General features: G+C 32.5%; 16 protein-coding genes, 1 long non-coding RNA gene and 1 other non-coding gene across 27 annotated transcripts; 9 read left to right on the plus strand and 9 right to left on the minus strand.

Moving 5' to 3' along the window:
• Window positions 1–561: 561 nt before the first annotated feature.
• On the plus strand, window positions 562–3,158 carry LOC130979433 (UDP-glycosyltransferase 74F2-like). Its single transcript, XM_057902880.1, has 2 exons — window positions 562–1,313; window positions 2,199–3,158. The coding sequence occupies exons 1-2, from the start codon at window positions 642–644 to the stop codon at window positions 2,931–2,933; spliced, it is 1,407 nt and encodes a 468-aa protein (XP_057758863.1). The 5' UTR covers window positions 562–641; the 3' UTR covers window positions 2,934–3,158.
• A 1,001-nt stretch (window positions 3,159–4,159) lies between these two features.
• On the plus strand, window positions 4,160–6,375 carry LOC130982298 (riboflavin biosynthesis protein PYRD, chloroplastic-like). Its single transcript, XM_057906254.1, has 3 exons — window positions 4,160–4,582; window positions 4,919–5,217; window positions 5,548–6,375. The coding sequence occupies exons 1-3, from the start codon at window positions 4,166–4,168 to the stop codon at window positions 6,161–6,163; spliced, it is 1,332 nt and encodes a 443-aa protein (XP_057762237.1). The 5' UTR covers window positions 4,160–4,165; the 3' UTR covers window positions 6,164–6,375.
• Window positions 6,376–7,353: 978 nt separating this feature from the next.
• On the plus strand, window positions 7,354–11,168 carry LOC130979713 (uncharacterized). The gene is made up of 8 exons (XM_057903238.1): window positions 7,354–7,728; window positions 8,039–8,151; window positions 8,244–8,293; window positions 8,961–9,194; window positions 9,353–9,505; window positions 10,068–10,163; window positions 10,268–10,288; window positions 10,769–11,168. The coding sequence occupies exons 1-8, from the start codon at window positions 7,421–7,423 to the stop codon at window positions 10,934–10,936; spliced, it is 1,143 nt and encodes a 380-aa protein (XP_057759221.1). The 5' UTR covers window positions 7,354–7,420; the 3' UTR covers window positions 10,937–11,168.
• Window positions 11,169–15,380: 4,212 nt separating this feature from the next.
• LOC130981744 (exocyst complex component SEC6) lies at window positions 15,381–25,398 on the plus strand. Its single transcript, XM_057905409.1, has 26 exons — window positions 15,381–15,548; window positions 15,803–15,939; window positions 16,948–16,986; window positions 17,193–17,281; window positions 17,408–17,498; window positions 17,869–17,958; window positions 18,082–18,161; window positions 19,226–19,318; window positions 19,702–19,728; window positions 19,855–19,962; window positions 20,495–20,621; window positions 20,733–20,777; window positions 21,048–21,103; window positions 21,435–21,543; window positions 21,906–22,046; window positions 22,157–22,336; window positions 22,530–22,613; window positions 22,723–22,809; window positions 22,936–22,980; window positions 23,107–23,185; window positions 23,605–23,674; window positions 23,848–23,935; window positions 24,067–24,156; window positions 24,294–24,410; window positions 24,600–24,662; window positions 25,034–25,398. The coding sequence occupies exons 2-26, from the start codon at window positions 15,811–15,813 to the stop codon at window positions 25,163–25,165; spliced, it is 2,259 nt and encodes a 752-aa protein (XP_057761392.1). The 5' UTR covers window positions 15,381–15,548; window positions 15,803–15,810; the 3' UTR covers window positions 25,166–25,398.
• Window positions 25,399–26,361: 963 nt separating this feature from the next.
• LOC130981584 (uncharacterized) lies at window positions 26,362–27,592 on the plus strand. Its single transcript, XM_057905165.1, has 2 exons — window positions 26,362–26,806; window positions 26,892–27,592. Exons 1-2 carry the CDS (start codon window positions 26,362–26,364, stop codon window positions 27,590–27,592), a joined length of 1,146 nt encoding a protein of 381 aa, XP_057761148.1.
• Window positions 27,593–28,868: 1,276 nt separating this feature from the next.
• Window positions 28,869–37,087, plus strand: LOC130983226 (exocyst complex component SEC6-like). Its single transcript, XM_057907424.1, has 24 exons — window positions 28,869–29,201; window positions 29,806–29,933; window positions 30,036–30,126; window positions 30,237–30,326; window positions 30,422–30,501; window positions 30,741–30,833; window positions 30,957–30,983; window positions 31,120–31,224; window positions 32,107–32,242; window positions 32,374–32,418; window positions 32,711–32,766; window positions 33,186–33,294; window positions 33,572–33,712; window positions 33,824–34,003; window positions 34,076–34,159; window positions 34,264–34,350; window positions 35,399–35,443; window positions 35,525–35,603; window positions 35,767–35,836; window positions 35,976–36,063; window positions 36,152–36,241; window positions 36,336–36,452; window positions 36,576–36,638; window positions 36,796–37,087. The coding sequence occupies exons 1-24, from the start codon at window positions 29,073–29,075 to the stop codon at window positions 36,925–36,927; spliced, it is 2,265 nt and encodes a 754-aa protein (XP_057763407.1). The 5' UTR covers window positions 28,869–29,072; the 3' UTR covers window positions 36,928–37,087.
• Window positions 37,088–37,814: 727 nt separating this feature from the next.
• LOC130981887 (uncharacterized) lies at window positions 37,815–40,984 on the minus strand. Of its 2 annotated transcripts, XM_057905632.1 has the most exons (7): window positions 40,866–40,976; window positions 40,625–40,708; window positions 40,192–40,324; window positions 39,980–40,083; window positions 39,466–39,637; window positions 39,216–39,356; window positions 37,815–39,119 (listed from the first exon to the last, which is right to left on the minus strand). In XM_057905632.1, exons 2-7 carry the CDS (start codon window positions 40,672–40,674, stop codon window positions 38,115–38,117), a joined length of 1,605 nt encoding a protein of 534 aa, XP_057761615.1. In that variant the 5' UTR covers window positions 40,675–40,708; window positions 40,866–40,976; the 3' UTR covers window positions 37,815–38,114. The 2 variants fall into 2 exon arrangements, with proteins under 2 accessions (XP_057761615.1, XP_057761614.1); XM_057905631.1 differs by having other exon boundaries at window positions 40,625–40,984.
• Window positions 40,985–41,992: 1,008 nt separating this feature from the next.
• Window positions 41,993–45,360, minus strand: LOC130983026 (protection of telomeres protein 1b-like). Of its 3 annotated transcripts, none has more exons than XM_057907194.1 (10): window positions 45,142–45,160; window positions 44,661–44,797; window positions 44,244–44,428; window positions 44,041–44,105; window positions 43,837–43,925; window positions 43,322–43,609; window positions 43,145–43,221; window positions 42,940–43,004; window positions 42,691–42,843; window positions 41,993–42,503 (listed from the first exon to the last, which is right to left on the minus strand). In XM_057907194.1, the coding sequence occupies exons 2-10, from the start codon at window positions 44,666–44,668 to the stop codon at window positions 42,294–42,296; spliced, it is 1,140 nt and encodes a 379-aa protein (XP_057763177.1). In that variant the 5' UTR covers window positions 44,669–44,797; window positions 45,142–45,160; the 3' UTR covers window positions 41,993–42,293. The 3 variants fall into 3 exon arrangements, with proteins under 3 accessions (XP_057763177.1, XP_057763176.1, XP_057763175.1); XM_057907193.1 differs by having other exon boundaries at window positions 41,995–42,503; window positions 44,244–44,433; window positions 44,661–44,863; window positions 45,142–45,360; XM_057907192.1 differs by having other exon boundaries at window positions 41,998–42,503; window positions 44,244–44,433; window positions 45,142–45,360.
• Window positions 44,934–45,029, minus strand: LOC130984537 (small nucleolar RNA snoR113). The gene has a single exon (XR_009088469.1). It is a non-coding gene; the product is annotated as a small nucleolar RNA snoR113 (small nucleolar RNA).
• Window positions 45,361–50,078: 4,718 nt separating the features above from the next.
• On the minus strand, window positions 50,079–55,210 carry LOC130983280 (FBD-associated F-box protein At4g10400-like). The gene is made up of 9 exons (XM_057907499.1): window positions 54,367–55,210; window positions 54,036–54,278; window positions 53,807–53,956; window positions 53,416–53,723; window positions 52,478–52,632; window positions 52,290–52,357; window positions 52,034–52,196; window positions 51,136–51,312; window positions 50,079–50,444 (listed from the first exon to the last, which is right to left on the minus strand). The coding sequence occupies exons 1-4, from the start codon at window positions 55,054–55,056 to the stop codon at window positions 53,436–53,438; spliced, it is 1,371 nt and encodes a 456-aa protein (XP_057763482.1). The 5' UTR covers window positions 55,057–55,210; the 3' UTR covers window positions 50,079–50,444; window positions 51,136–51,312; window positions 52,034–52,196; window positions 52,290–52,357; window positions 52,478–52,632; window positions 53,416–53,435.
• LOC130981585 (L-idonate 5-dehydrogenase-like) lies at window positions 50,389–52,571 on the minus strand. The gene is made up of 4 exons (XM_057905166.1): window positions 52,478–52,571; window positions 52,290–52,357; window positions 52,034–52,196; window positions 50,389–50,444 (listed from the first exon to the last, which is right to left on the minus strand). Exons 1-4 carry the CDS (start codon window positions 52,569–52,571, stop codon window positions 50,389–50,391), a joined length of 381 nt encoding a protein of 126 aa, XP_057761149.1.
• Window positions 55,211–56,398: 1,188 nt separating the features above from the next.
• Window positions 56,399–60,083, minus strand: LOC130979768 (uncharacterized). Of its 2 annotated transcripts, none has more exons than XR_009086725.1 (6): window positions 59,908–60,083; window positions 59,642–59,806; window positions 59,214–59,308; window positions 58,919–59,061; window positions 58,077–58,173; window positions 56,399–57,904 (listed from the first exon to the last, which is right to left on the minus strand). It is a non-coding gene; the product is annotated as an uncharacterized LOC130979768 (long non-coding RNA). The 2 variants fall into 2 exon arrangements; XR_009086726.1 differs by having other exon boundaries at window positions 59,638–59,806.
• An 11,902-nt stretch (window positions 60,084–71,985) lies between these two features.
• LOC130981586 (increased rDNA silencing protein 4-like) lies at window positions 71,986–72,987 on the minus strand. The gene is made up of 2 exons (XM_057905167.1): window positions 72,822–72,987; window positions 71,986–72,188 (listed from the first exon to the last, which is right to left on the minus strand). The coding sequence occupies exons 1-2, from the start codon at window positions 72,985–72,987 to the stop codon at window positions 71,986–71,988; spliced, it is 369 nt and encodes a 122-aa protein (XP_057761150.1).
• Window positions 72,988–76,780: 3,793 nt separating this feature from the next.
• On the plus strand, window positions 76,781–79,896 carry LOC130982497 (uncharacterized). 5 transcript variants are annotated; one of them, XR_009087173.1, is made up of 5 exons: window positions 76,781–77,250; window positions 78,508–78,627; window positions 78,748–78,823; window positions 79,240–79,403; window positions 79,570–79,896. XR_009087173.1 is itself a non-coding variant. In XM_057906525.1 (5 exons), exons 1-5 carry the CDS (start codon window positions 77,335–77,337, stop codon window positions 79,640–79,642), a joined length of 474 nt encoding a protein of 157 aa, XP_057762508.1. In that variant the 5' UTR covers window positions 76,781–77,334; the 3' UTR covers window positions 79,643–79,896. The 5 variants fall into 5 exon arrangements, 4 of the variants coding, with proteins under 4 accessions (XP_057762508.1, XP_057762509.1, XP_057762510.1 ...); XM_057906525.1 differs by having other exon boundaries at window positions 76,781–77,397; window positions 78,748–78,801; XM_057906526.1 differs by having other exon boundaries at window positions 78,748–78,801.
• Window positions 79,897–81,468: 1,572 nt separating this feature from the next.
• Window positions 81,469–84,423, plus strand: LOC130980166 (G-type lectin S-receptor-like serine/threonine-protein kinase At1g34300). The gene has a single exon (XM_057903813.1). It carries the CDS (start codon window positions 81,593–81,595, stop codon window positions 84,119–84,121), a length of 2,529 nt encoding a protein of 842 aa, XP_057759796.1. The 5' UTR covers window positions 81,469–81,592; the 3' UTR covers window positions 84,122–84,423.
• Window positions 84,424–92,816: 8,393 nt separating this feature from the next.
• Window positions 92,817–95,108, minus strand: LOC130980169 (protein WHAT'S THIS FACTOR 9, mitochondrial-like). The gene is made up of 2 exons (XM_057903817.1): window positions 94,413–95,108; window positions 92,817–94,339 (listed from the first exon to the last, which is right to left on the minus strand). Exons 1-2 carry the CDS (start codon window positions 95,024–95,026, stop codon window positions 93,418–93,420), a joined length of 1,536 nt encoding a protein of 511 aa, XP_057759800.1. The 5' UTR covers window positions 95,027–95,108; the 3' UTR covers window positions 92,817–93,417.
• Window positions 95,109–98,781: 3,673 nt separating this feature from the next.
• Window positions 98,782–101,463, plus strand: LOC130980167 (protein DETOXIFICATION 54). Of its 2 annotated transcripts, none has more exons than XM_057903814.1 (4): window positions 98,782–98,870; window positions 99,119–99,208; window positions 99,283–100,164; window positions 100,541–101,463. In XM_057903814.1, exons 2-4 carry the CDS (start codon window positions 99,152–99,154, stop codon window positions 101,141–101,143), a joined length of 1,542 nt encoding a protein of 513 aa, XP_057759797.1. In that variant the 5' UTR covers window positions 98,782–98,870; window positions 99,119–99,151; the 3' UTR covers window positions 101,144–101,463. The 2 variants fall into 2 exon arrangements, with proteins under 2 accessions (XP_057759797.1, XP_057759798.1); XM_057903815.1 differs by having other exon boundaries at window positions 98,792–98,861.
• A 7,914-nt stretch (window positions 101,464–109,377) lies between these two features.
• On the minus strand, window positions 109,378–111,379 carry LOC130980168 (protein WHAT'S THIS FACTOR 9, mitochondrial). The gene is made up of 2 exons (XM_057903816.1): window positions 110,698–111,379; window positions 109,378–110,624 (listed from the first exon to the last, which is right to left on the minus strand). Exons 1-2 carry the CDS (start codon window positions 111,309–111,311, stop codon window positions 109,703–109,705), a joined length of 1,536 nt encoding a protein of 511 aa, XP_057759799.1. The 5' UTR covers window positions 111,312–111,379; the 3' UTR covers window positions 109,378–109,702.
• Between the last annotated feature and the right edge of the window lie 2,064 nt (window positions 111,380–113,443).

A 113,443-nucleotide genomic window follows, 5' to 3' on the forward strand; every position in this document is an offset into this window, starting at 1 on the left:
TATTTTTGATACTTTATTAATATTAAAATATAAATTAATTTTTTTATTTTTTAATTATATATACTATAGAGTATTTAAAATATTTTTTAATTTATTTTAAAAATACATATTAAAAATAGGATTAGACATACTGACACATAATAGTAGTTAGATATGTCTAAACGTATCTAGAAAAAAATGTTTTAATTTTTATTAAAATACAGTTTGACACATAACATACGTGTGTCGATAAATATTGTATTTAACACTCTAATATAATAATTTAAATTAGTGTCTGTACTTCGTAGATTAATAAAATGCAGAATCCCTAAAAGATCAAAACAAGATAATTACGAGATCTTGAGAGTTGAGACATAAAAAAGCGAAAAAAAACAAATAATATTGTATAAATTAAAGAATAAAGACAAAACATATTCATCATATATATAAATATTCAATAAAAAATTATTTATTTAAAAAATTGTTTTGAGTTAATTGAAAATTTAAGAATTATTTTAAGTCTCTATTTCATTATTTGTAGAATCTATAAGTAAGACCAGACCGTGCCATATATGGGTGTGTCATGGTTGACCTAACCAAATATATATACATTAGGAACACTAGCAACAAATCATTCAATCATCCAAAAAAGTTTGAAGAAGATGGGAGAAGAATCCAAACATGTAGCTCACTGTTTAGTGTTGGCTTACCCAGCACAAGGCCACATCAACCCCATGATTGAGTTCTCAAAGCGTTTGATTCAAAGAGGATTGAAGATAACAGTTGTAAGCACGGTTTCCTTTTGGAACACCACAACCCCCCACACTTTGAAGAGCCTCTCATCTGATCCTCAAAACATTCAAGTTGAGAGCATCTCTGATGGCTATGACAATGGAGGCCTAGCAGCAGCAGAGTCCCTAGAGATCTACAAAGAAACCTTCTGGAAGGTTGGTCCAAGAACTCTCTCAAATCTTATTCAAAAGCTTGCAAGTAACAACAACCCTGTGGATTGTGTTATTTGCGACGGTTTCTTGTATTGGGCACTTGATGTGGCAAAAGATGAGTTTGGGATACTTGGTGCTTTGTTTTTTACTCAACCTTGTGCTGTTAACAACATATACTTCCATGTTTATAAGAAGTGGTTGGAGTTGCCACTTTCAGAGTCAGAGTATTTGATTCCAGGTTTGCCTAAGCTTGCAGCTTCTGAGTTGCCATCTTTCTTGTATGACTATGGATCCTATCCAGGCTACTTTGATATCATTAGAAATCAATTTTGCAACATTCATAAGGCAGATTGGGTGCTTGCCAACACTTTCTATGAATTGGAGTCTCAGGTAATTAACCAATCTGAAAATGATACGTGCGAAATTAATCATTATATATTTATGTATTTTATACAAGTGACGGATTTGTTGGGCTAATATGATCCTAAGTTCATAACTAATTGCTAATGTTGTACTTAAATAATAATGTTTTATTTTGGCCATAAGTGAATGCGAAAATTACATGGTAAAAATTATACGGTAAATAATGATAGGAAATTAACTTTTAGTTAGTTAATATTAATTAATTTTTTATTATAAAATTATTTTTAATTTTTATGTTTTTTGAAGATTTAAGTTAGTGATGTCAACAGATAGGACGGGGATAGGGGCGGGGCGGGGGCGGGGGCGGGGGCGGCGCGGGAGATGCCTCTTTGCTTTCCATTTCCGCTCTCAGATTTGCTCTCCGTCCCGTCTCCGTTTCCCGGAGAAATATTGCTCTCCATTCCCATTCTCCACACAGTTCCATTTTTCGTGGAGATCCCATTTTCCATCTATCTGATAGTTTTAACTAATTATTAATTTTCATATATATATATATATATATGTGTGTGAAATGACTAAAAACATATATAAGAAATAAACTATTAATTCAATCAATTTATGAATTTCGGGAATTAGCGGGGACAGGGCGGGGATTTCCATTCGGGTCTAAGCACCTAGCTCGAGAGAATTTTGTCTCCCGGTCTCCATTTCCGCGAGAAAAATTCCCCACAATCGAATCCCCATTCGGAGCAGTCCTGGCATGGATCCTGTGTTTTGGGAGTTTTACTATCCCTAAGTTTAGTATTTGAATTACTATTTAAAATTTAGAATAAAAGTAATTTTTTAAAAGTTGATTGAAATTGATTTTTATTTTTCTATTTGATGGAAATCTGGTATATGATTTCTGTTTAGGTTGTTAATTGGTTGAAGGAGATTTGGCCACTAAAGACAATAGGGCCATGTGTGCCATCAATGTACTTGGACAAAAGACTTTTACATGACAATGATTATGGTGTTAGCATCTATGACCAAAACATAGATTCTTGCATCAAATGGCTCAATGACAAGCCCAAAGGTTCAGTTGTTTATGTCTCTTTTGGAAGCATGGCTGGTCTCACTGAGAAACAAACAGAGGAACTAGCATTTGGTTTGAAGGAAAGTGATTGTTATTTCTTGTGGGTTGTTAGAGATTGTGATCAAGTTAAGATTCCAAAGTGGTTTTTGGAAACTAATGATTCAGAGAAAGGTTTAGTAGTTACATGGTGTCCTCAACTACTAGTGTTAACACATGATGCTGTTGGATGTTTTCTTACACATTGTGGTTGGAACTCAACATTGGAGGCTATATGTTTTGGAGTTCCTACAATTGCAATGCCACTTTGGACTGACCAAATCACAAATGCAAAGCATATTAAGGATGTTTGGAAAATGGGAGTAAGAGTTGATGCTGATGAGAAAGGTTTGGTTAGGAGGGAAAGTATTGGAAATTGCATAAAGGAGATTTTGGAGAGTGAGAAAGGGAATGAGATAAAAAACAATGCCTTGAAGTGGAGGAATTTGGCTAAGGACTCTGTTGATGAGGGAGGAAGTTCTGATCAAAATATCACCGAGTTTGTGGCAAAATTGGCTCAATTATGCTCTACATGAATTAATCGATGCTTTGCTTGGTCAGATTTGTAGGTGTTACATGCATTCTAATAAGTTTGAAATTAATAAGGTTGTAATGGCTGGTGAGCATTTACATGTTATGGTGATATGCTCTAACTAGTGTTGCCATTATTATTTTTCTTTGGTTTAATTACTTTGTTGAATCTTATAGTTTCGTGAAATTTTCAATTAAGTTCCTATATATATATATTTTTTTTAATTGAATCCCTACACTAATTTTTTTTTTAATTAAATTTTTCTTAGTAGTACCAGAATATTTAAACCTTTTTTCTTTTTGTCATCTTGTATGTCGTATTGTTATAACGTACGTAGTTGTGCGTGCTTCAGTAAAGCGTTATTGTTAAAAAAATGTATTAAGTATCTAAGGCTATCAAAATAGGCTAAAATTATTGGGACAACCTATTTACTCTAAAATTAAATCTGTTTAAAATTTGGATTAAACGAATTCAGTCCAATTAACTGAAAAAATGATGGATTAAACAGACAAATTTGTGGGCTAAAATTATGCTAAAAAAATTTTAAAAATTTGACTAACTCATAGGCTAAATTGATTTCCAAATTTTAAAAATTTTTTGTCAACTAAAAATATTTTTGTTTGTTTAAAATTTTTAACTTAAAAATGATATTTTTTGTCAAAATATTTTTTAAAAAATAAATAAATCAATCTGTTTAATCTATCAATTATAAACGGTCTAAACTAAAAATTTATAGTTTATGAATAAAATAAATTTAAACGGATTCATCTATTTAATTCATAAATTTATACGGATTGGATTTAAATGGATCGGATTGCCATTTGACAACTCTATAAATATGTAATTATATGATTATAAACTCTTAAAATTTTATTATGGAAATAATTTTAACATGCAATAAATACAGATAATATATTTGTTGAGGCAATAGCATATAGGTATTGTGGAAATTTTATTGGTAAAGAGTAAAATTGGGTAAAGAATGAATATTTTACTAAATTTAGAAAAAAATATATACATTACTCATAATTGATTTTTTTTGGATTTTTTATTAAAAAAAGTAATTTTTATATACATTCCCCCTTTATTAGGGTTGTATTTAGTTCCGCCGATTTTTCTTTCTTTGATAAAAAACTCGCTTTGTTGTTTTATTTTATTATTAATATTATTTATTTATTTATTTATTTATTTTTACCTTTAATCCTACATTTTCTGCATCTTTCTCTTATCACAATAATGCAAGCACAACTCTTTTCACTCCCACACTGCACTATACGTGTGCCCAGATTCCTAAACAATGCATCTCCCCCAAATTTTGCAACTTTTCAACAACCCCATCACTCCTCCAAGCTCAGTTTCAAGGTGGGTCTCAATCATTTGTTTCAAAAATCAATTTTTTTGAGTCAAAGCGTACCTGGTTTGATGAGTAGCTATGATGGTTATGTGGGTGTAGTAGCACAGTGTGGTCTCTCTAATGGAGAAAGTGATGTTGGCGATTGTGATGATGGGTATTACATAAGAAGGTGTGTTGAGCTTGCAAGAAAAGCTGTTGGCTTCACAAGCCCCAATCCAATGGTGGGGTGTGTTATTGTGAAGGATGGGAAAATTGTTGGTCAAGGGTTCCACCCTAAAGCAGGTCAACCGCATGCTGAGGTATGGAACTTCTCAAAATTTTTCCTTTTATTTGTTTGAATGTAATATTACTATAGTATTATGTGGATTTCTTGGTGCATCTTTTTACAATGTATTTTATGTTGGATTCTCTATAGGTTTTATTGCATTGGTATTTCAGTCTAACGTGTATTAAGAAGCCTAATTTGAATTCAGATGATTTCCTTGTGAACATAAGAATATATTTGTATTTGTGACCATAGTTTTCATTAGTTATGATTAGAAAGAGAATTTGTAAATTTGTAACTCTTCATCCAGGTTTAGAAAGAGAATGCCTTTGATGATGATTATGCTGAGAAAGTAGATGGGAATTTTCAGGTGTTTGCCTTGAGAGATGCTGGTGATTTGGCGGAGAATGCCACGGCCTATGTGAGCTTAGAACCCTGTAATCATTTCGGAAGGACTCCACCTTGCACTGAAGCTTTAATCAAAGCCAAAGTGAAAAAAGTGGTGGTTGGGATGGTGGATCCAAATCCCCTTGTGGAATCCAAAGGGTTGGCTAGATTGAGAGATGCAGGTATTGAAGTTGTTGTTGGTGTAGAGGAAGAGTTATGCAAGAGCCTTAACGAGGCCTTTGTTCATCGCATGTTAACCGGAAAACCTCTCCTTACATTGAGGTAATTTAAATCCTCTTCTTGCTTATCATTAATGGTTTTGGTTCTACTTTTCTAGAGTTAAATCTAGGTAGAATTAATTCTGCAAAACAGATTATGATATAAAAGTGATTTATATTGGTAGTTTCTCTAAAAGCCATTCCAAACAAAAAATAATTATGACCTTTAAGCTGATAGGAAAAGGCAACATTAATGGTTATATCTCTAAGAATGTGCAAACATGTTTCCAAACACACTCATTCAGGCACGTTTGTTCTGTTGGTGCACATAGAAGTTTTGGTTTTTAGCATATAATGCTATACATTTCATAGCATTGCCTTTTCTGCTTTGCAGATATTCTCTTTCTGTCAATGGGAATTTTTTGGACTTACTTGGGGATGAAGTTACAGAATGTGGTGGATACTATTCACGTTTATTACAAGAATATGATGCAGTGATACTTTCCTCTTCCTTATTCAGTGGGAACATATCAATACCTTCATCTCAAGAACCTGGAGCAAATCAGCCGCTCCGGATTGTAATACATAAGGATTCTAGTTCTTCAAACGAAATTCCGCTTGCTGTCAATGAAGTTACTGATAAAGTGATAGTTTTTACAGATAACAGAACAGCAACCGCTCCAGAACTGGCAAGAAAAGGAATCGAAACCGTCATTTTGGATCAGATAAATCTAGATGTGATTCTGGACTATTGTAATCAACAAGGGATGTCCAGTGTTCTGTTAGATTTGAGGGGGAATTCTGGTGAGTTTGAAGAGCTTGTTAAGGAGGGAATTCAGAAGAAAAATATTAGTAAATTTGTGACAGAAATTTTGCCTATTTGGAATAGAGGTAGTGAGATAGATCCTCTAATACCGGTAAAAAGGTTAGATCAAGGAATCCAAGTGGAAAATCTAAAGTCCAAGTGTTCAGATCAAAATGTTATAATTGAAGGACATTTTAAATTTTAAGTAACTGGGAATTCTGAATCAACTATTTTGATCAAGGTTTGGATGCCTATGAATTTTTCCCTATTCATTTGCTATGTATGATTTGATGTGAATAATTCAGGTACGTTAGAGTGTAAAATAGCCAATTATGTAATTTCAATGTATTTTCATGAACAATGATGATAGTGGAGAATGGAGATACATGGGAATAATACCACAATCAATTATCCTTTCATCTTTGTTATTCAATTTTGTCAATGCATGTACACAATTCTGTGCAATGAAATAGGTTTCTTTGCTCAAATGGTACAGCTTTTTCATACTTACCTCGAGGTCGCGAATTCGAGTATCACTTTTAACTTAGAAAAAAAAGGTTTCTTTGGCATTTCATACAGTTGCTTTGAGATATTTTTCACAAAGTCGGATCTCTAATTTAGCACTGTCAATTGAAACCAAATCCCTAGGGCCAATTTTAAATTCTTCAACTTAATTTCAGTCCACATTTTAGTTTAATTTGTAGAACCTTAATTATATTTTATGCGATTTTGTTAGATAGACAATGACTTTTGTGAACAATGAGTTTTAGAATTGACCAAATAAAATAAAAAAATATTTTATCCCAAATTACCTTCTAAATCCTAATATGAGGATAACTATTCGCACATCTAGTAAATTAAACATCTAGATAGTGTTAACTGTGCATGAGCAAATCGAATTAAAAGGAATAATCACAATCCAACAAAGAATTATTGAACATCTAAAATATCCATTATTTATATTATTTAGTATTTTTACTGTGTATCTCTATTTTTTCTATTGTGAAAGAATCTTCATAATATGTAAGATGTTTTAATTTGTAGAAATCAATTGATATATCAATTATTTAAAAAGATGTTGCAAAATGAATATTTTATTTTTATAACTAAAAGAATAAAAAAGGTTGTAGATATATCGTTTAATGAAATAGATATGTTGATATGCGTATATCTATCAATCTTATGTTACGCTAATAATGCAAGACAAAAACACAAATTCTGCGATTATATCGATAAATATTATATTTATTTTATTTATTTAAAAAATCCAACCTGTTATCTATAGTCATGAAAATAATCAAAATATAGATATATTTATATTTATATTTATAAAGTAAAATTCCACGTGGTGCGATATGGTGCAGGAGTGGGATTGCGTTGCGATGTACTACGAGCCTACGACCATGGTGATTGTTACCAGTGTGGCATTTTGGGATTTTCCACACAAGAAAGAAAGGAAGGAATGGCGCTAACAACTTCTCTTCAGAACTACCTCTCTTCTTCACTCATTTCCGCCAGTGGCAATGCCGCAACAACGGCCATTAAGCCACCGAGAAGTAGCATGATTACCAGCGTGAGAATGCGGCACTGGGCGGTTCACGCGGCGGCGCCTGACACAACAACCGCAAGCGTGGAAGGGTTCGAAGAAGGAGTGCTGGTTCGACCGAACTGGAGTGGGGAGACTCCTCTGTCTCGTTTGGTTGCAGCTCTCATCTCTTTCAAGCCCTTATACTCTCTCCTCAAGCTTGGTGCCAGGCAGGTTTTCATAAGGTCAATTCCTCTTCCTTCGCGCTTCATTTTCATACAGTAATTTTAGCAGTAGTAGTAGCAGTAGTATCTATTATATATGCTCAAGATACATGCAAGTATTTCCCTAATTCGAAATGCTTGAGTTATCTGATCAAGGGGGAAATGAATGAATATGCTATATACATATGATTTTCGGATAGATTTTTATATAAGCAAAAGTTCAACACCTCAGATTACAGATTCCACCAATTTTTAAATGAGCATGTCCAAATATAAACATTCTATCTTTTAAAATTTTTTCATAATTTTGGTTATTGTGAATAATGAACAGTACAGCTGAGAAGAAAAACATACCTTGGAGGGAAATGACAAAAGAGATTTTAGAGTCTGAAGTGTATAAGGAGCTGGAAAGCATTCAAAACAATTCTTTAGTATACCCAGATTGTAATCTCCTCTGTCTTTTTACCCTTCTATGCATTTTTGTTTCCACTCTTGCTTGTGCAAGTTTAATGATAGAGTGGCAATCCACTTCACAGATTATTTGAACCCGTTCCATGCTTATGACGAGGGAAATCTTACATGGCTGGTAAGTGGTAATTCTTTCACAACTTTAGCAAATTGCAATGGATGGTTTGGTCAATGATCTGTAGTCCTTCTAGATACATATGATGTGTTCCTAACTGGTAGGTGCAAGCTGTGCACAGCTTATGGCTGTTATATACACCTGTATTTTGATGTCATGCAATTAGTTCTACTTTGTGATAGTCAAAGATGCTATACTGTTTTGTGCCATTGGAATGCAAACAAGACGCCAACACCAGAAAGTTTTGTTAATATGTACAGTTGTATCTTGAATCTTGTTTCAAAATCTCTACTGAGCCTTCAGTCCTGGCATACATCTAGTTAGTAGGGACAAATGTTTGCTGCATTTTTATTTTGTTTCTTATGTTTATTTCAACAGTGACTTTTGCAAAGGTAGTATGATTTAGCTGAAGTGTGTCATCACTGTGTATCTATCATATTTGCAGATAATTAACTTTACTTGCTTATGTACATAAGCTGATAAGCGATCTAGAATTGTTTGACAAAAGTATATTGTCCTATGTATTATGTAGCTTTTTCTTGTTTGTTTCTTTGATAGTTGTATACATTGGGTCTTGTGATGGAAATCTGTTGGTGATTTCTGCTGTCTGCAAAACTGCAATCTCAAAGAAATAAGTTTCAAATCTGTGTTATATTATTGTTTATGATAGGCAGCAGCAGAAGCGGAGCCTGCTACAATGTCAATGGCAATGAGGGCAATTCCAGATGCTTCTTCAGTAGATGAAGCAAATGAGATAATGCGTGGAAATTGGATTCGTGCAATTGAACAACACCATATAACTTATTCAGGAACATCCACAGTCCGTGACGTACTAGATATTGGATGCTCTGTTGGTGTGAGCACAGGATATCTTGCAGACAAGTTCCCCATGGCCAAAGTTACCGTAAGTGAGATTTTTCTGGATGAAAATAAATTTTTCTACACTATGAAGTTGCATTTATTGAAAGTTTACACAACAAAATCATTCTTGAGTCTTGACCATCTTGAATTTACCAAGAATGAAAGAAGCCTTTCACTTAAAGATTGGTATGGTTGTTCCAGGGGCTAGATCTGTCACCTTATTTTCTAGCCGTGGCTCAATACAAGGCTAAGAGAGGAGTGCCTAGAAAATATCCTATAAGATGGATACATGCAAATGGCGAAGATACTGGCTTGCCTGCTAAATCATTTGACATTGTGTCTATTTCATATGTGGTATGCCTTTTAAACTTCTATTAAGTCCTTTGCTAAAGTTTCTGAATTGCGATATTTTTATGTATGCATGTTTCAGTTATTCTATTCAACAAATGAGTATAAAAATCCCTCTGTACTTTTGCAATGAGAATTGTTTCATGATATGATAAGGTTACTGCAATGGACACTTAGAACATGTGCATTTTCAAGGTTATAATTGGATACTGATCTGGCGAACTTTTGGCATTCTTGCATCAAATCTATTCAACTTTCTGTTGTCATATCCCTATATACCAGTGTAATCTCAAAATATTAGTTACTTCTCAAGTAGTGGAATCTTTGAAACTTTTGTGGATTAATAGCAATGTTTCCAAACATGCATGACAATGGAAACTATTGACTAAAGGTGATATTTGTTGCATGATACAAGTTCTAGCCAACAAGGAGATGGTTCATGACATCTTTTGAATGACGTTCCCCTTGATAACTGATAAAGTGATACATGCATAGATGGATTGATGAAACATAGTTTTGGAGAAGTTATGTAGTAGATTTTAATTCAGGAATCCATGATATTATGCAGTTTCATGAATGTCCCACAAGAGCTATAGTGAACATGGTAAATGAAGCATTCCGTCTCCTTAGGCCTGGAGGCACTCTAGCCCTGACGGATAATTCGGTATATATTGTCTTCACTTCTTTTAATATTTAGTTTTTATTTTATTTTAACTTGTATTTTCCTGTAGAAAGAATTTCTCATATTATTACTGCTGTCTTCTGCAGCCAAAGTCAAAGATCCTTCAGGTATTGTCCCGCCTCTCCACTCGATCATATTTGATTATCAATGAGATAAGACATTTCATGTGGTTTTTATCTCTTATTTGTCAAACTCATAAGCATTAACAAGTGAAAGGAAATTTGACAATGATCCACTAATCTCTAACAATCCCAATGCTGAGAAATTCAAGTCCAAACTTTTGACTTTTGAAATCTTAGCGAGTTTCCAACATCCAATCATTGCTAATTAACATTTCATAAGGGAAGATCCATTACATCAAATTGTCATATTACCTTTATTTCTATATTCTAATGACCAAACATTAAAAATCTTTTCTGTGAGACATTAAATTATTACATACCAGAAGCATAATTGTCATATTGCTGAAGATTACGAAGACAGTTACAGAAACTCATAATGTTTCTCATTTCAGAGGAAACAGAATGAAGTGAGATCTAGAATCGCATAGAACGGCTTTCCGTGTTGAAATCTTTTATATCTTGCAGGAATTGTCTCCAGTCCTATTTACATTGATGAAGAGCACAGAGCCCTTTCTTGATGAGTATTACTTGACAGATGTAGAAGAAACAATGAGGAAAGCCGGTTTTGTGAACATAAAATCATTGCTTACAGACCCAAGGCACATGACAACAACCGCAACCGTTCCTCAATGAAACATATTCTTTGAATTTGGCTTCAAACAAGTTAGCCCTTGACTTATTATGCGTATATCATTCTGTTCTTCTGATGAACACAACATTTCTTGATGCCTAGATAGTTAATGGAGAACTCTTTGAAACGGTCGATGTATGTCACCTGTCAAGTTGAAGAGCATATAAAAATTATGTATCTATATTTCACTATAATTTTATGTTCATTCGGAACAATAAAATGCTAATTCAGCAAGGGGATGGATCTCTGTCATTTCAAGCACCACATAATATTGTAATTATCTTTGTAGCAAAGCAACTATCACTAAAATTTAAGCAATATATTGTGCTTGGTAATATGTGGTTATTATCTTGTAGAATGCGCGATGTGACTTGAAAATCAATAATGCCGAGCAGAAAATCAAAGTCAGAATAATATGATGGAATTGGATGTTGGCAACCATGGTGGCTTATTGCCTTTGTGGTGATAAATAGGAACAAGCAGTTCAAATTGCTTACTGAAATGTTACTGATGTTGTGCTATTATTGGAGATTGTTTGAGGTATATATATTGGAAGGTTCATGTTGGGTCTAAGAATAAATCTATTGTTGCTATGTAGTTGACAAAATTTGCAAATTATTTTTTATATTGGGACAAAAATGATGTTTTTCATGGATGCTAAGAGTGTTAATATCAAATGTGGCACTGTTTAATTTAAAGTATAGAAATCGGATCTTTCGATTTTTTAGGAGAAAAAATTAGACCCTCTAATTTTTGAAGACTAAATGTCAGATAATCTAATTTGTGAACTTCAAAATAAAAAAATCACAACAAACAAAATAGATATTTCTATTTAGTATTAAATATTTTTAAAAAATTCTCTTACAAAATAATCAGATATTTCTATTTAGTATTAAATATTTTAAAAAAATTCTCTTACAAAATAATCAGACCAACCAATTACACGTTTTCATACAAAAAAAAAAAAACATATAAGACCAATATAATTTAATTACACACTGTCTTGGTCCATAATAAAAAATTTTAGCCGAGAGAATTAGCTGAACAAGATATGACCCATGTATATGCACAGCATCATTACTACATTTAATGTTTGGGTAAAAATTGCAAAAATAAAAAACAAGGCTCACTATACACGTTAAGTAAGGATCATATCTATTACCAAAAAACAAAAAAGGAGTTAAGTATTGTATGAATTTCTAACTACCAAAAACAAAAAAGTAAGTATTATATATTCTATTTATCCATGTTCAACAAAAACAAAAATATATTTATCCAGTCCCAAAAATTCTCTATTAATTTGTTTCTTTTTCTTTTGGGGTAAATTTCCATTTATTGATTTAGAAGAACATATCATTAAAAAATTGATGATAGTTGTATACACCAAAAAAAAATTGATAATAGTTTTTTTAATTTTAAAATTATGATACGGACTATAACCGTTTTCTAACTTGTCATTTACTTTTGCATATCATTTTGAAATTAGAGGTGCATTTTTCAAATGTTATTTTTGAGAGAGAATTTTCTATTTTTAGAACTAAAATAAATTATTTCACTCATAGTCTCATATATGTAAATAGTTAATAAAAAAATTAAAGGAACAACTGTTTTCTATAAAGATTATTTTTTATTACAACCTTTTCTTTTTCCTTAGATTTACATAATATTTCAAATTGCATAATAGTTCAATTCAATGTCTATAAAATTTCCTTACACGTGATGAAAAAAAATCTAATAATACTTTTCTGTCTATTTTTTAAAGGTATAATACATAACAGAATTGATGTGATGAAAAAAATAGCTTATGTGATGAAAAAATTTGGAAAATAAAGGCAAGAATTATAAGAATACAAATTATCCTAATTTGACAAGAGCAAGATGGCTTACATAGAAATGATTCTAATGAATGTTAAAGTTAGTTGATTATTTTTTATGATTCTTTTAAGTGATGTTAGGTTCAATTTATAAATATTTTGTTCGTATTTTACATTTATTTGATAAGTAAATCCTTGCAATTAAAGACAGTGCCATTTAATAACTTTATAAATGCTAATAGTTTTTTATATTTAGTTTGTTTTACAATATGATAAAATTTATTGTTCAATCAAGAATTATTTGGCAAAGATGTTTAAAAATAAATTGATTGAGGGGAAGGTCAATGTCACCTCAGATTTTGTGATTGAGAAATCAACTAGAATTTATCTTCTGACTGTATACGTGTGTAGAATAACTTTTAAGAAGAGTCACGTATAATAAATACGGTTGATGATAGTAAAATTTCTGATAATTATTTCAATTTTCTTACTCATGTTGATGTATTGAAACAAACAAAATGAACAATTCAACTTATTTGGTACGTAGTTAATTTGTATTGATCTACACAAAACTATTTTTTATTTTAATTTTTGCCAAAAAATTATATAATAGCATCATTTTATCGATAATATAAATTTTAATAGTTTATTTATGCAAATGTTTAAAATTGTATTGCAACTTTTTTAAAGGTATATTCTTTTATTAATATATTATTAGTTTTATCGTTTAATATAAAATAAATTGGTAAAAGTTTTTTTATTTATAAGTAATTTATTATTTTATTTATTTATTTGTCCTTAATTTAATACTTTTAATTTTTTTAATTAGATATTATTGGATTCTTGACTGAAAAAAAAGAGCTTATATCATGATCAAAAATAGGAAGAAGTGATCATTACATTGTGGTTGATCTTCATGATCTAGAGTATGTGAAATTTTAATATTTCACAATGAGATTTTATTTTGTAACAATTATCTATTAATATGCAAAATATTTTATCTTTTTTATTATATATTACTACCTATTTCTCTTAATTCTTGCTTTTATTTAGAAATAAGAAAAAATAAAGTGGATACTTTGAGATCAATTTATAACTCAATTATTCAATTATCTACGTGATCATCAAACAACTAAATGCATATTTATTCTCCAATTTACAAAATTTAACAAAGGCATTGGTAAGCATATTGGTTTACCTTTTATTTAACATATTTTTTTTTATGTTATATTAGTAATCATATTATATATATTTTTACGAATATATCTTTTTAAAAAATACTCTTAGTATTAGCATATAGTGTATTAAATAAATATTAGTGATTTTAAATTATAAAAATGTTTAAAATTGTATTGTGACTTTTTTAAAGGTATATCATTTTATTAATATATTGTTAGTTTTATTATTTAATATAAAATAAATTAGTAAAATTTCTTTAATTTATAAGTAATTTATTATATTATTCATTTATTTGTCCTTAATTTGATACTTTTAATTCTTTTTTTTAATTAGATATTATTGGATTATTGACCTAAAAAAAAAGAGCTTATATCATGATCAAAAATTGAAAGAAATAACCATTATATTGTGGTTGATCTTCATGATTTGGAGTATGTGAAATTTTAATATTTCATAATAAGATTTTGTTTTGTAACAATTATCTATACATATGCATAATATTTTATCTTTTTCATTATATATTACTACTTATTTAACTTAATTCTTGCTTTTATTTAGAGATGAGAAAAAATAAGATGCATTTTATGAGATCAATTTACAATTTAATTATTCAATTATCTATGTGATCACCAAACAACTGAATATATATTTGTTCTCCAATTTGCAAAATTAATAAAGGCATTGGCAAGTATATTGGTTTAACTTTTTATTTAACATATTTATTTATGTTATATTTGTAATCATATTATATCTATTTTTACGAATATATTTTTTTAGAAAATACTCTTAGTATTAGCATATAGTGTATTAAATAAATGTTAGTGATTTTAAATTATTTATTATTTATTAGAAAACTTTGTGCATTAGAATTCTCTAATAATTTGTTGTTCTAAGCTGATTTTGATATGTTCTTATTTCACGGTAAAACAACATATAAAAATTTATTGGTGGAAACTAAAAATATTACTAGGTTATTTATGGTCACATTTCTGATTTATTAAAAAAAGTATTTTATTAAAATCGATTAATAACTACTTTAAAGTTGATACACTTAAACACTAAATTAAAAAAAACGAACCATGCATAACATATTATTTTTTTTTAGTAATCAAATTATTATAATTCAAATTAATTTTAACAAAACAACTTAAAATTATAATTTCAATTTTATTTATTACACTTGTTTTAAAATTATGATACGGACTATAACAGTTTTCTAACTTGTCATTTACTTTTGCATATCATTTTGAAATTAGAGGTGCATTTTTCAAATGTTATATTTGAGAGAGAATTTTCTATTTTTAGAACTAAAATAAATTATTTCACTCATAGTCTCATATATGTAAATAGTTAATAAAAAAATTAAAGGAAAAACTGTTTTCTATAAAGATTATTTTTTATTACAACCTTTTCTTTTTCTTTAGATTTACATAATATTTCAAATTTCATAATAGTTCAATTCAATGTCTATAAAATTTCCTTACACCTGATGAAAAAAAATCTAATAATACTTTTCTATCTATTTTACTTTTCTACAGCATAACTTCTGTATTGCCTCTCTCTCTCTCTCTCTCTCTCTCCGGCAATTGCGCGCAGGTTACCGATCTCCGTTAACGATCAGGTTTTGCATCTTCATACGCTGTTCGAGACTAGTTTGACTTCTTTTGACCACAAATTATCTTGCTGCACTTATTTCTCCAAGCAACACAAAATTCGATACTAACTTTCTTTAACTAACTGAAATCATGTAATTAATTGATTTTGTTCTTTCACAATTCAAGCTCACTTGCAAACTTGAACTCCGTTCGTTTTCTGACTAGTTGAATAGGATATCTTTTCCTTCCTTATTTTGTTTTTGTTTTTTGGATTTTGTAGAGGCAAAGATGCTGGCGGAGGATCTCGGTGTGGAAGCGAAGGAGGCGGCGGTTCGAGAGGTGGCAAAGCTGCTACCTCTTCCGGAGCTTCTGCAGTCAATCTCTTCCATCAAGGCCGATTACATTTCGCGCCAACAGGTGTCGCTGCTTTTTTATTCCGTTTATTTTATTAGCTTAATTTCATTTGAATAAAATTCGTGTGATCTTGTTGTTGTTGTTGAATGAGCTTTAGATTTAGTGTAATGAAATTTAAGCAACTTCGATTCAGTGAGTTTGGAGTTATGGAATCTACTTAGAACGGGAACTATGGATTTTCCTATAGTTGGAATAAGTGTTTTATTCTTTAATCTATTGGCAATTTGTTTGGTTGTTGTGCAATTGTCAGAGGTTGCAAATGGAGTTAGGGATCTACTTCAAGGTTTTAAGTAAAGGGCGCTGCTGATAGAAAATAGGATTTTAATAGAAGGGGCAGATTTTATGCTTGTCTTGTGTGGGTGTGTAGCTAATTAGTTGTACAGACTAATTTTGAGAAATCTTTCGGCATTGTGGAGGTGTGATGGTCCATACTAGCTGCAATGTAGTTTATGTTCTGTCCTTGAAGGGATGGAATGGGGTGGTGGAAAAATGGGATGGATTGTTTCTTGGAGTTTTCCCTTGTTGATTCAGATTTCTTACATGTCAAGAAGGAAAAATGTTTTGCTAGCATTGTCGACCTTCTATTTGTTGCTAACTTTTCTAATAGTGTCACAATGATTGTGATTTACAGCTCTTTAGAAGTTTAAAGTTTAAGAACATTTAATACTTTTCACTTTTTTTTTTGTATTATTTTGTTTCATCAAATATTAATTTAAGTTTGCAGTTTTTCCACTGAATCACTGATTTCTATCATTGACTTTGTTATGCAATGAATCAGTACATTCCCAAATAATCCAAGTTTTAGTTCAAATACCTTATATACAGCCTGTAGCCTATAATCTATACTTATCTTTTTGTTTTGTATATACTATCTACAATGATATATACATGTTCCATAACATGTGGTGTCAGGTATCTTTTTAGTAATTGGCCTTTCTTGCAACTATTTTGTACACAATTTGAGAGCAGGCATTCCTAGAACTGAGTGTTTCTATTTTCTGTTACTCTCAGGCAAATGATGCGCAACTTAGTACAATGGTTGGAGAGCAGGTAAATTGCCTTTTAATTTTTGGTATATATATTATTTCTAAACAGTATTACTTTAAACTATCCTAATCTGAATTGTGAGATCTTGTATCATTGTTATGTCTAGCCATCAAACATGTATCACCAGTTTTCTGCTCTTGATATTGGACAATTAAGGTTACCGCACACTCATATTTTCGTGTGCTTTGCATGATAACATTCTTCTGCAGGTTGAGGAGGCCCAGGATGGATTGAAATCACTCTCCCTTTCTGAGCAGAGCATAAATCAGCTTCGTGAAAACTTTGTCTCTATTGAGAAGTATGTTTAAACATGAGACAGACTGAAAATTGTTATGAGTTCTTGGATCATTATATCATTTACTTGCATGAACTTTCATCATTACATCTTTTAATTTGAGCTTATCTTGATTTCGCTGGGCATCAGGTTATGTCAGGAATGCCAAACATTAATTGATAATCATGACCAGATAAAGCTACTTAGCAATGCACGAAATAACTTAAACACAACCTTGAAGGTGATTTTTCTGTCTATAAATTTCTCTATAATTCGTTATTAAATTTAAGGACTCTTAACAATCTAGAGAGTTATTATCTATTACTTCCCATCCCCCTCTGTAATAGTATTTAGCTATTTGTGAGCAAGTATTGCAGTAAGGATTCTGACCCTCAGACTTGTGTTTAACTACATTGTTGCAATGTCCCTCTTGAATACTGCCTTGTATTGAACTTTGTAATTTTGTGGATAGTTCAATATTGGAATGGGATTGATACAGGCATACAGCTTGCGTATTTGCAGTCTTTTATCCTGTTTCTGAGTAAACATGACCTCTGCCCACCCTTCATTGTTTTATGGTTTGGCTAACTTCTTGTTTGGATTTCTGATAGGATGTTGAAGGTATGATGTCCATCTCTGATGAGGCAGCGGAAGCTCGAGATTCTTTGAGTGATGACAAAGAAATTGTCAACACTTATGAGGTAAGGCTGGTCTTACATAGAGTTCCAAATATCGTTTCCTCATTAAAAGGGGTAATTCTTGTCCAAATGAATTACATTTTAAGTTCTAATATATATATATATATATATATTCTTCCTTAACAGAGGTTAACAGCTTTGGATGGAAAGCGGAGGTTTGCATTAGCAGCTGCAGGATCTCACAAGGAAGAGGTTGGGAGACTAAGGTCTGTTACTTTAACTTAACTGTGATGTTCGTTATCTGTGTGCATAACTGAATATGAACCCTGGAGGGGCCTTCCACATATCGTGGGACTGAATTGCAACCTGCAAAAGCCCCCCATACATTTATGTAATGCCCAACTATTCTTTTCAATAAAAAGAAAAATAATGAAGCCGCTAGTTTACTTTTTCAGTAATATATCTGCCTAGGTTATCCTTTATGCTGTCAATCCTTGGAAATTGGTAGTTTCAGATATATGTTCCAGTGTGCTTCTATTTTATTGCAGACATTGTTAGTGGCTATTATAAAATATTTAAACGTTTAAGTATGTTTTAGTCACTGTAAATTTGACTTGTTTTAATTTTTGTGTTTGTAATTTTTTTGCTTTTGTTTTACAAGAACAATAATTACAACAACATAGCTTTATCTTACTAGACGGGATCAACTACATGGATCAAACAACACCATTGCTTTTGTTTTGTTCCCTCCTAATTTCCATGATTATGTTTTGTCCTTGTTATTTAGTTTCACTATTAAGTGATTATAGTTATATAAGAATCAAAAGAAAACTCTCAAAAATGTTTGACAGAATCAAAATTAAAATTTTGAACTAAGCGCATATGCTGAAATAGTTATAAAGACTAAAATTAGAATGATGGCGAAAAAAAAAAAAAAGAATCAATCAATACCATTTATGCGTCATTGGAGTTGATAAGGAAATAGTGATTCACTCATCATTGAAGTTGTTGTTTATTGATCAGGCCTGCTAATGGTCATTTGTTCTCTTGTATGCAATATAGTTTTGTTATGCATAAGCTTTCAGTGAAATGAAGGGTTGAGCACTGCCATTGTTTTGGTGCAGTTGAAATGTCTAAATTACTGGTTGTAACTGAGGCGACTATTGATAGATGACTAGTACAATTTTTATTTTATATTTTATATTTTACTTTTGAAAAAAGATGATTTCTATAAACTTTGACATTTGCGATTAACTGTTTTGTTTCCTCTTCATTTATTTTATGATGTAAGGATATAGTTTTCCACATCTTATTGTTGCATTTGTTTCAGAGAATATTTTGAAGATGTAGATAGAACCTGGGAAACCTTTGAGAAGACACTATGGGGTCACATATCCAATTTCTATAAACTTTCTAAAGAAAGGTTTGTGCCATGTTTTTGAGTAAGAATATCTCTGACTTTTCATTGTATTTCTTGTATTAACATGTTGCCTATTTTTCCAACAAAACTGCATCTCTAAACTTCCATCAACTGAGTGTTACTTGAGGTGTTTTATTTTCTATTGATTCTAAGGTATAACATATTTGATTGTGTTTTGTTTAATTATTTCTTTAGTAGCGTTCACATTTCTATGCACAAGCCTAGGCCAGAAAGGATTTCAAGGGTCTTGTTCACTTTGGCTGAAGTGTAAAATAATGAAATCTTTATTATACTCATTTCTGCATACATAGAATTAGGTCTAATACCTACCTAGTTGATTTATAATTTTCATTTCATTTAATTTATTTATTTTTCCCCTTATCCAGCCCACAGACGTTGGTTCGTGCTTTACGGTATGTAGTTGATCTGCAATTTCAGTTTCATTTTCATTTTGTATTTTTATTCCTCTTTATTCTTTTCATTAGACAGTAGGTTGTATGATACCTAATCTTGTTTTGACTATGTTTTTCATACACTAGGGTTGTTGAAATGCAAGAAATCTACGATCAACAGGTTGCAGAGGAAGCAGCTGAGGCTGAAGGGGATGGTGCAATGGCATCGGTTGCAAATCCTCGTAGGGGTGCTATGTATGTATAATTATTTATTTGGATTGTTCAGATGCACTGTGGTCATTATAATCTATAATTTGTAATAATTTGGATAACCGCCTCTTTATACACAAATACTATTTGCTCAGTTTAGTTGACACTATTTGCTGTGGCATGTTTTCAGAAGTTGTTAGTCTATCTGTCTTAACAATTGGGTGGTTGCCCTTTTACGCCTTTGTGTTATTGTAGGTTTTAGCTTGCACAATTCAGTGTCTTAAGTTTCCTTACAATTTCAAGTTCTTGACCAAAACTTCAGTTCTTTCCTTTTTTTTTTTATTTTTTTCTAAATCACACTTTATGAATATACTTATGAAAATTTTCTTTATCTAACATGGCTTCCTTTCTAACACATTGGCCATGTCACTCACCTAACTATGGTGGATGTTTGTCCTCTTGTCTATGTCTTCCACATGTTATTGACTTCACTGTCATGTTCACTTGAGAATAAATGAAGTTCTAGGTTCATTATGGAACAATCCATGGATTTCATGTTAATACCAGAAAATGACAGGACATCTACAACTTTGAAAAAATCAGCACGACAAAGATTGAAGGTTCAAGGTAAAGGTTATAAGGATAAGTGCTATGAGCAAATAAGGAAGACTGTGGAACAACGCTTTAACAAGCTTCTCACTATGGTAGGTCTTACTGATCTACGTTCCCACTGCTCTTGTGTTTGTACGCACACCTGCATACTCTCTCGACACTATTCTGTATGGCACTGACTGCCATTCTAACTTATGGATCAGCTTGTATTCGAGGACCTGAAAGCAGCTTTAGAGGAAGCCAGAGCGGTATGTTGCACTAAATTTTAGGCTCGAGTTTCTTTCTGATCCCCCTTTTCTCTTTCCCTTAGACAATTGCAGTTTTTTCTGTCGTTGATTATTTGTTGTGTACTAGAGAAATAAGATAACACTTTTTTATTCTGATGAATTTCTTTGAATATTGCATGATTTGTTCACTTTTCACCTTTTTTCTAATGCTGGTTGAAAATGAGTTTGGAGGGTGCTAACATATGTGGCTTCTGATTAGTGATGGAAACTAGTATTTTTTGTGGCATACAGATTGCTGATGAACTTGGAGATGTCTATGACTATGTAGCCCCTTGCTTTCCTCCAAGGTGCGATGTGTGCTGAATCCTTCCTTTTCTTTTGCTTTCTCTGCTTTTAGGCAGGTTTTCTGGTAGCGAATAATCTCATTATAAGATTTTGATGTGCTTCCCGCTATGTTTTCATCTGCATCTTGTTATGGCACGTGTTTGTGTATGTTGAATGGTTGTTTATGTATGATTAAAGGATCTTCAAATCGTTTAAGAATATACCTTTATCTTTGTGCATGTCGAATGGTTGTTTATGTATGATCAATGGCAAAGAAGGAAGTATTTGTTTGAAGAGGGTTCTTTTTGTGTTCATGTTTTTGTTTCTGCTGAATCTGTTTTTTCTTTCTGGCAGATATGAAATTTTCCAGCTAATGGTAAATCTGTACACCGAGAGATTTATTCAGATGCTAAGGTTGTTTAGTGACAGGGCAACTGAATTGACAAACATTGAGATATTAAAGGTATTTCACCGGAGTTTCTGTTTACATGTATAACATGTTATCATGTACTTAGTGTATCATATTCTTCTTGCTTAAAGGTGAGGAAGTCATTCATTTTCTACCTCAATCGAATTTGGGAAACGAGTTACTAGTTTTCCAGTTTCCAGTTTCTTTCACAAGTTGGTTAAAACCCATAATTAGATCCAATTGGCTTTATAAATTGTGAGGCCGTACTTCAATCTTTTCAGATTTTTGGTATCTTGCTATATTATTTAGTCCTTGATGATTTCTCTTCTTCTACTGCTCCCTCTATTTTCTTCTCTTCCCTTTTAATGTTTTATGGGGAAAAATACACCATTACCTCTATTTTTTTTATCTATCAGGTAACTGGTTGGGTTGTTGAATACCAAGATAATCTCATTGGGCTTGGTGTTGATGAGACTCTTGCCCAAGTGTGCTCTGAGAGTGGTGCCATGGATCCTCTTATGAATTCCTATGTTGAAAGAATGCAAGCTACAACAAGGGTAATCGTGGCTAGCACGTTTCTTCATTTAGCTTGAACATTTTCTCATGTTTTTTTCTTTCGTGAATGTCTTTTTAAACATTAAGCAAATTTCTTGTTAATGTTTTTCAGAAATGGTACTTGAATATTTTGGAGGCTGATAAAACACAACCCCCAAAGAAAACAGAAGATGGAAAACTATATACCCCTGCTGCTGTTGATTTATTCAGGATACTTGGGGAGCAAGTACAAATTGTTAGGGATAACAGCACTGATATCATGTTGTACAGAATTGCCTTGGCAACTATTCAGGTCATAGACGTAACCTATGTGCAGTATGTGTTTACATTTTTTCTGAAACTAAACTGTTAAAAATAATAGTTAAAGATGGACAGCACTTGGAAAAGTATTTTTAATCTAGTGCTACAATGTGGTCAAATATCGCTAGGTATAACTGGAAATCCATAAAAGGTTTGTCGCAGCTCAAATTTTCTTCTTTTTACAGGTGATGATTGATTTTCAAGCAGCTGAAAAGAAGAGACTCGAAGAACCTGCTTCTGAAATTGGTTTGGAACCTCTCTGTGCTATGGTCAGTGAAACATTTAATTTTTTTTACTTCTTGACTTATTATTTCATCACGGGGTTGATTTCATTTGGTAATTATGTTGACATGAGGTTTAATTTATCATTGTGTTTAGATTAACAACAATTTGCGCTGCTATGATCTAGCAATGGAGCTAAGTAATAGTACCATAGAAGCCCTTCCACAGAACTACGCTGAGCAGGTTAGGAGCTTTTTTAATTAGTAAGCAACGATGGGGACTGATATTGGAAATTAAGAACGGATACCTAGGTTTTTTGTTTTATTTTTTTTTCCTGGACTTTGTTTTGAGTTTTCTGTTACATTTCAGGTTAATTTTGAAGATACTTGTAAGGGTTTTCTCGAGGTTGCCAAGGTATGCGAGATTATGCAATTCTATTTTTAGAATTGCAAGTAATTACTCTGTTTACCAGTTTGATAAACGTTTGATATTTGGAGGAGATTGTGTTTTGATAGTTTAATTGTATCTTTTTCATGATAGGAAGCTGTGCATCAAACGGTTAATGTAATATTTGAAGATCCTGGTGTCCAGGAGTTACTGGTCAAGCTATACCATAGAGGTAAAGTACTGATATCTAGCTAACTTCGAACCATATCAAATTTTACTAGCTATTTCTTCGTCAGAACTTTGGAGATTGATGAGAGGAGTTCTTTTGTGTTAGTAGGATTCCTAATATAATCAGCTCCATTATCTTCTCCCACAATAAATTATTTTAACGTACTGGGCAGCAAGCTTTTTTAAGTATTTAAAGTTTGTGTGATAAATATAAATACACATATTTTGTGCCTGATACATGGCTATTTGGATTCATTGCACCCTTGTGTCCAACACTTTCTTGCACTATTCCTCGGGTCAAGGTTTTATCGGGAAGTAGATTTACTTCATTCCCTTTTATATCTCATGAAGTACATGCCTTATACCTTATTTTGATGTTCTTAACAATAAAATTGACTTATCTTTTTTCTGTGGATATATCAGAATGGAGTGAGGGGCAGGTTACAGAGTACCTGGTTGCAACATTTGGCGATTATTTTACTGACGTAAAATTGTCAGTAAATTTTCTAAGCATATTAATCTTGTATTGATAAAATTTTTTGCATGTCCCATATCACTTCTGTCAGATTTCTTTGGTATCTGTAAAGAAATTGGTAATTATAGAAGCCTAATGCATGAAGCATGGACCCAAATATGGCCTTTCTAAATCATCAGATTTCTTCTCAGGTACATTGAAGATAGATCTTTTCGGAGATTTGTTGAAGCCTGCCTGGAGGAAACAGTGGTTGTTTATGTTGATCATCTTTTAACACAGGTTCTATGTCAATTATTGTTGGTTCTTTTTTTCGTGGACTAAAAATTAAAATGTGCATAATTCTTCAGTAGTAGCTTTTTATTTGTATGACCACATTAAGGAAGAAAATTTACTCATCTTTTTAATTTCAGAAAAACTACATTAAGGAAGAAACTATTGAACGAATGAGGCTAGATGAGGAGGTTATCCTGGACTTTTTTAGGGAACATATCAGTGCTTCTGTAAGTTCTTTTATACTTCTTGTCAGTGATGTATTCTAATGTCAAATTATGAGCGGCAAACATTTTATTTGCTGTAAGTCTTGGTATTACATGTTAAAGCCTCTCACTATAATTTCCCTCACATTCTTCTTGATTAGAAAATTGAAAATAGATTGAGTATACTCAGTGATTTGAGGGAACTTGCTTCAGCCGAGAGCCTGGATACGTTCACACTCATCTATAATAATATACTCGAGCATCAACCTGACTGTCCGGTAACATTCTGCCCCAAAATTATTTGATTGATTTATTCAATTTGCTTTCTGGTAGTAGCTCATCTGTTACTAAAACAAGTAAACAAAGTTGCATTACTTAAGTTATTATATATAGTTTTTTCATTTGCTTAGAAAACTTTTGCATGGATATATGATGATTTAAATTGGGTTGCCCTGGTTCTATTGCAGCCTGAAGTTGTTGAGAAACTTGTAGCCCTTAGAGAAGGCATTCCTCGGAAAGATGCTAAGGAGGTAAATAAAATATAGCGTTTAATTATGCTAAAAAATTCTATCCATTTCCATCTTGATGTTCAGAGCATGCCAACGTGGACACTTAATTGTCACCCACAACATCGTTTTAATGGACTGCCATCTTAGCACTTAACTATCCACATGGGCACAATCCAACGGTGTCAAGATGGAAATGCTTATTAAAAGGACTAACATGATTCACATACATAAGTTTACGGACTAATTTGATTTTAAAATATAAAAGAAAAAAATTAAGAACCAACTTGAGTCATGAGTGATTGATAATATATTTATCAAATCTGGCCGAAGAAAATTTATGTTGATTTTGAAATGTTCAATGTTTATGAATGATGTTTTTCTTGTTAAATCAGGTGGTACAAGAATGCAAAGAGATATATGAAAATTCTCTTATTGATGGAAGACCTCCAAAGGCGGGTTTTGTTTTCCCACGGGTAAAGTGCTTAACACAATCTAGGGGAGGCATTTGGCGTAAACTCACTTGAAGTGCAGTTCCATCCACTTGTTTACGTAATTTTTTTCTTTTAAAATGTGTTTTTTTTACCATTTTCCATTTCACTTTGTATATGTGGTGTTGACATTTTCGCTTCGAATCCAAACAGTGTAGAAGTTAGGAAAGTAAAAAAGGTGAAGGTCTAATCACTTTTATATCAAAATAATGAGACTTATACATGATATAAAAGTTACCGATATGACATTTTCCGTGGTCGTATTCTAATTTTTGCGTTATTATATTTATTTAATTTTTTGTTACCGATATGACATCCTCTCTGATCCCCAATAAAGTTGAGTTTTTCTTTTAATTGCTTCCAGTGATTTTAGCAGATAATTGAATAATTTAGCTTAAATAGATGAAAGCTTGAATTATATTTGCTCATGTGCGACCATAATGTGGTAAATTAACAAAGTAAAGTTGTACACGACTTTGAATAGGGCCAAAAGATGAAACAATATAATAATTTTTTCTTTTTCAAGATATAGGATTATATTTTATTAATTATTAAAAAATAAAATACAAAAAAATTCAAAAATAGGATAGCATAATAAAAGGTGGAGATTTTTTAAAATAATACACTGAAAATATTTATCTAATAGTGCATCTTAAAAAACGAAAAAAAATCTTAAAGAAGAAACAATATAGTTAGTGTTGAGAAACCAGTGCTTGTTATAATTTGAAAGAACGAATAATTAATTTTACATACTGATTTGATTCGCAATAAAATTAAATAAATATTTTAATGAAATAAAAAAAAGTCAGAGATTTTATATATCTTTCAGTAACCAAGTTTTTAAATTAGATATTTTTTAATTATTAATGATAACATATTAAAAAATGTTTATTTTGTCATGAATTAACTAAAATTAAACACAAATAGCAGTAAAAGATTTCATATATATTTTAATAACAAACTTCAAATTTTGAATCTTTTTTGTATCACATCTATCTACAAGGATTATATTTCAATCTTATCTTTCAATCATACAGCAGAAATCTATCTTAATTTAGACAATCATATTATAGTTATCAAAGCAAGAACGGTTTTAAATTGACTAAATTTTTTATTTTCATCTATCTATATATTTCCAACTTTTTAGTGCAACACTTTCTTTCCCATAAATCAGTATATATATGCAGAGTCCTGGGTCAATTGACATAGCTCGAGTCTAACGTGTACACATCATGGGTGAGGTTGATCAATGGGCAAGAATACATCAAGATATGTTGAACCAAATTACAAAGCGACTCTATTCATATGATGACTACCTTCAACTTCGATTGGTTTGCAAGGAATGGAACTTCAAACTTCCAAAGATCCCCAATGGCATCAAAGCTCCGTGGCTGCTATTACCTATTGGTGGCACTCCTACTGCTAGAGAACCTTTCAAAGCTGGTGAGGATGTCTACCATATCACGCAATTATCTAACATTGATGAAGAATCTGTTGACACTTCTAGCCTCGACGAGAAGGGAATTTACCATCTCAAACTGGCAGACCTGCAATACAATCTTATCCGTGGTTCTTGTCATGGATGGCTAATAATAGTATCCATATATGAAGGCACTATCCGAATGCTAAATCCATTGACGAAGGCTTACTTGGATCTTCCTCCAATCTCAACTCTATGTAATTGATGACGGAGATGAATGTACTTTCTACATTGGACCCTGCAAGGTCACTGAGGACATCATTGCTGCAAATAAATTTCTAGTTTGGAAGGTCGTTATAAATTCAGCTCCTATTAATGACAATAACAATGATTTTATGGCTGTGGCTATATATGGAGCTTGTAATTTGGCTTTTTACAAGTCGAACAACAAGAGATGGCTCAAATTACCAACAAGTGCCGATGCAACTACATACTTTCAAGATGTTATATTTTTTCAAGAGAAGATATATGCAGTAGATGATGATGGTCAGCTATACGAGTTTGATACAAAAACAAAGACAGGGCCCGTGGGAATAATTCATGAAGCCGCGCCTCCATCTGATGTTGTCACTCAAGGAGAAATCTCCAATCTTAAATATCTGATTGGTTGTGCTGATGGAAGTTTACTGATGGTGGTAAGACATCTTCGGAATTTGATGGAGCATGATGAGAAGCGTTCCTATGAGACTATCAAATTCGATATTTATAAATTGGAGAAAAATGCAAACACATGGTCAAGAATAACCAGTTTGGGAAATTACGTATTGGTAATTGGATTCAATGCTTCTGTTCAAATGTTGGCTGGTGATTTTTCAAATTGCAAAGGAAATCAGATCTTCTTTACTGATAATTTTGTTGAAGACCAATCATTAAACGTCGTTTACTATCATAACATTGGCATCTTCAATTTGGAAGATGAGAGTTGTCAAACAGTATTGTCAGATGTCAACTTTTTTTCTCCTCCTGTTTGGATATTCCTTTAGCTTAGAATTCTTTCCTTTTTATCCTTAGATTTTTAATTTGTATTTTTAGAAAGTATTGTGTTTAGATCATTTTGCAAACTGTATTAAATCTTTATTTCTTCCTTTCATCAAGCCATGTTTATTTCCTTTTTATTATTAGCAATTTAGCATGCAAGTTTGATATACAAAGGTGAAATACTGACATTACTTTAATAAAATATTACTTATTTGTTTGCATATTTATGTTCTTCAGTCTTCCGTCTTTGGAGGTTTTTCTTATAAACTATAAAGGATTTTATTACTAGAAATGTTAAAGCGTGATTAGAATTTATTATTTTTGACCATCAATTAGCTATCAATATTTAAAAATGAGTTAAAGTATTTTGTTAGATTACTAAATTGAAAAAAATGAATTGATTGTTAAACAATTTGTTCAGTATATATTGGGCTATGAAGCACGGACACTTCGCTGAGTTGCCGTGTGCGCGTGTTTCGGACACATTTCAGATACGATACGTGTGTCTGTATCCTCCAACCGTGTCTTAATAAAAAGTAAAAATTTGTTCTCGTGACACGCTTGGACACACCTAAATACCATCACATGTAAGTGTGTCTAGTCTTATTCTTAACATATATTTTTAAAATAAATTTAGATATAATATGTATTATTATTTATTAAAACAAAAAATATTTTAAATACTTGATATAATTAAAATAAGACACTAAAAATAATTAAAAAATTAATTTATATTATAATATCAATAAAATATCAAAATATCATTACGATTTATCTAAAAATTACTTTGTATTTTATATGTATGTGGGTCCCCGTATCTTATAAGATTTTAAAATTCACGTGTCGGCGTGTCCGTGTCGTATCGTATCCCGTGTCCGTGTCAACGGTCTATGTATCATAGATATTGGGTGATAAACTCTTAGAACACTATATAACATATGATGTTCTTACAATATTTTTAATTTTTTTTATTTTTGATATAATTGTGTTTATCAATTATATATTATTTTTATCACTTATATATTATTTGGAAAACTGAATTACTAGATTTCCAGTTTGTGCATCTTCCATAATGTGATGAAATGTGGCAAATACTTTATTAATGTATTAATATAAGGATCAATATTTCTAAATTCTAATAGTAACACTACCAAAAAGTTACATTTACGGATTTACCAAAGCTAGCCGAAGGAAAAAAAAAAGAAGAAGAGATAATTAATCAAATTCTAAAACTATAAACGTTTTTGGACCAATGTAACTAACTATACACATGTTCAGTACTCTCCTAGCTAACTTCTCTCTCTCTCTCTCTCTCTTCGAAGCATTCATTGAATTCTTCTCCAAACAACAATTTGGTTTATCGCGTTTTCATCTTCATGCGCTTATCATATTCATGCTCGATTTCACCCGAACCATTCCGTAAGAGAGTATTATTTTCTTCTTCCTTTCTTTTTCTTCTGTTTTTGGAAACTTCTATCGGCAAAGATGATGGCGGAGGATCTCGGTGTGGAAGCGAAGGAGGCGGCTATTCGCGAGGTGGCGAAGCTGCTATCTCTTCCGGAGCAGCTGATCTCAATCTCTTCCATCAAGGCCGATTACATTTCGCGCCAACAGGTATCATCACTTTATGGTTCCATTCAATCTTACCAGCTTTATTGAATTTAACTTTTATTTTTTCGTTATTGTTAGTGTTTTAGTTTATATATGTATAGGAAAATAGATTTTATTGCGTTGATAACTTTTCTACCCGATGTTATAGTAATTGTGATTTAAGCAATTAATTAGTCTGAAGTTGGTATGTAAAATATTTTGTGTGAAAAGTAAACTTATGCCGTTTATGAATTGTGAATTGATACTCACGAATTGGTATGCGTTGCGTCACCTAATTTGTGAATTTATATAACTATGGTTCAACTAATATATTTCTTTTGTGTGGTGGTACTTTCACCTAGTTTTTGTATATTTTTGCTTGTATTAATTTAAGTTAATGCAGTTTTACACTCTGTCACTGATTTCTATCATCAACTTGGTTATGAAATGAACCAGTGCTTGTTCTAGTTGATCCGAGTTTTCTTACTGTGATATGTACTTACTTATTATGTATTATATTTACAGTGACATTCACAATTGTTTGCTGTGTTTGTGTATCTTTTTTAATTTTTCACTTATTATCTTGCAAATATTTGTACTGAGTGTTTCTATTTTCTCTTACTTTCAGGCCAATGATGCACAGCTTAGTACCATGGTTGTAGAGCAGGTTGAAAAGGCCCAGTCTGGACTGAAATCACTCTCTCGTTCAGAGCAGACCACAACTCAGCTTCGTGAAAACTTTGTTAACATTGAAAAGTATGTTAAAATAATGAGAACTGAAATTTATTTTCTCTTACATGAACTAGCATGATTATATCTTTCAGTTTGAACTTATTTTGATTTTTGCCGATGCATCAGGTTATGTCTGGAATGCCAAACATTAATCGAGAACCATGACCAGATAAAGCTACTTTCCCATGCAAGAAATAACTTAAACACAACCTTGAAGGTGATTTTTCTGTCTTTAATGTTAGAATGTGATTAATGCAGCATGCATCGTTTCTATCCCGTTTGGATTGGTTTGTGGTTTTGGCTAACTTCTCGTTTGGATTCCAATAGGATGTTGGAGGTATGATGTCCATCTCTGTTGAGGCTGCTGCAGCTCGGGATTCTCTGACTGATGACAAAGAAATTGTGCACACTTATGAGGTAAGGGTGATCTTACTTGAAATACTGTTTCCTAATTAAAAATGGTAATCCTTGTATTCTCATTTGAATCCTTATCCTGTGTTTCATCTGAACAGAGGTTAACAGCTTTGGATGGAAAGCGGAGATTTGCTCTTGCAGCTGCAGGATCTCACAAGGAAGAGGCTGGGAGACTAAGGTCCATCACTTTAAGTAATATGTGTTACCTATTTAAATTCCGTAGGGGCCGACCACAGCTTTTGAGATAAATTCCATCCTTTAGGCCATTTCAATCCTTGGAAATCTTTTAGTTTCTTGCGCCTATTTTATGGTAGACATTGTGATTCTTGTTTTGTTTCCTTGACCAATCGTTTTGTACTGTAGGGATAAGAATCTACTTTCCCACATCTTATTTCTGTATTTGTTTGATTGTTTCAGAGAATATTTTGAAGATGTAGATAGGACCTGGGAAACCTTTGAGAAGACACTATGGGGTCACATATCCAATTTCGTTGCACTTTCTAAACAAAGGTTTGTGCCGTGATTTGGTTATGAATATATCTAACTTTTCATCATAATTAACAATTTAACATTGCCCATTTTTGCTTTGGTAGTGATATGATTCACTGTTTTCCATTTTTTTTTCTTATGCAGCCCACAGACTTTGGTCCGTGCTTTAAGGTGTGTCTTTGATCTACAATTTCATTTTCATTCCCATTTTATAGTTTTCTTTTTCTCTTTATTCCTTTCATCTTTTCACTAGACAGTAGGTTACATGATGCATACTCTTATTTCAACTTTGATTTTCCCATACTAGAGTTGTTGAAATGCAAGAAATCCACGATCAACAGGTTGCAGAGGAAGTAGCTGAGGCTGAAGGGGAGGATATGGCTTCGGCTCCAAATCTTCGTAGGAGTGCTACGTATGTTGTAATATTTAAAATTTATTTACATTATTGAGATACATTGTTATCATGATAATCCATAATCCATATTTATAACAACCGGAATAACAACCCTATTTGCCATCTTGATGTATGATTAGTTTAGTTAGTGTTACTTGCCATGACATGTTTTCAGAAGCTGCCAGTTACACTGTCTTCAACAGTTGGATGGTTGCCCCATTTCCCCTTTGTGTTGTTATTAAATTAGCATGTACAAAACATTCTCTTATTTTCCTTACAATTTTTCTTAAATTTAAGTTCGTTTACATAATCTTGTTCTTGATATCAACTATAATTCTTTTTATTTTTCATTATATATACATACAAAAATTTAAGTAAATTTTACACTGTTGAATAACTTTTTATTGAAATAATGTTTTACAAAACTCACCATTGGTTTAGAAGCTTATATATTGTAAAACAAGTCTACAAAATTTCATATCAATGTAAAATCATTTGACTTAATTTTTATAGATTAAAATTGATGGTAATATAAAAGATTGAAACGTACAGGAATATGAGTTGCTAGATTAGAATATTAACGATGTTCAAGTTTTACAGAATTTGGTATAAATGATCTTCATTATAGGTGAACGTAATTCAACGTTTGATCGATAAAACTCTATTTTTAGACTCTATAAGCAATGTAACTTTCTTTGTGTTATTTGATCTTAACTCATATAACTCATATATATATGTCTGTGTGTGTTATATATGGCTTCTCTATGATTTTCACTCACAAACTCAAATCATATTATTCATGCAATGCCCAACATGGAACATCAATTTTGATAAGAAACGAAGTTCCAGGCACAGTATTGAACAATCCATGATTATTATGTTAATGCAAACATATGACAGGAGAGCTGGAAATGCCACAGCTTCAGAAAATTCAACACAGCAAAAATTGAAGGTTCAAGGAAAAGGGTTTAAGGATAAGTGCTATGAGCAATTAAGGAAGACTGCGGAACAGCGCTTTAACAAGCTTCTCACTAAGGTAGGTCTTACTGATCTACATGCCCTCTGCACTATCAAGAATCTACCCACTTCTATTCTCATGCACACACCTGCAAAGTTTCGCTGTACAATTAAGTATGGCACTGACCGTTGATTTAATATACGAATCAGCTTGTATTTGAGGACCTGAAAGCAGCTATAGAGGAAGCGAAAGTGGTACGTTGCAATAAATTTTAAGCTTGAGTGTCTTGCTTTTTATTTTCATTTCATCCTTTTCTCAAGCCCTCAGCCAATTGTTGTTTTTCATTGTTAGATTGTTTATAATGCATGCTAATATTTGTGTACTTGAGAAATCAGATGACACTTTCTTTAAAATTTTTAGTCTAATGAATTCTGTGAATATTTTATGATGCGTTTACCTTTTATATAATGATGGTTGATAATGAATTTGGAGCGGGTTAGCCTGAATGGCTCCTGATTAGTGATGGAAACTCGTTTTTGGCTACAGATTTCAGATGAACTTGGAGATATATATGACTATGTAGCTCCCTGTTTTCCCCCAAGGTTTGATACTTATTTAGTATTTCTTTTTTTTCGTCAATAACCTTCTGCCAGTGAATATTCTCATTACAATTTTCAGATGTGCTTGCCACTGATTTTTTCTCCTGTGTATATTGAATGGTTGTTTAGTATCATCAAAGGTTCTTTCAATCTTCTAAATTTTCTGTTTAGTGTTGAGCTAACCTGGTGTGGCAAGGCTTAGTAATTGTTGTTGCTGGTAAATAGAAAGTGAGGCTATAAAAGTCATGAGATATTAGAGAGAACACTCTTTTTCACATTACAAGTTGTGTGTGTAACGTGTGTTAGAATTTATCTCTGGAAAACAGGCACATTTCACTTCATTTAAGGTAGCATTTGTTGTAGTGGGGTTCTTTTTGTGTTCAAGTTTTAGTTTCCTCTTAATCCGATTTTCATTATGGCAGATACGAAATTTTCCAACTAATGGTAAATCTATACACCGAGAGATTTGTTCAGATGCTAAGGTTGCTTAGTGACAGGGCGAATGAGTTGACAAATATAGAGATATTAAAGGTATTTCACTGTTAGTGTATCAGATTCGTCTTCATAAGTGGGAGACAGCAATGCATTCTCTATCTATGTAGAATTTAGGAAACTGAGTTACTAGTTTCCAAGTTTGTCCATATTACATAATATGTTAGAATGTGACAAATGTTACATGTTATGCGCTATATTTTAAGGTATAGGTACTAATATCCAATACTACAGGCTTTCCAGATCTTTGCTATCATTTATGTTCCTCTACCAGTCTCTCTATGTTCTTCTCTTCTCATTTAATTTTGTTGATCAGGTAACTGGTTGGGTGATGGAATACCAAGAGCATCTCATTGCACTTGGTGTTGATGAGACTCTAGCCCAAGTGTGCTCTGAGAGTGGTGCCTTGGATCCTCTTATGGACTCCTATGTTGAAAGAATGCACGCTACAACAAAGGTAATCATGGATACCATGTTTCTTCATTTAGCTTGGGCATTCTCCTTTTGTTCCATGGATGTTGTTCTTCATCATGCATAACATTAAGATTTTTGCTTAATGTGTTTTCAGAAATGGTACTTGAATATTTTGGAGGCTGATAAAACACAACCCCCAAAGAGAACCGAAGATGGAAAGCTATATACCCCAGCTGCTGTTGATTTATTCAGGATACTTGCGGAGCAAGTACAAATTGTTAGGGATAACAGTACTGATGTCATGTTATACAGAATTGCCTTGGCAACCATTCAGGTAATAGATGTAACTTATGTGCATCATGCATTTATCTTTTCCCTTGTAGCTCAAATTTTATTCATTTTGCAGGTGATGAGTGATTTTCAAGCTGCTGAAATGAAGAGACTTGAAGAACCTGCTCCTGATATTGGTCTGGCACCTCTCTGTGCTATGGTTAGTGTAATTTTTAATTTACTTCTTGACTCATTATTTCATCATGGTGTTGATTTCAATTGATAATTATGTTTACACAAGCTTCAATTTAACCTTTTGTTTAGATTAACAACAATTTGCGGTGTCATGATCTTGCAATGGAGCTAGGTAATAGTACTATAGAAGCCCTTCCAGAGATCTATGCTGACCAGGTTAGGAGCTTTGTTACGCAGTATATCAACTTCCGGCCTTATATCTATCTATTTTTATTATATAAAAATTGATACCAAGTTATTGTGAGATAAGTTTATGAGATATAGTTTCCTTGCCATTGTGCCATGTCAATTATCTATCTTATATATATATAAGTTGATACTCATATAAGTTGAATAGGTGACATTTATTAAAAAAACTCTTATATTATAATTTTTTTTTTACAAAAAAAAATTATTCTATTAATCAATACCCTTAATTAATTAAATTTACTACAAATCATTAAGCATTTTAATTATAAAGTAATGGTTAAATGCAACTAACATCTCTATTAAAATTGTAATAATAATAATAATGATAATAATAATAATGTTTATTTATAAATATTTAAATTGCGTATTGTTATGGTCTACTTATATATATATAATCAACAACACTTACTACTATTACAATATTACTTCATCGATCTCATAATCTCTCACACAGATTGTCAAAAACCTCTTCAACCACTTCTAACATTGGCACAAGATCAAAATCACAACACAGAGCATCATTCAGCAAACATACCAATATTTGTATTTGTTTTATAAGTTTGTTTAGTGCTATATGTACAAATTAAACAAATACAACAACACTAAAAAATAAGCTAAAAAATTACATATGATGAACTTTGTTATTTATTTTTAATTATGATTATGTAACAATGCAGGGATTCTCTCTTCATGTGATTGTGCAAAAAAAATACAATTTATAAATTAAACATTTGCTAAAGTAAATACTTTAATATATATATATATATAAATATAGATTGCTAAATCAGTTTTATTATGATACAATTCTTTGTTTTAAGAGTTACATAAATTATTTTATAACTAATTATAAAATAAAAATGTATCTATTATTTTTAATCATCTAAAAAATTATGAACAAAAAATTTATAATATTAGTTTTCGCACATTGTGCGAGTCTAAATATAGTTGGAAATTAAGAGAAAAGATACCAGCCTTTTTGTTGGACCATATTCTCTTATTTTTTGTTACATTTCAGGTTAATTTTGAAGATACTTGTAAGGGTTTTCTTCAAGTTGCCAAGGTATGTGAGAGCATGCATATTTTTTAATTCTATTATTTTTTTTGGTTAAATCTTCTTATCTTGCTTCTAATTTCATGTCAGGAAGCTTTGCATCAAACTGTCACGGTAATAATTTTAGATCCTGGTAACCAGGAGTTATTGTCCAAGCTATACCATCCAGGTAAAGTATCATCATCTAGCTTACTTGTAAACGGTAACAGTTTTTAAGTAATTGGCTATTTGGACTCGTTGCACCCTTGTTGCTCATTTAGCATATTCCTTCGCACCTTATTTAATGTTCTTAATAAGATATTGATTTAGTCATTTTTCCGTCCATAAATCAGAATGGAGTGAGGGACTTGTTACAGAGTACTTGCTTGCAACATATGAAGATTATTTTAAAGAAGTAAAAGAGTAAGCAAATTTTCTGATCATAGTAGTTTCGTATTGTTAATTTTCTGTAAATTTTCAATATCACCTCTCTCTCAAGCTTTCTTCGGCACGGGTCAAGAAACTGGTAACTTGAAAACTTATAACTTGCTGTATATCCAAGGTACATTGAAGACAGATCTTATAAGAGATTGGTTGAACACTGCCTGGAGGAAACAGTGGTTATTTATGTTGATCAGCTCTTATCACAGGTTCTGATGTAAATAATTGTTGATTCTTTTCTGTGGACTTAATTGTGCATACATTATTCAGTAAGACAATCTGTCACGATAATTTCAGAAAAACTACATTAAGGAAGAAACCATTGAACGAATGAAACTAGATGAGGAGGTTATCATGGACTACTTTAAGACCGAAATCAATGTTTCTGTAAGTTCTCTTGATATTTCTTATAAGTTCTGTGTTCTAATATGAAAATTATGCCAAAGCTTCTTACTATAATTCCTTTGAAATTGTTTATTAGAAAATTGAAAATAGATTAAGAATACTCAAAGATTTGCGAGATCTTGCTTCAGCTACAAGTCTGGATTACTTCACACTCAACTATTCTAATATACTTGAGCATCAACCCGACTGCCCGGTAATCTGCTCAAAATTATTTCATCAATAGCTTATTCTATAATAGCTGATTTCATTATGCAATTGAAAGTAGAATTAACTGATACAAGGATTATGATGAATGTGTTCTTATCTGCTACTGCAGCCTGAAGTTGTTGAGAAAATTGTAGCCTTACGTGAAGGCATTCCACGGAAAGATGCCAAGGAGGTAAATAACATTCAGCATGTTATTTTTCTCAAGTCTAACATTGAAGTCGGGAAATATCTTAAGATATTTTGAATACAGATAGTACATATTAGACGTTAATCTTTTGGGATAAATAATTTCATGATACAAATTTACGATGTTTCTTTGTTAATCTCAGGTGATACAAGAGTGCAAAGAGATGTACGAAAATTCGCTTGTTGATGGGAAACCTCGAAAGAGAGGTTTTGTTTTCTCAAGATTGAAGTGCTTACAAGTTAAGTCGGGAGGCATTTGGCGAAAACTCACTTGAACTATCATTGCATTCACTTGTTCATGTCGCTATTTGTTTTGTATATGGCCTCTTTATGGCGTTTCATTCATTCTTTCTTTATTTGGTAGAAATTCCTGTTATTTAAAAATATTATAAATACTGATTATTGTATATTATGTTAAAATACTTATTCTTATTATTTTTTGTTTTAATTTTCGTTTGAATTTGGTGAAAAGAACTAAAAAGGTGGTGGAAGAGACTAAGAGAGGGCACAATTGATGAAGTGTGCTAATGAAGAAGAATTTTTTTGTTAAATATCGAAGATAACACATTTTTAAAAAGTTTCATTGTATCAAATCACCAAAATAAAAAATTACGTCTGGTCCATTTTGTTTTACCAAGTACATTACATAGACCTAGTGATACTTTATTCACGTATATGTTCTTTAGTGGTTATAGTCTATAATCTATATAGCTCCAATTGAAAAGAATGAAAAGTATGCTATTCGGAATATATTACATATTGTTAATGCTATGGTACCTAAAAAGTGGTGTCTACTTATTAAAAAAAATTAAAAATCAATATTTGATTTAAAAGATATAAAAATAAATAATTTTAAAAAAATCAAAACTTACTATAAAATGTAAATTAAACAAAATTTAGGCACCAACTCATAGTAACTATAAAATTGGTATATAAATAGACACCATTTTTGTGGTAAGATAATATTATTGACATTTATATTTGTTATGGAATCTTAAAACTAAAACGCCTTTGGAGGTAGAGTGAAATGTTTCACACTATAAAACTGAACCAATATTACAGTAATTACAATTTACAAACCAAGTTTTGAAAGCAAGACATGTCTAGCAGTATCCGGTAAGGCGTAACCTAACATTGGGCAATCTCATATCTACATGATGCATTGATGCTGAAAGCTTTTATTTTTAACACTACAGCAAATTTATATATCCATTGGGAGTACACAGCAACAGAGAATTCAAGGCTTTTGAACTAAGGCAATTATATACTTGCAGTTTTCCCATCATCGTGCAAATCTAGCCATGGTTTGTTCAGTGTAGACAACAAAGTAGGGATTTCCGTACTCTTCAAAATTAAACAAAAATAATGTAGACTTTACATCTGGCATAAAATGTAAACAACACTCGGGAGCAAGACTTCCAGAGTCAAATGAGTGGTTGAATGACAATTCCCTCATTCCCTGTCACATATCATGAGTAGAACGGCTATTATCTGAATGATGATTCTGTGATCCTGCATTTGAGCTTTGCCGGGAAAATAAGTTGGGGTATGAAAAATATGGATCATCATCTAATGAAGGCAATCTATTAGGCTGGTGAGCAGAGAATTTCTCTCCCACTATATGATTTTTGGGTAAAGAAGTATCAAAATCTGCTTTGAGTGTATCGAATGAAGGAAAAGTTGGTGAACGAGAATGAGAGTCTGGTGAAGCAAAGTGATCCTGATTAAGTTCAGGAGTATTTCCGCCACTGCCATCGGAGGTACCTCCAGAATTATGCTTAGCTAGATGTCCCCTTTCTGTAACAGATTGATTGTCACCACCTGCATAAAATGGGTTCACAGAGCTGCTATCAGGTGACTGTTCACTGTTTTTCCTGGTAAGCTCGCTAATCCGGACTTGAGCAAGACTAGCTGCTGAGCGAGCTGCAGCTGCAGCACGTTCAGCAGTTTCTGCGGCAGCATGAGCAGCAGCCAACACATCCTGCAGGTCCACATTGGCTTCAGATTTTGAGCTTGACAAGGAGTCCACATTGGCTTCAGTTTTTGTGTTCGACATGGGGGGAGAAGAATCACTATGTCTAGTAGAATATGATCCAGGCGGTAGTGAAGGAGGGGAGATGAATGGCACAAACTGCTTGCTTTCCATTTTACCAGATGTATTCTGGGGTTCATCTCTCTGAATAGTTGATATCTCATGAACTTGCTCATGCCTTATATCTGGGATATCTCCAGAGTAGCTAGATGAACGAAGATCAACTTCAGGAGGTGGAACAACTCCTGGAGCTGTGGCAACATTTGCATTTGGCTGGACCGATACCTTAGGCACATCAGGGAAGTCTAATATGTCCGAATCAGAATCAGAATCAGGTTGTTCTTTATTGAATGTATCACGAGCAGTGTCTGACTCTTCATCCTGTTTTTCTTCAGGTGGTGGCACGTTTGACCCAACAAATTGTGTGGGGCCATTCTGACAAAGAAAAAACATTTAAGATTATGGTGCAAAGAAAGGAAAGCCAACATGAGATTGTTACTGTTGCACTAGTCACTACTGCCTAGTACTTACCAGCAAGTCCTCGTGTTTCTTAAAGAACTCGGTTTCTGAAGCAGCCGGATCCCATTCTATCTCATGCTCAACAGCAATTTCTTTTAGAAGGTTCAGTTTCTTTTCAGGTGACGGAGCACGAACCGACAGCAGCTCTATTAACTGCAAGTGAAATTCACAAGGAAAAATGTCATAAAAGAGAATAACTTTCATCCTTGATGGTAAGTCTATATAAATGCTTTCCTCCACGTAGGATGAAAAGTTAAGGAACCTGGCGATTAACACCACAGTCCGGCCTGAGCTCAGTAGCAGAAGATAAAAATTCCTTCCCATATTTGGCAGCAAATGCCTGCTGAACCTGCAATAACTCTGGCAGATCTGCGCATCTGGGTGCAGCAAAACATACGCTAGATATGGCTTCCTTCAAATCTAGGGGACATTCCCTGAGAAACATTAAAAATTTGATGAGACAAAATAACGCATCAAATGGCATATAGAAGCTACACAAAAACCTATTCTGATCCCCATGGATATAGATTTATATTACTAAAAATTCTAAGAGATTTCCAAATTAACCTCGAAACAAAAAGCTGAACAATTGACTAATAATAAGTGAAAGATGAATGATTGAGAAAAAAGGAGGGGGGGTAGTGCTACTTTTAGTGACAAGAAAAATGCTTCATGTTAACAAATGCAGGTTCTACACATTGCTAGCTTAATTGTAAATCATACTTGGATGTCAATAATGTAAAATAAATTCAAACCAGCAAAAAAAGCTAGAATACCTTTGTGCCTCGATTATTGGAAGTCGCACAGCAATCAGTTCACAGAACAGTTCAATGATTTCCTGGGCAGCCATCATGTTCTCCTCTCTGATAATATGCTCCACCTGCATCAAGCAAAAACATTCAAGAACACTTTAATACCATAAAAGACTTCCCTTTTGTCCGGGGTCATCGGTTCAAAATTATCACACTGAAAAGAGATTAAGCTATACCCTGATGCGAGCGGTGGCTTCTTGACCAGTCTCAAGTAGCTTGGCAATCTCCCGCCGCATATTCTTTAACTGGATATCTCTTCTGTTCCTTAGAAGCTTTATGCGTGGAATTGTCAGCTTCAGCAGGGTTTTACTGAAAGTATAAACAATGGTGATCATCAATCACTTGAACAGTTGAACATGTAAACACAGGGAACCAAAACATAAATAATAAAAATAAAATAATCTCTCCCGAAATTGCACAACAAATCAATATTCAAGATACTCAAATCATAATAATCCAGTTCCTGAGCAAATTAAGAAAAACAATAATTCATGGTAATCAACATCAAATAGTTCAATGAAGGCATAACACTAAACGATGCAGTAATCAAAATTAAATTCAGCTCATCCAAACTTGAATATCTAAAAAAAAAAACGGAAGAAGGAGTACCATTTAGCAGCCTTAAAACCCTGTTTGAAGAACGAATCGAGCATCGACATGGTGCGGGTCTTTGTTTCGATCAGAAATGGATCCCTAAAATCAGAGCGAGATCAAAACTCAAAACCAAAAATTGAGAATTTCTGTGAGTTTAGGATATTAAAGAGAGTTTGGTGATTATTTTGGATTTTTAGAATGAGAAAGAGAAAGGTAAATTGGGTGTGATATCAACGATGATGGATGTGTTACATACGAAGAAAAAACGAGAGGAAATTTGCGAAATCCCTTTCCTTAAGAAGTAAGGATTCTGAAATCTGAACTCAATAAGGATTTGTGAAAGTGAAACCCAACTCTTATGTTTTTCTGATTTTTTTTTTTTTAATTCGTTTCTTGTTTATACTTTATATCTCGTTTGTTAAATAAAACTAATTTTCCCTTTTTTTTAATTAAGAGTTTGATGCTACAAAGACTTCGGAACATTTGTTTTAGATTTTATAAAAATATAAACAATGAAAGGAAAATAATGATATGTTTAATTGTTTTTTAAGTCAAAGAATTTGTTAATATTATTATTTTTTATCACAAGTATTATCTTACCAACAGAAGTCGTTAGCGAAGATATAATTATCTAGTATTAACCACTAAAATAAATTCCAAGAGATTTTAGCACTAGCCAAAAAACCTCGAGAAAAGAAAACAAAAATAAAAGTATGCCTATTATCTGTTATTCATTTTCATTATATATTGCCGACATTTCCATCATTCATCAAGTAAATCAACGCGGTAATCCGAAACATTGATTTTGGGTTTAGCAATTAATACCATAAGGGTTCTATTCTTCTAAGTTCTAAGTTCTAAGTTCTAACATCTACTAAGCAAGGTCACAGGTTGCATTTTTTCAAGTCCAAAATAAAAATAATAATAAATACAATTCCGCTACAATACCATAGTATTTCTATCAATTTCTGCCAACTCTTACTTATAACTATGTTTAACAAAACTAATGAGTAATAGCTCAAATGGCATAATCTCCCCATACTTAATTAAAAAATTGCGAGTTCGAATATCCTATCTTTGGTAAAAAAAAAAAAAACTGTGTTTAATAAAAATATTTTTGTAGATATGTCTAATAAAAATGTCTTTTTTATAACTGTGTCTAATAAAAGTATCTTTATAAATGTATTTTTTAGATTTGTTTTTTTATATATATTTAAAATATAATAATTAATTATTATTGACAATAAATTAACAGATAATATATTGATACCCTATACTTTTCTTAATAAATAAAAGTTGTATTTTTTATCGAATACAAAAGCCTTGGTTACCTTGCTATTTGAATATACACATTAACAATGAATATTTGGGCTTTTGCATCTTCAACCACAGTTTGTATGATTGCAATATAGATATCAATATTCACATATCATATAAATTTGTTCCATTGAGCATTTCCTTACATACCCTGATATACTATTGTTCATTCCAGAAGGGTTGCATTTCATCTACACATTTACATTCAAAGTTTACCAAAAAAAACAAAGGTTTTCCATTTTTCCTTGCATACAAAGCAAGTCCTATATCTCTAGCAAAATATAACTGCATTTTCTAGTTCACCAAAATGTACAGCCTGCAACATATAGTCTCAAAAAAAGTGGAGAAAAGCATTCTTAACAACACTTCATGCTTCTTCCGCTACTTTGGTGCTGGATACTCTGAAATGTCTAGTTCCCCAGGTGTCATCTTTATTGAGGTAGTATGATTCAAGACAAACAGAAACCCATGGCGGATTTCTCTTATCACTGGTAGCACCACCTTCAGTTACTCCAAGCAATTTGTTTAGCTTCTTGCTCAAACTATCCGTGTCCGGATAGCCACCAAAAAGAGTCTCCTGCCATGTATCAAGATAACAAAAAAGGGAAAAGGAAAAGGACCAGACACATAAATATGGAAAACAAAATAAGATATTAAAAGTGATAAAGCAAAACTCAAGTTAGAAACAATAACTTTAGCTCATTATCATAAAACAATTAACAAGAAGCCTAAATCTATGAACATTAGATAAAATTTGTGCAAACCCCATCCTTGGCAAAAACATAGGCATGAATTCTAGCTGTTGCATCCTCTAGGGTCAACCGCATTCTGTATATCCCAGCAGGAGAGCAGAGCATTTCAGGTTGGCAAGGCAACGCTGCAACCACTCGAACTACACACTTGAACTTGGCAGTCACCTACAATACGTTAATTCAATAAGCAGAAGAGCATCAGAAGAGTAACTGAGTTGAAACTAAGAGCATGGTCACAACAACGAAAAGGCCATATAACACCTGATTATTCGTGAGGGCTTCCATCAGAGTAACATGCGGCGCACAATGACAATCAACCGTTACAACTGTATTGATCAAGAACGATTGTTATTCCACTTTAAAAAAATATATATAAGATAAAAATTCTCATAATTTCTGCCAATCATAACTTTAATATGAAAATTACAAGTTAAGGAAATAGACCTTAGTGAGACAAATGAAATACCTGTCACAGTTGAAGGTCCAGGGACACACCCCAAATAATTTATTTCAAATCTCCGAGATATCCGCTCGTCAGATAACCTGCTTCAAGGCAAACAAAAAGAATACATAGATAAGCTCAAGTTTCCCAACCTTATATATCCAAAAACCATGTAAATGTTTGAACTAATTTTTCTACCACCTTTTGCGTGTTAAAATGAGATTATCTTCAGCTGGAGTGTATCGAAACTTTGTAAAAGGGGTAAAAAAGCCACGCCATAGTCCTGCATGCACTTCAAGGCGCATATTGACCAACTTAATCCATTTAAGTTTAACATTGTCTAGAAGGTGAAAATGACTCTTGTCAATGCTCCCATCAAAGGTTATCCTCAATATGGACCCAACAGTAGGGAAAGTACAATATAGATCTCTTGGCAAGGGCAATGATTCCAATTGTAAAGGAAGTGGACAATTCATTTCATCTTCTAGCCTGCAATTCATAAATAGAGTCAACAAAATTTCTTTAACACACCAACATAGTAACATAAAACATTTTTTACAATCATATAAACTAGTCAAAAAATCACCTCTAGTGCAATGGATATATACAATTGAAAACTAAGCCCTTACTAGCAAAGGATCAATATATGTTCTCTATCATTATAAGTACAAATGGCAGAGATGTTCAAATAAAAGCAAGCTTGTATTTCAACTCACTTTGAACGTATGGCGTTTGGTGGGGCATCAGTACCATCCCAGACATAGATAAACCATTCATCTTTGGCAACCTCACCGAAATGAAGTATCTTAAGATACAACGAAAAGCATGAAGTAGAATTAGTGCTTTTGAGTAGAAACAATAAAAAGTACAGGTATAGAAATCTCTCGTGCAACATAGTGACTAAAATCCAACTCAACTACCTTGCATGCCAAATTCACGTGATCCCCTTCCTTGATTTCTTTAAACAAACGAAATTCCTGTCTGCCTACACAGCATATCAAAAACCTTGAATTCACACATCAAAATTTAGCAAGGTATAAAGCTAGATTATGAAGTCATGAATAAAACTTAATGGATGTATGCAAGTCTATACTGAGTAATACAGAATGCAACACCAAAGTACCATCATTTGGCTGAAAGTTGACCCGCCATTTTCTAAGTTCGTGTATGCATATTCTGTCCTCATTTGTACGCTGATACTTAGAAGAAACTTGATAAGGAACAAGATCATCACTATCTTTCCCTTGATATAAGGCAAAAGAGGAAAATGCTTTACTGTAAACGAGATTATATTCCCCATCAAACGATCTTACCTACAAAAGGTAAAACAGTGAATATTTAAAGAATACAAGATGTAATTTTGTCTATACAAAAGAAATTTCACTTCTATTCAATAAGAGTAGCAATTAGCAAATGAACATACAGTTTATGCCAATGTATTTCAACTTTACAACACAAGGTCACTAATCAATATCTATGTAAACTCGTGAAATACATTAACTTCAACATGTGAATGCAAGAGGTTAATATGAAAGCATACCGAAACATTACAAAGGTGAATCACATCTCCGGCTTCAGCAACATGGGGAAGCTTATCAGCAGTGAGAGCAAAAAGATTAACAGCCATACCGGTTTCATGATGTGATTGATCAACTATTCTTAAGACACAGCAGTAATCTGCAGAAATTTGTTATGAACACCATGAGCAGCAGCATTAGCAGATTATATATTTCATGCTATACTCTGAAAAAAGAAGGTCATCAAAGTTGGTCAAATTCAAACACTCCACACATCACACACAAAAAGAGTGAAACCGGCTCAAAAAACACCTTCAGAGAAACACTCATCAAGCTACTACCAGTGGAAGCACATGGCAGCTGTAAGCCCGGCCTTTTTATCATCATCGCCGGTTCTCAAGTTAAATGTTTCTTTTTTATAAAATAAAAGTAAAGAATAGAAGAAACCCATAAATTTGAAAGAGGAAAGATGCAAACTTTGCAACGAGAAATGAAGATACATACCAGTGCCTCTCGTAGTCTTAGGGAAGGAGTATTCGAGGATAACCGCCACAACAGACACTCTCTGGCTGAGTAATGAAAGAACATCTTTTATCGGAAAACACTTCATTCCGCTTCTGGAAGCCATTTCTCTCTCACATACTCAGTTAGGGTTTTGCGTCAAAGGATTGGAACTTACAAAGTGGAGGGAGACGACACTCAAAAGTTACCAGCTTTTTTGGATGAATCGGAAGATACTGAGTAGTCACATTAATATAGTAATTTTTTTTTTAAAAATGACAACTAAAATATAAATATTTGTATTATGTTGAATATTTTAATTAAATATATCCACAAAATTCAATTATCATCTTTCCCTAAGGAGATTTGAATATATAAATAGTAACAAAAATAAACAAATAAATAAGGCAATATTCATACTGCTTAGCATATATTATTTGTGTGGTACAATACAAAACATATATCAATAAAATTTGATAAGATTTTGAAAAAAAAAAGGTTAATAACAATTGGCGAATAATTGACAAAAGAAGATACTATTTTATTTGAAGTATATATCCATTTTAGTTTTCAAAAAATTTTGAATAAGACACTTTAGTATTCAACTAAAATTAATTACTCGATTGATCCCTAACAATTAATTCTGTCAGTTACTTAGGTTCTTGGTTCTGTCAACTCTAACGGAAGACAAAATGATCCCTGACAACTTTAATATGGGACAAAATAATCTCTGACAACTCTAACAAGGGACAAAATGATTCCTGATCCCTTTATTCGAAAACGACACTGTTCTTTCCCAATTTTTATCATATCTCGCATAACCCTAACATTCATACTCTTCTTCTTCACCTTTACAGTCTTCTTTTCTATCTTTTCCTTCCTCCTCTTTAATTCCAAGATTAAGTCATGGTGTAATTGCTACATGTGCCGCACCTATCTCAACATGTCATGGACCACACACTTCCTAAATCTGATACATCCACCTCACTTCACCCACCAGAAGCATCCACTTTCACGTCCTCGATAACATCACCTCCAACTCCGACAATGTCCACAATATCCTCAATACCAAGTTCTACAACTACCCAAAGGGCACGCCTTTCTCCACTCTTCGACAAGTAATATAGATTATTAGACATTAGGACATCATGAGAATATTCTCCTTCGACATTATATGCAAATTCTCATTTGAAATAGACACTGAGTGCTTCATTCCTTCTTTCCTAGAGTCTAAGTTGGCAGACAGCTTTAACCTCGCATATAAGCTATCAGTACAACAAGCAATGTCATCATTGCCGCTCATATGGAAACTGAAGCAATTACTGAATATTAGTTCGGAGAAGAAGCTGAAGGAAGTAATCGGAGTGGTGGACAATGTGGTCATAGAGATGAAAGGGCAGAGGAGAAGAGATATGGCAACGACGACGACGAGTCTTACCAAATCAGTCTTGCTGTCTAGATTCATGGGATCTATCGAAGACGGCAAGTAGTTGAGAGACATAATCATTAGTTTTCTGAGTATGAATTGATTGAGAACAAGTTGAGAATTTTTTCTTGTGAACATTGAAGTTGTAGAGTGTGCATTGTGTAGCTTGAAGTTATAGTGTTAGACTGTTAGTGTTATGCGAGATATGATGGAAATTGGGAGAGAACAGTGTCGTTTCCGAATAGAGGAGATCAGGGACCATTTTGTCCCCTGTTAGAGTTGTCAGGGATTATTTTGTCCTCCGTTAGAGTTGACGGAGTAAAGGACCTAAGTGATTAATAAAGTTATTTTGTTAGGGACCAATCGAATAATTAATTTTAGTTGGAGACTAAAGTGTCGGGTCTGAAATTCTTTGAATACCAAAATGGGTATATACTCTTTTATTTTTGAGTAAATAGCTATTTCTGATCATGTAAAATTCAGACGCCGACATTTCTAACCATAAAAATATGGAAATTAAAGTTATACCCATGAAAGATAGACAAAATTATCCAAACTCTAAAAAATTAAATAAAATTTCAAATTACACACGGTCCATGTGACTATTTTTCTGTCAATTCTGAACGAAAAATGCTGACGCGTCAGGTTCAAAAATGGATAGGGACCTAATTATCTCTAAATTTAAATTGGTTAGGAGTTTATTTGTCCTTATAACGATATCTTTTTCAAATTATTTTTTTATTCATTATATTAATATTCCTTTTCAATAAATTATTGAATACATGGTATAATGAATACAAACTAATTAATAAATTATTCAAATTTAAAAATATCATTTAGTATGAAATTAAATAAATAATTCTCAAATATAATTTTTAAATACATAAATCATAAATATTAAAATATGATTAATACATTAATAATAATAATCTTATGATACACTATTAGTATTATGATCTAGATAATTTTCACAATAAAATGGAATCTAATGAGCACATTATTTAATATATAATAAAAAAAATTTGAGTAATAACAATTTTAATTTTTTATCTCTCTAAACTAAATTAATAATTCTATTTGATATTTTTGCTTGCACTAAAATATACAATGAGACGGTTACTAATACTAAATAAAATAAAAATATTATATATATATAGACCATTTATAAACTCAACAAACTCAAAACATCAGTAATATTATTAATCTACTAATAATACATATTATCATAAAGCTACAAATCGATGGAGATTTATCAATATAAGAATAACGTGGATTGATTAAAGTTTTATGTATATTAAAATTCAATTAAATTTACATATATTTTACTCAAAATAAAGTACTATGACCTAGATAATTTTCATAATAAAGTGAAAATTAATGAACACATTATTTGATATATAGTAAATTTTTTTTGAATAATAACAAATTTAATTTTTTATCTCTTTAAACTAAATTAATAATTCTATTTGATATCTTTGCATTAAATTAATAACTCTAATATTATAGGGTTATTATTATTAATGTATTAACCGAATTTTAATGTTTATTATTTTATATTTAAAAATTACATTTGAGAGTTATTTATTTAGTTTCATATTAAATAATATTTTTAAATTTGAATAATTTATTAATTAGTTTGTACTTATTATACCATATATTCAATAATTTATTGAAAAAAGAATATTAATATAATGAATAAAAAATCATTTGAAAAAAATAAGGACAAATAAACTCCTAACCAATTTAAATTTAAAAATAATTAGTTCTTTGTTTATTTTTTAACCTGACACGTCAGCATTTTCCATTCAGAGTTGACAGAAAAACAATGACAGAGATCGTATTGTGTCAAGAAGTAGAGGACAAGGACGAATTGATCGTTTTTTATTGAGGGGTTACGTTGTTATTCTGAAAAATGGACAGAAACCAAATTAATAATTCATTCCAAAAAATTATATATTTACAATACCGTAACGATAACAAATAAAGAAAGTGATTGGAAAAGAAAGATGTCAGAAGAGAGAAGCAAGAATTTAGAAATCCGTGAATGAAAAACAGAAAAAGGGACCAAATCAGAGAAGAATGGAAAGAGAGATCAAAATAAATTGAATCTATAAAAGATGAAGATGGAGGATATGTGCTCTTGAATAAAAAGGAAATACTACGTAAAAACTCACCGTAAAACCCCCTCCATCAAGACACGTAGAAATTCCGGTAACTAAAAATCCTCTTTTAAAGAAAAGGTATATGATGATTCTACTTACTTTAATAATCTTATTGATACTATATACTTGCAGACCAGCATTAGAAGATCCTCAAATCACATCACATTTGTCTCCAACAACTAAAAAAATCAATGCTATATCAAATTCAGTCTGCTATATTATGCTGAAAAATTCTACCCTCAAATAACTACCGAGATTCAACCCATCAATGATTTTTCTTTTTCAGATCATGGCATTAATGCATTATTGTCTTGGTCAACAATTTATATAATTATTTTTACAGCACAAAGTTATCCAACTGTAAAAGCTAAGTACAACATCATATGCACAGTACAGTAATTAATATGTATATGGATATTATACTATAATTTATAAGTGAAACTTGAATAAATGAAGTTAGCTTTTAAAGTCTTATATATACATTATTAAGCAGATATATGTTTATAAAAAATAAATATTATTATATACCTTAATATATTGTGTCATTTTAAAAGAGGTTATTATTTTAATAGAAAAATATAAAAATAATTATATTAATTAAAATGTAAAATACATGAAAAAATACTATTCTTATACTAAATATTTTTGACACGCATATAAAAATACAATCGTTACTAATTAATCACATATTTAAATTATTTTTCAATTAACCAAAAAAAGCAAATACGTGTATAATTGTTAAAAAAATACTCGTGGCAAAAAATATTTATTATAAAATATGTATACATAGCCAGAATAAAGAAAAATAATCACTTAATATATTGCATTGTAGTATGTCTTCTTTTACCAAAATTTTGAATAAAATAAAAATATTTAATTTATTATTTGTAATGATAGCAACTACTTTCAAACTTACTTTCACTTATAAAATACACAATTGTTTTTTCTTAAAAAGAGTCAGTTGCATAATTCAAATTCAAGTTTGGATAATAAATGGATAACTCTATTTTTGAAAGATAGTTTTATATTATTTATTTACAACATTTAAAATTAGCATAATAAGAGATATCGATAACAATTTATTTGATTTATTTTCTCTAGTTGTAAATGAAGTACTTTATAAAATACATTGAGAATATTAACAGCAAACTACTTATAATGATTAAAACCAAATTTCTCAAAAGAATAAAGAACTATACTATTTGACGTTGACACTCCAAAACATAAAAAAACCAATTTAAAATAGTAAAAGAGACTACCATCAAATAACAATTATAAAAGAATAAGACAACTTTGGATAGTAAAAAAAGCATAATATCATGCAGCTTCTGTAAATATTGTAACAATTAGCAAAGAGAATAGAAGAAAAATTTAAAATGGCATCAACACAGAAAATTTATTCATTCAATAAAACCATGACCTTCACATTCAACATAACTTATCAGCATCTCAATAGAAGCTACATGACTTGCTGCTTAATTGAAATTGATTGAAAATAAAATTATGAAAGTAATCCATTGCTTTTGGTATGTACATACATGGGTTATCTGTAGCCACCCGTTCATGGAAATAAAAAAATGAAAGAGATGTCCTTAACTTTTTATTACTTTTATAGGTCCAATAACATATGCTATAGGATTATTAACAAAACTACCTAGAAAACTATAAAAAAAACCATTTCTCACCAGCAAGGCCATAATCGTTGTCTTTGGTGTGACCTGCAAACGCATATTATCAAACGAACATAAGCAATACATACATATTAGTATATTACTATCTAAATAGCTAAACTTCAAAGTGACCATTTCGTAGTTCACGCCTTTAGGTCAGTAATACTACTACTTAGTACAATGAAGCAATCAAACTCAAAACACTTAAAGTAATAACATCAAAGAGCACAAAACTTTTCCAAAAAACCAAAAGTAAATAAACACTTCCATAATGAAGCAAGATAAGCAAAAAATATGTATCTAAGACCCATCACTACCAGAATGAGGAACGTAAAAAACTATCTTATGTGCTAAGAGACTGCCTGCCTTTCTATCAATGTAGAAGCTAGTTCTTGAATTTGGTCATCTTTCTCATTTGCTAGAATTTTTGTCTTTACTGTTGCTACAGCACGTTTTACTTTCTCCATTTTGTTATCATCTATCTTCTGTATACCATAATCTACTCTTGTGACATTCTATAGTTGATCTTTTCCCATCATCATATGAAGGTTATATTCTTTCACATTAATTGATATATATAACACACCCAAAATAAAACTAATAATTACATTAAAAAAATCATTCTGAATTAGACATTTGTTCACATGTATACACCTTATTAATCTACAAATAACTACTATATTTATTTCTACTAAATGTGTCTGGATATTGGAAAAAAAAGATAGACTTATTTTCCTACCATTTTTCGCACCAGAAATTGATCCCACTGGATGTGAAGGAGACATCATATCCACATTATTTTCTTTTCCACTATGTTTGGTTGAAACTGAAGCACATGGTAGCTGAGATTTACTTTTCTCTGATAACTCAACATCCATTACCGAGTCTTTTATTTGCAGATGGTCACCAGCTAAACCTGTAGATAGTGTTTGTGACTTGAGAAAGAACTACACTCTGTCTAACGAATGCAAAAGGAAATCACTCAACATTTTAGAAAATAATTTCTAGACAAAATAAGAAGAAAAGGAAACGTAATTGGCAAATTTTTCTCAATAAAAGATACAAAAGCATGGAATTAAGTTGAAGAATTCCATATCCTAAATCAAAATGTGGCCATTGCAAATATCTTACCAATCAGTGTCAGGTAGCTTGAAACACAGATTGGCAGGATGCACCACCCGAAAACATAATGGAACATTCAATATTTTATTGGAATCAATTGCAATGTTACTAGATTAGAAAAACATTAACAAGATTATTTGACTCCTTTGCCTATAAAATCAGTATCTCTTGAAGAAGGTTTATTATATATATAATTATATATATAGTCTTATAAGTATGTTAGTTTTGAATGTTCATCATTAGTATTTTTGTAACTTATTGAATATAACACATGAAATGAAGTGCATCTAAATTGAAACATAGGATATATCAGAGCAACACATAGAAAAGTTTATCATATTGGCAAGAGAACCGTGAGTTGATGCTGATCCAAAAAATTTCATGCCACGACAGAGATTGTAGCGGCCACCTTATTAGAGATACAGTTAGATATTTCAAGAATTAGTTACTAATTGGTTACATTTATCATACCATATAAGGCTACAAGTCTCTGATCAATATGATTCTTAACTCACCTTTGCAGAAATTGCATGTTTGGCAACTGATTCCAGGCTCTAAGGCTACCCTGTCCCCTACTGCAAGAGATTGGACTTGAGTGCCAAGTTCTTGAACGATTCCAGCACATTCATGCCCCAGTACCATAGGCTTGTTGGCAATAAAATTTGCACATCCCATAGTCTAGCAACAAAGTTTAGTCGTGTTCAAAGAACAGAATTAAGCAAATGCTAGAGTACTAATAATTAGTGATAATAAGAACTTTCAGGCTCTTACCTTATAGTAGTGAACATCACTTCCACAAATATCAACAGCTTTAATTCTAATTGTAACATCATGGGGACCTGAAATTGAAGATTGTTGATCATCACAGTACTCATGAGCTTCAATCACTTCATTAGATATCATGAGTGTACAAGTTAAATGACTTGAAATTTTAAGTATGGATAAGAAGATCAATTTACCTAAAGAAGGAAGTGGATATGGTTGAATTGATAGATTTTTAACACCAAGAATCCAAGCTGCCATGTTGATCTCTTCATCTTCACTTTGTGACATTTCTGTGTTAATCATCATCATCTGTTGCTAATGCCTTTCCTTGTGTCATATCTAATTTCATCTGCATAAAGCGTCACTACCACTGTCACAGTCCTTTGCACTCTTCATTATTCAGTTCATGATCCACAATTATACATATCATCTTTTGGACTATGCTAATGCCACTTTGTGTCTTTGTAAGAAAATGATGTCAAGGTATGACTTTGTACTGGTTTGTATTTCATTGCTTCAATTTTTTTTCCTACAACTTATTCTGATTTAGCACCACTAAAACATATTTCACCATTGTTTATTGAGAAATTAATAACTCTTATGGGGAAAAAAATTTAAAATATTCTGATAAATCACTATTCAATGACTATGCCAGAATTGCATACTTTACAGGATCCTAATTATTTTTAGGGTTAGAGCCATACTTATTAGTGGATCAGTCCCTAATCCATAATGAAATTGATTGATATGTTATGGTGCTGAGCTGAGTTCATGCTTTGATGACAAAACAAATAGGGAGTTCTATGGTTGGTATGAGACACAGTCATGACATGAATAAATACAACAGGATAGATTATAGAAGCATGCATGCTCTTCAGAAAAATCCATTAGGCATTAGCAAAGGCTGAAAGCGATTTATAGCATATAAACAACCACATGTGACATGACCATATCACAATATGGATGAGGACAAACCACCCATATGGTCTCTATGACGCTTATATGAAAAACCACTCAGATTAATTGCAAAGATTCATCGTTATCGCATTACTGATAATTCATGTAACCATTGATGCAAAAGAAGCATATAGTTCAGCAGAGAGCCGAGAGCATACAGCAACAAAGTCCTTACCACAGGTGAATGCTGATCAGTTAGTTTACTTCAAGTCGGCACATGCTAGAGCCCCTTTGTATTTCAGATAACGCCTCGTAAATTTCACATTTTGAGTCAAGATTATATTTAGTATGAATTGTCATTGTCTTTAAAACAAGTCCTCTTTGTAAAATATAAGCGGTAAATTCATGCTCCTCTGGACTGTTTAGATATCCTCGATGTTCAACGGTGTTCAAATGCGATACAATACAGTGAGGAATGCTAAGTGGCTGTGTCCAACCATTGCGGGATTTTAGGTAAGATCCGCTCAAAATAGAATCCACGAACTGAAAACAAGGAACAAGTCAAGTCAAAGGATGCAAACAAATTGCAAATAGACAAAAAGTTGAAGTGATGAGATCAACCATACCTGAGATATATAAATTTTTAGAGCTTGAAGCTTAGGACAACTGTGAAGCAAGTCTATTAGAAGACTACTCTGGAAAATATGAAAATCGAGTTGCAGCTGAATCAAATTGCAAAAGTTGGGAAGGTCTAGTACTGGCGCACAAATCAAACACTGCGTGCAAAAGATCATTGGATATTAATTTCAACACATGACTAAAACCATAAATTCATCGTTTTGTTAAGCAAATCACCTCGATTGTTGAAACTTGCAGCCACAAGAATTTTGTTTTGCAAAGTGCCCGGAGGAGCTTAGGAACCCAAGCAATATTCCCAGATTTACGAGAAATATCTAGAGATGCTCTTTTTATGTTGGGATAATCACAAACCAAAATCTCTGCGTAACAACCTCGTAATGTGAGACGTAGGTATTCAAGAGATGGAGTGTTTACCTCAAGAAGCTCAAGTGTCACATCTTCGGAATCTGAATATTGTTCCTGCAAAATGCTAGTAAATTAAAAATCAGAGACAAAGTCATGTGATAAGACCATATTACATCACAATAATAATAATAATAATAGTGACCTCAAAGGTTAAACTCTTCAAGGTACTAGGCATGTGGAATGCTTCAAGACGGAAATCAGTTAAAGTGATCCTAAGAGTTTCAAGAGCTGGGCAACCAGATAGAAGCAAATCGAGGTCCACATAGTTGAAAATGACATGCAGCTCTAGGTTCTTGAGGGATGGGAAAATACTTTCACTGGGAGTGGGAACAAAATCCACAACAATCATAATATTACCGTCCAAAACGAGCGACACGAGCGAAGTGCTATGCAAATTGCGAAAATACAATTCATAAGTCTGCCCATCGGTCCTCACAGAGAAATAGAGTTCACTAACCCTGCCGATGACGTGCTCAATCCAACCAATAAGGTCTGTATACCCAAATTGACCCACCGGGCAAGAGAGGCGGAACTTACGCATGGGGAGCGGGAGCAGAAGCGGCTCAAACACTTTGAGAAAAATAAGAAAGCGCTCTTGTGCTTCTTCACGTGAAAGTTCAGGGGTGTAAAAGAAATCATCGCTGAGGTCCAAGGCTTGGACTTTCTTCCAGAGGTAGCGCCACCTGCGAGAGAGGACGCTGGTGGCCACGGACGTTCTGGTTGGAAGGAATGAGAGGATGTTGCACAGGATTTCATCCGGCAGCCTGCTGATAACGGCCCTATCAACTGCTGCTTTCCTTTTCCTTTGCCTTTGCTTCCGCCGTTTCCCCATTTTCACAGCAGAGGAGGTGACTAGGGATTGTGGGATTCAAGCGTGTCAAACAGAATGCTCAATATTTCAGTAGACCTTCCAAAACTTGCCCAGAATGCAGGTTTCGGAGGCAAACCGTGGATCTGCCCCGTGTTTCCCCTCAACTGTGATATTGTGTTCATTAACAATAACTAGCAAAAAGCCCAAGACCATTTTTTTTTATAAATTTGTTGATCTCAAATTTTAAATTATATTATTAACGATAGATGTCTACGTATTATTGATTTGATAAAAATATATGATGCAAAAATTTTAAAATTACCTACTTAAAGTAGTGAAATAGGTGATACATGACAGAAAAATATAGAAAGTAAATAATGATATATTTGTCTTATATAAATATATTTATTAAGCTTAAAAATATTATCATAATGATAGTTTAATTTGATTATAAAAAGTTAATATATAAAATTTAGAATGGTTAATTCATTTAATAATAGTTAATATATTATCTTTATAATTAATAATTTTAATTAATAACTTCTAAATTATATTTTAATTAAATTTATTAAAACAAATAAATATATAGATTTGTTGTTATATAAAGAAAAAATTAACTATCTTATATGTATTCTAATTGGAAAGAGTAATGATAAATAACCAATAAAATTTATTATTTTTTTAATATTTGGCTTACACTTTTTTTTGTGCCTTCTTGCCTTACACTTTAAACACTAAGTATTAATTTTATTATAAAATTTTAATAGTATAAGAAAATATCGACTCAAAGTATTAATCCTTAACATTTTTTTAAAGTTAAGCACAAACGTTCATTATTTTACACACAATCTTTTATATATAATCCTAGTACATTAAGACTATCTTTTCATTAAATTTTTTTATAAAAAATCATATATTATATTTTTTATTATTAATTAATTATTAAATTTAAAATTTAACTTATAATTTAATTTGTTACATATTATTTTATTCATGAATTATCATTTAGTAAGTATTTTATGAATAATATATTTTTAACATATCTAAAAAGTCATTTTTATTCACAATGACATAGAAGTGAACAAAAAAAAAGATATTTTTCAAATTCTTCACTTTCCATATTCTCTTCTCGGTTTTTCTATTTTCCCTCTCTCCTTTTATTTCCTTCTTTATTTGTTGTAAAACTGAAAAAAGAAAAAAGAAAAAAGAAAAATAAATTAGAAGTGTTTCCTCAAACTTATAATCCAATAAAAAATTACTAAAACACTGCCTCATAAATAAATTCCAACTATTAATCACATAAATTACTAATGTATTCTTAGAAAATTACACACATTCCTTCATTAGCCTAATTATAAGCAACAGTTGACATGTATAGTTATCTAACACAGTCATTGATACAACAACACAATCAACATTTTTATTCTACTTAAGCATATATGCTTAAGTAACACAAATCAACATTCAAGCACATGTTAACATCCTTACACACAAGCACACAAACACAAAAACAAAAATAAAAAAAAAAATGTAATGCCTTAAAGCATAAATCATATAAACCATCAACTACTTCAGTTGCTAATGGCTCATACCTAGTGAAATAACTATTTTCTTTTAGTTCTTTGAATAAATAATTGTGCTGGTTTTTTCTTCTATAGCTTTTACAAACTGATAGCATCTTTGAAAGTTTTTCGAAAAAAAAATTCCCTCATCCTCTGCTAGTCCATCAAATTATTCTTGATGGGAACCATTTAGGGGGACTATCTATGATGATATCACATGAGCAACATCGGTTAAGAACAGTGATTTTTCCTAACTCCTTGATAATAGTAATTGAATATGAGCTTGTTTGATCTAAGAGCTTCTGAACTTTTGGGCCATGATATTTTTTGTAATACCTACAAATATTAAGAAATTATCACAGATTAAGAAGGCAAATAGGTGCACCAAAAGCAAAAAAAAATTACTTATATGAGATTTTTATACTGTCATTATTTAAAAGCCAAAGCCTCTTAAAAAAGACTATATGAGATAATGAGAAATTAAGGCAGCTTTTTAAAAAAAATAGAGAAAGAAAAAAGAGGGTGGTGAGAGAACCAAAGTTTCTGCCTCATCAATTCCAGTCTTGCTTCAGAAACTTTTTGCTTCTTTAGCTCTGCATATTCAATAGAAGATATAGAACTCTATCACAAAAATATTACTCTAGCACAAAAAATACAAGTTCATTGATGTTGAAGCATAGAAGAAAACTACCAATTAAATTCTGGAAAATTATGTTTACGTAATTCTAATTAAACTCTTATAAGGAAGCATAATGAAGCAAATTTCAGCATATGTTTTTCTTTTAAGCATTTGTCAGTCCTCTCCTTCAGCTTTACCTGCTGTTTCTTTCTACTATAAGACCACTTTCACTCCAACTTGCAGGATCAGACACCACCATAAGCGGTACCTTTCAACAACATAATCTACTTCTCTGCTCTTCAACAATATTGGAAGTAACTCAACAACAGGATATGGTGTTGAAAATCACTATGTCTCACCTGTTGAATTAGTTCTCTTCTCCAAAGCTTTGTTCCAACATCAAAGAAAGACTAACTGAAGTTCTAGCTATGCACCAACAGATATGCCCGAGTATTCAAAGATTGAAAACAACTGTGAAAATATAGAATTATGAAGACAGAAAGGTATTCATCAAATACAAAGGCAGATCTGCAGGCTTTAGCTTTGTCACCTTAGCAAGGAACCTATAATGACCAAGCATGCAAGTGCTAACAATATCCAACATGCATTACCTTTCAAAACAATGCTAGTTAACACTTTTCTCCTCTTGTTCCTTCACTGGTTCCACACCCTCCTCATCAGCACCCTCCTTTATGCAAAAATTTATCATCTTATATTCAAGAAAGGAAATAACAACATGCCCAAAATTTCTTATTGGGGACAACATGCCCTTCTAAGCTCAGTCAAAACTTCTGATTTTGTAAATAGACAGTCTCAATAAAATAAAATAACAATAGATTGGTATTCAAATAAAAAAATACCTCCTTGATGAGCTGCTCAATTTCCTCTCCATCTCTGAGCTAAAACCCAACACCTTGACCTCCCACCTCTTCACTTTCTTTCTCAAAATTCCAGAATCTTTCCACCAAACAAATTTCATTCATTACATGCTATTGAGATATGTACTATTTGAGAATTATCTATCAAACAAAATATACCTAAAGTTTATAACAATTGCTTGAATAAATGCCAAATAGCTGAAGGAAGTGAATATTATTGGCAATAAGGTAAAAGAAAAGCTAAAATATTCATAAACCTAAACCATAACATCTATATCCCTAATGCTACTAACTACAAACATAACTGAAAATGAAAAAGGCCTAACTATGAGCTATCCTCAAATCTGAATCTTTCAGCACCCGTCTTGCAAATGCTACCTGAATCTACATTTTGATTTTTCTCATCAAGATATGCTTAAATATAAATTTTAGCTTACTTTTAAAACAACTGAAATGGTTATTTGGTCAACCTTCATCTAAATACAACAACAATTATAGCATTAAAAAGGATAAGGATCGCCTTATGAACAAAATTTATATAGTTAAATAGTTAAATTCATTTTAAAATATTTTTTTGTTGTTCTTTCTCACTGTTGCTCTCATAATAGCAAATAAAAGGCCTTGCGGAGGAAAAATTAATAAAACAAAAGAAAATATCAAATTTCAATAGATAAATGCAAAGGAAACAAACAATGACATCAATTTCAAAATTTTGAGCCCGAATACATTTCTAGATTAATTGGCAATCCAAAGCAAACATGCATCAGATGAAATGCCACAAGAATAAAAAATTATAAAAGTGTTTTTGGAGAGTAAAATATTACCTTCCATGCTCTGCAATTCTTCCATATAGCACTATGGCTCCTAGAAACAGCGTATGCTCCTCCTATGTCCATCATTCTCTTTGCTTTGCATTTGCATGTGGTTTTCTTGTCTGCAATTTGAATTCAAAGGGAAGAACGTGGTTCTGAGAAGAAATGAGAGAAAGATTCAAGCGAGAGACATAATTAGAATTGTATGTGTCCTAAACTCTTCAATAAAATCGATAAATGAAGCCAAGAAGCTAACAATTATTCCTTCAAAGACAAAATTATTTTATTATATACTAATAATTTGCACCTTGGAGACATCTTTGTCTAAGCTCCTGACAGTGTTGGAAAACAAGGCATTCTCCTTCACCAAGTATCCCATTTGTCCAAAGCCCAATTTGTGTACTTGACGTTCCAAGATTCAAAATGCACAAAAATGAATACACATCTAAATATTTTTTCTAAAAAAATAGCTTCAATTTTCTAATTAAATTCCAAACCAAAAAGAATAAAATGGGTATGAGCATACATACAATTCTAGTAAAAGAATATTGTAGTAATTGTGTTTGATTGTGTAACTACTGAATCTTATACATCTACAAATCAATGCTTTCAATGGCATCCTATAAAGCCTCGAATCTTTCAATAATCCATTTACAAATTGTATTTATACCATTTCTGAAAGAAATAATACATTCTTTTGCCAAAAATGATTTCTCAGAGAAAAAGAATACCTACCGAGGGTCCATTCTTCTTCCTGCAGTTGAAGAAGCAGCTGAACTCAGCATAGCTATTAAAATGTTTTCTTTTTCTTTACTTTGAAAAATAAAGAAAAAATATTTAATAACAGCAAAACACAATTTCTTGGAACTCTGCTCTGTGCTTTGTTCGCTGCTATGAACACTAAAACATGAAGTTTAATAAGAATATAATAGTGTAATAAGAATATATGTAAATGAACACTGTTGAAAAACGTAAAGACTTTAAAAAAAATAAAAAATTACCATGATTTTAGCAAGATGTAGGACTCTGTTTTCAATTAACTGCTCTTGAGGCCAAAAATGAAAGCTATCAGGTCAGGGAAAAATAAGGTTACAGTTGGTGGGAGGAAGTGGAAGAGTGGACATTATTGATGAGCTCTTTATCACCTTGAGTGCCAGTGCTGCTGATCAAATAATCTTGATGTTTTCTTAATCTATATTAAGGGTAATTTATTAAAATAAATAATTTAGTTTTCAATTTTACTAGAATATATATTTTGTAAAATAAATACTAAAATGTATTTTTTTTTTAAATTATATAAATAGCGGCAAGGATTCATGGTTTATAAATGAACGTAAATTAGTATAGGAGTTTTGTGGATTACGTTTGAAGCCAAATTGCACATAATTCGCGGTAGGGTGTCGCAGTTTGTGTGTGAATTGCAAACATCCATAAACCATAAACCGCGAATCTTTTCGCTTTTATATCTCCATTTTCTTGTTCTGCATCACTATACTCTGGCATTAGTCCCATTGCATTGCTTGATTCTCCCATCATACTCCCCAATTCTCAAGTTATTCCGCTTTTTTTATATATATATTTGTTGATTTTTTCAGGGACTTTTTTATTATTTTGTTTTAATTTTATCATATGATCAATATTTGTGTTTATTTATTTAGTTTTGTTTTCATGTTTTTCTTCAGGTTATGCTTTCTCTAATTATGGGCTCATTTCATTGGCTAAATTTTCTGTCATTTGATCAAGAGAATCTCAATGACCTGATTCTTACTTCAAGTTTAAGAATAATTTATTTTTATATAATATCAAATATGAAATAAATTACAATCTTAAAATACTTAATTGCATTTATATAGATCAACTATTAAAAAATAAGACTAGTAAGTTAATATATTATTCACCATAGCTCTTTTTAATTCAAGTAGTACATACTCAGTACTAAATAAAAAAAATTTAACAAATATACTTTTTCAATCCTAAATTTTAGAACTAAATTGACTATAAATTCAACAAATATATTTCATGTTTGATATTATATAAAAATAAATTGTTAACTTAATAAAAAAATTAAATAACTAAAAACATACATTTAATAAAAATAAAAATTTTATATTTTAAAATATTAAAAAATACATTTTAAAAATAGACCAGCTGAATATATTTTTATTATTTTCAACCTTTAAAAATAAGGTATCTTTTAAAAAACATTAAATGTAAAAAATTAAAAATAAAATTTATTTTTAAAAAATAAAAATAAAAAATAAAATCTAAACCTGTTGTTTAGTTAAGAAATTAACAAAATTAATTAATGATGACAAACATTATTTTATTGGACAAAATAAAGAATGTTGATTATTTATGTTTAAATGTTGCAGGCTAAAATATATTGCTGCAGCAGCCCAATACAAAGCAAGCTGAATATATCTTAGTGGGCCACAAATTAATAAGAAGCCCAAAGATGATAAAAAGAATGCAAACGGGCTGAACTTGAATAGAACCAACCCAAGTCCAATTTGATTTTATTAAGCTAATCCCTCCATCTTGCTTCCAAAGCAACGTTCACTTTTTCCTGTTTCAATCAGAACTCAGAGAAAGAGAGAGAGAAAGCTTAGCCCTAAGTTGTTCACCAAAGAAGCAAGAAAGAGAAGGCTTAAGCAAAAAGGTTAAAGTCTAATCACCCATATCAAACTGTATTAAGAATTCAGAAGCTAAAAGGTGATTTCATTTTCTTATACATGCATCATATCTTCTTCTTTTCATCTTCAACGCTCTGCCTATCCATCCTGAGTTACATGGGAAAGATGATCTCTGCTCTTCACTGCTGTACATCTACGGTCACAAGTGTGTCTTGAGGACCAAGTTATTTTTCAATGGCCAATATCTGGGTTTACCATTGATGATATCTGTTTCTGCTGTTTTGTGGCTTTCGGTCAACAAGGAAAGGTCAGAACCAAAGTTCCTATTTTAAGGATTAACGAAAAAAAGTGAGATGGTGGGTTGGTGAGTCACAAAGCTTGAGAGTTGACCTAGGAGAGAGCAACTCAGCAACATGCAAGAAGATATAAAAAAAGTTGGTTCACCATTCATAAGCTAAGGAGAAATAATCAGTGTTCTTGAGGTGTATGTTTTGAGAAGAGCTCTCTGAAGAAATTCATCTACTTGGACAGTACTTCCTAGTCAAAGGAGCATCCTGCCAGAAAGAAGAACCGAATCAGAGGCTAGCAAATCTGGTTTATCACATAGCAAAGAGGCTGTTGAAGAGTCAATTTCCTTCATGTTTTACATATTGTAATTTACTTTTCAATGTTTATTTTTCTGTAATTTTTTTAGGTAAAAAGCTGAATGAAAGAGTCATTGAAAGAGCCTAAGAGTGGAAAAAGGCAGAGAGATACACATGAGTGAAAAGCTTAGAGTTATTTCAGATTTCTTTAGGTTAAGTCTGTGTCTTGTATCTTGTACATGTGAGGTACCCCTTTCTTAGTTGGGTGAGCACTAAAAGTGAATAGTTAGGTATTAGCATAACCAAGTCAAGTTAGGTTAGAACTTGAGAGTGAAAGGATTGTGTCAATCCTGTGGAATTGGTGTATGTAATACTTTAACTATAGTGAAAATTCCACCACTGTTGTGGTGGAGACTGGATGTAGGTTGTATTGCATAAGGCAACTGAACCAGGATACATGATGGTGTCAGCTTCTCTCTTCCCTACTCTGTTATGTTTTTTGATATTCATGAGACAAAAATAAATTGTCTCATAAATTTTCCGTAAATAGAATCAAAATTGAAAGTTTGTTTTAAAGGGTTATTTCAGTAACACAAAAGAATGTCATAGATTCAACCCCTTTCTCTAAGCCTTCTACAAACTTCACCTATTCTTAACAATCCGCTTCTCTCTTTTTGTGAAACATCCAAGCTTATTATTGTTTAAGTAGGAAGATTCAATATGATCATTCCTTATCCATCCTAATATTCTAATGGAAGTCATTTGGCTTGCAACAACAGAAAAATGGCCGCTGTTCTATTTTGTAGGTATCTCATTTTGCAGGTGTCAGTGGGACATATATAAAAAGATGATTTCAGCCTCCAATTCATAGGCATCACGACTGAAATGATGTGCAATTCTGTTGTATTTAAATAAATAATCATTTTATTTTATTTATTTATATAAAAAAAAATAGCAAAAACCACACCTTGGTCGTCAAGTGTCAGGGGGCTTTTTACTGATGAGATTTCTTTCCACTGATGAGATGTCAGACATGAGTGAAGCACTGAAACTGGTAAAAACTATGCTAAAGTTGAAGATTCAGGTTGAAAAAATGTTCAACTGAAAGAAAAAAACACATATACACACAAACTACGAGACCTCTACAGCAGTTTTTAGCCATTTTGCATATCAACATAAACCCCAATAGGAGTGTAGCGGTTTATGAACGTTTGCAATTCACACACAAACTGCGATATCCTACCGCAAATTATGTGCAGTTTGACTTTGAACGTAATCCGCGAGACCTCTGTAGCGATTACGTCTATTTGTAAACCGTAGGTCCCTGTCGCAGTTTACAAAAAAATATATTTTAATATCTATTTTGTAAAATATATATTCTGATAAATTGAAAGCCAAATTATTTATTTTGATAAATTACCCTATTAATTAAGTTTATTATTGAATTGCTACACCATTATTACATGCGTGTATTTGAATAAAGATTTTCTTAATTTATACCAATCAAGAAGATTGATAATGACCTCACAATTAACCTAGATACATTATTCTCGTTGAAATTACTTTATTTTAAAATTGATAATAATAGAAAGGCAAAAGACAAAATTAATTTAAATTTATTTTATTTAACATTCATTAATTTTAGTGATAATTAATAAATATTAAATAAAATAAATTTAAACTATTTAGACTAATTTACTATTGTTTTCTAAATATTATTGATTTAAAATAAAAAAGAAAATATATTTATTAGATGTCCACCAGCCAATGCTTATCAACTTATTATACCCTTAAGACAAAAGAAAAGTCTTTATCTATGTTAGAAACATTTAGTATGTATTAAAAAAGTATCTAAATTAATTATTTTCTTTTAAATATTAAAAATAAAAATAAGTAAATAGAGATATTTTTAAAATTAATAATAGCTTGCAAATGTTTATTGGGACAACAAATCAAAGGTCATCATCAGCATTCTGCAACAAGAAAGCATCCCTAAACATCTACTACTAAGTATATATATTAGGAAAATTCTAGCCAAAGTAAGCATAGCATGCTGAACATATGTGTTTAAAGAAGAGAATGACATGTGGGAGTTTTAAATTTTTTTTATAAGAGCATTACTACAAATTCTGTTTTGTTCTATTCCCTTTCTTACAAAGCTAATTTTAATGTTAGTAACTCTTTTTTTTTTTTGGACTGGTCTTGACTCTTGAGTAACTCTTGAATAATAATTATTTTTGGTATTGGCATGAGAATTATTTTAAATGACTAATAGAGATTAAATAACAATGGTTGATAATTTATTGACTCCTTTTTTAAGTTTGAAAATATCTTTTTTTTTATTAAAAAATAGTAATGTTTATTGATTTTAATAGTTTTTATTTATTTTAATTATGGTGAAAAAGTATAAAAGTTTTCATTTATTTTAAGCTTTTAGAAAATGGTAATTAATGTGTGTATGCAAATATTTCTATTTATTTTGAGAGGATTTATTTGTCCGTTCATAATTTATTTTCTTTTAAATTTTATTGACTTTTATGAATAGTTATTAATTGGATGAATTCAATTTAAATTTAAAATTTTATTGACTGAAAAAATTTAATTTAAATTAAAAAAAACTAAACCAATATATTTTTACATTATATTACATATTTATTCAAATTTAAATTAATATAATAAAAATTAATATAATTTTATTACGATTTACATTGTATCGATTTATATAACTTATCTAAATTTTAAGTTTTAATAGTTTTATAATTAAAAATTATTAAATATTTATTATTTTCAACAAAATATATTAATTACCTTTTAAATAAACTAAAAATATACTACAAACACCTCTTTTTTTGTTTATTAGTTTGATCTCCTTTACAACGGGAACAAAATAGGTATATGGCAAAATAATAATAATAATAATAATAATAATAATAATAATAATAATAATAATAATAATAATAATAATAATAACATGTATCTTGTTTAGGGTAAAAAAATGTAATTTTGAGATAAATGCATGTATAATTTTTTTCATTATAAATGAGATAAATAATATTAAATAGATTAATAAATATTTTTTAAATTGTATATTTGATAAATAAAATATTTAATTAAGAGATATCATGATATAGTCCAAAACTTAATTAAGTATTACTAACAACCATACCTATATTTTTGTTTTTGGCAATCGTAAATATAATTGTCTATTTACTAATCACAGTGAATGAAAAGAAATTTTCAGTCTTTATTAGTCATTTACAAACAAATTTCCAGTCCAATACCAAAGACAGATATTGTCCAAGAGTTACCCAAAACATTAATTATTAATAATTAACTTTGTAATAAAGGAAATGGAATGAAACGGCGTTTATCCCATATTTTTATAAGGAAACTAAAACCCCAACGTGTCGCTCTCCTCTTTAAACACGCAGGTTCAGCATGCTATGCTTATTTTAACCGTCAGCACCATAGAACTTCCCTATATATTAAGTAGTGTTTTGTGTATATATCTGTTCATACCCTGGCCCAATGCAAAGGCCCAGGTCCAACTAAAAGGCCTAATATGAAGGATTAAGCCTAGCTAAGTACCGACCTCCACGTAAGTAGTCGGTATCAACCACGACTTGGTACAAAGAAGTCGGATGTGGGATTAGTTGGCAGATAAACACTCATTCAAATGAGTAACCGCCCCTAAAATCTCTCTAACCGCTTCGTAAAGCCATATCTTAACCTCCCCAAGATAATAGGGACGGTTAGCACCCCAAAGATACGGCACTACACCAACGGTGGTTATTGGCTCACCACTATAAGTACACTGACACGCCTCAGGTATCTTCAAGTCCAATACTCTCTAGACCTGCTTACGCTCTTGCTAACTTAAGCATCGGAGTGTCTTTGCAGGTACCACCCCCCATTCGCTCGCGAGCACAAGTCGGACGGAGCCTCCCGAGTTACAGATCCACCCGGAGTTCTCCTCCTTCATACACTTGGGCCGCCGAACGCCATCCGTTGTGTTAATCTCCGGTTACCTACCGTAACATTGGCGCTGTTGCCGGGGACCCGAGAGATCATCCATCGATGGCGGACAGATCCCACGAGGAAGGCCATGTGGAAACAGATTCTGAACAAGAGAATCTGGACATGGGCAATGAGAATGAAAACCTGGCCCAACACCAGGACGATAACAATCAACACAGAGAGGGCACCTCCGGAGTGAAAAATCCGAAGGTAAATTCCTCAGATGGGCGTGAATCAGAAAAAGGCGGACCACCCCATGTAGCTGAGTTAATGGGATTGGTCCATAGCCGCTTGGAACAATTGGAGCAAGAGCGGGAGAAACAGAGGGAAACCGAAAGGTACCTCAAAGAAGAGATGGAACGGCGAAAAGAGTTAGAAAGAAAACTCTTACAGCTAGAATCCTCCCTCAAAAACTCCCGCGATGAACAAGAAGACCAACTCCCGGGCGGAGAAGATCCGTTCAGTGAGGACATAATGAGGGCAAAGGTTCCGAGGAACTTCAAAAGCCCTGATATGGACCTCTACGATGGAACCACGGATCCGAAGCATCATCTAAGCAACTTCAAAAGTGGGATGTATCTAGTTGATGCTTCCGACGCTACGAGATGCAAGGCCTTCCCGACCACTTTATCGAAAGCAGCGATGAAGTGGTTCGATAGCCTTCCCCCGAGATCCATCACTAGCTTTGAAGACCTCTCAAGGAAGTTCTTGATGAGGTTCTCAATCCAAAAAGACAAAATAAAACATGCACCGAGCCTCCTGGGAATAAAACAGGAGGTCGGAGAGTCTCTGCGAGCCTATATGGAAAGGTTCAACAAAGCATGTTTAGAGATTCAAGACCTGCCCACAGAGGCAGTCATAATGGGGTTAGTCAATGGACTTAGAGAAGGTCCCTTCTCACAGTCTATATCTAAAAGACACCCCGTTTCACTAAGTGATGTACAAGAAAGGGCTGAAAAGTACATCAACATGGAAGAGAATGCAAAATTAAGAGACCTGAGTTGGCGACCTGGACCCACTTCCTCATCTAAGGAGAGGGAAAGGGAAGTCAAAAAGAAGGAAGAAATCGGTCTCGAGAGGCCCAGGAAATATCACTCTTATACTCCACTAAAAACTTCTATAGTGGATGTATACAGAGAGATTTGCCACACTGAAAGGCTGCCACCCCCAAGACCTATCAAAAATAAAAAAGGGGGAAGCCGTAGTGAGTATTGCGAGTACCATAAAATATATAGTCACTCCACCAACGACTGTTACGACCTCAAAAATGTGATAGAAAAGCTGGCTAGAGAAGGTCGGCTTGATAGATATCTCATGGAGAGGTCGGATACCCATGGGAAGAGAAAGCGAGATGATATGGACAGGAGAGATCCGCCACCACAGACCCCAGAGAGACATATCCATATGATCTCAGGAGGATTTGCGGGAGGCGGGATCACCAAATCTTCTCGCAAAAGACATCTCAAAAGAGTCTACCAAGTCGAGGAAGAGACACCCGACTCCCCCACTATCTCATTCACAAAAGAAGATGGGCAAGGGATAATACCCGGGCATGGTGATCCCGTGGTGATAACTATGATCCTAGCTAATGCCCATCTCCATAGAACCCTAGTAGACCAAGGAAGCTCGGCGGACATCCTTTTCAAGCCCACCTACGACAAGCTAGGGTTAGATGAAAAAGAGTTGACAGCCTACCCCGACACCCTATATGGGTTAGGGGACACGCCAATAAAATCACTGGGATTTTTACCCCTTCACACCACTTTCGGAAAAGGGGAAAAATCAAGGACTTTGAGTATAGACTTCATAGTCATCGATGAAGGGTCAGCCTACAATGCCTTAATTGGCAGAACTACCCTTAATCGCCTGGGAGCAGTGGTATCGACTCCTCACCTTTGCATGAAATTCCCGACTCCAGGAGGAATAGCAACGGTGAGGGGAGATCAGAAATTGGCAAGAAAGTGCTATAACGAAAGCCTAAATCTGAGAGGAAGGGGCAAAGAAGTTCACACCATAGAGCTAGGCGGCACAAGGACCAGAGAAGAATTGCGACCCCAACCGGGAGGAAAAACCGAGGAGATACAAGTCAGTGAGGAGGAAGGAAAAAACACTTACATAGGAGCCAACCTAGGGGAAACCCTAAAACAAAGGTTGGGAGAGCTCCTAAGAGCTAATTCCGACCTCTTCGCATGGAAGGCTTCCGACATGCCCGGGATTGATCCCAAGCTCATGTCCCACAAGCTCTCGGTTTTCCCAGGGTCCCGGCCTGTACAGCAAAGAAGACGCAAGCTCGGCCCCGAACGAGCCTCAGTAGTAGAAGAACAAGTACAGGCGCTTTTGGAAGCCGGCTTTATTAGAGAGGTCAAATACCCAACGTGGCTAGCCAATGTAGTGCTAGTCAAGAAACAGAATGGTAAATGGAGAATGTGCGTCGACTATACCGACTTGAATAAGGCATGTCCTAAGGACCCTTATCCTCTACCGAGTATTGATACCCTGGTGGACTCCAGCTCGGGGTACCAATACCTATCATTCATGGATGCCTACTCGGGATATAACCAAATCTCGATGCATGAACCCGACCAGGAGAAAACATCGTTCATCACACCAAAAGCCAACTATTGCTACGTGGTCATGCCATTCGGACTAAAGAATGCAGGAGCCACGTATCAAAGGCTGATGAACAAAGTGTTTTCCCCCCAGATTTTTGGCAGGATCGGCACTGAAATCCCTTCCACTATTTTCTTTATTAAGGAAGGGATGCCAATTTGAATGGACTCCGGAATGCGAGGAGGCGTTCCAAGAGTTCAAAAGATTCTTAAGTCAACCTCCTATCTTAACACGACCAGTACTGGGAAAAGACCTTGTCCTATACCTATCCGTGGCAAACAGGGCTGTCTCATCAGCTCTGATCAGAGAAGACAAGGTCGGGCAACACCCGGTTTACTTTACCAGTAAGGTCCTACAAGGCCCTGAACTAAGGTACCACAAACTAGAGAAGTTCGCCTACTCCTTAGTAATAGCCTCACGAAGGTTACGACCTTACTTTCAGGCTCACACAATAAGAGTCCGTACGAACCAACCCATGAAGCAAATCCTCCAAAAGACGGATGTTGCAGGGAGAATGGTTCAATGGGCAATCGAGCTCTCCGAGTTTGATTTGATATATGAAACTCGGACAGCAATTAAAGCCCAATGTCTCGCCGACTTCGTTGCAGAATATGCAGGTGAACAAGAGAAAAAGACGACTACATGGGAACTCTATGTAGACGAATCCTCCAACAAAACAGGGAGCGGCGCAGGCATAATACTGGTAGATGAAAAAGGAACCCAAATAGAGGTCTCCTTAAAATTTGAATTTTCGGCTTCAAACAATCAGGCAGAATATGAAGCCTTGATAGCCGGATTAAAGTTGGCAGAAGAAGTCGGTGCTACAAAGGTGATGATATACAGTGACTCGCAAGTGGTGACCTCCCAAATAAGTGGAGAATATCAGGCAAAGGACCCAAATATGAAAAGGTACTTGGAGAAAACCTTGGAGCACCTTGGGCACTTTGCGGAAACCGAAGTTAAGCATATAACTCGGGATCTAAATAGCAGAGCTGACGCCCTATCCAAGTTAGCAAGCACCAAACCCGGAGGGAACAACAGAAGCCTGATCCAAGAAACCCTCCAAGAGCCCTCGGTATCAAAAACAGAGGATGAACAAGAGGTACTTGAGGTAGCCGGCCTAAACCTCGGATGGATGAATCCCTTAGTCGAATACTTGAAATTCGACATCCTCCCTAAGGAGGAAAAGGAAGCCAAAAGAATCCGAAGGGAAGCACAGCATTACACCTTGGTAAGAAATGTCCTCTACCGAAGAGGAATATCAACACCGTTGTTAAAATGCGTACCGACCTCAAGAACCGCCGAGGTGTTGGAGGAAGTACATAGCGGGATCTGCGGGAACCATCTCGGAGCAAGGTCATTAGCCAGAAAAATAATACGAGCTGGATTCTACTGGCCGACCTTGCAAAAAGATGCCACAGACTTTGTGAAAAAGTGCCAACCATGTCAGATGCATGCGAATTTCCACGTAGCTCCACCAGAAGAGCTCATCAGTATTACTTCTCCCTGGCCCTTTGCAAAATGGGGAATGGATTTGTTAGGTCCTTTTCCCCAAGCACCAGGACAAGTAAAATACTTGATTGTGGGAATAGATTACTCCACAAAGTGGATAGAAGCAGAACCATTAGCTACTATCACCGCTCAAAGAAGTCGCAGGTTCCTCTACAAAAACATCATCACAAGGTATGGAATACCTTATTCCATCACCACAGATAATGGAACCCAATTTACCGACGCCACCTTCAGAAATCTGGTAGCCAGTCTAAAAATCAAGCACCAGTTCACCTCGGTGGAGCACCCACAAGCCAATGGGCAAGCCGAGGCAGCTAACAAGGTCATACTGGCAGGATTGAAGAAAAGACTACAGGAAGCAAAGGGAGCTTGGGCTGAAGAGCTCCCTCAAGTATTATGGGCTTATAGGACAACTCCTCAATCCGCCACGGGAGAAACACCTTTCCGACTAGTCTATGGCGTGGAAGCCATGATTCCAATAGAAATCAATGAGCAAAGCCCAAGGGTAATTCTCCATGACGAGGTCGGAAATATACAGGGACACAAAGAGGAGCTTGACTTGCTCCCCGAAGTCCGAGAAAATGCACAGATAAGAGAAGCTGCATTGAAGCAAAGAATGACTACAAGGTACAACAAAAAAGTCATTCGAAGAACATTCGCTACAGATGACTTGATCCTAATCAGAAATGACATTGGAGTCAACAGATCGGGAGAAGGAAAGCTCGCCGCAAATTGGAAGGGACTATACAAAATCAAAGAAGTATTAGGGAAAGGTTATTATAAAGTAACCGACCTAAGCGGAACCGAGCTACCGAGGTCGTGGCATGCTTGTAATATGAAAAGGTACTACAGTTAGAAGCGAACTCTACTCCCTGATGTACTCTTTTCCCAACTTCATGATTTTTTCCCAAAAGGGTTTTTTCTGGAGAAGGGTTTTTAACGAGGCATCATAGTAGAGGCTAAGGGAAAATAGGCTATCAAGACCCTTAGTAGCAAGAAGGTACCTTCCTAATTAATAAAGATCTTTTTCATTTGCAATATCTCTTATAGTATCCTCCTTTATTTTTTCTAAGTCTTTCTACGAAACGCGCCGACTTAAGCTCGACAAAACGTGAAAATCCCATGAACCGACCTAGATGGTCGTCAGGATAAAACGACGAGGTACAAGTCGGCGTAAAGAGGTTATATGAGTTGATCGTAAGAACTCAGGAACCATCCGACTCTTAAGTCGAAATGGAAATCCGAGTAAAACAAACTCGAAAGAGCTCCGAGTAAAAGAGAACCGAGCTCCGAGTAAAAGAAAAACGCATCGCAAAAATAACCTAAGTCATGAAAACTCATCAAAAAGCAAAAGTTGAGTATAAAGGATACCAAAAAGAAATGGGAAAACCTAGAATCGAAGGTTGCGTAAAAAGCCCTCAAACTAAAGGGCTCGAAAAAGCAAGATAAGAAAAAGGTCTTCAGAAAAGAACCAGAAAGGATTCTTCGAAATATCAAAAACAGAAAAGCATGCACACACACAAGGTAACTTAAACCCTTATCCAAAAAAAGGGCATTTACTTGGTTTTAAAAACCCTTACCCAAAAAGGGCACAGATCAGAATATTTTGTTTACGGCCTTAAAAGGCCAAAAAGAAATTGTTCACAACCACCAACAGATAAATAAAGTTTAAAAAAGGGGGGACCCACAGGCCGGGCCCCCATATAGCCATAAAAAATGAGAGTCATTTCTTCAAAGGAGTAGAGGAATCACCACCGCTAGGCTCAGGAGGGGCGCCACCAGGACCGGTCGGAGGAACGGAGGAAGAGGTCGGAGCATCTTTAGAATGAGGAGGAGACTCAATAATCCTCTGCCCCCGAGTCTTCAAATCTGACTCGGAAACGACCTCGGGAGCAGGAGGATACACGATGGCACCATCGATGACGACTTTATCAGGATGTAAAGGAGAAAGGTCCAAGTCGGGAGCTATAACTCTGACTTGTTCCAGGAAAATTCTCCAAGACTCCTCGGCGCCATCGGCAATTGAGTCCTCCAACTCGGCGTATGCGTTCCGAGAATTCAGCAAGTCCTTCCTCACGGCCACAATATCTTGAAATAAGCTGTGGTAGCTATCTTGCGCCGTTTTCCTCAGATTCGCCTCCAAAGTACACTGGGCCCGCAGCTTACCCTCCTCCTCCTTCAGGTGATCCCTCTCTTTCCTCAACTTATCTCTCTCCTCCTTCAACTCCTTCTCATGTTTTTCATAAATAAGAAGCCTCCCCTCCAACTCCTCAACCCTCGAGGATGCCCCCAAAGAGCTGAGGGGAGCCTTCTCGAAAATGTCCAAAAGTTTGCCACAAACACCCGCTACCCTGAAACTCTCCTCAGCCATGGTGGTGAGGTGGTTTCGAACAGAAACATCATCCATACTGATAAAAGGATAGATGTTCTTTCGGACGAATGCCATAGCATCCGCCTTAACCCCACCATCAAAAGAAGAAGAGCCAGACTCCGAAGTCTTGCGCTTCTTCTTCTCTGGCTCGGAGAGAATTTGGGCAGAAGGGGGTGGTCGAGACAAACTTGAGGAGGAAATGACAATGGGTTGAGAGGGAGTGCCAGTATTCTTAGGAGGAGGAGGAGGAGGAGGAGGAGAGGTGATCGCCCTGGCACCACCAGACCTAGTTCGGGACTTCGCCTTGGCCTCCTGGACCCTTTGGTAGGCCTCCTGAGCGTTCCTTTTTGCCATATCTACAAAAGAAAACAAAAATTACAAGTCGGTAGAATGCAAGTCGGCAGAAACAACTCGGAAATAAAGAATGCATGCACTACCTAGCTGAGATTGAACAAAAGTCGGTGTACCCTGGAGAATTTTCCTGGTATCCAAGTATGGGGCCCTCCCCCACGCTTCTTGAAAAAACCCCACAATAGCCGCCTCCACCTCGTCCAGGTCATCTGGACCATACTTTTCGCAAGAGGAAGGCGGCGACCAATAAAGGGGGAAGCGGGGAGAGGAATGCTCATCCAGGAAAAAGGGGTGGTGACCCTCTACAGCTTGAAGTTTGAAAAAGAAGTTTTTGAAGTCGTGAAAAGATTCGTCAAAAAGGGTGAAAATCCTCCGACCTTGTATGGCTCGGAAGGATACCCATTGCTGTTTGTTGTTTAGCCCACTAAAGGGCTTAGTCATATGGAAGAGAAAGAAGAAAATCCTTAGAGAGGTCGGAAAGTCCAGAGCATGGCTTATAAACTGATAGATCTTCAAAAAACCCCAAGAATTGGGGTGAAGTTGAGTAGGGGCAACTCTACAGTGATGCAAAACAGATATCTCGAAATCTGAGAAAGGGAGAAAAACACCCAAACGGGTGATCATACACTCATACATAAAGAAAAAATGAGGGGCCGCCTCATTTTCTCTCCCAAAACAGACCCGGTCTTCAGGACCCGGGATTATTAGTTCATATTTTGGCTCGTCCTCCTCCGAAGTACAGAGCCTGTGATGAGTACGAAGATGAGTGATGAACTCAGCATCGACCAACGGTTCCTCCCCAAGGACTGTAACGTCAACCCACTGAGAAAGAACGTCTACAGAAGCCATTTTTTATATATAAAAAAAAGTGGCAGAAACCTACAAAAGGAAAAAGAAAAAGAAAAATCAAAAACACGGCCCCTAAAGAGGAGAGATACGAGGCTAGAATCTACAGGCCAACCTATCCACTCACAAAACAAAAACATGCAAACATAAGGCATGACACGGAAGAAATAAAACTAACCTTTATCCAAGAAATGAAGGTTGGAGAGAGCAGAAATCTTCGAACACAAGAATGCAACACGAACAAGGGAAGAAGAAGTTTGAAAGTTTGCAGAAACGGAAAAACGAAAGAGAGGGAAAGCATTTATAAACACATTAAGGGGCATAATGGTAAAAACGAGGCAGTCATTAATGCGATTGCACCGTTACCAAAGCCCTCAATCCCTAAATGATCCCTCAACGGACACGACGCTTGAATTGACGTAACTGTCAGAAACTAAAGGTCGCGAAAATCACGTCGGTTCCCAAGACCCGTGTTTCCTTCAAACAAGTCGACCACGTACCCGAGTTGAATACTTGAACCCAAACTTTAAAGAAAATTTGGGCTCAAGTAGGGGCACTGTTCATACCCTGGCCCAATGCAAAGACCCAGGTCCAACTAAAAGGCCTAATCTGAAGGATTAAGCCTAGCTAAGTACCGACCTCCACGTAAGTAGTCGGTATCAACCACGACTTGGTACAAAGAAGTCGGATGTGGGATTAGTTGGCAGATAAACACTCATTCAAATGAGTAACCGCCCCTAAAATCTCTCTAACCGCTTCGTAAAGCCATATCTTAACCTCCCCAAGATAATAGGGACGGTTAGCACCCCAAAGATACGGCACTACACCAACGGTGGTTATTGGCTCACCACTATAAGTACACTGACACGCCTCAGGTATCTTCAAGTCCAATACTCTCTAGATCTGCTTACGCTCTTGCTAACTTAAGCATCGGAGTGTCTTTGCAGGTACCACCCTCCATTCGCTCGCGAGCACAAGTCGGACGGAGCCTCCCGAGTTACAGATCCACCCGGAGTTCTCCTCCTTCATACACTTGGACCGCCGAACGCCATCCGTTGTGTTAATCTCCGGTTACCTACCGTAACAATATCCATGTCATGTAACAAGCAAACATGATTGTGCGTAAAATTGTCTATAAATAAGAAAATTATTGCTAAACCCAACAAGAAAGTAATTGACTATACATCTATACGTTAATATAAACCCAAAACTAGCTAAGGGGCATCAGCCCAAAAAGGAAAAAAAAATAAGAAAACAAATTCAGGAAAGGAAGACTTTTTACATCACAAATTTGAGAATTTTTCCACAAAGTCAGTCCAATCTATCAACCTCTCAAAAAATCCAAACTGCAACAATAAAAGAACAGCCCAATTGTTATAATAATTAAAAACCAATAACCAATTCAATTAACACAAACTTTCAATAACCACTACATGTCCAAAAAAAAAAAAACTTTCAATAACCACTTCCTTGGTGAATGATTCAAATCATTCAATGGTCCTTGCATCTATTTTCACCAAAATTGGTGAAAGATAACCATTCCTTTACGCTGTTGGACAGTTGGATCTTAGGCTCAATTCTCCTTCGAAACTATTAAGCCTTATAATATTCTATTTATTGAAGTCCACCTATCCTGATAATTTTAAAATAGCATAAAAATATTTTTTCGGTTAAAATAATATTAAAATAAACATATTGAATTAGTGAAATATGATGTAAAATGTTAAAATAAATTATTATTTTAACCCACAAAAAATAAACCCAAAACAAAAGTAACAATATTTTTATTTTTTAAAATTAATTTTAGTTTGACAAAATATACATTTTGAGGATAAATAATGAATAATGTATTTATTTAATCCAACCTTTTGTTGAGTCATCTAAAAGGTTATTTGGAAAATATATATAAAAAATAATAATAAAATAATTCTTTTACTATTTTTTAATTTTTTAAATATTTTTTCAGTCATGTAAATGATATAAAAAAAATATTTAAAATAAAATGACCAAATTAAAAAGATAATTTTTTAATCTTTAAACATATTTACAAAAAATTATATTGATATTTATAAATTATGAGATATATGGCATATTTTAAAATTTTGTCAAATTAAAATTATATTTTAAAGATAATTATGAGATACTTGACATGTTCTAAATTTTGTCAAAAAAATTTCTACAATAAAAGATTCATTATGCTGCAGAACCTTTGTTATTTCTTTGTTTATTACTTTCATTGAACAATAATGTTGTGGAATAAATTTTTGATATCCTCACTATGTTTGTTTTTTAAGAAAAAATTATTATTTTTTCTATGAAAAGAATTACTTTTTGATAAGTAATTTTTGGAAAAAGGAATGATACTTTATATTTAAGAATATTTTAATTTAAAAGAATATATTAAATATTTGGAGATATATTTTAAAATGTTATAAATATTAATATAATTTTTTGCAAGTCTATTTAAAAGAGTAAACAAATAATCTTTTTAATTTGGTAATTTTATTTTAAATGATTTTTTCTGTATCTTTTATGCGATTGACAAAATATTAAAAATAGTCTAAAGATATTTTTTATTTTTTTTATATGTATTTTCTAAATAAATTTTTAGATAACCCAACAAAAGGCTGAATTAAATACATGAATTATTTGTCATTTATCCCAAAATGTGTATTTTTATCAAACTAAAATTAATTTTAAAAAATAAAATTTTTGTTGTTCATTTTTTGGGTCAAAATATTAATTTAATTTTAACATTTTATAGTATATTGTCACTAATTCAGTATTTTAATTTAATTTTTTTACCCCAAAAAAAATATAATGCTATTCTAAAATTATTTTTTATTTTTTATTTTTTATTTTTTGGCCTTTGGCCCAATGCCAAACCAAACAACAGATCGGGTCGGGCAAGAAGCAAACGCAACCCTACGTTACTGGTGTAGCACCCGCTCCCCTTGTTCGTCTCTCTCGTTCTCCAATTTTGGTGAAAAAAGATGCTGGACCATTGAATCATTCACCCACTTCCATTTTACTTCTTGTCTCCTCATCTCACACATTTCTCACCTGTCCTGCTGTGTCATCCACTCTGCAACATGCATTTCTCACCTGTCCGGTCAAGAGAATTGTAATGTTATATATTTTCCATTCAAGAGACTGAGGAGGCTTCCATTGGTTTGATATTTGTAGATGACAAGCTTTCAACTTGGCGTGCCCAGCATTTTATATGTTCTTGCCGGCTCCTGTTTGTTCATAGCAGGTGTCTATCTTTGCGTATGGGCAAACAGGTTCGGTGAAAACTTATACAATGATTAGGGCAGCCCTGATGCTCCAGATTTGGAAGGGTTGATACCACCTTCTCTAGAACAGATATTTCAGACTAGTCAATCTCTGAAAGATCAGGGTTGGAAGTACAAAATGCAGGTTGGTACCTAGTATACTTCGTCCTGGTTTTCATGTGGTTATACCTATGAATGGGAGCTGAAATATTTTGTGAGAAGGACACAGATGAATGAACAATCATCTAGAAGCCATTTTGTCCTTACTTTGCGTATTTGTGGGATAAATGAGGTACTTGGCTCCTAATACACATTGATAAACTTTTATTTTTCATTCCGAGACACACTTGTAAATCTTTGTTCTGTTAGCAATTTAGCATAAAGTTGAGTTATTTTTCGTTTTTCTAATCCGAATATTCTACAAAATCGTTTGCTTGATCGGGTTAAGGTCCCCAGATCTTTCTCTGCGTCTAACACGGTTTTTTTTCTTTTGGATCGAAATCCTATGTATTTCTTCAAGTTGCAAAATTTGAACCCAATTATGCTGTTAGAAGCTAATTATCAACCACCCTTTTCCCATTTGACTAATATGACAATGTTTTTGCGGTGATTTTGAATCATTGCAGATCAAAGATTGATTTTTTTGGTTTCAGCTTTTTGGGGTGTGCTCATGGTGGTGAGGTTTAACCCTTCGTGTCTCACACTGTATCAACATCCTCACCACTCTGTTTGTTTCTCCAAACAAGTATCTGTTAAAAGCAGTTATGGGAGACACATGAAAAGAGGTGGAACTTCAAGGCCCCAGATAGAGTTTCCTTCTCCTTTGGGGAATGGTGAGGGTTTGCGTGTGTTTGTTGTGTCTGATTTGCACACTGACTATGCTGAGAACTTGAATTGGGTGAAGTGCCTGGTGATGTTGCTGAGACATATGACTTGTTTGTTGTGACAATGTCTCTCTTGAAAGAAAGATTTGAGCATGTGTTCTATGTGCCTAGAAATCATGACCTTTGGTGCCGTCCGGAGGGACAAAAATATGTAAGGTCATTGCATTATATGCTGAACATAGATATGGTCTATGACAGAACACTATGGTGTTGTTTGGTCCGTGTAGCCAATCGCACCTAGCAAGACACAACTTAGTTGTTGTTATTGTTCTGTGTAGCTCAAATACATGTGTTAGTATTAGAATTTACAAGCTATTATTGACGAAGTTATGAAATCTATAGCCTAGAGAATGGAGTTTTATGCGACTCAAATTAGGAGAAAAGGGGGGCCTAATTCTGCTAGAATTTAAATATGCAACCATTGTTTGTCAATATATGCATTGATGTTGTTGGCTTGGCTCCTTTATGTACTATATAATCCTTTCATTCTGATAAAGTTTTCACTGATATGTCATTAGGTTGATTCTGTTGAAAAGCTGGATAAGTTGCTTGCAGAATGTAAGGCACTTGGAGTTGAAACACAACCAATGGTTATAGGTGAATTAGGAATCATTCCCTTGTTCTCTTGGTACCATGAGGTGATTACTTCCATAGTGCCAAATTTTGTTACCTCCTAATTCTTTCACACCATGATATACTGGATCCAATTTGCTGCTTAAAGGCAGTCTATTTGAATGTTCAATCATCTTCTTTCGCAGAGCTTTGACAGAGAGAAGGACATAACGGGATTTCACATCCCGCCTTTGGAGATGGTGACTATTCTCTTAACTCCTAGTAAGCCATTTTTTCAATTAAGGAGTGCCTGCATAAGAACTTCATGTTATTATCTCTTAGCAATAACTTATATTGATCTCCCCTGAGATTATGTGATATTACAGTAAACACTCCATTGTTCGGTTTCTGTTCCAGACTTCCTGTAAGATCTCCATTAGGGAACTACAATACCTTGTGTCTGATTAGATCCAGAATACTATGTGCACAGATTATTATAGAAATATTCATCTCTAATAGCAATCTTGTTTCTATTTCTTTATGTTGCTCTGGGATTGCTTTACCATTCTTTATATGGATCTGAAAGTCATGGTTGATTTTGATTTTGATCGGCATAAATGCTGCCAAATAGACTGACCTTGATGTGAATTTGTACCTAAAATGATTTTTTTTCCTTTTTCGATTATACTTTTCGATAGGCATGTAAAGACTTCCATGTGTGTAAGTGGCCACAAGGACTTTCAAATGGAGATATGTCCCTTTCAATGTATTTTGATGCCATGAATGATAAGCAACTGGAGATGATGAAGGAGGTTAAGATAAAATGTGATCACATTATTACCTTTTCCCATTTTGTTCCAAGGTGATAATCAACCTGTCATTGAAATTGTTGCTTTGATGCTTTGCTTAAATTCTTGGTTATTCTTCTCTGCATGTTTTTTGTGATATGTCTCGGTGTTGAGGACCAACTTCAACTTCCAAGAAAAGCATATGATATTTATTCTGATTATGGCTTATATGATTGACAGGCAGGAACTGTGTCCAGAGAAGAGGATGTTATTTTATCCTAAGCTTCCAAATATAATTGGTTCAGACTCTTGAAAATAGAATAAGGTCTATTCATGGTGCTGAGGGAAGGAAGGATGCATCATCTGCTTGCCATGTGTTGATGCTGTTGTTGATTGTATCAGATATTTGTACATTATCATTCTAGCTTATAGGTAAATGTTGATTGTAGAATTTCACCAAATGTTAGAAATATAGGCATTTATGTGTTTCTTCCCATCAGTTTAATCTTTTGGAATAAATGGTTCATCACACGGTATCAGAACTTGTATGATCTAAACTGTTTTCAATATAGGCTGTGCATTTCATTGTACATTTCATATTTTAATATAGATTCTATATTGCTTATAAAAATACTAAAATGACAACAAAGAACTTTGAAAGGTTATGCATCATCAAATTTATTAAGGTTACATAGAAGTGTGTTGCTATACAAAATAAGGTTCATATTTTATTCAAAAAGTAAAGAGAGACAAAGGACAACAAAGATAAACCCACAAACAACAGTCTTTTTTTTTTTGGGTTTAAATAAAACCCAAAATGCACATAATTGGAAGTAAAATGCATACACAAGACACAGAGAAACCCCACAACAAAATTTAAAAAACAAAAAACCACAAAGTATACATTAAGATTAAAATATTTCGATACAGTGTTATTAGGCAGAGGTAAGAGCTAGCAAGTAATCTTCAGGAGCCAAAGGTTGATGAATATGAGGAGGCTCAACTGGGATGATAATGTACTCATACTTGATTGCTGCAATGGCTGCACCAATGAGTGGGCCAACCCAATAGATCCAGTGGTAGTGCCATCTCCAGCCCACCAAGGAACGCCCAAAAGCAAGTGCTGGGTTCTTGCAGGCCCCATCAAATGGGCCTCCAACAAGGAGCCCAATTATTTTAAATTTCAAGTATAAGCCCAAATGTTACAAAATAATTTTAAATTTCAATTTGAATCAAAATCCTACCAATTATTTTGTTCATAGATCTTTAGATTTTTTATTACTCTATTAATTAATATTAATTTTTGTTGTTTTGCCACTTGTCATGCAATAAAAAATAACACTTATCTATTATATAAAGCACCACTTGTTAATCAACTAACCATTTATTACTCTTTTATTATATTATATTATATATATATATTAATAGATAATAGAAATAGATAGATACTACTAATAAATGTAAAGAAAATAGCTTGAGACAAGAAATAAATTTTTGGATAAAATAAAGAGACTACTAATTTTTTAAAAATAAATTCTATAGTGTCTTTTATTATGGTATTTAAATTGTCTAATTTATTTTTAAAAATAAAAAATAAAATATTTAAAATTTATTAAATATTATCTATTTATCTTTTTTAATAAATTAGACATATTCTCAAATACACCATAACATTCACCTTTTTTAAAATATTGGGTTGTCTCGTGGGATTTACCAAAACATTAGAATTTATCGGTGAATTTCGTTAATATAAAATAGTTATTGGAAAAAAAAAAATCGTTAGTAATGAGTAATGACAGATGGGGTAGAATTGAATTGAAAAATTTGAGTGTAAATAGAATTTAAATTAAAAAATTTAAAATGGAAAATAGAATTAAGTTGGAAGCGCCATCCTACCCAATGTATTGCAGAGGAAATGAAGGTTGAATGTGATTAGATTCAAAATGCATCTCCTATGAGAAGATTCAGCAGCAATGAGCAAGGCTTCAAAGTTGGTTTCACTTGCAAACCGTGAATGAGCAGCTCTTTGACTTATTCTACTCTCACTCGCTCACTATCATGGAAAAGAAAACCACACCTTTGAACATTCAACTCCATTATTATTAATTATTTATTATTCACTAAATAAAAACTGAGATTCACACAAATTCAACACAGCAGAGAGTTGAGCCAAGTCAAAGTCTTCCATTTTCTCCATCTCCATTCTCTATTCTGCCATTAAATGCTGAGAACAAATTGAAACATAAACCAAACCAAACCAAACATGTTCCTCAGAAAACACGGTCTCTTGTTGTTACTCACCACAGTTGTTGTCCTTTCTGCCACCACCACCACCACCGCCATATCACCAGGCTCCACCCTCTCAGCTACCTCCAATCAAACATGGAGTTCATCGAGCTCCACCTTCTTCTTAGGATTCGTCCCCGTCAACCCACCCACCACCCCTCCCACCTTCACCGCCTCCATCTTCTACTCCGGCAACTCCCCCGTCGTCTGGTCCGCCGCCAACGCCACGCCCGTCGACTCCGGAGCCTCCCTCCGCTTCCTATCCTCCGGCACCCTCCGTCTCCTCAACGGCTCCGGCGCCACCGTCTGGGACTCCGGCACGGCCAACCGCGGCGCCTCCTCCGCCACGCTTGAAGACAGTGGCAATTTGGTAATTTCCAACGGAAGCCGCACCCCTCTGTGGCAATCGTTCGACCACCCCACCGATACACTTGTCCCCTCTCAGAATTTCAGTTCCGGTAAGATTCTGAGATCTGGTTCTTACTCTTTTATCCTTAAGAGTAATGGGAATTTAACCCTGTATTGGAACGATAGCATGTTGTATTGGAACCATGGTTTGAATTCTTCTGTTAATGCTGTGAGTAATCCTGTTTTGGCGTTGCAATCCATTGGAATTTTGCAACTTTCTGATACAAATTTGACAAGTGCAGCTATTGTTGCTTATAGTAATGACTATGCTGAGGGTGGTAGTGATGTTTTGAGAGTTTTGAAATTGGATAATGATGGAAATTTGAGGATTTATACCACTTCCAAGGGTAGTGGAAACCCTACTGCTATGTGGGCTGCAGTTGAGGATCAGTGTGAGGTTTATGCTTATTGTGGGAACTATGGTATCTGTAGTTATAATGCTTCGAATCCCGTTTGTGGTTGCCCTTCTCAGAATTTTGAGATGGTGGATCCCAATGATAGTAGGAAAGGGTGTAGGAGGAAGGTGAGTCTCAACAATTGCCAAGGGAGTGCAACCATGTTGACCTTGAATCATGCTCAGTTGCTCACTTATTCCCCTGAGGTTCAGTCGCAGGTGTTCTACATCGGTATATCAGCTTGCAAAGGAAATTGTCTTTCCAACACTAACGGTTGTTTTGCTTCTACTGCCTTGGGGGATGGCACGGGGCAATGTTACTTGAAGTCGCAAGATTTGGTCTCCGGATATGTGAGTCCAGCACTGCCTAGCACTTCTTATATCAAGGTTTGTCCACCGGTGCTTCAGAATCCGCCACCTTCAGGGGTGTCTGTGAATCACAAGAGCTCGAGAGTACCGGCTTGGGTTGTGGTGGTTGTGGTTTTGGGCACTCTTCTAGCCTTGGTTGCCTTTGAAGGTGGTTTGTGGATGTGGTGTTGTAGGAACAACAAAAGGTTTGGTGCATTGTCTGCTCAGTATGCTCTCCTTGAGTATGCTTCTGGTGCGCCCGTCCAGTTCTCCTACAAGGAGCTTGAGCGCGCGACAAAGGGCTTCAAGGAGAAGCTTGGAGCTGGAGGATTTGGTGCTGTCTACAGAGGAATTCTTGTTAATAAAACCGTGGCTGCAGTGAAGCAACTCGAGGGCATCGAGCAAGGTGAGAAACAGTTTAGGATGGAAGTTGCTACCATTAGTAGCACTCATCATCTCAACTTGGTTAGGCTTATTGGCTTTTGCTCGGAAGGGCGCCACAGGCTTTTAGTTTATGAGTTCATGAAAAACGGTTCTCTAGATAATTTTCTATTCATGTCAGAGGAACATTCAGGAAAATTGTTGAATTGGGAATATCGATACAGCGTCGCTCTTGGCACTGCGAGGGGCATCACATACCTTCACGAGGAGTGTCGCGACTGCATAGTCCATTGTGATATAAAGCCTGAAAACATTCTCTTAGACGAGAATTATGTTTCTAAGGTATCTGACTTTGGTCTTGCAAAGCTTGTAAATCCAAAGGACCATAGGCATAGGACCTTGACCAGTGTGAGAGGAACCAGAGGATACTTAGCACCCGAGTGGCTTGCAAATCTTCCCATAACATCTAAGTCCGATGTTTACAGCTACGGCATGGTTTTGTTGGAGATTGTGAGTGGAAGGAGGAATTTCGAAGTCTCGGAGGAAACTAATAGGAAAAAGTTCTCCATTTGGGCTTATGAAGAGTTTGAGAAAGGCAACATCATTGGAATTGTGGACAAAAGGCTAGCCGACCAAGAAGTCGACATGGCGCAAGTGACAAGAGCCATTCAGGCAAGCTTTTGGTGCATCCAGGAGCAGCCCTCCCATAGACCGACCATGAGCAGAGTGGTTCAAATGCTTGAAGGCGTTGCTGAGATAGAGAGGCCGCCGGCACCAAGGTTGGCTATGGAAGGACCTGTTGTTAGTGGAACAAGCACAAACATAAGTAGCAATGTCAGTGCATTCTCCACAGCTGCAGCTTCACCCCTTGGTCCTTCGTCGTCGTCGTCATTTCAGACAAGCAGTGTCTCCACCTTAACCTTGGGAAGGAACACCGAGAAGGTATCTTCATCTCTCTTACAATCAGAACCATGAATGGTTACCAATCTTTTTTTTCCTTCATGATTACCAATAAGAATTGCCTCAGCTACATTCACATTCACTTGCTATTTGATTCTGGAACAGCAAAACTAAGCTTTGCTGCTCAAATAACTTGTATCATAATATTCACAACATAGTGTGTATTTACCAACATCACTGTATACTTATACTAGTTTGTACTTTGTAATTAGGGATTGCAAGCAAAAGCAGAAGCAATCATCTGTATTGAATTCCTGTAATTTTTTTGCATAATGTGTATAGGTATATCCATAATGAATGGGCAGAATATTATCAAATGATCAGTTTGTTCACTTTATCAAATTAATGTTATTTTAGTTCATGATTATAAAATAAAGAACTATGCTGCTTATAAAATACATGTTAGAGTATAAATACAAATTGAAAATAAATTAAACTACTCATATATTTATACATAAATATATTGGTGGTTGATTTTAGTGATTAATTTTGGTGTATAAATAGCATTTTTATAAACTAAAGTATATATGGATTGGCAATGTATTAGTTAGTACTTTGTATACCCGTGACTCTAAAAATTCCCATGGTCTTCAAAAAATCCACCTCAATCACCCTTCCAATGTAAAATTATTTGAATGTGATCATGCATTGTATTCATGTATTGTATTGTATTGGGTATGTTATTTGAAGCTGACTTATATTGAGAAGAAGAAGAAGAAGAAGAAGAAACATATATACATGAAATTGTGAACGCGTCAAAGTCTTAATGTCTAACGACTCCAATTAGAATATACCAATATGAGTATATGACTTGGCTCCAGCTGTGCCACAATTCAGAGAGTAGCTTTTCGTCAAGTTGGAAGTTACCAAATTACCCATTTAATTACCCCAAAGCTTCAAATAAAGACTTATTTTAATATGAGAAATTATAAAAAACCAATGGCCTAAGCGTACAATGTGCACAATGGAAGTTTAGGAAGTATTAGAGATATGAACATTAGTGTTACATTATCCTGTCAGGTTACGCGATGAGTGGGTTCATGATATGGTATTAGAGTTCTAGATCTGAAAGGTCGTGATTTTATGACATGAGATGTTTATTATCCTGATATCCGGATGGTTATTCTGGATAGTATGGGTGATGTTCATTTTATTACGCTTAGACCATTGGCTCTTTAGCACTACCCTTTTAATATAAATTTTCACGTGAGTCACTCTAGTAATAGAATAGTATTTCATTAAGAAGATAAATAATTTTTCTATATATATTTGAGATTTTTTTTATATATATAATGGCTTATAGGTTCATGGACAATCTTTAATACTGGAAGCTACAGTTTTCTAATCAACCACCCCGTTCTCCACTCAACTAATATGTCAAAGGCTCAAAGCTGTGGATTTTTCTCTGTCCTTCTAATAAATTTTAGTTTACCATTTTTGAAGATATTATGGAATTTCAAACTTGTGAAGTGTCCATAGACTCTTCATTAATTCCAAAAATTGGTCATTCTTCAATGGCTTTGTCACATTCAACTAACCATTCTTTGTTGTACTTTTCATGGGTTTATTTTGTATCAATTTCAATGGTAGGGCTAAAGATAATAACCTTAAACTAACCATGTTTTGTCATTTTAATAATATATATGGTGACATGGATAAATGGATAATGGTGACTAAGGATGTCAAAGATTTGACCAATCAATGAATTAAGGACGGGCAAGAGAAGTGAATTAAGGTCCAATTTAGATAGGTTTATAAGTGACTTTTTTTAACTTTTAACTTATTAAAATGTATAATATTAATGTCTGGTACAATTTTTAAAACAAAATTGTATCTTTCTAAAAAGTTATTTTGGTACTTAAAGAAGTTAAGAAAAAATGACTTCTCTCATAATAAAAAGCTTTTTATCACTTTTTTTTTAAATAAGTACTTTTAGAATTAAAAAACCTAACATAAAATAATTTATTTATAAGATATTTTTAATATAAATATTTATTATTTAAACTATTTTTTAAAAGTAATTTAATTAAGTTGTTTATCCAAACTAGACCTAAATAAGTAGCTTTTAAATAAGTACGGGTAACTTTGAAAAGTTTTTTTTATTTTTTTGGGTCATTATAACTTTGAAAAGTTTATCGCATGAACAACTATGTAATTTTAAAGGCCGAATATTGTTTGTGTGAAGTGGGCCTATAACTGTGTGGACAAGAACGCAACAATGAAAGATTGTTTGGTCTTCAACCAAAAAAAATGAATGAAATTTGGAGTTTGGACACAAACTATATACCAAGTTGGAGAGGCACAGACCAAAAAAAGATATTGGAGAGGCCAATGCAAATGAAAAAACTTACCAAGCAAAAAATGTCATAATTTAACGTAATTTTTTGCCCTTTGAAAATTAAGATTAGTTATGGTCATAGAGGTTTTTAAGTTACTGCCATTTGTTTTTGACATTTTGTCATAATTTTATATTACTATAATAATAAAATATCCAACAAAAAATAATATATATGACTCCTGAAATAACAAATTGTAGAAATCGTAAATCCTAAATCTTATAATAGTGAAATCTTTTTTTTATATAGACTAAATAAATATTTTAATTATTCTAAAATCTTATATTATTAAGATTTTTTTGTAAAATTTTAAGATTGAGTTATCGTTTAATTTATATAGTAAAATTCCATAATTAAATAGGTGATTTATAGTATTGCTTTTAAATTTTAATATTAAAATTTGTAAATGACTAATATATTTATTAGTGGATACTTCAATAAAAATTCTATAATTATTTTTATGTGAATTTTGGTGTGATTAATATACAATTTCATTTAACATTAATGTACAATTCACTATATTACAATTATCACATAACTCTTACCGCCATCAATAATGTACAGTTGACTAGTCAATAAAATTTTGGTAGATGTTTTTGGACATACCATTCTTCTCTTTTTTTTATTCAGTGGTTCTTTTATATTAATTAGGGGTATTTATAGATTAGACCAAATTTAAATAGATTCGAACTCAATCTTAAAAGGACATTGAGTCTATTTTGATCCGAACTAAAGTGATCCAAAAATAAATCGAGAGTTGACCCGATACAAAATTAGTATATACAACTTTGTAAATTACTAAATTTTATATATTAAAGTAATAAAATTTTATTTTTAGAAATTAAATTTAACAAATGTTATATCATATTTATACTAAAATAAATTATTTTAAAATAAAAATAATATTATATAATATAAAAATATAATATAATATTACTAATTTCACTTTAAAATATATATTTTTATCGTAAAAGTCAACTTGGAATTAGGTTGTGAAGTATAACATGAATCCGACCCGTAAACAATATCGGATAAAAATGACAAATCCAACTTGACAAAATATGGTTCGGGTCCAAACTGAATTTCGGATCGAGCCGAGTTTTAAACACTCCTGATACTAGATAGTAAACAGGTTAGTTTACACTCCAAATAAAATTTCATTTTTAGTCAATAAGCACCTAACTTGTAGATCAAATTTACTAATTAATTTCGGTGCTAATTTCACATAAAATGCTAATGTTAAAACTCTATTAAAATAAGTCATTTACAAAATTATCTACATATAATTCTGACCCTTCTCTCTTCAGAAATATAATGTGACTGTCATTATTATAAAAAAAATTCAATTAAGGAACAATGTAACTTTAAATTCTATTAATTTGTTCACGTAGTTTAAAATTTAAAATTCTATTAATTTGTTTTTGTATTTGTGTATATATATATATAGTTAGTTATTTTTTATTTTATATTTTTAATTGAATAAAAAATACACAAATTTTATTTATTTACTCTCTCAATTTTATTATCATACTTGTACCGAGTGACATAATTTCCTCCGCAGATGCATTTCATGGTTCACCTGACAAATTGAATAAACAATGAGTTTAAGGCTGTTAATTCTAAAAGTAGAGACTTCGGAAAGAATTAAGCAAAAAAATATAAGATGAGAAGATATTACATCCAACTCAAAATCTTAATGTATCAAATTAATGGGTCTCTCATCTTATAAACTATTTACTCTTCTATATTTTTTTTTGATATGGGATTAACTTTAACATTTTTCACACTTGCAATATTAACAAAATAAAATTAAAAAATATATATGTGCTATTACTTTCATTCCAGCATGAAACAAAGATAAGAACACACAATAAAAGCCTTCAATTAATTTCATGGTGGTGACAGGTAGCTAGATGCGTAGTGTAACAACTAAACATCATCCCCAAATAGCAGGAGCATTTCAATCCAAATATAATATGTCATTCCAATAATGTATAAACCCATCTACTTGCATGCATGATTTAATTTGCTAACTTCATTTGCTTCAATCCATTAGCTAGTTTTGGGTTTATATTAGCGTATGGTCAATTATTTTCTTGTGGGTTTAGCAATAATTTCCTTATATATAGACAATTTTACGCACAATAATGTCTGCTTGTTACATGACATGAATACACAAAACACTGGTTAATATATACTATTTAGTAGATGTTTATGCATGCTTTCTTGTTGTAGAATGCTGATGATGACCTTTGATTTGTTGTCCCAATAAACATTTACAAGCTATTCCTTATTATTAGTTTTAAAAATATATCTATTTACTTATTTTTATTTTTGATATTTAAAATAAAATAATTAATTTAAATACTTTTTTAATACATACTAGCTAAAATGTTTCTAATATAGATAAAGACTTCTCTTTTGTCTCATCAAGAGTATAATAAGTTGATAACTATATGGCTGGTGGACATATAAATATATTTTCTTTTTTATTTTAAACTAATAATGTTTAGAAGACAATAACAAATCAGTCTAACTGCTAACTCAAATTTATTTTATTTAGTATTTATTAATTATTACTAAAAATAATAAATATTAAATAAGATTAATTTAAATTGTTTTTTTATTATCTCTCTAGTATTATCAAGTTTAGATTAAGGTAATTTTAACGAGAATAATGCATCTAGGTTAATTTTTAGTTTATTATTAATCTTCTTGATTGGTATAAATTAAAAAATCTTTATTCAAATACACGCATGTAATAATGGTGTAGCAATTCAATAATAACCTTAATTAATATATGTTAATTGTAACGTAATCTTATTAATTAGAAACTAAAAATATTATTCGTATATTAAAATTAATTATTAAAATTAATCAAAAACATATTTATATATAAATATATATGTATTTTAATTTATTTTTAATATGTATTTATATTTTAATATACATTTTATACTGATAACTACTTTTAGTAACTACTTTTAATATACATATAACATAATTGATTAGAAACATATTATTGAACTGAGTAACGAAGCAAAGCTGAATATTTAAATATTAACTATCAAAGTGCCTCCTTCCAAGGGAATCTATGGTTATTAGGCACTAAACAAAAGAATAATACACGAAATTAAGCTTTATTGGGTCAAAGAAACTTTACATACTCTAAAGAGCTCTCACCTTTCAGCGTTGGGATAAATTAATTAGAATGCAATAAAGGGCTGAGGTTAGTGGGAAATTAATTAAGAAATACATAAGCATCAAACATAGAATAGACGAGAGAACATGTTGGTGCTTTCACTATGGTTAGTTAATTAATTAATTAGTCCTATAACGGGAAATAATATTTGTCTGTACTAGCTTTATTATATGCATGCATATGTATATGACAATAAGATTATGATTCTTAATTAATCTTAGGGATCTCGACAAAGAGGATAAAGGCTTCGTTGCCTTTTGCTCTTTAATTTATAGGCAATTGAATTGAAATCCACTTTGTTTAAAATAATTTTACAATAGATATATAGGAAACTTTTTGCGGGATTATTAAGCATAAGCTCCATGCTCTACCTAACTAGCTGTCATCATGTTTTAAAAGAAATTTCATTAGCAATAAGCGAATCAATCGTGTTAAATATATATTAAAATTAATTATTAATATAAAATAAATTAAAAATAAGTTAAATTATATATATATATATATAATTAAATTTAATAATTAATTTTAGTGTGAAAATAACATTATTTGAAGCAAATATATAGATTGGATATAACTATTGTTTTGCAATCCTTTACAACACCGTGCAAAGCAAGGAAAATTCTTTGATTTACAAATTATACATCAACTTCTTTTAGAATTTAAGTAATATTATATACTTGTGCCATTGTATTTTAGTCCAATGTGCATGGCACCTTTGGAAACATATTAGCTTTTTCATTCAAAACGAGAACTTGATTAAAGAGAAGTTACATACACAATTTTTTTTTCAGTCAGAACTCCCATTTGAGTGTGTATTTATGAAGACTTCAAGAATCAAGAAATAGAGATCTAGGAGATAAGAATTAATAATTACGTTAAGTGTGCAAAAAAAATATAAATTGAAATAGAAAATATATGTTAAAAATAATAAAATAATGTATATTAGAGTAATATCTTAAATTAGTTCCTAATAAATTTTGAGTCAATCATTTTAATTTTTAATCAATTTTAATTATTAAATTAATTCTCAAATTTTTATTAGGTCAGACATATTAATTTTTATATTAGATTGTTCATCATTACAGAAAAATTGATGCGGGTAGTTTAAAAAATAATAACTTACGTGTAGTAATTTTTATGTAAAATTGATAATTGTTATTGTTTAAGTAAAAAAAAATAACTATACTAGATATACATTAAAATCAATCACTAAAATCTGTCACTAATATAAAATATATATTAGAATATAAATATATATTAAAAATAAATTAAACTACGTATATATTTATACACAAATATATTAATATCTAATTTTAATGTAGGAATAGTATTTAAAAAAAAACCCAAAATTTATTTTTTTTTTTGTCTTTTTGGACTTTTTGGACTTGCAATTGTGTGGCTGTTACGTAAGGTAAAACTGAGCATCTAATTCTGTTTCCTTTTTTAAATAGGATCATTCTCAGGTGCTATTACCTTTTAACCGTTATTATCAACTACCAAAATAAATTCAACTACCAAGATATTTTTGTAAAGGTTGTTATTTTATTTCTAAATTAAAGGTGATGATGTTGTAGTGCGTAGAGTAATAGATTTTTTTTTCTTCAAGAAGAAGATGTATATTTGGTTTCTAGTACTATACTAATTGAAGATTAAACTAAGAGTCCTATTATTGGTTTGATTCTCTTTCAATAAAGCTAGAGCAAATTATTTCACTTAAATATAATAAATGAATTAAGGTGAAATGCGAATCTACATATATACATTAGGAATTTGATTTTAGCATCACAAAACCATTTTTAATTGCCCCAAAAGGAAGGTATTGTCCGCCCCATTAAGTTAACTTCGTTTTTAGCTTATTTATTATTTATTATATCTGATCTTAGATCAAATTAAATTAAATAACCATATGGAGACCTTAACTAGACTGCCAAGTTACCAACCCTATTTATACCATAGGCAGAATCCACACGTAAACATTTAGGCTATATGCAAATCAATTTAGTTCTAGTAATTAGTTTGCTAGAAATAAATGTCTTTATATATAATTTGTATTTTTTTCATATCTTTTAATTTTCTATCAAATTCATTCTCAAATCTCTTAATTTTTTTATCAAATTCATACTCATTAACATTGCTCGAATTCAATTCAATAAATTACAATGTAATAAAAAACCTATTTAATTTGTAAGATAATTTAGACCTAAATATATAGCTCTTCAAGGTTACTATAAAATTATAATACAGTCTTATAGTATCGTAGTTTGTTAGTTTTATTTAATATTTATAGGAGAGAGTACGTATATGAGTACACATGACGACTAAAAAAAATTAAATTTATTATTAGTTAATAGTTCTTCGATCGTGATTCACTATCGAATTTATTCTAATTCAATAAAAAATCTAGGAATGCTATGAAATAATTAAAGTGGAATAACTTGGCATAAAAATAATAAAACCAATCATCACCGGTGATTCTTTAGTAGAAGCTTATATATTTTTACAAGTAATAAAAATGTTTTAATAGCAACACGTTTATAATATATACTTTAAAAAATATTAAAAGATCATCAAAATTTATTATTTTTAGTTATTATTTAAATATTAATTTAATTTTTTTAGTCTAATTTTTTAATTTAATAATTTAATTTTATATTTTATTTCATATTTTTAAATATTAATAATTAATTAATAATTAAAAATAATAAATTTTAATAATTTTTTAATATTTTTCATATATATATATATATATATATATATATATATATATATATATAAGAATTTAATGTATTAAAGACATGATACAATAAGTTGTGAACTTCAAATTTTAAAATACTATACATGCATGCACATATACATAGGACAGAAAGTTGTATTATTGTGGGAATAAATTTAAATGATGAGACTGATGATTTATTTTTGGAAATATATATATATATATATATATATATATATATAGTAATTTTAATAAAAAATATTGTTAAAATTAAAATAATATTTTTTTATTATTTAATAGTAATTATTAAAAAATATTATTAAAAAATATTATTAAAATATAAAATAATATAATATTAATTTTAATAATATTATATAATTACTGTGACCGCTAACCACCACAAACACAACTACATAAGGATACTAGAATTTATCATATATATATATCACATTTAATTCCTTTCATATCTCTTTTAAATGGATGCAAATTCCAAGTAATAGAATCTCCACTCTCCGGCACTGGCCATGCAATATCCTATCCTTCCTTCATGGCAGCTATTAGCCTATTAGCAGAGCAAGTTTCTTTACAAGAATGGACATTTTAGCAAAAGTTACTTCCAATACAAGGACTTTGAATCATTTTTACCAACAATTACTTTTTCTTTTCTGAAAAAAAAAAAACCCTATTTTTCCACATTTTCAGCCCATAAATATACTCCTTTTACCACTTGTTTCAATATGCAATATGCTATCAACATGAGAGAGCATCTATAACCTTCAAACTATACATATCAAACAAGTGCAAAAACTAGTACCTAGAACCAAAACCACTAAAGCTAGCCAGAAACAGTTAATTCAAGGACCAAGGGCACAACAAGCATCCACCGAACCCAAACTCGATACATTCCATATATAAGCATACAAAACAATAAGATATTAGAACTTTGAATCTTGAAAACTTATAACAGGGACGGATCAAGGTAAAAGGGTAGGCAAAAGCTACCTGCAATTTGCTAGATGCTAGAAACAGATTGAATCTTCACTAAACAGGGTTGTTCTTCCTAGGTAATAACCTTCCCTCTGCTCTTAGAAGATCTTGATTGCTGTACAGAACTCTCAACATCTTTATTTCGACCTCTTATTTGTAATCTTCTAGAAGTTTCTGATGGATTTCTCTCCCTAAATTTCTGAGTTGACCTCCCAGCTGATCTTTCTCTCTTAGAATCTCTTATAGGCTTCACTCGCCCTACTACTCTGCCCCAACTACTCTGTGCAATTTTAAAGTTAACTCTTCGAGGCTGTTCTTCATCGTCATCCTCAGAATCATCCTCGCCCTCAAAGGCATCCTCATTAGCATCCTCAGCTTCAGCTTCAGACGACTCATCCCTGTCCCCTCTGATCTCCCTGTCATCCTCTTCAAGGTCCTTGTCATTCGACTCGTCCTGGTTGATTTTGGCTAGCACTACCTTAACATCTTTCCCATCTTCCTTAATAGTAGTGTTCATAAGGTGAATATACTGGCTCCTCAAATCCATAAATGGGTGGCTTTCGGCCAACGATCCCCTTTTGTAACCTTCCCTCAAAACCACTGTTTGAGTACCAATTTTACTAGACAGATAGAAAATACCAGGATGCTGAAGCAGCGCCCTCTTAAACCTCGACCTCAAACCCAAACAGTCTCCAATGATTAAAAGATTGTCCTTCTCAGTCTTCTTAGGAACCAAAACATGAAGAATCTCATGCAAAACACCAACGACCCATCTATCGGATTCGTCGCTAGAAGCTGATAGATGAGCTGCATTCTCATAAGGAGAGACATAAGGCAGCTTCTGCCATTGACTCAACCACCTCTGATAACTCCTATCCATCTCAAACCCAGTCGAAAACTGCACCGGGAACTCAAAATCACTCCCTTTCCTCTTATTCTTCATCTCCATAACCGAAACTGCCAATTCATTGCTCCAACAAACCAGCTCCAAAACCCTGTCATCGAATAAAGTCGTTAGACAGAGAGGAAGTAAGCATTGGTTAATTACAAGTTAGTTACGATCAATACCTGTCATCATCATTTCGAAATGCACGGGATTTTTCATGGACGACACGGAAGTAATCAGGGAACTCGGGAATAACGCCGTGAAGATAATCGTGAGGAAGACCGAGGTCCCATTTGAGGTGTTCGATGATTGAGAGAGGGATCTTATGGATTCTGGAGATCATCAAGAGCTTCAAGAGGCGGTTGGCGATCTGTTCCTTGTAACCGTCGCTTTGGTACAGGAGCTGCTCGTCGGAGTCGATCGAGAGGGCCTGCGGAGTGAGGCGGATGTGCGGGGCGTTGAGGGCGGCGGCGACTGGGAGGAATTCGTGGAAGACGGAGGGATATTTTCGGGTGAATTCGATGGGGCGAAATGGCAATTGAAGGGATTCTTTGTTTTGGGTAATGATGGAGATGGGAAGGGATTTGGAGGGTTCGCGTTTGATGAGATTCTTGAGGCTGATGAGCGGCTTCAGGTGCTTCTCTCTCTCGACGGAGTGGTCGAGGCCACGGTCGCGGACGGCCTTGAAGGTGCCTTCGAATAGGGTTCTGAGGTGGTTGAGGTTGTTGTACTGTTTGCGTAGTGGCTGTTGGAGGCGGTTGGAGCTGGAGAAGAGGATGATCCGCCGCATCGTCATGCTTTCTATCAACTGGAAATGTGCTTCAGCAGTTTGCACTGAGCTCAGCTCAGCTGAACAGGGTTTTGACTTTTGACACTCAGCTTCGATTCAGTTTAGGGTTTTTTAAAATTATTAATAGTGTAGTCTTTAAAATTAGTACATTATTACCAAATTTTACCTTTTTAATTTTGGAGCCACTTAAATAAAGACGTCTAAAATATCTTTTTTTAAAAATATTTTTTAATAATTAAAATTTAATACATATAATTAATTAAATCGTGTTATTTATAAGAGAGAGTACGTATATGAATATACATGACGACTAAAAAAAATTAAATTTATTATTAGTTAATAGTTCTTCGATCGTGATCACTATCGAATTTATTCTAATTCAATAAAAAATCTAGGAATGCTATGAAATAATTAAAGTGGAATAATTTGGCATAAAAATAATAAAACCAATCATCACCTGTGATTCTTTAGTAGAAGCTTATATATTTTTACAAGTAATAAAAATGTTTTGATAGCAACACGTTTATAATATATACTTTAAAAAATATTAAAAGATCATCAAAATTTATTATTTTTAGTTATTATTTAAATATTAGTTTAATTTTTTTAGTCTAATTTTTTAATTTAATAATTTAATTTTATATTTTATTTTATATTTTTAAATATTAATAATTAATTAATAACTAAAAATAATAAATTTTAATAATTTTTTAATATTTTTCATATATATATATATATATATAAGAATTTAATATATTAAAGACATGATACAATAAGTTGTGAGCTTCAAATTTTAAAATACTATACATGCATGCACATATACATAGGGCAGAAAGTTGTATTATTGTGGGAATAAATTTAAATGATGAGACTGATGATTTATTTTTGGAAATATATATATATATATATATATATATATATATATATAGTTATATATAGTAATTCTAATAAAAAATATTGTTAAAATTAAAATAATATTTTTTTATTATTTAATAATAATTATTAAAAAATATTATTAAAAAATATTATTAAAATATAAAATAATATAATATTAATTTTAATAATATTATATAATTACTGTGAGTCTGTGACCACTAACCACCACAAACACAACTACATAAGAATACTGAATTTATCATATATATATCACATTTAATTCCTTTCATATCTCATGATGGTGAAAAATGTGTGTTAAGTGTATATATATATATATATATGAAACAAAATTTATATATATAAACTATCAACTAATAATAAAAATAAAACAAAAATAATAGCATATATAAATGGATTATTGCTATATAAAATTTTTTTTCTCTCTTTTCTTCCCTTGATAAAGAGAATTGCCTTTACATTGATTTGTTGCATAGTTAGTGTTACGTGCAAGCAATGCCAAGCATGCTAAGAAGAAGGTGTCACAATGACACAATGGATTATAAGAATGTTTTTAAATCTTAACAATAATAAAGAATAATAAACGATCAATTCAGCAACACTGTATTGGAAAAAACCCTTATTAGCGATGGGTCATGTATATCCAATGTGCAAGTTAAATCAATGCTTTTTGCAAAGACAAAATTCTTCCTTTTGAAAAATGACAAATTAAAATTTTGTCCAAATTTAGCTAGGGTATTTATCCTACAATTGAAAATACACTTAAAAGTAAAAAAGAAAAGATATCGTCAAAGTTTCAAATAAAAAAATAAATAAATTAATTAAAAGAAATTGTAATTTCACTGGTTTATTATGGGCCTATCCACAAATGTATCACCTCAGTAGCTAACTTTATTAAAAGCCTGTAGGTGGTTGTAGACGCAGTTGGATACTCGAAAACATAATCATAATTCATAAGAAGGACTTTTGAGTTTTAGGTGTCTTCTCTCTTACGTGCTACAGTATTTTTGGAATATGGATTGTATAATAATATTAATATACTAGCAGTTTTTTTTATTCTCTTTTTCAAGGCATCTATCCATCTTCGTATCTCAAGAGATGGAGTTGGCCTCTTGGTCACACATTACCAGATAGACTAAAACCATAGTATCATTATGGCCATTCATCTCTCCTTACCTTTTTTCAATACTGTATGATAATTTAGGAGGAATAATATTATAAAAATAATAAATTTAAAATTATTTTATTTAATTATGAATAAAAATACATTTAAATTTATCAAGTAATTTTTTAATATTATGTATTTCTTTTTTTTATTTAATTTTTTTTATATTTTTATTATTATTAAAAAAGTAAAATAAAAAATTATGAAAAGGAACGAAAAAAGAATAAAACAAAAAAAATATAATAAAGAATTTTAAAGAGTTTTGGTTGATTGTGTTAAAAAATAAGCACAAACAAAATTGAATGGTAAAAAATTTACTAAAAAATAATCCAAATGACATTTAGAATGACTCGAAATTGCTTAATGATGATGATATATAAACAAATTCGTCTTAAAATAAGCACAAACTAAGTTAATTTTAAAGAAAAACATATCCAAATCAATTTTAGATCAGAATCAATGTGGCAAAAATTCGATGATAACGACGATAACGACGACGATATGTATTAGAAGAAGATAATGACGATAATGATGATGATGATGGAGGAAAAGGATGAAAAGGAAGCTAGAGAAGAAATTATAATAAAAAAAGAAGGAGAAGAAGGAGGAGAAAGGATTTGTTTGGAAAGCTTTAAAGTAATTTTTTTGAACTTTTGACGTATGAATAGTAGTAGTATTAATATTTGGTCTAATTTTTAAAATCAAATGGCAGCTTTCTAAGAAGTTATTTAAAAATTTATAGAGAAGTAAAAATAAATGACTTTTCTTATAATACTATTACTTTTTATCACATTTTTATAAAATAAACACTTTTAAAACAAAAACCTAAATACAAAATAACTTATTTATAAGTTACTTTTAATATAGTCATTTATTATTTAAATTAATTAATTAAATTATTTACTCAAATTGGACCGAAGTGATATTAATAACGACGGTAACAGAATTAAAAAATAAAAAAAAAGAAAAAAATTATTAAATTAAAAATACTAAAATGATTGACCACATAAATTTCTCTAAAAATTTAGTTAATATATATTTTAAAGATGCGAGTTAAAATTATTAATAATAAAAAATTTTAAATATTTTATTTTAATAATATATAATAAATATATTAAAAATTTAAATTTTATAGCTTTTGTTATACATTTTTTTTAATTAATAATTTTGAAAATATTTCAAGTGCATCGAGAGTACTAGTGTTCAATTATTTTAACAGTTGATTTGAATTATAAAAAAATATAATATATATTAATTAAAATTAACGGTTAAAACAACTAGTGCACCGGTACTGTCCGATACAATTAAAATGTTTCCAATAGTTTTATTACTTCTTCTTAGGACACATGTTAAGGAAATTCAAAATATAAAATAGAAAGAGCGAGTCTTAAATAATCAAGTATAATTAGCAACTAGCTTAGTCGTACTAATTAATCATCGGTAATTCCCAAAATCCTTTTCATATCCTCCAATAATCTTAACCCCTTAAATATTACTACTAGTCTACTACTACTACTTATAGGTTTTTTTCAGAAATAAAAAAAAAATCATATTTTTTTAAACATTATTTTCAAACTTTAATTTCCTAAATACAAATTTTTAAAAAAATGGTATTTAAAAAAATATAATTTTTTTTTATTTCTAAAAAAAATCCACTACTTATATATCTCTCCCCCTACCCCCTCTCTCCCCTCTTCCTTGCTTTCTTTCTTGTCACACACCCGTTGCCTCTTACCCTTTTCAGTTTCAAAGAGAAACAAACAACCACCCCAACTTCGCAGGGTTCGTCTTGTAAGCATCCTTTTTTTTTTCTTTCATTTATGGTGTATTAGATCCTATACCATAAATCCATAATAATCATTCCATCACGAAGACGAAGAGTACGAGAAAAACAAAATTATTAATAATATTGCATACATACATACCATGTTATCTTAATCTTCTTCCTCTTTCTTATATCTTCAACGTGTAAAAATCATCATCTTCTTCTTCTTCTTTTTCTTCTTCTTCACTGTTTGATTCACTGCGCTTTTATGCAGAACAACGCATATTGATCAAAGAAAGATCCAAGCATGGGAGACAACAAAGTCGTGGACTTTTTCTCCCACAAGTTCCCAACCACCGCTCAGGTAAAAAGCTACTACTAAGTAAAAATTTTGAATATACATAATCATAAAAAAGCATCTTCCTTTTGCACACACAGGTAGTGGAAGAACTGAAGGAGCTGTGGGGCATGGCGTTGCCAATCACAGCCATGAACTTATTAGTGTTCGTTCGTGCCGTTGTTTCGGTTCTCTTCCTCGGAAGACTGGGCCCATTGGAGCTAGCAGGTGGAGCACTGTCCATAGGCTTTACCAACATAACAGGGTACTCTGTTCTGGTGGGCCTAGCAGCGGGCCTAGAGCCGGTGTGCTCGCAGGCCTACGGCAGCAAGAACTGGGAGCTTCTGTCTCTTTCTCTGCAGCGCATGGTGGTGATTCTCCTGATGGCAATAGTCCCCATAAGCCTTCTGTGGCTGAACCTGGAAGGGATCATGGTTTTCATGGGGCAAGACATAAGAATCACAAAAATGGCAGCGCTATACTGTTTCTACTCTCTGCCAGACCTTTTAACAAACACGTTGTTGCAGCCACTGAGAGTGTTCTTGAGGTCGCAGAAGGTGACGAAGCCAATGATGTACTGCTCGCTGGTGGCGGTGGTGTTCCACGTGCCGCTGAACTACGTGCTGGTGGTGGTGGTGGGGCTGGGGGTGCCGGGGGTGGCGATGGCGTCGGTGGTGACGAACCTGAACATGGTGGTGCTGATGGCGGTGTACGTGATAGTGTGGAGAAAGAAGGAGATGGTGATGAAGTGGGGAGGGATGAAGAAGATTCGAGGGCCTGGAGAGATGTGGGAGTTGATGAGAATGGCGGTGCCGAGTTGCTTGATGATATGTTTGGAGTGGTGGTGGTATGAGATTGTGACAGTGATGGCTGGCTATTTGGAGAATCCAACAGTTGCAGTGGCTGCCACTGGGATTCTCATTCAGACTACTAGCATGATGTACACTCTCCCTATGGCCCTTGCTGGCTGTGTTTCTGCCAGGGTACTTCTTTTTTGACCATGTCATTTCACATAATTAGTCATTAATATAAAATATATATTAAAAATAAATTAAAATCTTCTTATTTCATTTTATGATTGCGTCAACTACAGGGTCCCAGTTAGGTCACAAAACTACTTCTTGTAAGTGCATTTTCCACTTTAGTCTTGCATTCCAATCCCCGTAATACATTTCTGTTTCACCTCTTAATTTAACCATCATATCCACTACTCGCTTCTCTCAATTGCGATGGGACCCTTCAAACTTGTTCACATTTGCATTATTCATCACGTAACACATTGTTCAAAATGTTTCAAGTACTACAAGAATATAATGTTTTTGAAGTACTTAATAATTATTTTGCTTGCAATGAATGTAGGTTGGGAATGAGCTTGGAGCAGGCAGACCATACAAAGCAAAGCTAGCAGCCATTGTTGCCCTAGGATGTGCCTTTCTCATTGGCTTCATCAATGTCACATGGACTGTCATCCTTAAACAAAGGTGGGCCGGGCTTTTCACAACCGACGAGGCGGTTAAAGCCCTGGTTGCGTCGGTCATGCCAATTATGGGCTTGTGCGAGCTGGGTAATTGCCCACAGACCACGGGCTGTGGCATATTGCGTGGCACAGCCCGTCCGGTCATAGGGGCCCATGTCAATTTGGGATCCTTCTACATTGTGGGAACCCCTGTGGCTGTGAGCCTGGCATTTTGGTTTAAGATTGGGTTTAGTGGGCTTTGGTTTGGGCTTCTGTCGGCCCAAGCGGCGTGTGCCGTGTCAATCCTGTATGTTGTGATTGCAAAGACGGATTGGGAAGCTGAAGCCCTCAAGGCTGAGAAGCTCACAAGGGTGGTGGAGATTGGTCCATGCAATAATAATAGTAGCAATAGGAATGAGAATTACAATGAAGATTTTGAGAGAGAGAATGAAGAAAGCATGAGGTTGTTGGTGATTGGGAATGGGAACAAAGATGACATTTGTTGAAAAGATACCAATTATGAGGGATTGAGATTCTGTGTTTTTTTTTTCTTTTTTGTTGTCCCTAGTAGATTGGAGTTGGGGGGGCTTGTGAGTGGTGCCTGTAATTGTGGCTAGCACAGCTATGGTGGTCATCATTCATGCCTTTGCTTTCTTATCATTTTGAGGATAGGGGCTTTATCTATGCTTTTCTTTTTTTCCCTTCTGCCTTGCCCCAATTCTTCTCTTTACTTTTCATCTTTTAGAAAGGGTATTTGCTAGGGTAGGAACTCTCACTTTCTGATGTAACAACTGTTAATATATTTAACAACTTTAAAACTCTCTTATTTCTTTCTTTGCTTATATTATTTTTATTTCCGACTTTGAAAATTTTAAATATTATTATATTAATTATTTATATTATTGTATCAAGTTTCTAAGTAAGTGCTAATTTTAAAATAAAGGGGACGCATTTGAGGCAAGAAAGTGGGTTTTGCTTTAATTTGTTGTTGGTGAGAAGTGAATGGAGATAGAGTTTAGAAGTGAGGATCCGGCATCTGACATATTGAAGATATTTAGATATAAATAAGGCTGAGTCTATGGTTGAATAGTGTGAGGAGATCAAACACAGAGCAGCTTTTTAATTTACATATTAATACTCTTATAAGTTATATACTTATTATATATATAGTTTCATCATTTTTATATTTAAAATATCTTATGTAAATTGAAATGGGATAACTTTTTTCATTCTATATAAAATATCCTGATTTTCTAAAGTAGTATATTTTGTTTTTTATGTTTCACTTTATTTAATTATGGTTACTTTAGGGTTGTTTCATGAAAGATGATAGATCATCAATCCTGGTAGTTTGACTAGTTTCACAAAGAAATTTATTTTTTTATAAATTTTTTTTGATATTATGTTATGAAATCACTGATGGTAAAAACTTAAACTAATGGGAGAATACAATATTAATAGTTATATCTCTAACAATTTTTATATTGATGCCATTTTCAAGTTGATAAAAAAATTTTATAATTGTATTTTGTATAATAGAAATATTTTTAAATTGAGAATAATATTATCAATTTTGAAGTAATAATATCTACTCTCCTCTAATGTGAACTTGTAAATGACAAGGGACAAAATTGATTTGTGTATGTGTGTAGACATTTAAGTTAAATTATGGGTCTATAACAAAAGTTTATTCTTTTAAGAAATAACGAATTAAAATAATTTACATTGCTCTATGTTGATAATATATAAAATTTTCGACTCATAAAAAGAGAAAAGGTCTACGTTTCATACTTATAAGATATCAACAGAAGATTACAAAAAACAAAACAATCAAAACACTAACACTAAAAAGATTTTCAAAATCTTTACTACTAATCTCTGATGAAACTTATTCAGCTGGAATTGATATCGTCATTCATGTTCACAAATGATACATAGCTTCTTATTAATAGACTTTGATATATATATATATATATATATATATATATATATATATATATATATATATATAAAATAATTTTTATGTGGTCGATGGCATATCTACAAGTGTGTCATACTGCCATGTGTGTGGTTTAAAGGTATTTGTCATTTTCAAAACTGTAAGTGTTCGTACATAATTTTAGTTGGCTTCTGAGGTTTTTGTTGGAGCTATATCTTCAAGGACAATGTCAATGTCGTTTTATATATCATTATCATAGATATGTGCTTTTGCATGCGCAAGGTTTTTTAATTTTAAGGGAATTCGAGAATTGGAATTTGCAAATTATATAAATGTTTGGTGCGTTAGACTTTATTTGTCTGTAGCATGTCATGTTTTCATGTGCTTCCTTCACTTTTTTCATCACTGCAGTTTGGATCTTTGCAATACGTCCAACTTCACTTGAGAATATGTTTCATCGTACTCCAATACATCCACCCAAATTTGTGTATGTTAACAACTTTATTTTTGCACCAACAAACTATAATTCAAATGATATAATCTCTCCGTATTTATGTAAAAGTGCAGGTTCGAGTCTCATTTTTAATTTTGGTAAAAAAAAAGGAAAAACTATTAAAAGAATCTTATTTGTGCATGCACGATGAAAATTCAAATGTAGTCTACTTCATATAAAGTTGACTAAATTTTCATTTAACGACTCTTAATTATCAACTTCACGTGACGTCGACTGTAGCTGAGTTTATAATTTTAGAGGGGTAATTTTATATCATTGCATATATTCTTTTGCTTAGGATAATAATGGGTAAGCTTGAATGTGTGTATTATTGGTAGTACAATTGTTCATATTGATAGGACATCAATAATTCATTAAAATCATTCAATAATTACAGTACCTTAAAAGACAATTTTTATGCAGGGTATGTTCCCTTAATATAAAGTTAGAAAGCATAAGGCTAATATCAATTCTGCACGACACTTTTATATTGTAACACATTAACATACACTTTTGTTATTCCTTTCGCATTCTCTTTCTTCTATTTCTAATAATGCTTGATTTGTTTTAAAGCTATTAAATCTTGACACTTAACATGGTGGGAAAGAATGTTAATTAAGAAATATACTGTTTAATTTGAATTAGTAAAAATCATAATCAAAATAAGCAAGCATCACCCGCATGTACTGCATGAATGACCCACAACTTTGAATTGAAAATTTGGTTGGGTTTGAAGGAGACAATGTGCAAATAACATGACAATACAACTTAAGACCCGGAACCATTGAATGAGACAGAGGACAGGTTTATAAGATTTCAAATCTTCCCTTTCTGAATTTAGCTTTCACTATCTTTTATTTCACAATTTTGCTGCTTCAACTTTATTTCGTAAATTGGAGATCATAATCATGCTTTGCCGCCCACAACATTATTCATCCCTATCTAGTTTTACCATCCAACCTTTAATTTGGTTGCTTGTTAATGGTTATCACTCTTCCTCGCACTTTATCATCAATTGGTCTGTTATTTTCATGAATAAGTATAAAAAATCAAAATTTAACTAATTAATCATTTTATTGTTATATATATTTTTTTATTTTTAATTTTTTAAATATAAAAATTTAGAATATATATTTTATTATTTAAAATTTAAGATAAAAAATAATTTAAAAAATTAGGTAATATTAACCAAAAAAATTGACTCTATAATTAAATTATATTTTCATTTACATATCTATCTTTTTTGTTTAAATATATAGATCTAATCTCACCCTTTTATTTATTTTATTAATGAATAATACTACACATCTACAGTTTTTTATGAATTAAGTCTAATCAATTTAAACAATAAGATTTAGAGTAATCTTATCTATAATTGATTTTGGTTGATGTTAGACTAATTTAATTGGACTTAAGTACCTATGTCCTATAAAGTATAATTCGTTTACTCTTTGTATTTTATTTAGTTCAAGATAAATATGTAATGAAATAAGAATATATATTAAAATATTCTTAGTTATTAAAAAATGTTATAATTTCAAACTTTTTTTTTTCAAAACTTTTAGTTTTTTGGGACTCTACTTAGTTCTTTCAGTATTTGAAAACAAACGCTACTTAAAATTTGTAGTACCTTCATTTAGTAAAATTAAATTAAAAATAAATTTCAATAAGCACAAACACATAAATGCATTTATTTATGAAGTTGTATTAGATTTTTTAATTTTGATAAGCATATGCCACCTTTAGAAAGCTCTATCTTAAAACTTGATTTGGTAAAATTTTTTAGAAATGTGTTTGTACTTCTTAAAAGTCTAAACTTCTCATTTTGCATTTGTTAGATAAAAAAGATCATGTACTTATGTTGGTAACCTTTAAAAGATAGAGAAATTTTTTAAAACATCTAAAGTAGGACATTTCAAAGATAACTTGTACTTATCAAATTAAAAATTTAATATAGCCTATACATTAATTAATATTAATATTTAATTTTTATATTAATATTTATTATAGTACTTTTAATTTTAAAAATTATTTTACCAACGTACTTATTGTTATTATGTTTATTAAAAATTATTTTTAATTTAATTTATCAAATATAAATGCTATAAATTTTAAAAAAATACATTTTTAAAAGTATCCTTATCTTTAAAGAGAGTGTATAGTCTTTTCGATTTATTAATTATAAACGAAAAGTTTGTATTTTAAAAAAGTACCACATTTTTTTAAAAAATTTTATCAAAACAAATCTAAGAGAAGATATTAAGAATTTTATAATATTCTTAACTATTCTCCTAATAAAATCTTAAAAAATGAACAAAAATTTAAATATATTTTTGTTGCCAAAAAGTAAGAACATATGCTTTGTACTCTGGTCCCTAATAAGACCTTGTTTACATTAAATATTCTCAGCTAATATAATTTGCTATAACAATAATAATAAGAGAAAGTCTAGAAGGTCAGTAATTTTTATATTTTGTGGTCAGCACTTAATCATAAAAAAAAAGTAAGTAATTTTTTATTATTAGATATAATCTCACATCATTAAAAACATAAATGATGGCCAATTAATAGTTATAAAATACAAAAGTTATTGACTCCTAACACTCTTCTAATAATAATATCGGTCCCCCTTCACCCAAAAAATTATATAGAAATCTACATAGAACGTTCGCTCTAATGCAAATTAGCAAATAAATTATAAATGTGTTGAGAGTTTTATTATCTCATTTTCAATGTATGCATGGATGACATGAGATCATCAAAGTCATATATTAAATTTGGCTTCAATTATAGTCCCGAAAGCAGTTAATTACACTACATATACAAGTTTGAAATTAAACTGAAGAAAATGATTACGTGTAGATTTTGTTTGAGGGGTAGTAGCTATTGATTCCTATCTGATGATGAGTCATGAGTCATTGAGTGATGAGGAGCATATATGGCAGTGGGAAAGTGGTACTTGTGACCTTTCCAGGTAATAGCAAAAGGAGTGGTTAGGGATGAGCACTCATCACAGAATAATGTATCGCATCTTTTTCAACTTTACAGATGGACATTTTCAGTCACTGACGTATGTATCATCATTCATCAACTGTCTCCTCTTTTATTTTATATTTCACTTTTTTTAATTACATTTTCTATAAAATAATTTCATCTACCTACGTACATAGTTACATACTAGCCTCACAACTTTATACATACAAAGATAAGGAATCACAAATGACAATAGGTCTCTAGGTAGGAGAGAATTCATACTCCGGTTTTCATCTCGTTATGGATTTCTATTTTTATTTTATGGTGCATGCTATGGTGTCTATATATATTTATCTAATTTATTAAAATGAGATAAAATTTAATATTTAAATTAAAAAATATAAAAGTAAATAATTTTTTAATATTTAAAACTTACTATAAAAGGTAACTTCGACAATTTCGACACCAAAATTATAGACATTATAGAATTGATCTTATTTTATTTTTTTGTGGGAACAGATATATATTTTTTGTTTTTGATATTAAAGTAATAATGGTGTTTTTTTTAAATGTGAACTGATAGGATGTTATTTTTAAATGTAGAACTGTTTAATTAGAAAAGCAGAAATTATACCATCTGATTTATGAAAGGTACAGAAATTGGACCGTTCGATTTGTAAGAATTACAGAAATTGAACCATTCAATTTGTGAGAGATACAGAAATTAGACCAAGAGATTTCTATTAAAAAAATTAAAAAAGTTGAAATATAAAAATTAGATCCTTCGATTTATGTCCTTTACACACTTTTAAAAATAACTCAAAATTATAATATTAGGGTATATTACTACTTTTAATTCCAGAAAAAAAATCATAGATATATACGAATATCCGTAGATATTAAATTTTAATTTTTTTAATAATATTAATACAACCAATTATATATAATTCAATCAAATATATCAAATTAAATATAATTTAAATATAAATTTAATATAATAATATACACATAAAATTTTTAACACATAAATTAAAATTACTTTACACAACTTATATATAAATATTTAAATAAAATTTTTTTGCAAACATTTTGTAGGTCTTATAGGACGAGTATCTCAATCTTCGTCTTTGTCATCATTGTCATCATTTATTCACATAGACAGATTTTTATTTCATGAAAATTTTAAAGATTCTGTTAATCTTTCCGTCGGAAATAATCTCCACAGATATCGTTGGATGCGGATTTTTTTAGCATCCTTAGTCACCAATAATTATTCCTTTCTTTGCTCCAATAGGTGATGAATGAGCATAAATTCAATGTCATTTTTTGCCGCGTATTTGTCATATCGAGGGAATATAGATATATATGGCAACATCAGCTATATAATAATTATATATGCTAGCTAGCTTGTTGTGTAGTGAATTAGTGATCTGTGCAAATAAAATGAACTAGTGATAGTGTAAAAGAGGAAGAAAATATAAGATTATAGGGGATATAGATAGCACATAATATATGGTGTGTTATGTGAATGATCTTGTAATATCTGATTCGATTAGGATGCTCTTTTAATTAGTTAGTGCGCAGCACTGCACTAGTGAATGAACCATCTTTAATTTTATGCAATCATTATCAAAATGCACCAATATGGAAAAAAATAGCCATGTGTACCAAGGAATAACGAAGGCTTGATATACAACACGACAAATTGAAGGGTCATTTTCTTATAAGTTGCTCTCTCATGAAACCACTTTAGAAAGAAAACAAGCTTAGTGTTACTGGTTTTTGGTGGGTTCTCACCTTTTGGTTCAGAACAAATCAGGTGGAGATTTCCTCACTCTTCAATCATCATCTAGATTTTTTAGTTACAGCATATCTTTGCTTAAAATTGCAAGGTGTTGAATATTGAAAATTAAAATACAACTTTTATGGTAATGTATGAAAAAAGCATTTAAGTTAGGTTCTATATTTCTATTTTATTGTATCTTTGTTGATAACAATGCTGTAAGTATGGGTGTTGGAAGTTATTCAAGTGTGATAATCATATAGGTCATTATAGGTGTTTACTTTTTTTAATTATTATTTATTCGGTTGTTATGCTCTAAACTCTTCCTGAGAGCATTATTCAACAGAAGGAACATTATAAATGGACATTACTATTCTGAAACCTATTGATGATGATGTTGGTGGAATATGACTAGCTATATTCATGCGCATGTCATTATGTTAAGGGAAACTAACTCCACAAGATCAAGGAGATACCAAGTACAATGCATTTAGGCAGGACAAAATCCCCCTAGTACAACAGGTTCTATCAATGAATTCAACCTTGAACTCATTAATGAACATAGATTGTGAAGAGGTGTATATGAAGTATAAACTATTTCTTCATTGGACATTTTTACCCCAAAATCTTCACATCATCTCCACTATGAAAATTAACTTGGTAATAACTTCTATCTAGTAAGCTTAGGATTGAAGGTTAGTAATAACAATAGTGAGTCTTTTCTCACTATATAGTTACTTTTAATAAGCATTTTAAATTTTATTTTACAGATAGTAAGTATCAAGCATTCTGCATACATTCATTTCTTTTTTTTTTCACCATATAAAGAATTTGTTGTTGACTAATGGATTGTTGCATGTATAAGGCGGAATTCGAACCTCTTACTCTTGCTAATGAGTTAAGCACTAGACCAACCCAACTTGGTTCATTTACTTTTTTTTTTTTAATTGGTAAACAGCTTTTTGCACAGAGACGCGTTTTGGGGCCTGAACCATATGAAATTGGAAACTCTATCCTCTCACAAGATAAGTCATCTTGGGCATGGTTCAGATCACAGCCCAAATCGATGCAAACTTCTGGGCTTTATTTCTTCTTGGGTTGGACAACTACACTTGCGACATTGATCGTGTTAGCAGGTGGGAGCGGTTTTCAGGAACATTACATTTGAAATTTGATAGCACGATTACACCAAACCACATCCAGTGTCATGTCATCTATGTGAAATACTCAAATACATCACCTGATTTCCCTAAGTAAGACATTGAAGTAGGAGAAAAAATGTTATCAGCAAGAATTGGATGCAAATTCCAAGTAATAGAATCTCCACTCTCCGGTACTGGCCATGCAATGATCCTATCCTTCCTTCATGACAGCTATTAGCAGAGCAAGTTTCCTTACAAGAATGGACATTTTAGCAAAAGTTACTTCCAATACACTTTGAATCATTTTTACCAACATTTACTTTTTCTTTTCTGAAACAAAAAACAACCTATTTTCCCAATTTTTAGCCCATAAATATACTCCTTCCTTTTACCACTGTTTCAATATGCAATATGCAATATGCTATCAACATGAGAGAGAGCATCTATAACCTTCAAACTATATAGATCAAATAAGTGCAGCAACTAGTAACTAGAACCAAAACCACTAAAGCTAGCCGAAACAGTTAATTCAAGGACCAAGGGCACAACAAGCATCCACCGAAGCCGAACTCAATACATTCCATATATAAGCATACAAAACAATAAGATATTAGAACTTTGAATCTTGAAAACTTATAACAGGGACAGATCAAGGTACAGCGGTAGGCAAAAGCTACCTGCAATTTGCTAGTTGCTAGAAACAGATTGAATCTTCACTAAACAGGGTTGTTCTTCCTAGGTAATAACCTTCCCTCTGCTCTTAGAAGATCTTGATCGCTGTACAGAACTCTCAACATCTTTATTTTGACCTCTTATTTGTAATCTTCTAGAAGCTTCTGATGGATTTCTCTCCCTAAACTTCTGAGTTGACCTCCCAGCTGATCTTTCTCTCTTAGAATCTCTCACAGGCTTCACTCGCCCTACTACTCTGCCCCAACTACTCTGTGCAGTTTTAAAGTTAACTCTTCGAGGCTGTTCTTCTTCATCATCCTCAGAATTATCCTCGCCCTCAAAGGCATCCGCTTCAGCTTCAGACGACTCATCCCTGTCCCCTCTGATCTCCCTGTCATCCTCTCCTGCTCCACCCTCTTCAAGGTCCTTGTCATTCGACTCGTCCTGGTTGATTTTCCCTAGCACCACCTTAACATCTTTCCCATCTTCCTTAATAGTAGTGTTCATAAGGTGAATATACTGGCTCCTCAAATCCATAAATGGGTGGCGTTCGGCCAACGATCCCCTTTTGTAACCTTCCCTCAAAACCACTGTTTGAGTACCAATTTTACTAGATAGATAGAAAATACCAGGATGCTGAAGCAGCGCCCTCTTAAACCTCGACCTCAAACCCAACCAGTCTCCAAGGATCAAAAGATTGTCCTTCTCAGTCTTCTTAGGAACCAAAACTTGAAGAATCTCATGCAAAACACCAACTACCCATCTATCGGATTCGTCACTAGAAGCTGATAGATGAGCTGCATTCTCATAAGGAGAGACATAAGGCAGCTTCTGCCATTGACTCAACCACCTCTGATAACTCCTATCCATCTCAAACCCAGTCGAAAACTGCACCGGAAACTCAAAATCACTCCCTTTCTTCTTATTCTTCTTCTCCATAACCGAAACTGCCAATTCATTGCTCCAACAAACCAACTCCAAAACCCTGTCATTGAACATAGCCGTTAGACAGAGAAGCGGTAAGCATTGGTTAGTTACAAGTTAGTTATGATCAATACCTGTCATCATCGTTTCGAAATGCACGGAATTTTTCTTGGACGACACGGAAGTAATCAGGGAACTCGGGAATAACGCCGTGAAGATAATCGTGAGGAAGACCGAGGTCCCATTTGAGGTGTTCGATGATTGAGAGAGGGATCTTATGGATTCTGGAGATCATCAAGAGCTTCAAGAGGCGGTTGGCGATCTGTTCCTTGTAACCATCGCTTTGGTACAGGAGCTGCTCGTTGGAATCGATCGAGAGGGCCTGCGGGGTGAGGCAGATGTGCGGGGCGTTGAGGGCGGCGGCGACGGGGAGGAATTCATGGAAAACGGAGGGGTATTTTCGGGTGAATTCGACGGGGCGAAATGGTAATTGAAGGGATTCTTTGTTTTGGGTAATGATGGAGATGGGAAGGGATTTGGAGGGTTCGCGTTTGATGAGATTCTTGAGGCTGATGAGTGGCTTCAGGTGCTTCTCTCTCTCGACGGCGTGGTCGAGGCCACGGTCGCGGACGGTCTTGAAGGTGCCTTCGAATAGGGTTCTGAGGTGGTTGAGGTTGTTGTACTGTTTGCGTGGTGGCTGTTGGCGGCGATTGGAGCTGGAGAAGAGGATGATCCACCGCATTGTCATGCTTTCTATCAACTGGAAAGTGCTTCGGCAGTTTCCACTGAGCTCAGCTCTGCTGAACAGGGTTTTGACACTCAGCTTCGGTTCAGTTTAGGGTTTTACAAAATTATTACTAGTTGTAGTCTTTAAAATTAATACATTATTACCAAATTTTACCTTTTTAATTTATGAAAATAGGATTGAACCAAATTACATTCTTTTTTGTTAAACGAATAACAATTTATGTATTAAAGATTTTGTCAACAATAAAATTAATTTGTAACTCCCAAAAAAAGGTTGATTGTTTAAAAAGGTAATGTAAAGTAAGATAAAATTAGAGAAAATAATATAGATAAAGTAACTAAACTTTTTCTCAATTATGATTTAATCATTTAAGTTTAATTAAAACTCATTTATCACGAAAGTCATATAATACTTCAAGTTATACCGTGTATACATAACTCGAAAAGTTTTTATAATTCAAAATTTCATTCAAAATAACATACATCATAATTCATATATACTTAAGTTTTAAAATTGTTTAAGATAAGTAATCCTAACGAGTTATAATTCGAATGACATAATTTTTTTTTATATTTATTTAGAGGTTGTGAGTTTAAATTTTTTTATTTTTTAAAAAAAATTATTTAAAATATGAATGTAAAAAGTGAGATTTTTAATTAAGATCTTATTTTATTAGGGTTTTTATTATTGTTGTCGATGTAGTCATCGTTATCGTCATCTTTTTCAACAGCGTCATCGTTATCGTGGTCGTCATTATCGTATTTTTTTCTATTTGTTCTTTTCCAAAGTTTTTTTTGTTTGATTTTTTCTCATCCTTCATCATTATTATTTTTATTGTTGTGGTCTTTTTCATCTTTTTCATTTATATATATTTAAAAAATGAGAAAAACCCAAATCAACCCCTGACAATTACCTCGAAAGACAACGAGGCCCCTGACAAAAAAAATCCCAATCCGGCCCCTGACCAAAAAAAAAAAATCCAACCCGGCCCCTAACAATTACCTCGAAAGGACAACGAGGCCCCTGTGCCAAAAAAAATCAATGTTATTTTTTTTGGCACAGGGGCTAATCAGTCCCAAAAAAAATTATCAGTGGCCGGATTGGGTGTTTTTTTTTCTTGGGGGCCTCGTTGTCCTTTCGATGTAATTGTCAGGGACCGGATGGGGTATTCACTCTTAAAAAATTACTACACAAAAATTTTGATTCACAAATCACAACACACACAAAAATTTTAAAGGAACACATGAATATTAACATTCAACCAACATAATATACACAACACATAAATTTTAATAACATCAGAAAAAATTTAGTGCACAACATAGAAAATTTTTAAAGGAGTAGATATCTAAAATATTGACATCTAACGAACAAAATATATAAAAAAATTTTGTATGCACAATACAAAAATTTTTAAAATACCACATTTCCAAAATATTGATTCACCAAACTAACAAATTACATTCATAGCAAAAATTTATATACTATGTACAAAATTTTTTATGTTATATCTAGGAGTAGGAGTGTTCAAAATTTGACCTAACCCGAAATCAGTCCAGACTCAAGGCATATGTTGCCGGGTTTATGTTTGTTATTTTTACTCATTATTATTTTTGGGTTGGATTCTGTTTATGTTTTGGGTCATCCGATCAGAAGTTATTTTTTTATAATAAAAATATATAATTTAAAGTGAAGTTAGTAATGTAATATTATACTTTTATATTTTAATTAATATTTTTTATAGTATACTTTTTATATATTTTAAAATAATTTATTTTAGTATACATATGATATAATATTTGTTAAATTTAATTTTTAAAAATAAAATTTTATTATTTTAATAGATAAAATTTACAAATTTGTATATACTAATTTTATATTGGATATTTTGATTTAATTTGATTAATTTCGACTTGCTTTTGAATTAGGTCAAAAATAGATCTGATGTTTTTTAGTGTTAAATCTGGATCTAATTAAATTTAACCTATAAACACTTCTAACTATATTAATAAACTTGTATTTTGTGTAAAATTTATGTATTATATACAAAAATTTATATACTACATCAATAAATTTTTATGTTTTTTAATAAAAAATATTGTGCTGAAAAAGTACCAGAAAAAAAAAGCTAT

Source organism: Arachis stenosperma, chromosome 5, assembly GCF_014773155.1.
Source record: "Arachis stenosperma cultivar V10309 chromosome 5, arast.V10309.gnm1.PFL2, whole genome shotgun sequence".
NCBI lineage: Eukaryota > Viridiplantae > Streptophyta > Magnoliopsida > Fabales > Fabaceae > Arachis > Arachis stenosperma.

Bases quoted from the DNA above. Each gene is read 5' to 3' on its own strand.
- LOC130979713 (XM_057903238.1), top strand. From the start codon at position 7,421: ATGGCGCTAACAACTTCTCTTCAGAACTACCTCTCTTCTTCACTCATT. The intron at 9,195-9,352 runs GTAAGTGAGATT...TGGTTGTTCCAG, and splicing joins TCCCCATGGCCAAAGTTACC to GGGCTAGATCTGTCACCTTA. The intron at 10,289-10,768 runs GTATTGTCCCGC...TATATCTTGCAG, and splicing joins CAAAGTCAAAGATCCTTCAG to GAATTGTCTCCAGTCCTATT.
- LOC130980169 (XM_057903817.1), bottom strand. From the start codon at position 95,026: ATGACGATGCGGCGGATCATCCTCTTCTCCAGCTCCAACCGCCTCCAA. The intron at 94,340-94,412 runs GTATTGATCGTA...ATTCGATGACAG, and splicing joins TTTCGAAATGATGATGACAG to GGTTTTGGAGCTGGTTTGTT.
- LOC130981586 (XM_057905167.1), bottom strand. From the start codon at position 72,987: ATGGCAAAAAGGAACGCTCAGGAGGCCTACCAAAGGGTCCAGGAGGCC. The intron at 72,189-72,821 runs GTTTGTCTCGAC...ATCCTGATAAAG, and splicing joins CATTGTCATTTCCTCCTCAA to TCGTCATCGATGGTGCCATC.
- LOC130979433 (XM_057902880.1), top strand. From the start codon at position 642: ATGGGAGAAGAATCCAAACATGTAGCTCACTGTTTAGTGTTGGCTTAC. The intron at 1,314-2,198 runs GTAATTAACCAA...ATTTCTGTTTAG, and splicing joins TCTATGAATTGGAGTCTCAG to GTTGTTAATTGGTTGAAGGA.
- LOC130981744 (XM_057905409.1), top strand. From the start codon at position 15,811: ATGCTGGCGGAGGATCTCGGTGTGGAAGCGAAGGAGGCGGCGGTTCGA. The intron at 15,940-16,947 runs GTGTCGCTGCTT...TGTTACTCTCAG, and splicing joins ATTACATTTCGCGCCAACAG to GCAAATGATGCGCAACTTAG. The intron at 22,810-22,935 runs GTTAGGAGCTTT...GTTACATTTCAG, and splicing joins CACAGAACTACGCTGAGCAG to GTTAATTTTGAAGATACTTG.
- LOC130982497 (XM_057906524.1), top strand. From the start codon at position 78,054: ATGTCTCTCTTGAAAGAAAGATTTGAGCATGTGTTCTATGTGCCTAGA. The intron at 78,628-78,747 runs GTGATTACTTCC...CTTCTTTCGCAG, and splicing joins TGTTCTCTTGGTACCATGAG to AGCTTTGACAGAGAGAAGGA. The intron at 78,802-79,239 runs GTGACTATTCTC...ACTTTTCGATAG, and splicing joins ACATCCCGCCTTTGGAGATG to GCATGTAAAGACTTCCATGT.
- LOC130980168 (XM_057903816.1), bottom strand. From the start codon at position 111,311: ATGACAATGCGGTGGATCATCCTCTTCTCCAGCTCCAATCGCCGCCAA. The intron at 110,625-110,697 runs GTATTGATCATA...GTTCAATGACAG, and splicing joins TTTCGAAACGATGATGACAG to GGTTTTGGAGTTGGTTTGTT.
- LOC130980167 (XM_057903814.1), top strand. From the start codon at position 99,152: ATGGGAGACAACAAAGTCGTGGACTTTTTCTCCCACAAGTTCCCAACC. The intron at 99,209-99,282 runs GTAAAAAGCTAC...TTGCACACACAG, and splicing joins AGTTCCCAACCACCGCTCAG to GTAGTGGAAGAACTGAAGGA. The intron at 100,165-100,540 runs GTACTTCTTTTT...CAATGAATGTAG, and splicing joins CTGGCTGTGTTTCTGCCAGG to GTTGGGAATGAGCTTGGAGC.
- LOC130983226 (XM_057907424.1), top strand. From the start codon at position 29,073: ATGATGGCGGAGGATCTCGGTGTGGAAGCGAAGGAGGCGGCTATTCGC. The intron at 32,767-33,185 runs GTTTGATACTTA...TCATTATGGCAG, and splicing joins GCTCCCTGTTTTCCCCCAAG to ATACGAAATTTTCCAACTAA. The intron at 33,295-33,571 runs GTATTTCACTGT...TTTGTTGATCAG, and splicing joins CAAATATAGAGATATTAAAG to GTAACTGGTTGGGTGATGGA.
- LOC130983026 (XM_057907192.1), bottom strand. From the start codon at position 45,265: ATGGCTTCCAGAAGCGGAATGAAGTGTTTTCCGATAAAAGATGTTCTT. The intron at 44,106-44,243 runs GTACTTTGGTGT...TATGCTGTGTAG, and splicing joins CAACTTTCAGCCAAATGATG to GCAGACAGGAATTTCGTTTG. The intron at 43,926-44,040 runs GTAGTTGAGTTG...TTGTATCTTAAG, and splicing joins ACGTGAATTTGGCATGCAAG to ATACTTCATTTCGGTGAGGT.
- LOC130983280 (XM_057907499.1), bottom strand. From the start codon at position 55,056: ATGGGGAAACGGCGGAAGCAAAGGCAAAGGAAAAGGAAAGCAGCAGTT. The intron at 54,279-54,366 runs GTCACTATTATT...AGCATTTTGCAG, and splicing joins TGAAGAGTTTAACCTTTGAG to GAACAATATTCAGATTCCGA. The intron at 53,724-53,806 runs GTATGGTTGATC...CCTTGTTTTCAG, and splicing joins TAAAAATTTATATATCTCAG to TTCGTGGATTCTATTTTGAG.
- LOC130980166 (XM_057903813.1), top strand. From the start codon at position 81,593: ATGTTCCTCAGAAAACACGGTCTCTTGTTGTTACTCACCACAGTTGTT.
- LOC130981887 (XM_057905631.1), bottom strand. From the start codon at position 40,674: ATGTCGATGCTCGATTCGTTCTTCAAACAGGGTTTTAAGGCTGCTAAA. The intron at 40,325-40,624 runs GTACTCCTTCTT...TTATACTTTCAG, and splicing joins GGTTTTAAGGCTGCTAAATG to TAAAACCCTGCTGAAGCTGA. The intron at 39,120-39,215 runs GTAAGTACTAGG...TTTCTTTGTCAG, and splicing joins AGAAACACGAGGACTTGCTG to AATGGCCCCACACAATTTGT.
- LOC130981584 (XM_057905165.1), top strand. From the start codon at position 26,362: ATGGGTGAGGTTGATCAATGGGCAAGAATACATCAAGATATGTTGAAC. The intron at 26,807-26,891 runs GTAATTGATGAC...ATAAATTTCTAG, and splicing joins TCCTCCAATCTCAACTCTAT to TTTGGAAGGTCGTTATAAAT.
- LOC130981585 (XM_057905166.1), bottom strand. From the start codon at position 52,571: ATGTCACAAAGTGAAGATGAAGAGATCAACATGGCAGCTTGGATTCTT. The intron at 52,358-52,477 runs GTAAATTGATCT...CTTCAATTTCAG, and splicing joins ATATCCACTTCCTTCTTTAG to GTCCCCATGATGTTACAATT. The intron at 52,197-52,289 runs GTAAGAGCCTGA...CTTTGTTGCTAG, and splicing joins GTGATGTTCACTACTATAAG to ACTATGGGATGTGCAAATTT.
- LOC130982298 (XM_057906254.1), top strand. From the start codon at position 4,166: ATGCAAGCACAACTCTTTTCACTCCCACACTGCACTATACGTGTGCCC. The intron at 4,583-4,918 runs GTATGGAACTTC...GGGAATTTTCAG, and splicing joins CAGGTCAACCGCATGCTGAG to GTGTTTGCCTTGAGAGATGC. The intron at 5,218-5,547 runs GTAATTTAAATC...TCTGCTTTGCAG, and splicing joins AAACCTCTCCTTACATTGAG to ATATTCTCTTTCTGTCAATG.